Consider the following 143,138-nt stretch of genomic DNA (forward strand, 5'->3'; position numbering starts at 1 on the left):
AAAAGGCACACTGGCCCAGAGGTCTAAGCCTTGTGACAGAGTGAACAAGGCACAACATAAATTTTTCACCATATCAACTGTAATGTGAACTGCTGAAAACAATCATATTCTAAGACTATCTTAACTATTCAACCCAGGCATCTCAGTCACACACAACCCCCTCAGTCAGAGAGAGAATTTCACCTCATCAGTAACCTCATTCTTTCAAATCACCCGCTCAGCAGTTCCACAAAAATATAACCAACACGGACCAGATTTCAGACCACCAATAAAGTGGACAGGAACATACAAAACCAACCTGTGGCAAATGCTCCATGTAAAACCCTCAGCTATTTGACAGAAGGAAAGAAGGAGAATAGAAAGAACGTGGTCTTGTTGGACAATGCAGAGAGATGTAGGAACAGCAGCCAAGAAAGAGTGGGGACACAGCGGCCACCCAGAATTAAATCATGAAACCTACTATTTGACGATCTTCATGAAGTTCAATCTGGGGGGGAACAAGAAAATGTTTGAGTCCAGTCTCCAGCTTTGACAATGTTCAAGTTTATACCGTTACAGGTGTAAAATAACTAGGTAAGGTGCTCTAGAATGTGTTTGCATGAGGTACAGACATGGTTCACCCAGCCTGAGATATAAAGACTCACTTTCAGGGAAAACTATGGAGGACCGAAAGGGCCAAAATTAAATAAATACACCATTAAATAATGAATTAAATGTGTCATTAAATAATAGGAAGTAAGATTCTGCACATGCACTTAGAATTCAAATATGTGGTTTGTATATTAAGATATGACGTATTTATAGTTAGCCAGCGACGGTATTGGAGGTGATCAGCTTTGCCTCAGTGGACGCTCGCTGCTTACAGTGTCCGGCTCAGATCATTGAGTAACGCTGCTCTGCTCTAATTAAATGTGTCATTAATTAATTAAATACATTAAATACATAAATACACATTTAATTAATTATTTAATGGTGTATTTATTTAAAAATAAAATTCTATTCTAACAGTGAAACAAAGAAATTAACATAATCACAAGTGATAGAATAAAGTTGATTACAATTTAAGGAACGCCTTTTAAGTCCAAGTATATAAATGTCAGTACCTCATACAGCCACACTCTTTCAAAACACAAAAAAACTTACACTATACATGTGTTTAAAATTAGCCATAACACTGTCAATGATGTAGTAAATTATCTCTAAAAGGTGTCACTCACCTTTTTTTGACAGCCTCAGGCTTTTGTATATGGCGGGTCCGACCAGGTCTCCTTGAGCAGGAAGCAGGTTGTTCCTTTAACAAAAAAAGTTTGTGTTTTAATGACTACATTAAAAGTTTAGAATTATAAAAGACATGTATAACACTGAATCTGTTTCTAAACATTTAACATAAAAAAACAAACAAGTCTTTCCAGTAAAAAACTCAATAGTAATACACCATGAGTGGAACAGTGAGTTAACTGTTTAACTTGTTTTTAGTCTTGTTTTGTCTATTTTGATATTGGATTGGTTTAAGTGTTTGAGTTTCAATTTTTTTTTATTTTGTTAAATGTGAGTATTTCCTTATTTCTTTTTCTTTCTATTTAAGAATATAACTGAATTTAGAAACAGTGAACAACATTTAACATTTTATGGCCCAAACATGAAAATACTGTATCATAAATAATTAATTAATAATTATTACTTGTTTAAACTAAACATATAAAAATTCAAATTACTGGATTATATTAGTAATATTCCTATTAAAATCATTTGAATTATTACATGTTTAGTTTAGACAAGTAATAATTACAATTATTGGATTGTATTAGTAATATTCCTATTATTAGAGTATACATATATCTCATGCCATTCTGTATCCTGAGTTTTAGTAGGCCATATATTGATTTAGCATAAATACCGTGTGTGTGTGTGTGTGTGTGTGTGTATTCATTGCACCTTTCTGTTCCGTTTAATGTTATTTGAAGCCCATGGTTATAATTATTGATAAATATGCGGTGTCATAATAACTACATCTCTGACGTTTATAACAAACCAAACCGTTTGAAATCGGTAGAAAATTGAGCAAGTTATGGTTATTTAAAAAGTCCATGTACCACTACATCACATGTTACGGGTGAGCTGACTGTGGCAAGATGGCCGCCCTGTGCGGACGTTCGACACTCCGCCGTAAGACATCTACCCTTTATATGTCTATGCTCACCATTAAGATAACTTGACAAAAGTTACTCACCATTCTGGACGGGCCACCAATCTGGACCCGGTCGAACACGCCACCCTGGAGCGGCCTTGCTGCGTTTTTATACAGGAGCTGATACACGAACAGCTTTTCGGCGTCTGACGTCACGCCACGGTAGTTTTCTCTTTTTTTCTCTTCTTTTTTTAAAGTTCCCTCCTTCTTTCTTGAGGTTTTATGGCGGTTGGTGCATTACCGCCACAAGTTTTACCGTCCTCTCTCTCGGAACAGTTTCAGTCGTTAAGCAGCGGCACTTTTTTGCGTCTTTTTTTTCGTTCCACAGCTTGTGCAGCTTCTCTTCAAAGTAACATCACGGAACTGTTGGCTGGATGAAGATTAAATAAGAGGCGGAGGAGGACGTAATCAGCGGTCATCAACTGATTGACAAACACCTACGTGAAGACGAGCAGGTGTGTGGCGTCGCCAATCAATCAGTCCTTTTTAAATGCTTCTTCTTCTTCTTCTACTTTTCTGAGGTTTTATCGCGGTTGGCAAACAACGATTTGGTGCATTACCGCCACCATCTGGTATGGAGTGTGTATCGAAATGTTGATCTAACTGAACTATAAAAATAAATAAATCATCATTTTTTTAAGATCATTCCAGGCGAGAAATTAGTCATTTAGAATTTAAACATGTGGTTTGTGTATTAAGAAATATTTATAGTTTGGCAGCGACGTTTGTCGGAGGTGATCAGCTCCGTCTCTGCGGACGCTCGGCGCTCACTGTGCCAGTCGCAGGGCAGCGTTACCTCGGCCTGTCCTGATGCCACTGTCATTAGATGCTTGGTGTGATCGAGAGATTTGTTGTTGACTTGTTATTTTGTTTTTAATGTTTATTTTAACTTTGAATTTTAGATTTATATTACAGTCCACAGTCATTGTATTTGTATTTAAATATAATATGTAAAGATATGTACATATACGTATATGTATATGTTTACTACGCTACAATGCTGTAATATATCTATTTTCCACATTGTGTTGTATATTTTAATAGAAATAAATTAATAAATGTTAAATATGTAAACTTACTTGAGTATTGAGAAACCCAAGTACCGCAAGCGGTGAATGAACGGGAGATGTGCTAGAGGCGCGCGTGGCGACGTGGGCACGCGCGCCCTCGAGCTCGGACCCGTTCAGAACCGCTTGCGGTACTAGTTTTAATTGATTTTGTACACATATTCCAAGTCAAAATTTACTTAACGTATTTATATGTTATTTATGTCTACGTGTTATGTTATGATTATAAAAACGACGCTGAATACTAGTTTTCTGGTACTCTTTTACGTGCTGTTTTGTAACAACTAGTGGGTTCAATAAAGTTTATCGTTACAAAAAACGGCGGCTTGGTGTCGCCGGGTGATGACGTCAGTCTATGGGTTTACGTTATGGCGGCTCATGCTAGCGAGCTTGAGGTTGCAAAGAAAAATCTCACAGATGCAATTGGAGATAATGTCAAACAGTAAGAAAAAACTTGCCTTTTCACATTTTCCTTTCCCAGCATTGATGTATGATTTTTTTTCTTGGTTTTTCGTCAAAGTGCATCTTCATTTATGCAGTAACTTGACTGCTAGGATCTGTGAACGTTTCCTGTGTCCACTAGCTTGTTTTCTGTTTTAAGTGTTTTCTCGGGGTGCGATGATACACAAACCACGTGTATTTTGTATATTTATTTTAAAATGGTGTTGTGGTTTTCTGTGAAAGAGAAGAGATGGACAAGTGTACATTCATTTTGCGTCAGTCTTAGACGATATATAGGTGGTGTACTGGGAGAGGGATTCCGCCTCTGTGGCTCTTCCTATGGTTAACCGCAATTTTCTCTGTTAAAATATTTTTTGTTTAGCTTTCAGGGTCTACGCTCTTCAACGCAAACCGTATTTATAATGTTGAGCTATTTATAATGTTGAATAGTGTCTTGACTTGACTATATAGATGTGTGTCTGTAAAATGTCCCTTTTGTGCTTTCAAAAATCAGATGAAGGTTTCTCAGATCTCAATGTGTTGTAAAGATTGTTTAGATTCTCTAGGGTTATTTAAACCTGATTTTTCAAGTGAATTTCAGACACACATTTTCACAACAGTAAAGTCAGCAGTAAAATTATTGTCAAATTCTCTTGTTGATGTTTTTGTATTTTTCTTTTCTTTGTGCAGTTACTGGGCAAACCTGAAACTATGGTTTAAACAAAAGATCAGTAAAGAGGAGTTTGACGTTGAGGCCCGTCGTCTATTGGCACAGGAGAATGGTTTGTATTCTGGAAAATCTTCATTCATATTGTCTTAAATGGAGTTTGAGCATGCATGTTTAAATTGTCCATACGTGTGAGAGTGAATGGTTGTTTGCCTCTATGTGGCCTGATGATGGACTGGTGACCTGTCCAGGGTATACACCGCCTTTTACCCTATGTCAGCTGGGATTTGGCACCAGCATCTCCTGTGACCTCATGTGGAGGATAAAGCAGTAGGAGATGAATAAATGGTGCTATATTGAAAAGTGTCACTTATTTTGTATTTCGCTTGTCCTTTCTCTGCAGTTCATGTTCACAATGATTTTCTCCTGGCCATTCTCACACGCTGCCAGATCATCGTCTCCACACCTGGTAAGATAGTTTTATTTCATATTTTAGTGTCTCTGTAGCTGCATAAGAGGTTTATTTTTAAACTCCACATTTTCTCAAACCACATCATGAATACACCTAAAAGAAGGCAAAGTAGGAACTGTGAAGTAATTCATAGATTAAGTTCTTTCAGTTATGTTCAACACATATGCACGTTAAATAAACGCAAATCAATAAAAAGAGAAAGAAACAGTGTTGGTGATTTACTGTTCAAGAACAAGAAAATAAAAATTAGTAATGCTAAAAGCGTTAAGAGAAATGTTTTTAAAAAAGTGGATGCATCTGGTGTTGTTTTCAATTTTGTCCACTAGAGGGCACTGGGCCATTACTGTGGCAGGGTGGCTCTGCTTCAAAACCTGGCAAACCAAAAGGGAAGAAGAAATGTTCCTCTAGACAGAAATTTGATGTAAGTATAAAAGTATAAAATGGCTTATTTACCCCAACAGCTCTTTGGTATTTTTAAGTCAATAATTAAACTTGAGATTTCTGAATGTATGACTTATTTATTTGATTGTTTGTATATCCTCTTTGCATCTTTTCCAGCATCGGTTCCAGCCTCAGAACCCGCTGAGTGCCGCCCAGCCCTTCAGTCCACGAGAGACTGGAGGTGAGGAGGAGGAGCTGCGTCTCAGTGCTCACACTCTGCTGCTGCCCACACGAGGTCAGCTTGAGGCCCGGATGATGGTGACTGCATTTGAGCTGGGCTTAGACAACATAACAGATGATGCCGTCGGCACCATGGTCTATGCTGTTGAGGTGTGTGGGAACCTGTCTACAGGATATTATTGTGTGGGAATTAATTGTACTGGATACTTTTAACTTCCACTAGTCTGTATGTGACTTATATATCCTATTACAGGTTAACAACAAAGATTAAATGATGAGGTGACTAAATATTTAGAAAGCTGTAATCACAGAAAAAAAGTATTTAAATTCAAGCAAGTATCTTTATTTTGCCTTTTCGTCAGAATTAATGTCTAGCACAGATTTGGAGAAACATGGTGCAACTTATTTTACTGTGTTTGTGTGTGTGTACATATATATATATATATATATATATATATATATATAAATATGTATATATATATATATGTATATGTGTGTGTGTGTATATATATATATGTGTGTGTGTGTGTATATATATATATATATATGTGTATATATGTATATATATATATATATATATATATATATATATATATATATATATATATATATATACTTTATATTGCTCGACAGTCTGTTGTTGAAATGTTTGAGCCACCCTGAAAATACATTTTATATGTGTTGCTCATATTTGCAAATCACAATTTGCCTTGGTGGGCTTTAGAATTTGTTCATGGTACAACTACCTCTGTCTATAGACTTCCTGTTAATAAGGAACATTCCCATAAAAAAAAGGAAATAAATGTAATAAAGATTTAGAAGAGCCACCTCAAAGACAGACAAATGTGCAATAGATGTTCTACATAGATATACAGAGCAGGATGTGTGCAGTGGATTGAAGAGCTTTATCTTATTCACCACTTTCTATGTATGATCAATTGCTGTGTTTGCAGATAGGGCAACACTTAAAGCTTACAGCTATGATTTATTTCAGCACCACTTAAAAGATGTCCTGACCGCTGTCATAACCAGGAGGAAGGCATATCGCTTACGGGATGGTCATTTTCCTTATGCGTTTGGCAGTGATGTCACGCCACAGCCTTATCTGAAAAACAGCCTGGCTGCTTACCAAAGTGTTACAGAATGGTAGGGCACTCACTCTAGTTTATATACTATATAGCGTATATTCAATAAGTGATTATAAATGTTTATTGCCAATTATTTTCCTGCAGTCCTCCTCCAAGTGCTTCTCTCCCTGCTGGTCCACCGCCTCAAGTATCACCAGATGAGGCTGAGCAACAAGCTGTCCACTTATTGGCTTGTTCTGCTGACAGTCTTCCAGCACCCCTTTCTCCAATCAGCTTGTTTGATCTCCTGGAGGCTTTACAGGTAAGGCATGGACTTTATACAGTATAAAAATGTTATAATATGGTTCATTATTTGTAATTGTAGACTTTATGTCAGGGATTATAATGTGTAGTGGTCAGTGAACATTGTATTTACAATTTTCTTTAAAATAGTCACAGACTTACAATTAAAGATTGAACATCGTACTTGTTACTAGTGGTAAGTATTGAAATTCGCTTTCATGCTTAAATATATGTATAACATTTGTGTGCTGTAGGTTCACCATGGTGTGATGCCCTCCCACACCATGTACGCCCTCAACATGGAGCGCATCCTGTCACGGCTGTGGCACCCCAGCCACGAAGAACTAGAGCAAGACCATGTTCACCGGCAACGCCTCGCTGCTAAAGAAGGCGTGTACGTCAGCTGAGAGCTAACGGGACAGGACTGTATATAAACTTAACATACCATCAGGAACCAGACAAAAAAATCAATCCTTAACCTGAAGTTGACACACAGCAGTGTGTTTCAAAATGGAAATGATTTTATTTTCACAGGTAATGGATCACTATAGCAAGATTAAAGGAAATAGTTGCACATTGTGAAGTCAGATCAGGCTAATAGGCATTAGCTGGTAGCATGTGTTGCCCATCAGGCATTTTGGCAGTTGACCAGTCATCAGTGAGACCTCTGTCATAAAATGAGGATCTAATTGTGTTGATGATAATATTAGTGTTTCAATTTAGAGCAGCTACAAGCATTGGACAAGAAAAGTAAGGTTCTGGCCCAGGTTGCGCAGTGTGTGCAAACCAGCTTGTTCATATTGTTGGAGGTGGAAGTTTATACCTCGTCTCTCGCTGAAGTTGGGAATAATAAAATGATTTCAACAGACGAATAAGAATGATTAACGATGGTTAAAGTTCCTATAATGTTTTTTACAGGAAAAGCACAGGTGTTGCAGATAACGTTAATGACAGCTTTGTTCTCTGGTAGTCACTCTGTGACTGTGAGCCAGCATGAACCCTGACTGAGGAAGCTAATTGGAACTCGGCCGCAGCTGAACGATTTTGTGCTAGATAATGCAGTTACGGTTGGATTTGTGATATAATTTAGTAAAAATCACGGTTCAGTTCAATACTTATTGTGCAACATATTTATAATGTTATTGAGCTTTACCACGGGCACAGATGACTTTACAGTTATTGTTTCCAACATTTATCTTATATATATATAATATACATTTTTTAATTTGCCACAAGGAAAGAACCAAAATAGAAGAATTGCAATATTTGCAGCCCTTGCCATTCTAATTACTTTGTGTCAAAATGTGATTTGGATTAAAAAAAAAAAAATAGATTAACTCTTCAGCTGTAAACTCAGCCATCGTTAATGATTCTTTTTTACACCTGTGCTTTTCCTCATGTGACCTGTCAAAATGGCTGCCGTGAAACAGGCCCATTAACCTTGATCATTTAAACAACTTTCAGACGTGTAACTCAGTGTTGGTGGTCCGCAGAGAGCACACCTCCCCATCTGTTCGACTTGTCTAAGTTCAGGTTAAAACGTGTATAAATTTGTATCTTTTTCTACACAAAGTTTGTTTGTATTTTATTTTACAGATAGTACTTGGTGAAATAAATAAAGTACATCTTGTTTTATACAAAATATCTCTACAGCCTATATATTTTTTTTCTTTTAATCTGTGTCTTAATCCACTCTTAAACCATGCCTGGCTTTTTCTTTCATCTGTTTCTTCTTTTGGGAGTCTCCAGCAGCTGTAGTGTAGTGGGAGGACAGTCACTCAGGACCCTCTGCCTTATTTGGCTGTGTGGCTCACTTCCGCCACCTCGCTGTCCAATCAGAGGCTGTGTAGATCCACCAGCCATTGTGCGCGCGCCGCACTCTGCTCTGGTGACTCAATATCCCGTCCGCCCATTTCCCCTCAATAACAAACACTCCAATAAAAAAAAAAAAAGACTGTGTTGAATTATCTGATCGTACACCTCCCACTCCCCAAGTACTGACGCATCACGCGTGTCCAACATGTTTATTTTGACATATTTACAGTCTAAGTGCTCAAAAATACAGCGTACAAATATTATTACAAAGTGTTATTTCAGGTTTAACATTAGTTACACCTATATGACAAAGCTGTATGAACACAAGGGTTAAGAAAGTAAGGCAGTTTCTCTTTTTTTTATCAGTAAACGCTACACACACCTATATAGTCCTTGCGTAAAAAGGTGTGAAACGGTTTCAAAGTGTTAAATCGCTGGTGGGATACTCGGTGCTTGTCTCACATCTATGTGCATACATTGACAACATATTTATCATAAATGTGATATAGTGGCAGATTTCCAGCACATGGCCTGGTTCACTGTTTTCTCCAGTTGTTCCCACACAAGCTCAGAGAGTCCAGTCAGGATGGAAGACTGTTTGAGGCCAAAATCTGACAGTAAGACCGTGGCAGATTAAACGGACACCTGCCATGTTTCCTTGGCTGAAGACAACATACATTTTGTCGTTTGGGGTGGAAAAAAGAAAACAGGCAAAAGTCATATGAAAAAAAAGGTGTAATATGAGCAAATGTTTCCTCTGAGCGTCCGTGCAATAAGTTTCATGGCCTCCATTCCTTTTATTTCAATACATTGACCTACATTGCGTGTATCTCGTCACCACGCAGCCTGAGCAGATAATTTGGTGGAAACATTACATGAGAGTCATTTTTAAGGCCAATTTAAGCTGCATTTGGTCCCCAAGAAATGTCCCTTGGTTATTATTTTCCCTTTCTAATAAGCTTGGAGCTGCTGCGTCAAAATGAGCTGGCAGCCGCTGTTGACGTGGTCCATGACCTTTTGTTTGAGAAGAGCCAGTTCGTCACGGAGGACATTGGCGGAGGAAACCAACTCTGTGTTTTGGTTCTTCAGATTTTTGACCCTGTCCTCCAGCCGGGAGATCCTCTCCAGCTTCCTTTTCCGGCACTTGGACGCGGCCACCCTGTTCCGCATGCGCTTCCTCTCCGCTTTGATGCGCTCCTGGCTCTCCATGTCGATGGGGGAGAGTGGCGGAGTGTCGCCGGACATCTCGGGCACCGTCTGCGGCTCCTCTTTGAGAGAGTGTAGCCGCGAGTGCTGCTGCGCTCCCGTCAGCTGGTGGTCCATGTGGTTGTGGGGCGGTGGTGGAGCAGCTGGGTAGCCCGTGGGTGGGTGCCTCTCGCCGGCAGGTGCACACGCGGAGCCTCCAGCTCGGTTAAAAGAGCCCAGGTTGGTGTATTCAGGCGGCTCGCTGCGCGGCGCGCAGCTGTAGGGAATCCCGCCGCCGCCCTCGGACGCAGCAGTGCCGGATGCTGCGCCGGTGGCGGCGTTGCTGCTCTGTGATTCAGTGTGAACCACCGGGGTCTGCTGCTGGTAGTGGAGCTCAGCCAAAGCCCTGACAAAGCCCTCAGCGAAGCCCTCCTGCTCGTCTGTGATATTCTTAGGACAGACGAACTGGGTGGGAGTGGGAGTCGTGAGTCCCGTGCAGGACTGGATGATCAGTCTCTCCAGCTCAGGCGAGGCCAGCTTCAGCAAACCCACATCAGGGGACGTCAGGATGTCCATAGCCTTGGCGCCCAGCTGCGGTTTGAAGTTTTTCGGGTCGTTGAGGTTCAGAGTCATGGTCTGTTTCAGGGTTTTGGGGTTGAATCCAAACACCGTCGCTCCGTCATGCTGCGCGTTCGAAGCCTTCACGGCTTCGTCGTAGAAAGTCGCTTCCATTTTTCTGGACATAAAGTTTTTTTTAATCACCTTGAAGAAAAACGTTCTTTCCCTTTTTCAGAAAAATAAAGAATTAACTGGACAGTTCACATGTGTTCTGTGACTCCAGATCTCTGTACTGTCTTGTAATAGAGTCCGCCTATTGTTGAAGTTCAACTCACTTGACAACTTCAGTGTCCTGAGAAAACTTTTCTCCTATGACGCGCGCGTTCGCCAACAAACGTCGTCGTTCGTCCGAGGAGCTTCTGCGTTTTCACACCTCAAATATCCTCATTTGATTGATCCTCGTTCCTTAAAACAACAAACGGTGCCGGAATAAAGGATAATACTTTCTATCACTTCCAACGTGGAGACGAACTTTATCCACCTCGAAGCTGCAGCGCCACTGAAAATAACAATGATGTCATTTCTACGAGCACTGATTGGTTTAAGGGGGTTTGGTGGGCGGGGAATGTCTAATGACATGCAGGTTGCTCTGACAACTGGCCATATCCACGCCTCCTTTCGCGATGGCTTATGGGATTAGGTAATGCAGACAGTGGAGCAATGTACCCTGGGATTACGTAGTGTTTTTGAATATTCAGTTACCCGCTCAATTATTAGTCACCCATCTTAAAGTGAGGGCTTTACTTTAGCTTTGATTATCACAAAGCAGCGAATTCATTCATTCTTTTTAATGGTGCGATGAAATGTACCTTTATTGATCCTCCGCGGGGGAAATTCACATTGATACACATCAGCACATAGCTAGAAGATAAATGCAATACAAGATAAATAAGGATAAAAAAAATAAAATAAACATCAATATGTGGTTGTACTTTTATTATCAAAATGAAAATATACATTTCTACAAACAAAAACCTCATTCTCAAAATGCAGTGATTTGAAGTGATTATGGTTCAAACAGGCAAATGGCTGATAGAGGTCACCCCTATTCCTCCAAAGAAACTACATTTACTAAGGAGAAAGCATCGGACCTCCAAATCTCAATAGATTTTTTAAAAGTCCTAAAGCCGTACAGATCACCACCAAATATAATTATTTCTTCCTTAGGCAATAACCAACATCTCCAGAACATTTTATACAAATCTGCATCCTTACTTTTTAATTTACGCTGCTCACAACCAGACAAATCCAGTAAAAAAATAAAAACACAACCTTCCTGGCAAAAGTATTCAATATTTTACATGCACATGATCAGGTATGCCTCTCTAAGATACTGCAGTTAAATCCAGTTTAGACACAACGACAACAAACTTGTATCTAGCTTCAAGTTTGGACTTTTGTATATGGGTATATTACTTTGAGCATGAAAAATAGACATATATCCAGTGTTTATACATGAACAGAACGAATGAAGTCATATAAATGTTCAAATATTTAACAGAACAATGTGACTGTGACATAGATAGTACTGGACAATAAACCATGTTTACTTCTTTGTAGAACCATTAATGCAAAGCTGTTCAATGGATATAATCACAATTACAACAATTAGTTTTTTCATAAGTAACATCATTAACATCGAGGCATAGTCTAGAGCAGGGTTCTCAAACTGATTGTCTAGCCTGGGCTCGGAAAAAGTTACATAAGCTATCATGACATTGCAATAGCAATATTTGTGACAAAATTTCACATAAGTTTTTATTGTTTTATCTTAATTTATTTTTACTCTTTCTTTTTTATGTTATTGCTTCGTGTGAGGTTTTATGTCTTTGATTTATTCTGTCTTTCATCTAATAATATGTACAGCACTTTGGCCCACTGTGGTCGTTTTAAAGTGCTTTACATATAATGTGAGATTGGAGTATTTATCAAAAGAATATTAGTGATTTATAGTGATAAGCACATTTATGATGTAAAAATACAAAAATGATTCATTATTCATTCTTTTTTTGTTTTCAGATAAATAGACAGGTACATAGAGTGATATTGACCCAACATACACAACACAGAAGCCTAAATGTGGAGCAGTTGCATGTGTTGTCCTTAAGTTTCTTATTTACCTCTGGACTGTTCCTGCCGTGTCAAAATGTGCAGTATGTGCACTACGCATACACACAGGTGTTTACACTGGTTATGACTGACAACACAGACACTTAAACCCATGAGCTAACAAGTAAGGAGGAATGTGCATTTTGAACTACATTCAGGAGTAGAACCGATTGGTTTGTCACCAAAATGCAGTCACATACAATCAATAGTGTTTACGTTAATGTAGAAGCAGTTCAAAAGGTGAGCGCTGACAGCCGGTGAAGAGGAAGAGGCACTGAGAAAGACGAAGAGGTGAAAGTGACCTGTTTGACCCGCAATAGCAGTATTTATGTTGTAAAGATGTTCACATTTTTAAAATATAGTTATTGTATCATTTGAAGATACAATGCCGAAAATTAGAATTTGCATTAGGGATAATACATTGACAATAATAGCTAAGATAATATGTAATGCAAGATACATTTAAATTGAATCCTGTACATAAAATATAATCAGTGATGATGGCAAAACATTAAACATTAAATATTAAATCAGATGCACACATGGGTCTGTATATACTTGATACTTTAGCATATACACATATAGATGCACCTATCTTTAAAATATAATATAAATCTCTATTCTATATATACAGATACCATATCTGAGTATATATATAGTTATTTAAACACTGCAAACCAATGCTTTTAGCTTTCAGGGTTTCTTTCTGAATGAAGTTCACTCTTGCACCGCATAGTTAAAAGTACTTCATGGGTGTCGAGCTGTATGTGTAATGACTGAAAACATCTGAAATGCAGTATATGGGATATTCATGCATTGTTACATCAAAAAAAAAAAAGTAAGAGAGCATCTCAAATGTTCATCAATAAGGGGTATTAGTCACAAGCCATTAGTCTTACATTTTCCCTTTAAACTCACACAGTCCTGGTGGATGATGGATGTCTGTGGTCTGTGCATGTGCACTCTCTAAGGTCTCATAGGTAAATGTCAGACTGGACTAATGATTGAAGGCTCTGTACAGCTGCAGTCCAGTCTGTGTGGCCTCCGCCATTGTATTATTCAACATGTTCTCCTCAAGCCAACTATAAATAAGTTAACAGCCCCAGACAGCCTGAGAGAATCAGAGCTGTCGGAGGGCAGTGCTCTTGAGACACCATGTTGTCCTCACAATGCTCATACAGCAGTATTGGTGAAAAGTTAGCACTGCAATATTTAATTTCTTTCCATCTTTCTTTCTTTCTTTCTTTCTTTCTTTCTTCCTGTACATGCACAAACACATAAAGTAGGCGTTTTCACAGGTTCTGGCTGATTACACAAATACATTAACCCTTTAAAACCCCAGTGCAGTAACAAAATTGTCTGTGTTTCCATAACTGTGCCATATTTTCCTCACAACATAACCATGCATCTCCAATTATGTCAAAATGTAGATGCCCATACACACACAGGGGATGTCACTGGTTCTGGTTGGTTACGTAGATACAGAAAATGTCAACTAAAGTTTCACAGACCAGGCAAACTAAAGTACATTTGACGCCAAGTGAAAAGTTAATACTTAAAAAACAGTTATGTCTCATACCATTGACATTCTATTTTCCTTTCTACAACTTTACTCGCTATGTGACTCTCTCTGTACACCTGTGTTCCTAGTATGTTCCTATTAAACTATTGTTGTACACCAGCCAAGCTTCCTGTTCCTCTGTCAGCTTTTCCCCTCTGCTGGCCCTAACGAGGTCGTCTTAAGATAACAGAACTTTCCTCCTCCCTTGCACAGGCCAGCTGTTTCCACCACATGCAGTTTTCTAATCAGGAGCTGGTCCTGCCAGCCTCCCAACAGACCTGCTTTTGTTGAACAATGTTGGGACAGACCAACTTCCATGAAAACACTGTCTCCCCACTGTCCACTCCGTGAGAGCAAAACACACACAGTGTGACGCTTCATGCATGTTAGTCTATTAACAGAGAAAAGCTTTGATTACCTTCAGGCGAGGTACACACACACACACACACAGTCAGAGCACATGAGAGAGACGGATGAGATTTCAAACCCTGTATGTGCACTGTTTGTTGAAGACCACCTTGTTTCTTCCTGTCTTGCTGTTTGGCTTTTTTTCTGTACTCTGCTGATCATTTGTGGTCAAAAAAAAAAAGAAGCTCACAACACACAGCTCCACTTCCTTTACACACACACACACACACCAGAGTAATAGCCCTTAAAGCTACACAGACAAGCTCATCCTCAAGGCACTTCAAGACACAAGTTGAGGTCACACTGCATGACCTCGACAAGGCTGTGAGTCTGATTGTTGCTCTGTTGGAAAGACGTTCACATTGATCTTCTCTCAGATTAAGAGCAGAAATCAAGATGAGTGTACTGTGTTAGAAAATACACATTTTATAGAGAGACCTAACTATACAATTTTCTCGTCCTACCCCTTTTTTCCAAGGTCCGGCTGCGGGGGATGGCCATGGATGGGGATGGCCTGTAACGCCCTTTTTTCAGACGTCATTTCCTCCCTCTTGCGGAATCAAAACAACAATGGCGCGAAAGCAGGAGGTAAGCAACCGACAGCTTTATTTTGGCTTTTTATTTCTTGTTTATTACTACTTATATTAGTAGCTATAGCAGCTAACTACGTCAGGTCAGCAACAGCTTCTTCAACGTGAACGTGCACAGGCCACAGTTGAAAGCAGTAAGTAAGCTAACGTCAGCCTAGCTTACCAGAGTGGGAAAGCTTCTTTTTTTAAACATTTAATCACTAAGTTTGACCATCTGAAATTACCATTACAGTGTCAAACATAGACATATATACGTAGACGCTGCACTGAGCGCTGAATCGTACGTCGACATCCCCGCTATATTGGATGTGGCAGATCTTAATGTAAACTAGTAAAAGGAAATGGACTGAACTTTAAGTTCTTTTAGGTTTTTTTGGTTTAATGTCACCAACCAATATGGTCAGTTAATAAAATGTGTTAGTGCTTACTTTGTTGCTTATATTAAAGTGTGTGACAGATAAGTTAGATACCATACTAACATTTGAGTTTATGTGGCCATTAATGAGTTGGCTACATTTGAAAATTAAAATGTCTTCTACCAAAATTGTGTTATATATATTTATTTTTTCTTTTCCTCAGCCCCATTTGTCTGTGCTGCATGGGAACACGAAGCCAAAATTGATACAGAGATCTCAAAATTTATTCCAATGTCCTTTCTGTCCCAAAGAAGGTGAATACTGCAAGTTGGTCCCACACTTGCAGTGCCACAATAAAGATGTAGTTCGATATGCAGGTAATAGTTTGTTACTTGGGAAACTCGCAACATCATATTTAATATCTCACAGCTTTCTGACTGAAAGTGTAAAAAAAACTTTGACATGGTCTCATGACTGTGCTGTATAATGCAAATTATTTACGTACATATAACTTGTTTTTATAGATTAGTGGTTGTACATTCATCACAGTTAAATTGTTTTTTACAGGCTTTTCAATATACAAGTGCAGAAGAGGATGCGTGTCTAGTGGACATTACCACTGTTGTTTTTGTTCAAAAACATATGTAAGGAGAGACAATTTTTTGCGGCACCTCAAATTGAGAAAATGTGTAGTGACCCCAGCAGTGCCCCCTGCAGTGACGGGACTCTCCCTGCTTCCTCCAGTGACCGTCCTCCCTGCGCCTTCAGCTCCTCCCGCAGTGACGGGCACCTCCATGCCTCCAAAAAAGACTGGTCCCATTGTGACGGGCACCTCTGTCCCCCCCGCAAGCGCTTCACACACACGGGACAGGTGTAAATCAAAATTGAAGACAACTATGTGTTGCTTTTGTAATTTGAAGCTGAACAAGAAAAACCTGAAGTTACATATGAAGAGGCGACACTCAGAAACACTTGTCAACATTAAGGAACACCATTTTGTTGATATGGGTGAGTTGGAGAAATGTAAACGAGAATCTGAAGTGGAGTAATGGAATATGAGTTTAGTCATTTGATGTCTTTGTCCTTATCTTCAGATATTAAAGTTAGTTTTTATTAATCCCCTTAGGGGGGGGGGTATTCCTCTGCATTTTGACCCATCCTAGAATTAGGAGCAGTGGGCTGCCACACTGAGTGGCGCCCGGGGAGCATTGGGGGTTGGGTACCTTGCTCAGGGGTACCCCAGCCCTTTTTGGCCGGGTGGGGATTTGAACCGGTGACCCTCCGGTTACAAGTCAAGTTCCCTTTCCCCTTGGTCACAGGCTGCCCTTTACTCATTCATGTAAATGTCCTATAGGGTTATTTAACAAGTGGGTATGAAAATATTAACGTTGTGTTACATTGAAGCATTGAAACTGAGTTTAATTTTGAAGGACGAAGAAAATGGCTGCAAATGAGTAGTGGCGTGAGGATATGGACCTTTATTTTGAAGGCGAAGAAAGTGAGGGGCGTGGCGTTAGCGCTCTATGCCGGACATCAGATCCACAGAGAATGCGACCCTTACATTTTTGTCCGGTTTCGCGTTCCGTCGCAAACATTGCCTGTGGTTCAAAGTTCGACAATCACAGACTTTTCATTCTCACACTGTTAAAAACTTGAAACGTTAAGCTTTCCTGCGCCGGAGTGAAATTTTAATTTGTCGGTTAGAAGAGTTTGGTCACATCTACACTTGAAACGTACGTATTTTGTGTATGTTTTTACCACTTCACGTCCAACAGTGTTCCTCGGTAGCTGGTTCGTTTTGAAAACAACGGTCTTACATTATTTCATCTGAATTTAAAAAAAACAAAAAGCAAACTATATCCAACCATGTGAGCGATTTAGCCCCACTGCAGGCTCACTGACACATATGGTCATACTTTGTCTGTATAATCAATAGAGCTTGAACCAACTAATATTTTCTTTAGCAATGAATCTGTCCCATTACTTTCTCGTTTAATCGAATAATCGTTGGTCCATAAAATGTTGGAACATGTTGATCAGTGTTTCACAAACCTGGAAATGACAATGTTCTCAAATGTCCACAAACCAGAATGATTCCGTTTTAATGATTTCTTTGTTATGCAGAGAAAAGAAACCAGAAAATATTCACATTTTAGAAGCTGAAAAATGAAAAGAAAAATCCTCAATCGATTTATCAATTATCAAAATAGTTGGTGATTAATTTAGGATTATTAATGGATGAATTGAGTAATTGTTTTATCCCTAGTAATCAATATTGCTCATATAACACTCAGTACTCCGAACTGTAAGGCGTTCCTAAAATAATCTTAAGAATATTTTATCCCACTTTTTTTCTTTCACTGCAGACACATTGAATCACATGGAGTTCTCCACATAAGTTCTAGTTTTAACAGTGTGAATTTCATGCCTGTAACACTTACTGTGGTTGAAAGCAGAAGGCAGTGTAAATTAAAATGCAGCTCTGCATACACACAGGATTCAGGTGCTATAATGATGTGTATTTCGAGCTTTTCTTGCCCTGCAGTGTGAAATTCAAGCATCCAACTCTCACCTAATCTGAGGAAGAAGGAGGTTCAATAAAAAAACAAAAACCCTTACATTCATGTTATAATTGTATGAGTGGGATCTTCTGTTGTGACTCCTAGAGAGGGAGAAACCTCTGCCAAGAGGTTATGCCTTTGTGCTGGTGTTTCTAAATCAATCTATTAGCACCATATCATACCATAAAAAAGGGGCTATAGGGGCTATATAAAAAAAAACATAAAAACAATTTAGCTAAAAATGTAAGTTTTTAATCACAGTACCTTATATAGGTCTCTCTGACAGAGTAGTTAGTTCAGCAAGAACTGAAACATAAAAAACCTATATTAAAAATATTCTCATGTCAATTTTATTTCTTTTGTTTTAGAATTCCATCTACAACCTCTAGTGTAAAAAACATGATTTGAGTGGGATGTGTAAAATTCAGAATCCAGAAGTTGCTTTGTCATTGTTCTTTTGTTGTGCTGAAAATTAACCAAAATATAATACATAAGGACATAAGGAAGTTTTATTGTCATTGTGCTTCCACAACAACATTTAGTTGGTAAACTCTCAGCAGCACAGCACATATTAAAAACTGAAAACATAAAATACAAAAACATGGACACAAACTGTATAAAATGGCAATAAGTGATATAAAATAGGTAAATGATATGAAAATAGACAGATAAAATAAATAGATAAGAGCAGCAGCTGTACGAAGTGCATTTTTGGAGTTAAAATATTGCAGATATTGCACACGATAGCACATTCAGCCCGTGTCATTTCATATTAATCAATGAATCAATAAATACATAAATTGTCAACCCCACTGATCCCCCTCCAACTTCCTGTCAGAGGATTACTGTTTTTGTCTTTTACCCCGTGTACATACTGACATTGGCTGTGTAACTTGTTTTTTAATCAACTGTATCTTCCTTACTCCCTTGTTGTTTTTTTACATTCAGCTCGACTACTAATGGAAGAGGTATATTATGTTGGAGTAGACATTGGCACTGCCAGTGTGAGGGCTGCACTGGTGACCAGAGACGGCCTGGTAAAGACCACTGCAGAAGAGCCCATCAGCATATGGGAACCCCAGTCTGACCACTATGTCCAATCCTCCTCTGAGATCTGGATGAAATGCTGTGCAGTTGTCAAGGTAGGGTGACTTTGAAACAGTTCTTGGTGCTTCATTTTAAGATGCCACTACAACATAGATCCGCACTGGATGTGAAGTAACTCAACTTAAACTAGTGTTTAGGTTGCCTTAATCAAGTTTGATTTCCTACTGTGGAAAAATAAGACACGTTTGTGATTAGATTTTCAGAATGTGCTTTCTGTCTGTTCCAGAAAGTTACCCAGGGTGTGGAGAAGAGCCAGGTTTCTGGTTTGGGCTTTGATGCCACCTGCTCGCTAGTGGTTTTGGATCAGAACTTCCAGCCTGTGCCCGTTAATCAGGATGGTAAGTCTGACCTGAATACTTTGTAAAGCATTATTTATGCAAACCTCAGCAAGTACACATTATGGGTTATGGGAGTAGGAGTGATGATGTGATTTTTACACTGAAAATATTCAGGCTGTAAAATTGCACTGGACTGCTTTTTTTTTCCGAGCATTCTGTGATGAAAGACTTCATTTGTTAAGTTTAGTTTGCATGTTGTTCTACTCTATTGTGATATGATACTTTATTGATTCCTGAGGGTAAAATTCCCTCCTTCACTGCAAGATCAGAGGTCAGGATCAGCTTACTTTACAGAACCCCAGGAGCTGGTAGGGGTTTGTATTTTTTTCTGTTTTCTTATAGACCAGATATGATAAATGCCTTTGTGATCCTGCACCACCCCCAACCTTTTGCTTCTCACTTGCAATAGGTATTTATCCTGTTAAGCTGCTGAATGTCCAGGTTTTGTATGAGCAGTATAATCCACCCCTGAAACCTTTTGTGGGTGCGTCTTTATTGCATTTTTAGCGACACTCAACCTGTTGAAGCCATCTTGCTTCACTACGGCTGTATTTCCTCCTTGTAATTTAGTCACATGTGACACAAGATTAAAACACCGCTATACCGCGAAACACCGAGAGTGGCGTTGAGATGACTGGCCGAATCAGAATTGTATGAACTCATTTGGCTGCGGTGTCCTGCAGTGTTAATCTTAAGATTACATTCTTGCACATCAACCTCATCTCTGCCTCTTCTGCAGGAGACAGTCACAGGAATGTAGTAATGTGGATGGACCATCGCGCTGCAGAGCAGGCCAATCGTATAACCAGCGCTGGCCACAAGGTCCTGAGCAGAGTGGGAGGAGTCATGTCACCTGAGATGCAGCCTCCTAAACTGCTCTGGCTGAAAGAGGTGAGAGGTGAGAGAGGTCAGCATAGGGCACTAATGTCTCTGGGTTTTTGTTGTTGCTCTTTGTACTGGGCGATGAGCATGTGGTGAATGTTGTTGTTTTTTTTTCTCTCCCCAAAATACCGATTCTTGAAGACAACTTTCCCCACAAGTGCTCATGTGTTCTCTTTGATTAGAATCTGAAAGAAAGCTGCTGGGACAAAGCTGCTCACTTTTTTGACCTGCCAGACTTCCTGTCTTGGAAAGCAACAGGTTCTTTGACAAGGTAAACTTTGTTGATCCGTCATAATTGTCTGGGTTTATTTCGACTTTTATATGTGGGTCGTTTCCAGCTATTTTTTGTCCAAAGATGATATGAAGAATATGAATGTGGGCTGAACATTTTGGGAAAAATATCAAATTGTGATTTTACTGACCAATGTGTGATATAATTCAAGGTTCACTTTAATATTAACTGTGTTTTAGATTTAAAATGTGAGTGTGAACATTAGATACCATCACGATAGTAACTTTTGTTGTAATGCAAGGATGACGGCGTAAATATGTTTTCCGACAAATACCTCAACGTGATTGGACAATCGAAAAAAGAACTAAATCGGAGGCGTTACAATTTGTCAGTTGCATAGTTTCAAATAGTTGTTTCAATTGCTCAGCCATAATATGAAGCTGTAGCACACGTGTAGTTGAAATTATAGTATTTGAAATTGTTAACCCCCAAATGTTACTTGTATTAATAAAATAGTTGTTGATGGGTTAGCGTGCTCCCCTTTCCTTCATCAATTATCAAAACTCTGTTTCCAAGAAAGATGGAGGTCGTCCTCACTAGCAGCAATTCGAAGAACTATTGTCAGAGTCAGCGTGGTGTGATACCGTGACCTTCACAAGATACTGTTTATGTGACTCTATGTTATTTGTACAGATTTAAGAAGGCTCATTTATCTTGGGAAGCATGATAAAGTACTTGTCCACAATGTTTCACAGGTCCTTATGTACTGTGGTGTGTAAGTGGATGTACTGCCCTCCAGATGGATGGGATGACAGCTTCTGGACGAGCATTGGATTGGAGGACCTCCTGGAAAATGACTTTTCCAAAATAGGTCTGAGAATCAAAACCTAAATCATCTCCTGGTGAATGTGTCAATTAGTTTTGTGTAGTGTAAGAATAAAAGATATTCAGAAGACTTTATTTTTAACTGTGACCTCTCTGTCACCCAGGCAGTGAGATGTGTTCTCCAGGGAGCCCATTAGGCAGTGGCCTCACCCCAGAGGCAGCAGCAGATTTGGGTTTGGACCCAGGAACTGCAGTTGGAGCCTCTCTTATCGATGCTCATGCTGGAGGCCTAGGTATTACACAATGAAATACAATTTCTGGAACATAAAATGTCTAATGTTGCTACTATCGGATATAGGGTGATGTTCCTAAGTAACATTTAGTTATTTATTTTAAGTCCTTTGTTGTATTGTATGCTATATTACATCCTTTCTAACAACAACAACAACAACAATAATCACCAAAGTTGATGTTGTAATACAGCAGGGAACATATGTAGGTCCAAAAAGTGGAAAAGCATAAATGAATTATTTGTCATGTAGATTTTTATATCTCGCATGTATATACCGTGTTTATAAAATGAAGTATTATTATTATGGAGATAGAAAAACAGAGGGCTCAACAACACATTTTCACAGGGAATTATCAGTATCAAATGTCCTAAACTCAGAACTCTTCACCATCTGGTTTTGTTCTGAGACTTAAACTGCTCACGAACTCTGCCCTCTGACCTCTGGCTTTGACCTCCACCGATCACACATTGTTGTACAAGTCAGAGTAAAACACACTGAGCCTTTTAGTTGTTGTTCACGTCACAGTGATGAACAACACCAGCACACAGGTCAGCCTTGCACGTTAAACTCAAACCAGCTTGACAAATATTTCTCCAGCGGTTAGTGTCACTGCTCAGGTCCCACGTGTAGCGTAGCTGATCACTTCAAAAAGATTTAAAGCGTATGATCCGCGACTGATTTAGGTCTTACTGCCACTTTGTCGTCTTCTGTTTTGTAACCTTTGCAGAAAATGCAAGACAGGATTCTAATGTCACACAATTAAAGGTAAATATCACATCTCATTCCAGGTGTGATCGGCGCAGACGTCACAGGCTTCGATTTGCCGTGTGAGGACAAACCAGTGACTTCACGCATGGCAATGATTTGTGGGACTTCAACCTGTCACATGGCTGTAAGTGGTTTGCTGCTACAGTGAGATCAACAGTGTTTAGACATCAGTGTGTTGGAGGATAAATATGCCAATGACAGAAAACTGCCTTAAAAAGGTTGTATATTAAATGAGTTACCAATTTTATTATTACTATAATTTGTATCATACATATTGCCATGTTTTCTTTATACTATAGAGTAGATCTGTTCGCTTTTCCCCTAGTTATGTACAAAACAAACTCCCTCATCTTCTCCACATAAGTGTTGCACTGGGCACTGGTGCCAGTTTCAGCTGACATGGGGCGAAAGGCGGGGGGTACGTACACCCTGGACAGATACAAAACAAACTCATTTAATGTCATCACTGTGTTGTGTACCAGGTCAGCGAGCAGCCTCTGTTTGTGCCAGGAGTGTGGGGACCCTACCTGTCTTCTATGTTGCCTGACATGTGGCTCAACGAGGGAGGACAGAGTGCGACAGGACGACTGGTCAGTCAACTGTCTTTGTAAACATGTTTTTACTAGAGATGAAACATATCGGCCGAAAGTGGCCAAAAGAAAAAGCATTTTCGGCTGAAATACTTTTAACACCGAAACAAAACGACCGAAGCAGGACGTTGTGATGACGCATTCAAAAACTAGAGTCTGCCCAAGATCATACATATACATATATATGCATATATATACATATATATATATATATATATATATATATATATATATATATACATATAATATACATACACACATATATATCTATATATACACATATATATGTATATGTATATATATATATTAATCTATATATAAAATTGCAGTGCCTTGAATTAAGTGAGGTAAGTACACACAGTCCCAGCCATAACAACAAAATTAGATATAAAAAAAACACAATGGTACAGAATTGGCATACAAATTTCTTTCTGTGTTTCGGTTTGGCCAACAATTTTCATTTCGGTGCATCCTTAGTTGTTTACAGACCCATTCATGCCGTGCATCAACAGGAAACTGTTGATATGTGATTGTTTTTCCCCCTTTCCTCCTTCAGATTGACCATTTAGTGAAGGGCCACGCTGCCTATGCTCAGCTGCAGGAACAGACACAGCAGAGGTCAGCAGACAAAGTCATTTTAACACGAATGCCATTCCTGTTGACTTTGGTAAAAAGATTCTAAAGATTCTAGAATTATAGGGGTTTTATAATCTGTGAAAGGTTGAATTGAAACCGATGAACACAAGCATCATTTCTTGGTTTGATTTTCTTTGCATTTATTATATTTATAAGACACCCTGGTATTTTCTTACCTGTATCTGTAGTATCTTACCTGAACACGTTGACATTTAGCTATTCTTGTTCTGACCAAGGCCTATAGTGTTATGATTTTTAAAGATATTTTTGGGGAATTCTATTTTTTATTTGGTAATCCAGATTATGTTGAAAGTGGACAGAGATTATTTAAATATTTAATATAGAATCTTTGTACGATTCCTTTTCTCCCAGGTTTCCCTTCACTGGTGAGAACCTCTACAGTTACCTGAATAGCCACCTGAGTTTAATGACTGGCTCTAATTCCTCCGTTGACCTGCTGGGGTCCAGTCTTCACTTGTGGCCGGACTTCCACGGGAACAGGTCACCGCTGGCTGATCCCACCTTGAAAGGCATGGTGAGGAAGGAAGTAGACCTAAGGCGTGGATAACTAACGTTGGTCTTGAAGAGAATTTCTCTTGGACAGAAGTGAATCATTCTTGTGACTGCTGTATCACGTAGCCACACATAGGTGTTTGGATAAATGGCCCTCACTGTTTTGCAGGTGATCGGGCTCTCAGTGTCCCAAACCATTGACGACTTGGCCCTGCTCTATTTAGCCACCGTTCAAGCTCTCGCTGTAAGTGTGCCGTTCTATCTTTTAAGTTGATTTCAAACATCATAGTATCTTGGAAGTGTGGACGGACGAAGTAAACATCTCGCTTCGGTCTTCTGGTTTCAGCTCGGCACACTTCATATTCTGGAGGCCATGAAAGAAGCAGGACACGACATCACAACCCTCTTCCTGTGCGGTGGACTGAGCAAGAACGCCCTATTTGTACAGATTCATGCCAACGCAACAGGTTCCAATGTCGGACAATAATAGAATTGTATATATGCCTAACATCCAGTGTATAAAGATTAACATTCAAATATGCAACGCTTCAGTGAAACGGCGTCTACATTAAACGCTTGAGTTCATTCAACTCTGTTAATATCACCACTTCCAGGATTGCCTGTGGTGTTGCCAGACCAGACGGAGGCTGTGTTAATAGGAGCAGCAATTTTGGGAGCGTGTGCATCTCGGCACTTCAGCAGTGTACAGGTAAAGAGAGACAGACACACACACACACACACGAGAGCTTGGTTTAAACATCGTCTCACTCACAGAACATATGCAAGACATCTGTTTCATACTATGGTGATAGATTTTAAACCTTTTTTGCCTTGTCCATGACATAAAAATTAAATTTGAAAAATCAAAACGTTTATGTATTGTATTGTATTATAGTTTGGAATCCAATCTCCTTATTTTGTATTCCAATATAATTGCCCTGGTAAGTATTGAAGACAATCATTTGTGTGAACTTTTGGAAAATATCCTATTTAAGCTTTTCAAGCAGGTGTAGACTGTCAAATTATTAGCCACTATTCACATGCAAGGATGAGAACGTATTGACATGAATTGCTTCCAACGTGTATTTATGTTTTTGTATAATTGGTGTAGAAAATACATTGATTAAATTGCAATCTTGAATTGCTAATTTTGTCATCTCCAAAATGAAAGCCCTACTTAACGTACACTGACTCAATGCCTCCATCTGCTGGATGGAAAAAAATAAAAACGATCAACGTGCATTAATCTATGAAATAGAACGTCCAAATCAGTGCAGAGTGAGGACTAATTCTTTACCAGATCAAATTCACTCATCCCTCAGTTTCTCAGTACTCGTGAGACTAAAAATAAGATGTTATTGTCTGGACTAGGCTGCACCTGTCAAACTATTTTCAGCCCTAAACTGCAGCAGACATCACTTGTTATGTCTGATTCTCTGAGCTGCACAGTCAAGTGGCTGGATTTTCTTTGTTGTTGCTTTAGACAAAGAGGCCCCTGCACTGCATTAGTCATGAACTCAGCCTCGCTGGTGCAGCCACTGCTGTTGGCTCGTGTTCTTTCACACTGTAACTGGGTCAGAACAGGCCCCAAACTGAATGTGTTGAACAGTGAACATTTTCCTTTGCAATTCATGGGGTTTAGGAGGCAATGGAGAAAATGGCTAAAGTGGGCAGAGTTGTTCAGCCGGATCATAAACTACAGAGGTGAGACTATATATTTGTGTGTATATATATATATATATGTATATGTATATATATATTATGCATGTCTAAGCATTTTCCTGATATCATATATATATATATATATATATACATATATATACATTTTTTTCTTTTTTTTCAGCTTCTACAAGAGAAAGTATGCGGTGTTCTTGCGGCTTTTTGACCACCAGAGGGAGTACCAGGCCATCATGGACCAAAAAGAAGCAGATTGAGGCTGGGACTCAGAGTCTGTGTCCTCTCAGAGATCATACTGTAAATCAACACTGGAAAACAGGAGCAGAAGTCATAACCCTGTTGCTTTTTTTAATAAACTGAGGGCGAACAGATCCACTGCTGCAGCTCTACCCAAAAATGAGGAAGAGAATGAAGGACTGAATGTTGAGGCACCAAATGCCTGCCTCAAATACATTTTTAATAAATAATTAAAATGAGAGAGAGAAAAATGAATCAGCGAGCTTGTGACGAAGCAAGTTCTTTGATGCTGAACAATGCTTTGTTTTAAATGTTCGGATGTTTGTGGGTGAAAATAAGCTGTTATTGTTCCTCAGAAGTGATTTTCCCACAGCTTATGCTCATTCAAGTGTAAGTAGGCTACATTAAATCCATATTTTTCATGGCCTTGTAAGTTTTTACAGTTTGTAAATAAACAGTTATGCTACTGCTCCAGCACTTACAACCTCACCATGCAAATTTACATTAATAGTTCAATAGGTAAGAATTAGTGACAAATAAAGGTGAGACTGCAGATTGTAATAAAAAGAGGACTCTCTTTTTATTGCACTAAGTGTCTGCTTCTGACTGCTGTAGAAACGTGGTTGTGCAACTTGGCGGTCGCCTTCAAAGCCACTTTCATTTCCATTCAGCATCTCTAGTTGCTCTGTGCAGGTTTGGTGAGTGGGTAAAAGCAGGGTTAGAGGTATGAAGCTCAATGATAGTCAGAGACTCAAACTGCTAGAATTGGGCCCAGTAAGTTCAAGATTACTGAAATTAGGTCAAAAGTTCAAAGACTTGGAAGTCAGCAAAAGCTTTCATTGTGGTGTGTTTGCAACAGCAACAGCACATTTGTCAGATGGTATCTGTGGTGTGGGAAACATACGTCGGGTTATGGTTGTCTTCTGTGCCCTCATTACCTAATTACATGTGTTTATGACATGCAGAGCTCACTTCCTTTTGTCTTAGTCTACAAACTATACTGACCAAAATGTACATGACATTTCAAACCAGCTGAATTTGTGTATTTGACATAATGACTGGTAGACTATAGAAACTTCTTTTGCCATTTCACTTCTTGCTGCAAAGGCAAACCACCAAACCAACCGTGTGGTCCTACAAGATGACATATTTGAACTAATTGATGGAGGCAGCAGTGGATTATAAACTTGTGATGTAAAATGTCTGACTCCATTTATGAACTATGGTGCAGGGGTGACATATTCTTGAGATACCATAGACTGAAGCAGGGAATAATTTTATCATGTGAGCCTTTTGTTATGTGGCTAAAATCTGTTTCTTTCCTTCTGTCCTTGCTGGCAGCTGTGTTTTCAGTGTGCTCATGGTAGCATGCATGTTGAGGTCAGTGTTGATAATATATCAGTAGCAGAATGTACAACACATTTCTGAAAAATCCTTGAAAGAAACTGTATCATTGTAACAACCTAAACCTCGGTTTATTGTAGAGTTTCAGGCCAGTGTTGTGTTCATGGCTGCGGTGTGTAGCGCAGATACTTCCTGCCAGACGGCAGATCTTTGGTGTAGATGCCAGCAGGAAACAAAGAGGCAGCCTCCCCTTCAGACATGTCTGGTGGAACCATCACACAGTCTCCAGGCTGCAAAACAAGTTAGATTATTCTGCAGCAGCAGCAGGTCAGTTTCTTCTTTTTTTTTCTCTTATCCTGGTATCTACTCCAGGTGAGACACACTGTACCTTCCAGTCAGCACATGTGGCAACACTTGTCCCTGCAGTGAGCTGGAGTGAATCCACCACCCTCAGGATCTCATCAAAATTGCGTCCTGTGGTGGCAGGGTAGAGCAGTGACAGTTTCAGCCGTTTGTCTGGACCAATGATAAAAACCTGGTCAAAATCAGGGAAGGAGATGCATAGTTTGAGAAAGCTCATATCTTGATTGTAAAAGATGTAAATGAAATTCTGTGTTTGGCAAAGAGTGTGTGTGTGTGTGTGTGTGTGTGAGTGTGTGAGTGTGTGTGTGTGTGAGTGAGAGCAGACACTTACACAGCGGGCAGTGAGCGACCTGCCATCTTTGTCCTTCTCGTCTGGGTCCAACATGCCCAGAGCCACTGCCAGCTCCCGTTTACTGTCCGCTATGATGGGAAAGGGCAGCGAGCAGCAAGTCGACTCTTCACAGTTGTACGCCAGGATGTCCTAGTTATTACAAAGACTCAAGTCCTGAAGTCCAGTGTGTCAAAATTAGGTGAAATATTTTGCTACATACAACACCAATATATTTTACACACTGTCCTTGTTCAGTGTTTGATTCTATAGGTAAGTAGATAAGGTGAGTAGGTAGATAAGTGAGGTAGATATATAAGGTAGACAGGTAGGTAGATAAGTAAGCTAGGTAGGTAGATAAGTTAGTAAGGTAGGTAGGTAGATAAGTAAGCTAGGTAGATAAGTAAGCTAGGTAGATATGTTAGCAAGGTAGGTAGATAAGTAAGGTAGGTAGGTAGATATGTTTGCAAGGTAGGTAGATAAGTTAGCAAGGTAGGTAGATAAGTAAGGTAGGCAAGGTAGGTAGATAAGTTAGGTAGGTGGGTAGATAAGTAAGCTAGGTAGGTAGATAAGGGTAGGTAGATAAGTATAGGTAGATAAGTTAGCTAGGTAGGTAGATAAGTAAGCTAGGTAGGTAGGTAGATATGTTAGCAAGGTAGGTAGATAAGTAAGGTAGGTCGGTAGATAAGTTAGCGAGGTAGGTCGATAAGTAAGGTAGGTAGGTAGATAAGTAAGGTAGGTATATGGTATGTAGATAGCAAGCAAGCAAGCAAACACAATAAAAATACCCCAACAGTGTTTTCAGAAGGTAGTTATACCATTACTTAAGATAAATGTTATAATCTGATGAAAATGTTGATATAATGTTAAAGTGTTTAAAATCAGAATGTATCAACACAGTCGGTGTCATACATGTAGAAACCGCTCAGTTTTATTAATGTCTGCTCTGTGGAAACAGATTTCACACCTTGGCCCAGCCGTGATGATCCTCCACAGAGTCGACAGACAGTGCGATGATTTTGACGCCACGTTTACTGAACTCCCCGTGCAGTCTGGCAGCTCGGCCCAGCTCTGTGGTGCACACAGGTGTGTAGTCTCTGGGGTGGGAGAACAGGATTCCCCATCTGGATGAAAGGCAAAATGAATGAGGCTGTGTCAGGTGAACCTGCAGGAGGTGCTGTCTTTTAGAGTCCACGATTCACCGCTTTCATTCTGACTTGCAGGCTTGTTGGTGGGGTTGCACAGTAGGGTAACAAAGTTGTGGTGAAGCTGACTCCTCACTGGCAGGATGTGACATATGTGTCACACTGTGCAGAAATAGAGAGAGGGAGGATGTCTTTTTAAAGTCTGCGTGCTGAATTTAAGATTATTGTTACCAGTGACAAAAAAGTTGTAATTTCAGTGTTTTTTTGTTTACTTGGATGCTTTATTGTATTTTTAAGGGCATCAAACAATCTATGAAGTTTGGGGATCTTCATTAGCACAGTTATTAAGCAGCAGGAACTTTCACTCTCACTCATTCTCTTTTGATACAGGAAATTTATATCAGAAATGTGAATGATAATAACATTTAAGAAACTGTAACGATGCCTTAAAATGTGAGTAAACTCAACTTGACGTTACATTCTGTTTCAACACAGGAGGTTAAGTTGTTTAAATTATGATAATTAGCTGTTTATACTTTATTATTGTCATTTTAAGGTAAACTGAGCTTTTAAATAGATGTTTTCCTTATCTGTACCTTCCTCTGTATCTTTCCTTTTCTGTTACTTGTGTGTTTTTCTCGTGGCTGTACGAACAGTGAAGGGATATTTATATTTCCTAAACTGAGTATGGGGTGTCTGCAGTATATGTGCTTAAATTTAATCTAATCTACTAATCTGTAATGCTGGTTTGCCAGTCGCTGCCTAAACGCCAGTGAGCGTAATGGATAGTAACTAACTAAATTGATCACTGAATCAACATGAGAGTTGTTTTCTCTGTTCTTCTGTCCTTTTGATTAATTTGACAACCATTATTACCATTATTCTTTATAGTGAGGGTTTCAGGTGGAGATGCCAATTTCATCTGGCATTTCCTCATTTATTTATGTATGTATTTACTTATCTTCTTTTTTGTTTTATAAACATCAGTTAATTGAATGTTGACCATTTTAACAAAACTCACATTTTGTCAAGACTATGGATGGCTGTAAATTTAACTTCTGAACTTGTGTTTAATGATTTTAAAGAGAAAGTCATTTTAAGTGTGGTAAGCTAAGCCTTTCAGGTCGGGTCGCGTTGTAATCACTATTTCTTATCTTACAGTGTACTTACGAGTCCCCGAGGAATTCGTGGAGTGTAATTTTGCCATGGGTGCTCTCTGCCTCAAAGTCAGGAAACATGTCTCCGAGCAGCATATTCACTCTGACTGGTGAGTCTGATGAAACCTTCCCCCTGAACAGACATTTATATACTCACCAGCTGACTGAATAGAACCACACTCACATGTGTATGTCTTGCAGTTGATTGGCCACCAGTTAACAAGGGTTAGGCTAGGGGCGAGGTTTAGGCATTTAATTGTGATGAAGTTAAGTTTGGGGTGAGATTTTAGTGAATGAATTACGTTTGTAAGTGTCCTGTACAAGAACATCTGTAGGATGTGGGGACATATTTTTATTCATTCATGTTGACCTTGTGCGGACATTTTGGCTGGTAATCAAAACTTTAAAAGGACTTTTTGTGATGTAAAAACCTAGTTTTAGACTTTTAGGTTAGGGCTGATTAATGGTTGCTGTACAAGCATGTGTGTGTTTGAATTGCAGGTGCAGGCAGTTGTCCACAGGGGGCAGTGCATCACAATACAATATACTGTACATTGTGGCCCCAAAAAGTAACATGGAGTTGTACTAAATGGTGCAGGACATGTGTCAGTTATATGACCTGTCAGCTTCTTCATCTATCTGCCACATTACACATGAACTATGTGGAATATTTTAAAAGATTTATGTGGACACTAACTTGTGGATGTTGTTATATTATGGTTTACAGCATCACGGCTCAGTACTGCAGTGGTGACCACGTGTTACTGAAATAGTTAAACCTTCATTTACTGAGAGGATCTTTGAAAACTCTGTGTGATTCAGCGCAATTGTGCTTCAAGTGAATTAAAGTGTGAGTTTAGTTTTAGTGTCTCATACCAATGCCTGTATTCATTTTAGTGTTTGTCACATTTTATAAAATACAGTGAGACACTTAAAATATGTAAAGCAAATAAGTAATAAAATGTGCATATTGTGTGGTACAATTAATTATTTACACTAAGATAATAATCATTTTGAAAGCATGTATTGGAGGAAATCCATATAATTTAAATCAAATTTCAGGAGCATATCGCTGCGCTTGTTCCTCTAAACCAGTGACTCACAGAGACAGAGACAATTTCTATAGAATTTACCTCTATCATTCAAATAATATGAGGAGTTAAATAGTTAGAAACATTATATCACGCACAAATTTGCTCTTGTCTCGATTAATACTGTGCATTGGGTAGCTATGGTTGAGATTATTTTAGAAATGTTGCTCTATATAGTATGTAGTGAAGCTCTATCCATGTAACTCCATACACACTTTACATACATTGTAATTATACGGGAGAATATTGTCTGTTGGCTTTGACATTTGTACCAAAAAGTGAAAATGCAGACCGAAATGATGACATGAGCAAAAGTGAGTCATTTAAAGGTTTTATTGAGAACTTAAATAACATGAACATTTATGAACAGACAACAAAAATATTCCACACTTTTTAAATCATTACTAAAACCATTCGTTCTGTATTTATATCCCTGCTACATGCAACTGTTCACTGGTGTCTCAATACATCTTATTTACAGTGCTAATAGACAAAATATATATTTCAATGATTCAAAAACAGAGATATGTGATCCTGACAGTAACAACGTAAATAATATCTTGTCATATTCACTCGCTCCTGTTAGTCCAGTAAATTTCTCGCTGTCGATTTCTTCTTTAGCTGTTGGCCCTGCCTAGTCTGACGTCATAGGTGACCATGTGGAAGTTGTCCCAAGCGTACAGCTTCCTGTGGGCGTGATTATAGTCCAGCATACTGTTGTAGCGGTACTTGTTCTTGAAGGGTATAGCGGCTGCCCGTCGCACTCCCGTGGCTGTGTCGTACACGTAGTTGATGGTGGTGTTCAGTGCAATGTAGCTGGCCACCGTGTACAGACGTCCACACACCATGAACGCGTTGGCCACTGTGTTCTTCCTGATGTTGGTCTCCCAGCTCTTCTTCATGCCCAGGCTCTCAGGGTCCAGTTGGGAAATCACAATGGCACCTTTGGCCTTGCTTGTGCTGTAGATGGCCCACAAGCCTTGTTCGTCCACTGCCAGGTCGATGTCCGTGTAGCCTCCCCAGGAGTAAGGGTACTGTCCATGGAAGCCAGCGTGAGGCAGTTCCAGACGGGCAGCCACGCTCTCAGAGGCCAGGTCGTAGCGGATCAGGGTACGGCTGCGTTTGCGCTGGTAGTAGAGGGAGCCACGGTACACAGTCGCACCTGTGCTTTCCACTGGCTCTGGCAGAAGCAGCACTTTCATGGGGAACCCTCTGGAGAATTGATCAATGTCTTCGTAAGCGAAGAGCTGGCGGACGTCTTTGCCCACCGTGTCGATGCGCCACACTGTCTTGTTGGTGTAAACAGAACCCTGAGGGTCAGGATCCTGCAGCCAAACTCCATATTTACCTGTGATACTGTCAGCCTTCCTGTGCAACACAGGATCTCCCACTGACAGCAGCTGTCCACAATCTGTAGAGACAACAGAACGTTCACCTTTATGGTATTTGTTGAATGTCTGCAATACTTTGAAAGACATTAAAGGTCCAGTGTGTTTATACAAAATTAATATACTATGCGTAAGTATGTTGTAATTGAATAAAACTGCTTTTTTTCTTGGCCTTAATGAGCCCTTGATACGCATTTTAGGCAAAGGCCTTGCTTTAAACAGGCTGCCATTTTGGACCGCCATGTTTCTACAGCAGCCCAAAATGGACAAATGAGCCAGTGCATGCGTTTTGCATTTTGAAAGAGGAAGTTTCCTATATATATGTAAAAAAAAAGGCTCCGTCCCCATAAACATAATGGATAAACCAGAAGAAGGAAATGGCAGCGAGACTGGAAGAGTGGAAGAGCTGTGAAAGAGTGTTCATATCATGTATGGTATGTAAAGGCCACAGTAGATGTCTGACACATTTTGGTAATGGAGGGGTGAGCGGTGAGTTTGTTGCACTCGGCAGTCTTTCCATTGGATGTCACTAATTCTCACACACTGGACCTTTAAATTGCATCAACGCTGCCATGAGTTAAACCCCTTTTTACCTGAGAGGTTGTGATTTCCATCAGGAATGAGGCGGGATGCTCGAACCTCTGTCACCTCAGCCTTCATCTCCTGGTACGAACCGTTTCCAGAATCATACGCAGGGTCTGAGAGAGAGACAGTGAAGGAGGACTTTAAGAAAAGTTTATTATGGAGGAATGACACATGGAAGAAAATATCAACAGAATCAGTAGCTCCGACAACACAACCTCAAAGTGGAGGTTCCATCTATAATTCTGCTGCTGCTCTCCTCACAATCATCATGCCCACATAACCTGACATGCATGAGTGACAGAGCCATAAAAGTGTGTGTTTTAAATTCCTCTCCCTTTACTCATCCTGGCATGACTAACTGCAACATGACCTCTGACCCTGGAAGACCCTTCACAGCCTAAGTCAACTACAACCCACAACACATGTATTTAAAAAAAAACAACATTTGTATTGCTGTGTGGTTAATTTCTGTGGACTTTCCCTTTTCTCATGGACGTACATACCACTGGCAGGTCTGCCTTCATGCTGAGGCCCCCCGGAGGTGTGTTTTTGGTGGCATGGCATCTGCCTGAGACTCTCTGCCTCCTGGCTCAACTCGCTCAGCCTCCTCTGCAGCTCCTGGTTCTGCCAGCTCAGATGCTCCTTATCCTGCTGCAACTGTTTTCTTTCCCCTGTGACCTGGGCGAAAGCTGTCTGGAGACCCTCATCGCGGCCAGGCTTGACCCCAGACCCCGTGGCTCCGTCCACTCCTGCTATGAGTCCACTGACCAAAGCTTCCAGCAGTGTGAGCCGCGACAAGACCCCGTCCATCTCTGATTTCATGCTGCTTCCAGGGCAGCTCGACTCCTGTGGACTGGCCACAGTGAACGTGTAGTGGCAACGTCCAGTTGGGTCATTGGAGCGGCGGAGGGAGGCTCGATCCTCGACCTGGCTGTGGCTTGACAGAGTCAAGAAGGACAGACACAGGAAAGACACCTGGAGCCACATTCTGATGGAGGCAGTCAATGGTCTTCAAGAGTGTTTACAGAGATCTTCTTCTTTGTAGAGGACCTAAACCCCTTTACTGTTTTTAGCTAGTCTCTTCCTACCTGAGTGTCACTTGTCAGTGAGGGTCAGTGTCTGAATCCCAGCAATGCTTAGAGTAGGATATTTATACTGTTAACTGTCAAGGGGTGGGAGGGGACGAGGAGTGTGGCAGGGAATGAAATAGCCAGGGGGTGTGTAGTGACGTGAGGTGAAGTGTGTTTGTGTGTTCAGGTCCACATGTTCCTTCTCTCTGCTGGTGTTTAAGTAAGGTTTGTTTTAAGGGACAAACATTGTGAAAGTCATACAGTATCTGTAGAAAAATACAATTTCACAGGTTGTTTAGACTGGACAGCATATCTTCATGGTTGTCAAATGCTGTTTACTTCTCCATAGATAGATTTGCAATGAAATCACAGCGCAATTCACGGTAAACTCAGTTTATGATGTGGGAACTACGTCAGATTTTGGCTAAATTAGGATTTTAGAGTTTAACATTTAACAACTGCTGTCAACAACATGGCAGCCTTTTTCCCCACTTCCACAGCTTAACAGGACGTCTGGCGCAGGAGAGTAGACTGAAAGTCTATGGGAAAAACAGGTAGACCTTTATCTTACAACAACCTATGATTTCCTCAATGTCTAACCTACATGACAATAATTCGGGAAGAAGTGGCTCCATCTTTGCTTCAGCAGGTATAGTGTTATTACAATTGTATAGATAGATAGATAGATACAAAAACTTTGACCTAATCGATGGAGCTACAAGAAAGTGAGGTGCTCGCCACAGTCGCCAGAATTGATTCTCTGGAAAACAAAACAAAAAACTTAATCACACGGCAACTTTGTATATGTATACAAAAATGTGTATCGCAATCTTCCACTAGTTGTTGAGATTCCTCATGGCTATTCATAGGTTTTTAGTTTACTGTGGCCATGACAGTGGGAAATAAATCTTCCTCTATAACCCTTTAAAACAGAGCTTTTCGAAGACGACACGTTTGCACAAGCGCACTTTGCATTACCGCAATTACGCAACGGTTTGTACTATTGGAAAAATTCCAACAACTTCTGAAAACTGAGAAGTTGCAAGTCAAAGTCAACATGTGGTTATTACAGTAATTTCACTCACACTGTTGCAGGAAGCCGGCTGAATCAGCGTCTGTGTCACCAGAGAGGACAGAGCTGGAAAAATGTCTGTACATAGTTTGCATTTTTTGGCCTGTTTTTGGACATTGAGACAAAAAATGTTTTTTCTACGTAAAAAACTTTTGTTTTTCTTTATTTCATATTGTTAATATACATATTGTCAATATACTATTTTAACATGCAATAATAATATTTTCTGGCCCTTTTATGGTAAAGGAAAAAAAGGATTAAACACTGAGAAATGAGGCCCACCTCTGGCCCTTACTGCCTCTGAGCAAACGACCGGGACCTGGTTTGGTTCCGAGATGAACAGAGAGGGGAAATACCAAATATATCAACACAAATATATCCATTGTAGGTGTGCAAAAAAACAGCATTCTGGTCTCGTAGGGGAAAAGACCATTAGTTGCAGTTATGAAGGAGAAGCACTTCCTCTCACATGACCTCCACAGCTCTTTTCCATGCCCCTCACGTTTATCATTTTTCTTAATCATCCATGCTTAGTTTGTCCGGAATGGCTCTTGCGAAGCATTTCATATATATATATACCAACAGTAATGAACCCCAGAGCACATCTGTGTTTGGTTCCACAAGATCAGTCTGTTCCCTAGTTAACCTGTCTGTTTTACGACCCATGGAAAGTCACCGGTATTCCACAGTGTTTTTACTACTGAGGTGATTTTCCTTATGTAACAGAACGGCTTGGCAACCTGTAAAAGTTGGCTCCAGCCGCACAAAACTGAAGATCACAACGTGTGCACACTCTTTTTCCATAATAGTTCCACTGGGAACAAGACCTCAGTGTTTGTCTGCTGAAACGTTCTGCATGTGCGTCTTGAGATGAGAGTGCACACGTGTATACGATGATGATTCTCCACTGTTCATGACGGTGATTAAATAGATTTTAAAATGCTGGGCTGGCTTCTACTCAAGCTGTGTTAAAGCAACACTATGTTGATGTGTTGTCAACTTGTTTAAAACACCGCCTCGGGCAAACCACGTTCAGGAACGGCAAAACAACAGGAAGTGCTGACCTAGAGTGGTACAACAACATTACGAGCATATGTTCTGAAAATTAAAAACAGAAAATACTAATCTACAAAGATGGGTATGAAAATAATCTTTAGTGGCTGCCTTATTGTGTAACCTTCTATTGCTGCACTGCACTGCAATGAAAACAGATGTGTGATGACCTCCCAGTCTTTTCCATTGACTCTCACTTCAGCATTACTCACTTGACAACACTCTCCTTGATTGACAATCTTAATCTTTTTAAATACTGCATTTCATAACTAAATAAATAATCAACCATAAAAAGCTGTTATTTTACGGTTAGACATAGTGTGCTTTAATATAGAGTAGTCTGAGTTGGCAAAGCAAGTTATAATTCAGAGTTTTAATGCGAACGTGACATTAATGCAATTCTTCTTTCTTTCTTTTTTAACCTTAACCTTAAAAACGGGAACATGAACAAGCTGGTACATTTAGTCAAGTTGTGCCATAAGATTTCTGGTGTTACCATTATTGATTTGGACCATCTCAAAGTCACAGTCAGTGGTTTTGGGCATGCAGCTCTATTAAATGCTGAGTATCATATTATTCCATGCAGTGAGGTGCTTTAGTCTCCACTAAGTCTTTCTAAGCTAAATAACCAATAGTCTGGTTATTAGCGAACTATCTTTTAGATAAATTATGACCATGTCTATTTCAAAATCATGATTTGCAGTGTGGCTGTGAAGGATACGTGCTGTTCATGTGTATTATGTGTTCTGTATATATTGTTATATATAGTTTACTCCACTCCACTCACTTAGTCTCACCTTCATTTTTGTTCTGGTCCTTAAATATTCATAGTCATGACTCTTGCTGTCCTTTCCTGTTTTCCTCACTGGTTGCTTGTCCAGTCTTTGAGTAGCTATGCATGTCTTAACCTACGTTCTGGTGAGAGAAAGGACAACATCATTTGTGTTTTAGCGGTTATTTGAAACACAGATACAGTCACAAAATAAGATTACAGTTTAATTCACAGGGTTGAATATGAATAACATAATATTATGTAACAGGAACAAGAGGAAGGCTGAGGCTGAGTCACAGAGTAAAAGCAAAACAGATGAGTCACAGTGTGACGGCGAAGTCGGTGCAGAAACGTGAGGAATGAAAGGCCATTAGAGTTATTTACGCAGCAGGGGCAGCTACAGTTTTATTATTGAGACGAGGGGAGTGGGCGTGGCTGGTAATTAGGTGCATGCCAGTTCTCACTGAGACAATGACATCATCTTTTTCCAGAGGTAAGGAACAGCAAATGCGCACAAACACACAGACGGGCTGACAAGACCTATATTTACGTGTGTAAGTGTAAATAGTGTCGTATAATATGCATTTACATCGGTGCCAGTTTGGATTTTTCTAATAGGTCCACGCCCCAATGTGTGAGTACTCAGGCCCTAATAATTATTTTATTAGTTCTAAAGTTTAGCGTTCTGTGGAAGGGAACCACAGTGGGTCAGTGTGAATATTTTTTGAGAAAAGCATTTAAGATGTCTGGTGTGACAGTGAAGGTATAATTGTGTGTGACGCCCCCACAGACAGAACCTCAGCCTCGCAGCAGCACCGTCGGTGTTGTCTGGTCTTTGGCAGGTTTGCACACGTGTTAAACCACAAGGTTCTCATTACTGATAAAGACATGGCTCCACAGTGTCCTTTTGTGAAAACAGACAGTCACACAGTCATTTCCAAATGCAGACATCACACTGGACAGGCAAACAGACACAACCTACACAACAACTCAGTGTAACATGCTAAAGAAAAGGTCTTCTCTAGAGGCCGTCCTGCCTCTCATGAGAAAAGATCTCAAGATAAGATGGGTAGATGAGAAACCTTTAATGCAGTTGCTATATCTCCCCCCATATGGTGTCAGGTTGATTTAATTTGGTCTTTCCAGTTGCAAATATTGCATTTTTTTAACCCTTAGTGCTCACGTAACACAGATCTGTGCCACAGGTGCACCCTTGGCAAATTGTAGTGGGAATAATACACAACTCCTGTATTCCTCCTATATCCCAGCATCCTATCTTCAGGCTTTATAAAATGCATTTTTTGTGTTCTTATGTGTTATTTGGTCAAAGATAGGATTCATTTTATATTGTATATTTAAAAGAAAAAAAGGGAATAGTGATACTTGTGCAGAAGTCACAAAATAGACCTTTTTTCTTTTCTTTTTCTTCAAGAAATCGAGCCAAGTGAACTTTTTAAACTATTTAAACATTTTTTTAGCACTTTTTGCTCAGGGATGTTTATATAGTTGGTGGAAATGGTTTGCCTATAGGTTGTGCTGAAAAAAAGGATACAAGACACTCTATATTGCACATTCTTATAGCCTCTGTATAATATGTCTTAACATAGTAATGGAAAAAGCAGCCTTAATGATCTGTGTTCTAAGGGTTAATGAAGTTTCATTATTTTTATATGTGATAATAGTTGCAAAAACAGTATATTTACAAAGAATAATGTGAGGTGCAAATGCACTTTTGACCTAATTGAACTTAATAAAAAAACAATATCAAATGTGAGTGTTTAAGTATAGTTTTAAACATGTCTCGAAGGTATCGTACAAGAAATAACACGAGAGTGAGAGAGCGATACCAATATTTCCATCTGTTTGTCAGAGCCAGCGGACCGTTGGCTGAGCTCAGCATGAAGACTGAAAACAGGGGAAATGGTTGCTTCCCCCAGAGACCACAGACTAACAAGACTAAGTATTGAACGGCACGGTAGCAGTTCTGTAAGACTGTACCATGTACAAATATATCCACAGATGTTAAAGTTGGAGAAAGTTCCACAAATAACATTCATTCTTTTTCATCCGCTGTATCTTGTTTAGGGCCAATGGAGGGGGGAGGGGAATCTACAGCCAGCTGACAAGGATGAAAGGGTAACTATTCACTCTCACTTATATGATCAATTTACACACACAGGGAGAACATGCAAACTCCACATAGAAAATCCCTTGGCCAAAACAGATAATAGACGTGATAAAGTGTACATATCAATGTTGCTTTTGTCCGTCTTACTGGCATCTGAACCTGAAACGTTGCATTGCCATAATTACGCGGTTATTACGGTAATTTCACCGATGCAGGTCTTTGTCACCAAAGAGGAGAGAGCTGTTTTGTACTGTTCAAATTTCAAATTGAACATGCACAATCTGGTGTTTATGTACACCTATAATAGGGTTATTGTTTTTTTAAATAAACTTTAGTTTTTTCTTCATTTTAAATACACTATTTTAACATGCAGTACATTGTAAATAACTGCCAGATATTGGTTAACTTAATCTGGGAAATATGGGCAAAAGCATTTAGTCCCAGGACATTTTCTGGCCCTTTTTTGGTTAAAAAAAGCAAAAAAGTCCAGACAGACATTTTGAGGTGTTAAAGGGTTAATCTCACAGAATTGTCATTGTTATCATTGTTCTTAGATGAGGTAGTTCATTCTTGAAAAGGTTTTTTAATGAGTATTTGTTTGGTCAAAGGTGAGATCAAATAGAGATGAATGAATATCTCCTTTAAAATGAATGCTGGACGTCTCTGCCGTTTTGTGGCGTTACATCATCTAAATACACAGAGGAGAAATGATGGCATTCCTCCAAATTGTAATTCCAGTGACATCTCCTCACGCTATAGATTGTTTTTTTTGTTTTGTTTTTTTAAGTATGGGTTATGAGATTCCAGCAGCTATAATATGTACATTTAACAGTTTCAGTAAATTCCTCTTTTCATAACAGTGACACAAACTGCCATTCCGTGTGTGTGTGTGTGGAGTATGAGACCGTTTAACAGCCTGTGTCTTACGTAATGGGGCCACTCTTGTCCAGGGCCTTTCCACTGTGGAACAAACTAAACACAGTTGCTTCAAAAAGTATTTCAAGGCTTCAAGTCCTTTCTTATTTGTTATGCAATTTTTATTTATTTATTTATTTATTTTTTCAAAAGATGAAAACCTCACAGGGGTTCAGAGTTTCTGCTTTTATTTTTCATCCCAAAATAGAAATAAAATTAGAATTGACAGCAGTAGACGACAGAGACTAAGTACTGGTAGGTTTCAGACTGGCCAAGTCAGTCACTGTCAAAAATGTACAGCAGGAGACTGAATAATTAATTAATAATGTCATTCATGTTATTTACCGCAAGCTGCTAGACAATCTGTTTCTTTACGTAGGCCACATCCAGAAGGAAAACGGCACAAAACATGAACAATCTTTTTCTTTGCCATTTTCAAAAGGTTTCCCTTAAGACGTCATCGTTTCAGGAAATATCTCCGTCCACACGGAACCCCAGAATAATAACGGAATGAACCAAGCTCAAACTCAAGTAAAAATGGCAAAAGTGATTAAAAAAGGGGGACATGTCATGAGTTATTACTCATATAACTCATCTAGATGTACATTTTAAATGGACTATAGCTTCCAAGCAGAAAATTAAGAAATTCTGTTCATTCATTGTTTTCTATATTTTTGGGGTGGGAGATACATTTTCATGTTCCTCTTCATGATCCCCAACATCCATGTCTTGAAAGAATCTAAGTTTCTGTGTTTGATTGAATGTCAGGCAGATGGTGCAAGTTTGTTTGTTGTTTGACTTTTCAATTCGTTTCAGGAACTGTTTCCATCCTCACTGACAGGAGCACATACAGAATGTTCCTCCCAGTCTTATCTCAGGGACCTGGAATGGGCAGTAAAGTCACTGGATTCCTTCCCTGGACACAGATGCAGAAGTCTGACGCTGTATCAAATTCGACAGCTGCATCTGCAGCGCATGTCTGTGACTTCTCAAAACCAAACACACTGAGGTCATTTCTGAGCTAACCCAACGTCAAGATTCAAGAAACCAATGAATCTAGACGCGGACACTGGAGACCAATAATCAGGATAAGTCTTTTATTGCCAAATAATGGAAGAGAGAATATGAAGATAGAAGCTGGAGCTGAGTGTGTTGTGGGCCAGGAACACACGTCCTGAGGAGTTTCCAGGAGGAGGGGAAGCAGAGTGCATGTCCAGGGCAGTGTGATAAGAAGTCAGGACCAAGCAACAGAGCTTTCTCTATATTCACCCCCACCCTGGAACTCCCATCAAGACTCACCACTTTAGAAATGCCTTCGCATTTTGATCTGCGTGTGAAATTGTGCTGCAAATGAGCCATGGGTAATGGATGATTCAGGGCCGTGATGGAGACCGTCATGTTGATAGCTGGCCTCCCTTTGACCTGAAGCCAATAATCTGTTCTCCACCAGCGTCGCACCATCTGCCATCTGCCTCTTGTTCAAAACACACACTCACAGACACAGAACACACAAGCACAGCACCCACACGCTCGCATGATGCTTGCGTTTTTGTCACATGTAGCCTCATCGTTCATTCATCTGTATTCTTATTGTAGAATCTAATAATCGGAGATAAGAGGAACATTATCTAAAGCTCCACTGTGTCAATTCTGCTGTCAAAGCACACACTGAGTATCCACGTCCCCATATTTCCCCCTGTTCTCTTTTTGACCGCACACTACCTCGCTCATGTTTCAGAGAGCCAGGGTTAACTCCTTAACCTAGAGTTCACTGCTGACTCGCTTTACGAGTTATGCGTCCGCCTTCCATGCATCAGTCGTGATCATGCATCACCCCTTTTGTCTCCACAGACACGAAGACAGTTGGACTTCTTTACCAAAAAGTAACTAACTGCTTAAAATTGAGATACACTCATTCAGAGAGTGAGTGAACAGAGAGATGTTCGTTCGCTCCTGTCAGTGGACAGGTCAGAGGAGAATGTACTTGTTAGTTCCTGGTCTAAAAATAGATCCACCTATATTTCTGAGCCTTAAATCCTGACCTGGAGTCTTGTGTTACCCAAGATGCCTCAGGAAACTGGATCTTTTTTGGATCTTTGGCTGAGAAAGAAAAGGGAAGGAGAGAGTGAGTGTGAGAAAGAGAGAGAGAGAGAGAGAGCAGTAGATAAATGTTGATGTTATTGGATACTTCAGTTCATACATCCCTTCCCTGACAGGTTAGGTCACAGAGGTCAAGCCTGTGATCAACCACAGTCCAGCATCAAGACAGTTTTCGTGTCACTTCACAGCATCATAAACAGAATCAGGTTCAGTAGAAATGCAGAGACCACCACACACTTAAAAACAGTTTATTTTTGAATATAATCATTTTTCACATAACACTTCGTCATTTTTTGTACAGTAAATGTGTTGCAGTGTCTTTTCTAACATTCCCACTGCACGTTTTTGGAAAACTGTTTACTGCAAATGAAATTTGATTTGTTATATTACATATTACTATGCATTATTTATGTAATGTAATATGTGCTGTATTATGCATCTAAAAAGTAATGGATTATTACATCTTGACACCATAATCTAATGCAAGAATGGGACCTTATTAGATTGAGCTAATTGTATGTATTGCATTTTATTTATTGGCATAAAATATTCTTATTTAATTATAACCTTTTTAATGAAAAAAGGATCATAATCAATTATATAAAACACTTGAGGAGTGTTTAATATAAATAATAAAAACAGAGAATAGAATATCTGTGCTTTTTGCAAGTTTAATTATTTTAAATAATAATAAAAAAGTCTTCAGGCTTTTTCCCTAAATACTCAAGAGCTCCTGTGTTTTTTAGTCTACTGCCACCTAGTGCACATTTGAGCTCCCTGCACCATAATCAGTCAATGACCAGTGTAAGGAGGTCTGACCATAATGAAAAGGACTCTACCGACTAAATCAATAAGGTTTTACTGTTTTTGACAGGTGGGGAGGAGCGCACTCAGCCTTCTCTCTAACGTCCTCCAGATTTTTTTGATTTTTTTTTACAGTGTCTCAGCCCAAAGGCCCTGGTGGAGTAAATTAGATTTGTCCTTCTGTAACAAAGAATGAGCGGAATCCATTCAGTAAAACAGACACTTGTTATTATCTGGTCCACATGGTTGTGCACATAGAGACTGTAGGTGCCGCTAAAGCACCTGCTGAACAGATAAGGGACTGTTTTGAAGGACATTTGTAATTATTATTTCCACGTTAAGAACGTGTATGAAATCCCTCCACAGTTGCATTTAACTTGTCATTTCTCAGACAGCAGTCGGTTGAAGACCTGTTTGCATGAGTGCATGGTTATTGATTTACCATGTACTTGGTAATTCTAATAATAATAACTATATGATGGGGTGCCATTTTTTTTACTTGAGCCCCTGCCCACCAAGTGCACACCACTGGGACCATGTACACCTCGGATTACACGGTCATTAATCATCATCATCAAGTCACATACTATAAATGCGATAATCATAATTATTGTGTTTCATTGTGAAATTACTATGTGGCCATTACAGGGAACTCCTGTAAGCAGGATTTATACATGTTAAATACGGTAGTAACCATTAAAATACTACTGAATCACAGTAATTTAACAGTGAAGTTAAAGTAAACAGCTGTTTAACAGCTATAATTTAACCAGTTACCAACTGTGAAAGTACATTTTGCAGGACTCAGTGGCCTAATTTACTGCACACGTGCACATCAATTCACTGTGAATGTACGATCAGATATTTTACAGTGCATATAGTGTCCTGAAAGACAAAATGACAGCGTCCTTTCCACGTGACCGCTCGTGCCATCCTGAGCCTGAGTTTGCGTCCACGCACAGAAAACCCTGTAGCTTTAAAATGCCAAACACGGGCTGTTGATGTCAGTGTTTTAAAGGATGCAGTGACATATACAGACATACGTGACATGTGTCTGACATGTACCTGCACATGTATGAAAATGGCCCTGAAGGAGATGCACGACAGCTGCTTTCTGCCCTTTCTTACTGCGGGGATCTGAAGCAGCAGCGCATTCACCTCCTCCGTTGCAGCGATGCGCAGCCGTGCCGCATGACTCACAGCGGCACAAACGGCAGGGATGTAAACAGGAGGCGGGTTCAGGTACATCTAACCTGCACCTGTGCGGCCAATGGGGGCGCCGCGTTTCTCTGCGTCGCCTCCGATCTCCGTGATTCCATTGGCTCTCCGCCGCGTCAATATGGTGTTGGAGCCAGGCGCAGCTTCGCAATTACACCGCGGAAAGGCGAAGGGAGAGAGAGAGAGAGCGAGAGAGAGAGAGAGGAAAATGATTAATCTGTCAAAGGCGAATTTGTGTTGGAGATGAGAGAGTGTTCTGACTTTCAGTCGAGCGTAACGAAGCCCGCACTCACGCGCAATTGATGCACAGGAATTTGATGCACCACCGCCGCCATCATAGCAGGTGGTGCTTGTATAATCGTCCAGGCTCTTGATGCTCGTCGCTGATCTGCGCGTCGTTTCAGCACCGGACAGCGACCGAGAGCGTCGGCCACTGAACACACCGAGGGAATCCTGAGGCGGGGTATGACAGCAACACAGTCCCTCAATCTGGGATTATGTCACACCGTGTTTGTACGTCCATTATATGTGTGTGTGTGTGTGTATGTGTGTATGTATATCTGCGCGCCTGCAGCGAGTGGAGCGCTGTTTTGCGTCCATTAAACTGTGGATTCATTAAATATGTTGCCTGACTGAGCCTTGATGAAGCAACCCGGAGCATTTGGAGCTCCGCTATCCAAATGCCCTTGAAACTACATACAGGCTCCGTGCTGAGATAGACCTCTCTCTCTCTCTCTCTATCTATATGTGTGTGTGTGTGTGTGTGTGTGTTTTGTGCAAGAGAGGGAGAGGGGGAGAGAAGAATGAGAGATGGGTGATGGTGGTGGCAACTGCGCAATTGTCTGTTGCTGTCTGTTGATATTTCTCTATTCTGCATCTCTCGCTCTCTCTCTCCCTCTCCTTCCACAGTCGCTCCGACCCTCGCTTGGCTCGGGGCAATGCGCGGCTAGATGACTTCACTACATCAACAAGCACCGCGGTATCCTGGACTAATATAGCAGCAGCACACACACACACACACACAAACACAGACCCTCCTCTCCTCTCCTCTCCTCCTCTCCTCCTATCTTCTCCCCTCCTCCTCCTCTCCACTCTTCTCTCTCCATTCGCTGATCCCGAGTCCCTCCGTCCAAAGGCACCATGGGAAACCGTGGCATGGAGGATCTGATCCCGCTGGTCAACAAGCTGCAGGATGCCTTCAGCTCCATCGGTCAGGCCTGCAACCTGGACCTGCCGCAGATCGCGGTGGTCGGCGGCCAGAGCGCAGGGAAGAGCTCGGTGCTGGAGAACTTTGTCGGCAGGTAAAATTGACTCCCCTCCCGGCTCAGAAATAGGATAATAATCCCTTCACCCGTTGACCTTGAGGGTGACATAAGAGGCCTATGTGTCAATCACTGTGCACAGAGTTCAAACTATGTCTGTCCCAGAAGCATTAAGTCACCACAACTGTTGTTGCTGTTGCTGCTGCTGCTGCAAACCACCATGTTCTGTGTATTTATATATGCTCACAGCACTGGACACTAACAATGGATGTGGTTTTTAGGTTAGAGCAGCACCTTTGGGGATTTCAGCCCAGTCAGCAGTCAGGCTTCTGCACAGTCCTACAAATCCACTGAGCATCCTTTCAAAGGCATTTATTTACTATTTATCATCTGTATTTATCTTTGTTGGAGAACACACACACACACATATCATTTTTATTATAATGCAGAAGCGTCAAAGTAACATAATGTTTACAGTATAACTGGCTTGACTCGGTTCAAACGACAGGTTTACAGCAGGTTCCTACTGCAGTGCATAGAACTAATACATAACTCGATACAGAATACTGTGTCACATGGATCACCATGTGACAGAGTCCTGCCTTGTGTTGTGTGTTGTAAGTCGGGGCAGTGAGTGTTGGTACTGAGTTATTGTGGATTTATATAAAACAGGAGGCCGATGTATGGATTATTTGTTGAGTTGTGTACAGTCCACGCAGAAGCCTTAGCTCCCACACCTGAAAAACACACATGAATGAGTGTAGTGTGCATGCCCTGAGTTTCATTTGACATCTAGGGACATTTACCATCATGTGTTTTGGTATCAAACAGAAGAAAACAAAGCCCACATCCACATTCATTCATTCATTTAAGGTCCTTTGTGTGATGTATTTAGGTGAGTTTATTGACAGGAAATGAATGTGGTACACATTATTGTGCTTGTATAAGTGTATAATCGCTTTTTAACAAATAAAAGATGACATCTGCAGCCTTGGAACAAGCCTTGCATTTTAGAGGCCATCATCTTGTGTCTGCCACACTTACAATACAAACGTAGAAGAATAATATCCTCTGCAAAGGTCGTCATAGTTTTCTGACATGTTTTTGGAAAGGAAGGAAGTCACTAAGCACTACTTAACCCGTGGAACAGCTGTACGTTGTTGTCCTGTAGAAGAATGAGCTTAATGCTTTCGTTAGTGTTGTTTTTATATCAAGTAAGCTTGGACTGACTGGTGGAAGTGTTGTTGTAAATTCAAGGTCTGGAAGAGAAATCTTTGAAAAGATGCTTGTTGCTGTTAAAATGGAAAGTTTAGGACGCCATGTTTTTGTTGGAGATTTGACCTCCACTGATACTCTATTACATGTCATTTATTCAAGTACATCAAACTCTAAATCTTGTGCCATTGCCTTGCATTTCCTGTGCAGCTCTGACACGTGTGCAACGCGCCAGATGGATGCACTGGTTTCGTCCTGTTCGTCCCTCATTGATATAAAAATTATTGCTGAGTCATGGTCCATCTGTCCTGCACTGGCTCAGCGCTGAATGGGACAAATAGTGGGCTGGTCTTTTTCTCTTTTTTTTTTAACTCATCCCACTTGAGGCCGTCCCAAAGGTCGATATGTCTTAATATGGTTTCTTTCTCTGAACAGACCTGTGGCACAGGAGGTAACACTGATGGATGTCTGAAGTAGACACACACAGACGCACTCACAGAGTCAGCGTGTGTGAAATGCTTGAGGAAATGAATGAAGTCATCCATTTTTGTTTGGGTTTTTTTTTAAAGGCGAGCATCCCCCTGTCAAAGACATCTCTCTTCATTTTGACTTGTTGTTGTTGATTGGGCTACTTTCTCCTACAGCAGCAGCTGCAGCTGGTGGAGGCTACAGAAGTTGATGCTGTGCTTTAAAATGGCCCCTATTCAGTCTTGTATAAAGTACCTTAAAGGCGAAACTTGAGTAAAAGTACAAGTATTTGACCAGAAAATGACTTTGGTAGAAGTTGAAGCATAATATTACTTAAGTAAAAGTCTTAAAGTATATGACCTTTACTCTACTGAACCATGGTAGCTCAGTGGTAGGGCGAATTGCCTTTCAAGTGGAAGGTTGTGGGTTCAGTTCCTGGCTCTGCTAGTCTACATGTGTCCTCGAGCAACACACTGAACCCCATGTTGAATGGCAAAATTCTAGTGTATAGCAGCTCATCAAGACAAGAAAAGCTCTGTATAAATACAGACCATTACCAACTCTTCTTCTTCTTCTAATTTTATTTGGTAGTAACGAGTAACAGAGATAGTTAGAGGAAATGTAGTGCGGTGAAAGTTGCTCGAAACATAAATAAACAAAGTAAAGAACAGATATGTGGCACTGAAGGTTAAAATGCTACTATAAGACATTTGCTCTACAGGAGTTCAAAGAAAAGAAAAAAAACACATCAACATCCAGGCTTTCACTTATTGATAAATGTTTATATTGGCCTTGGTTTGATATAAAGTGTTGTGGCGCTGTCTCTCCTCAGGGACTTTCTACCCCGTGGATCTGGTATTGTCACCCGCAGGCCTCTGGTTCTGCAGCTTATCAGTGCCACTGCAGGTTGGTGCTCACACATTTACACACCCACGCATGCTGGTATGCACAATCAAATGCAGCCGCCCCCTTGTTCTTTTTTAAACCTTCTTACTGTACATGGACAACAGCCGTAGCTTAATATCACTTATGCATTTTGACATTTCCATCCTCTCAGAATGGGCAGAATTTCTCCACTGCAAAGGGAAGAAGTTCACAGACTTCGACGAGGTTCGCCAGGAGATCGAGGGGGAAACGGACCGCATCACTGGAGCTAACAAAGGCATATCTCCCGTCCCCATCAACCTGCGGGTTTATTCCCCACATGGTGCGTAAGTAAGAACCCTGCTTTGTGTGAATGTTTCAAAAAAGCATGTCAGTGGAAACAAAGGATATGGTTACTGTGTTGATGTTCATTGTTTATTAGGATCACCATTAGCAGGTGTGGAGCATCAGATTATCTTCCCAGATTATTTACAAACAAAAAAGGCAAAGACATTAAAATGGACAAAGCAAAACTGAAATTAAATATTATATATCAAACATTTTTCTCCTAATTTCACTGTAGCTGTACGCTCACCTTCTTTTCAAAGCTGTCTTTTAGCCATCTGGATTCTTTAGGGATTCTAAAGGCTCCGTGTTATTAAGGCTCACTCTACAGATCTGTTTTACTGTAAAATTGAACGTTGCCCTTTGAATTCAAGGTGATTTTTAATTAATGGACAAATTAATTTGACGTTGTTCAGAATTAAATAGATGACATGAATTGTCTGAAACCGGCGTGTGCAGCTATTTGACATTTCTAAAAGGTGTTTTCATGGAAATGTTGAGCTACAGATGACTGCATAGAAATATTCAGCCGCACATCGCTTAAAATAATGGACGCTTAAATCTTCATAATTTAAAAATAAAAGGTTAGTATTTCTGTTCCAGGTTTGAGAACCACTCATGAGGCAGATTATATATGAAGAATATTCAATTAAAAGTGAGCTCTCTAGTTCCCTTGTGATTCCCATTCAAGTCTCCCTCAGTCCTTTCTGAGTTCTCATAGTTCTGGACAGGCTGAAATATATGTTAGATCAGTTTATTATTTCTCTTTTGTCCAAGCTCTCTCTCTCTCTCTCTCTCTCTCTCTCTTTTTAAAAAAAAACAAAAACAAAAAAAACAAACAATAGGTCACATAAACGTCACAGAAGTACAGGCAGTTCTTATACTGCATTTCTTTGCTCTGTGCAGTACTGAACCTGACTCTCATCGATCTACCGGGGATCACCAAGGTGCCAGTCGGAGACCAGCCCGTTGACATCGAGCAGCAGATCCGGGACATGATCATGCAATTCATCACCAGAGAGAGCTGCTTGATCCTCGCCGTCACGCCGGCGAACACTGACCTGGCCAATTCTGACGCTCTGAAACTGGCAAAAGACGTCGATCCCCAGGGTAAGGAGTCGATACTGGGAGTGATGTGTCCTGTTGGTGGGAATAGTAAAGAGGAGTAGACAAAAATAAAGAGAAAAGAGAAAAAGAGAAAAAAATCAGGGCTTGTGGTTTTTGGGCTGCAGCCAATAAGACACCAAATCTCTGTGAGCTGCAGGGATAGTGCTTAGTGTCTGACATTGTGCGCTGACCTCTCCGAACGTGGAAACAGAATTTCCCCACTGGGACTGAGAGAGCGTCACACTATTATTAGATACAAAGAGCCCAGAGAAGGAGGAAATAGAGGGTGGCAGCGTCATGAATCAAAAGATAAGTTAGGAAAGGAAAGATAAGATGAAAAAAAATTGGCAGTGGTTGAAGGAAACAGACCCGGAGAGTGAATTTAAGGATGAGGAGATTCTGAGAGTGGGATGATGGAGGGGGGGGATCTACTTAATTTAATGGCGGAACGTTTGACTTTAACAGCAGAAAGGAGGACATGAGAACAGCAGACAAGGACGAATTAGCCAGGACAACGTAACCTTGTGCTATAGGGAGGACAATGTGAATGATGTTGGAGGAAGGATGGAAAAGGCTGAAGATACTTAATACTAAAATGATGTGGCAGAAGCAGAATTAGATCGTAATCGAGACAGGGAAAGGCCCAAAAGTCAAATGTCAAGGTGTTTTAATACATTTTGGGAGTACTACATGGTTTCTGGGATTATAGTGGAATTATAGCGATGGTTTGTCTGCTAAATTCTAGTCTTGGCGACCACCCTTTCATATACAGGGCATTTATATCTCCCCCTTTTTTATATCACACATCATCAACAGTCCAGAACCCAACCAACCAGTTTACACTGAATTTACAATTCTTACAAAATGAAAAAAAAATAAAAATAAAATAGTGCTGTCAAGCGATTAAAATTGAGAGATTAATTATGATCTGTAATGAATTAATCTAACTAATCTGTTTTTTAATTTCACCTAAAATTGCAATAATAATTAACTTGATGTATTTTCATTTAAATTAAATACTGATATATAACAAAAAGTGGCCAAGTCATTTATTGTTTGAACAAACTTGAACAGATGCAGCCATTTAAATTCCGCTGTGTTCTTTTGTCAAACTCCAAATAATTAGAAAATACAATGAAATAAAACATCAGGTCCATATAGACCCTTTCATTGTATACAAACATTCTAAGCCGAGTAGCCTAGTTCCATTTCTACTTGTACTAACTTGTACTACTACTACTTTCTGTGACGTAGCACTCGAAAGGGTCTATAAAATAGCCTGTCGGTCACAGACTTGTTCTCCTCCAGTTAAGTTTAGCGAAGAGCTTGGCTATGGCTCGCTAAATTGCTAACGCGAGATTTGGCTGTACTCGTGCTTGGGTGCTTTGCATTGACGTGGTAGGCTAAAACTTAAAACTTAAGCAAACTCCTTCTTACACAGAAGACATATCACTTTACCTTTATTAATGTTGCTTGCATACAGAAACATTAAACAGTAAAGTTAGAGATTAAAAATGCGATTAACGCAATTAACAAAACATAACGCGTTAAATATGACTGTAACTTAATATGTCTGTAACTAAACGCAATTAACGCGATAATTTGACACCCCTAAAAAAAAAGGTCCGTTACATTCAAACCATTCTGAGTAGAGCTGCACACAGGAAGTGATTTATGTCAAGACAGACCGAGGTGAAAGCAACATCACACTAGTAAAGGAAGACAGGTGCAAACAGGTTGGAATATGACCGAAAACGATCCTTGTCCCCACCCACCCCTGCACTGCAGCTGTATCAGGTCTGTCAGGCCCTCAGTCAGGTCTGATAGTATTGCTCGACAGAGTCGGTTTTCAGATAAAGAACGCAGTAAGTACCTAACAGTGCCTCCAAAAAGCTTTTCACCGTGTCCTTCCTCACTTGTTGACTTTGTAGGAATGAGGACTATAGGAGTGATCACCAAACTGGATTTGATGGATGAAGGTACAGACGCCCGAGATGTGCTGGAAAACAAGCTGCTGCCGCTGCGAAGAGGTGTGTGTGTGTGTGTGAGTGTGTGTCATACTGTGGCGCTACGTCACCGGGTTATAGTCCTTTGTCTTTCTCTTACAACCTTTCGCTCCCTCTCCCTTGTTTTCTTCATCGCAGTAAATCCAGTAAATGTTTGTTCCTTCCCAGGTTATATCGGAGTGGTGAATCGCAGTCAGAAGGACATCGATGGGAGGAAAGACATCAAGGCGGCGTTGGATGCGGAGAGGAAGTTCTTTTTATCCCACCCGTCTTACAGACACATGGCTGATAAAATGGGTACCCCACGTCTGCAGAGAGTCCTCAACCAGGTGACCTTAGATTTATTCCCTCTGCTCTCCCACAGTGCACTTTACATAATTAATAAGAGAGCGGCCTACTTCTCTCTTTTGCTTCCATTTTACTGCACATCAGTGTGGGCGATACAAGACTGTCAGTAGGTGGAAATTGTAGTCGCTCTCTCGCGCTCAGCTTCTAATAATCTAACGCCGACTCTGCATTGTTGACGGTCTGAGTGATGACGCCGCCTTCTGCGTTTACAGGAAAATATAATCAAGGACGATACAGCAAAAATAATCCCACTACATTATTGATTGCCTTGTATAATTTGTTTCATTTTGCTGATTTTGTGGCTCCATAGGAACTGACCAACCACATCCGGGACACGCTGCCAGCTTTCCGCAGCAAGCTGCAATCCCAGCTGTTGGCTTTGGACAAGGAAGCTGAGGAATACCGGGGATACCGACCTGATGACCCGTCTCGCAAAACCAAGCAGCTGTTGCAGTCAGTGCCTTAGACACCGCCCCCCCCCCACCCCCACAACAAAATTTACATTCATTTTGGCCTTTACTTCCATCCTCCCAGTATTATTTACCCGATTGATTTCATTGTTGTTGTGTATCAGGATGGTGCAGCAATTCTCTGTGGACTTTGAGAAGAGGATTGAGGGTTCAGGGGACCAGGTGGACACAGTGGAACTGTCCGGTGGAGCCAAAATCAACCGCATCTTCCACGAGCGTTTCCCCTTTGAACTGGTCAAGGTGAACCGTTGTACATAACTTGGACAAAAAAGACAAAATAATTAGAGTGGACATTAGTCAATTACTCAGTGCACTCCGTATATATTTCCCAACATGACAATTTATGTAAATGCATAATTCAAATGTACCAGTTATCTACCGAAAACTCACCACGTCTTGTTTTAAAACTGATATATTTAACCTCCACTAAGGTTGCCAAGACTCCCAAATTCGCCAAAAGTGGTTATGACCTCACTTGTCTTGTGTCAAGAGTTAGACAAAAAATCCAACCATAAATAACTTACATAAATATTGTATCATGATGGCTGAATACGTTGCCAAATGTGCTCCATTGCTTTCTCCGCACTTTTTGAAACTCCTCATAAATGTCACAATGGACTTGAAATGACTTAGTGTTTCTTTAAACCCAGAGGAACAGATACAGCTTTTCACACTATTATTTGTTTCCACTCTTATAATCTCTCCGAGTGTATTTTGCTGTGCTCTCTGTCACGCAGTTTCTCATCTTTTACTGTGTTTCTCCCTCTCAGATGGAGTGTGATGAGAAGGAGATGCGGCGCGAGATCAGTTACGCTATCAAGAACATCCATGGTATCAGGTAGGAATTTGTCTGCAAGGCTAGAAAGTCCCACATGTGGCCTCTTCCTTTTAAAAGTGACCATTCGTCTCCTTTTTCCTTAACTGTCAAAAAAACCACATACAGTATTTGATTTATCAGCTCCACCACACTGAACTTTCTCTCTGTCATTAAAGAGAAAGAGATTTCCAAATGCTATGGTGAACATCACAGCAAAAAACTAAATAAAAATACAGAATCTGGTTAGTCAACAAACTAAATATACATGGTTTGGTTTGGATTGGAGTTTATGAATAAGGGAGGAGCATGTCCTCGATCCTGCCTTTTTTAAGAACTAGTCCTGTCTCTCTCTCTCTGTGTTTCTATATTGATTCAGCAGTGGTTAGCCAGGGGAACCAAAAAAATTGCCACCCAAGTTCAAGAGAGTAGCTGACATTTAAAGAAAACCACATTTTAGCCTGAAAACCCTCCAAAAACAACTGCAGGTCTATAATTGCCATTTTATCACATCAGTAAAAGCGCTGGTAATGGTTCATGTACTATGTCGACCACGTCGCAGAACCAAAAACACACATCAAAAGCGGGGGGGGTATTTTTGGAACAACAGCCAAAAGGCTATTTGCTTGAACAGCAAATAACATGTGAGTGCTGCTTTTTGTTTTTTTTTGTTTTGTTTTAATTATCTCTTCTCTTCTCGTGGTGGAATTCAGGACTGGACTTTTCACCCCCGACATGGCATTTGAGGCCATCGTGAAGAAGCAGATCATTAAGCTGAAGGAGCCCTGCATCAAGTGTGTGGACATGGTCATCCAAGAGCTGATTAACACTGTGCGCCAGTGCTCCAACAAGGTGGGTCATGTGGTCTGTGGTAATGGGGACGTTTTGAAGGGAAGGAGGACGAAGAGGAGATCAAATGTGGGGGCTGTAATAGATGAATTAATGGGGGGAATTAAAGTTTCAACTATTAAAGAACTGTTTTCTGTTTCATTCTGAATTAGATTTTTTTTGTGTTTTTCACATTTTTGAATGGGTCACACGGTGGTGTAGTGGTTAGCACTCTCGCCTTGCAGCGAGAAGACCCGGGTTCGAGTCCCGGTTGGAACAAGGGCCTTTCTGCATGGAGTTTGCATGTTCTCCCCGTGTGTGCGTGGGTTCTCTCCGAGTTCTCCGGCTTCCTCCCACAGTCCAAAAACATGCAATGTGGAGATTAGGTAAATTGGACACTCTAAATTGACCATAGGAGTGAGCGTGAGAGTGAATGGTTGTTTGTCTCTATCTGTGTGGCCCTGCGATGGACTGGCGAACTGTCCAGGGTGTACCCCGCCTATCGCCCGATGTAACTGAGATTGGCACAGCACCCCCCGCGACCCTCTGGTTGAGGATAAAGCGGTAGATGATGACTGACTGACATTTTTGAATGTGTTTTCAGCTGGACTGTTTTCCAAGGCTGCGAGAGGAAACCGAGAGAATCGTTACCTCTCATATCCGAGACAGAGAGAGCCGGGCCAAGGACCAGGTAACACTCCATTTGTTTATTACTACCTCTGCCAAGGAGGTTGTTTTTCTGGCTACGTTGATCTGTTTTGCTGCTTGTTTGAGCCGACATACCTCACACACCAAAGGATGAAGGGTTCCTGGGGATGCAGGTTATGGCCTAAGAAAGAAATGTTTATGTCTTGGTGGAGACATGGACACTGATCCAGTTCCACAATATTGTTGAACATGTGCGATCTCTAGGGATACATGCATACAAGCAAACTATTGCAAATGTATCCAAATAAGGTGTATGTACAATATAGGCTACACATTTAAAGTATTCATTTGATATTTGTAAAAAGCTTCTGAGACAATAGCTGATGCTGGCTTGGCAGTGATTTAGAGGCTGCACGGTGATGTGTGGTTAGCATTGTTGCCACACAGCAAGAAGGTGCTGGGTTCGTTTCCCGGTCAGGTCGCAGTGGCTCTGATCAGTCCTCCATCTGACCTCGCAATTTTGCTAAATGCACATAAAATAAATGCGTCTATAGCACTGGCTACTTCTTTGAGCTCTGTGCACAAGTTATGGATCAGATATTGGACAGATAAAAATGTCAAATCTGATACAATCAAAAAATCCTATACTGTATATCGCATGCTTCACTGTGTACAGACTATAATCATTCTTCAGGAAAAGCATTTTAGCTGAGTCATGTTTATTTCTTCATTTTGGGAGAACAATATTTGTTACACAGTTAGAGAATTATATCTTTTAAATGACAAATATGTGGTTCATAAATGATCTAAAATGACTGTATCAGACCAATATCAGTATCGGTAGATACTCGAGTTTAAAAAAGATGCTATCATCCCATCCCATTGTGCAGGTATTTGCTGTGCAACAGTGCCTTTAAAGGTCACCAATGAAGATTTTATTTCTTAACTGATTAACGACATACAACGTGTAAAAATGCTTTTACACACTGGTTTTATATGCTGGACCGAGGTAAGGTCGCAGTGAATAATCTCAACCTCAAGTTAACGAACAGAGATTAACCCTGTCATCGTCATCTGCGGGTACAAAAGTGCAAAAGTGTACGTGATTTTCCTGATTTTCGATGGCATCACATGTATCGTCATACAGGATGTGTGTGTCGTTTCAGATCCTGCTGTTAATCGATGTCCAGCTTTCATACGTCAACACGAACCATGAGGACTTCATCGGCTTTGCTAAGTAAAGCCTTTCATCTATTAAGATTGAACATTTTATTGTTGAACATGTCAGGGCGAGTAGAGAGAGGAGGTTTTGAGAGACTTTCTTCAAACACCCCTTCCTCTGCTAACCTCGTCATACTCCCATCTCTCCTTTGTTGACAGTGCGCAGCAGAGGAGCAGTCAGACAAATAAGAGCCAGAGTTCGGCAGGAAATCAGGTGAACGTTTTTTTCACGTCTTGTGTGTCACGCACAAATAGTATAGCACAAGGTCAGAGGAGCTGCACAGCCACACAGCAACAGGGTGGCTGCTGCAGAGGACTCTTTTCTACATTTGAGTTTGTCTGTCGCATTGCACATTGTATGTTTATAGTCGCTCTTTTTTTAATTTCAGATTTGACTGTTGTTAATTTCAATTTCAACCATGCATGCTCTATCAGCATGCACCTGTTGTGTACAGTGGCTTGTTTGCTTTGTTGATTTTATGATTTTACCGTTTTTAAAAAGATCACTTTTGGTTTCATCGCTGGGTGTTGTTGTTGAGACGTTTCCCTTTGTTTGAACCCCTCCTGTGTCATCAAGGTGCCACTTTGCATTTCATCCCCATTCCTTAGTGAGAATCCCAGCTGCCCTCTTATGGGTGTTTGTTGGTGAGTATTGCTCATTGTGGGTTCTGGTTTTGCAATGTCATTTTGTGCCTGCAGTAACACTTCTGCCCATTGTGTGGTGCTCTCCAGCACCGCTGTGTGACGAGCTGGTCATTTTCTTGCTTTCCCACTATGACAGATCAAGAATGACAAATTGGGTGTGTAGGCAACTGCTGGGCAGCGACATTTTCCTCCAGAAAAGCATTAGAATCCTTTTTTTTAAGTTGTGTAGGGTGTCTAAAACTCCCACATTCCTTCCCGTTGCAGGCCTCTTCTCCTCCTGCATCAGGCCTGATTGTAAGATTTTACCCTCTAAACGTTTATACTCTCTAACACCCATTCCACCCACCAAGGCCTGCTTACTACAAGGGGTTGCCAAGAAGACAAATTCAAATGAAACATTTCCCTGGTTTGGCAGCTAAACTGTCTCATTATCTTTAAAACCAATGCAGTTAAAAGTATAAATTCCTTTTAATACCCTGTCACGGATCCATCGACAAAGAAAAATAATCATTTGTGCTCATGACAGAAAGGCTCTGTAATGATTTGGGTAACCTCCTTAGTGAGTCTTAGGCGGTGCGAGACTGACAGTAATCTAACCTAATAATCACTTGGCACTGTGCCCACAGGCCTGTGGGATTAATACACCTAACACAGAAGACACACACACACACATGCTTATGTTTGTGTGCACTTGAAGCACTTAACACGATGGTCACTTAACAAGCTAACGCCGGTTTCTGCATGAGACACCGTGAACACGCTCGCCGACCGTCGCTCGGTGACGCACAGTCACATGCTCGGCTGTGAGTGACTCACACAGACACAGTGACACACACCTAACCTGACCTTCACACCCATTTCTTTTTTAATCACGACTCATGCGATGATGATCTGCACAGTTCATTTTGGGACAGTTTTACCTACAGATTTATTGTTTTAGAGGTGGGTGAGCCTTTACTTTAATTTACAGGCTATTTACAGGTAAAGACCTTATTCTTTTCTGGTGTGGTTTGTCCTTTTTCTTTCTTTTTTCTGTCATTTCTGTCAGCCCTCTCTGACTCTCTGGCCTTCTCTTACCTTTAGGTCATACGTAAAGGCTGGTTGACGATCAACAACATCAGCATCATGAAGGGAGGAGCCAAGGAGTACTGGTTTGTGCTGACTGCTGAGACCCTCTCCTGGTTCAAGGATGATGAAGTGAGTCCATTTATGTTTATAATTTAGGTAAAGAATGCATAATCAAATGTTTATGTGCAATGTGAAAGAGGTTTGCCTTTCAGCAGGACCCTGGGTTTTTTTAAATATCTTTGTTTCTTGTTTATTTCTTTAGTCTTCTAATTAATAACGGCAGCAACACAGATTTCATTGTTGATTTCTTTTATTTATTCTGGTACAGACCAACAACAGCACACACACTGCTTTTGCAGGTCTTTCTCCGCTCATGTGTCGTGGGACGCAGCGTCTGTCCCGCACTGCTGGTGTGTTTTCGGTGGGCTGACGCCTATCTGCCTGTCTGTGCCTGCTGTACAGGTTGGAGGATATTCTGCACAGCAAGTGTAGATAGGCAGACACACTGCCGCTCAGTCAGCTGGTTGGTGCTGTTCGCTGCAACGGGCATTCTGAAACTCAGAGGGAAATACATGGAGGAGAGAGAATGTTTTAGGATAACAAACAGAAAGAAAAGGATTGGTTTTGATTATCAAATAGATTTCAATGTATGGTTGCATTTAGGTCAGTTGAAAGCCAGCTTACAGTCTGCGCTGAATAGTGCATCATCATCTCCATGATGGAACGGTTTACTGTAATTACTATACATGACGAGTGTGTCCGTGGTTCTGTCATTTCCATTCATCTTTCCTTTTGTCATGCAGTTTCTCGTCTTCTCCTCCTCTTTCTCCCCCCCCCACCTAATTCCCGTTGGGAGTTTAAACATTTGCTTCTTCTTAGTAAATTTGGAACGCTCCCAATCCCGACCAAATGTTCACTCACAGACACCCAAAATATATGAAAGCACACTCAGTCCTCACATAGCACATGGGCCGCAAAGCGCCGGGCCTACAGATTGTCATTTGATACCTTAGTGTGGTAATGTAGGAAATTATAGACTCCGCGAGGCTTTGCCTTGTATATTTCTGTTTTACACTCCGTGAACTTTCTAGTCACACACTCATGCACATGCACACACGCTGCTGCACATGCACATTCGCACACCCTCCTCCCTCTCTTGGTGTGGTTAGCAGTTACTTTGGAACGGCTCACATTCTTGGCAGCTAAATCACAAGTTTTTAAATCCAAACATTGGCCTCCAGTGTTTCGGGTGGCAAAATACCCCTCTATTAAATATCAGTATACCCCCAATCCCCACCATTCAATCTGCCTTTCCAACCTCTAACTTCATCACCAGATAAACCTGCATGGCATGAGGTCACTGTTTAGATGTGTAATGTCCCACATGCAGTGGTGCAAATAGTTTAATGTCCTCTCAGTTTCCGTTACCACAAACCAACAACACAAGAACTGATAGATAGATGAATTGTCACTCATTGACATGTTCAAATGTAACGCATGATACTTCCACATCACTTCTTTGTTTCCCTGGACTTCCCTGGTGTTTGTTTGTTTCCTTCCATCTTTATGCAGTTATTTTACACCACAGCAATTTTGTAAACATCAGTGTCCTCTGCCCTAAGGCTTCCAAGTCCTTCTTGGCCACCCACTGAAATAACTTCACTGGAGGTGTCTGACTGCATTTTCAAACTCTGTTTGATTGATTGGCCCTTGGTTCTTTTGGCCCGTGTTTGATGCATTGCAGCCACATTCGCTCCTCCCCCCTTCCCGTGGACCACATCTTCATCAGAGCACCAGGCTAGCAGCCTGCACACTCACTCATTCATGCCATAAATTATGTGAGCTCGCTATTTGGTGAGTTTTTGCCTAAATCTTTTACCATCCCGGCTCCAAATTAAAATCTCCAGGCGGTGGTTTTTCACAGCAACATGTCAAATCGGCAGTTAGTGTTGAATAGGTGTGATACATGTTTATTACAAAAAGAAGTTAAAAGGACGTAGTGAGGGTTAGAATGTACTTAGGATAAAAATACACATAAATACAGATGAAATACAGATTTAAAAAGCAGCGGGCGAGCAGGAAGAAACAGACAATACATCTTGGAGACCTGAAATGCCAACAGAGAGACAGAGAGAGAGACATAGAGAGACAGGCTGACAGAAGAGGGTCCATGCCCAGTCTAACCAATGTGCAGACTACTGTACACCAGTATGACAATGAACAGGTAGTCTGAACACTGGGTGGACGGAGCCGGAGTTAAGAATCAGGCCTTGTGTGCTGTTTTCTGCCATTCCAGATGCTCGCGCCTCTGTCGTCTGTGCCCTCCCTTCGCACCTCTCCATTTTGGCACCAAGGAAAATCGAAAAACCCCTCGAAATTTTTGCGAATCGCCTCATCCGTGTCTGCTGGTTTCCCCATCTTATTGGTGCACCTTTCTTGGCTTGTTTATTTGTTTTGGTAGATGTTGGAGCTCTGGGTCCCCTCGCGGTCCATTTTGGTCATGCCGGCCATGAAGAGTATCCAGCCTTGACGTGGCATATTCGCTCAGACGACTGGGACAGACTGGCTGCACGTTCAGGGAGGGGATATTACAAAAAAGAGGGAAAGAGAGAGAGATGGAGGGGGTAGTGAGTGAGTGAGGAAGGCAGAAGAAGAGAGAGGAAGAAGGAGGGGACCTGTGTGACCATATATGGGCTGCAGTGACCCCTTGGGGAATACATACAACATTGAAGGGTGTGCAGAAGTGTTGTTGTCTTGTCTTCTTCTTCTTCTTCTCCCTCATCTGCTTTTATTTCTTATCTGCAACTATATACCCCCACTTTCAAGACCATCACCCACGATGTGGGCTTTCTCCAGCAAATCTGTTGCAAATCCACTTTTGCGTTACTATTTCTTGGTCCCTCCTCCTCCTCCTCCTCCACCCGTCGTCTCTTTAACTTCTCCCTCCTTCCCTGGTTCTCTGTGTGCTGCTAAGCACTACCAGATGTTGAGTTTTAACGCCAGGCTGTCATTTAATCTCTCTCTCTCACTCCCCCCCCCCTTCAAAAAAATCAGGCAGGAAGTGGGCCCCTCTGGAATGGAAAGAAAAAATATTGAAAAAATATAGAGGGGGAGGGATAAAAGAAAAATGAAAGAGATAGTTAAGAAAGATGCAGGCTAGAATGGACTGTAAGACAGAGTTTCTTGAAGCTGAGCATCCGTCGCAGACCCTCGTTGAATCTGTCAGAGCCTGAACTTAAGATGATAAAGATTGTATTTGAGCGGTGCATCATTTCGACCCCCAGTGCTTTCATTTATCTGGCCTTTCCCTGTCGTTACAACATCCAGAGCGTTTCCTCGGCTTTAAGCTTCCAGCTCTCCCGGCAAAACACACACCATCAAGACTGTGTCTTGACCCACACTGTAATGACTTCCACATGTGCTTTCCTTCTCCCTTTTTCTTCCTCTGTTTCTCTCTCCCCCCACCCATGTCCCCCCACTCCCACTCCCATTTCTCCCCCATTCCTCCTCCCTCCTGTCACCCCCCTACTCTGCTTACCCTCTCTCTCTCTCTCTCTCCCTCTCTCTAAAATCCTGATTTCACCTTTCTCCTGCCGACACTGCAAGACAAAACAATAAATGATGAGAACTGTATAAGTCATGTGAGGGCTCACAATCCATATCTTCTGGTTCCCCCCCCCCCTTTTCCTAGGAGAAGGAAAAGAAATACATGCTCCCCCTGGACAACCTGAAGGTCCGCGATGTGGAGAAGAGCTTCATGTCCAGCAAGCACATATTCTGCATTTTCAACACGGAGTCGAGGTCAGCTGCAGGGCCCTAAACTTTTTCAATGCGCGTTTGTAATCGTTAAATGTGAAACTCATGTGGCTGCAAATAAAACAAAACTTTTACTTCAGTAATAGAATTAGGGGGTTCGAGGTCTGCGTGCATGAGCAGTTCTGGCTGAAAGGTTTCATATGCTACGCAAGAATGTTGGCCAGAACGAACTGGAAGCATTTCCTACAGATCTGTAGCTTAGTTTGTGAAGTTAACGGCAAAATGTGATTTCAAACACCAGACACCGTAAAGTGAATTACTGCATTGCGTCATTAACAAACGGAGTTTCTCGAATAACAAAATATCTCACGTGGAAGGAATTACTGACCCCCGTTCTTTCTTCCAGATATGAGAGTTTATTTCTTTTGTTGAACAACTGTGTTTGATATGGACCTCGTCACATTGTTGCACATGTCATGCTCTATCATGGCCTCCACTTAAGTTCGCCTGTGTCATGATTTGTAGGAATGTGTACAAGGACAATCGCACCCTGGAGTTGGCCTGTGACTCTCAGGATGATGTGGACAGCTGGAAATCTTCTCTCCTTCGGGCTGGAGTCTATCCTGAGAAGATTGCCACGGTTAGTGGATTTCCGGAGTCCAGAAATGACAATCTTTTACAATCACAAGGAAATCACAAGTCATCTAGTTTTTCTGATAAATTCATGTCTTCGATATTTTATAAAACAAGGCCAAAAAACACAGTTTAACATTTAAATCTCCCTTTATTCAAATAAAATTCTTACACCCATGAATCCAAGAACCCGCATTGATTTTGCCTTGATTTTATCGTTCCTTGTAGAATGAAAGTATTTCTCTTTTCTGCCGTCACAGGTTGAGAGTGAGACCACCACCACTTCAGATAACTTCTCCATGGATCCACAACTTGAACGTAAAGTGGAAACCATTCGTAACCTGGTGGACTCCTACATGGCTATTGTCAACAAGTGCATCCGGGACCTCATGCCCAAGACCATTATGCATCTCATGATCAACAATGTAAGAACATGTTACAGCAGATTTCAGACAACTTTGCTTGTTTTTGATTTTCTTCAAGTTAGGGTACTTCATCTATATGAATGAGAGTATAATGGTATGAGAATGCTTTTTACAATTATGAGTCATCATCCCGCACTTCTACTTCATGCCACTAGGTGAAGGAGTTTATCAATGCAGAGCTATTGGCCCAGCTGTACTCTGCAGGTGACCAAAATGCCCTGATGGACGAGTCCCAGGAGCAGGCCCAGAGGAGGGATGAGGTGTTGAGGACCCACCAAGCTCTGAAGGAGGCGTTGGCCATCATTGGTGACATCTCCACCTCCACTATCACTGTTCCCGTGCCTCCGCCTGTTGACACATCTTGGGTGGCAGGATCCACCGGTGGTCGCAGGTAAAGTGTTTAAGAATAACTTACTATTGTAACTATTTAAGTGGCCGACCTTCAAATTATGTCTCCAAGATCATTCTGATGGTCTGCATCGGCTGGTGCTATGGTTTCAGGTCGGCACCATAATGCCGGACACTATGAATTAAAGCAACACAATGTAATATTTTGACCTACAAATAATACTTCCAAGAAGGACCTATTTGTTTTCAAGCCACTTGCAGCCATTGCTTCGTCATCATCATCATCATCATCACTTTACTAGCGCCTGAATCACTTCCTGTGTGAAATCATTTGACAATGGTTTGAATGTAAGACATTGGTTTGTATTCACACACAACACTTTTAAACATTATTTTTGCACTATATCTTGTTACCTTCACAGGTCTCCTCCACCCAGTCCCACTGCCCCTAGGAGGATGTCTTCAGGCCAGCGCCCGGCTCCCCGAGGGGCCCCACCACCACCAAATCGCCCAGGACCACTTGGGCCGTTCAATAACACTGCTGACAGCCCACAGGCTCCCAGCCGTCCAAACAGGGCCCCTCCTAGCATCCCCAGGTAAATACAGCCCTGACATGCCTGACATGTGACATAGACATCACCTGCAACCAAGCACCTATTGGATGATACCATCTGTCAATCAATAGGAACATCATTTACAAAACAGAAATCGTGTTCTGTTGAAGGAGACCAGAATCCAACGATTGAGACCTTTAACCTAGTACAAATCATTGTAGTAGACTAATTTCTCCGTAGTCTATAGAGTCTTGATCAGGGGCCTCAAAGTGGTCTGGTCAGTCTGGTTTGTTTTGATGTGGAATAATGTATTTGTTGTGCAAAATACTCTTCTCCAATTTCTAATTCCAATTTTTACTTTCACAGCCGGCGGCCTCCTCCTTCTCCCACACGACAAGCCCCGCCATAATCATCCAAAGAGGATTCCTCACCTTCCCTCTCTCCCTCCCTCCTTTATTCACTCCATCCCTACTCTCTTAGCCATGGCTCTGCTGACCTTGTTGTCTTCTTAGTGCAGACACTGAAGTCTTTGACCCCTTTTGACCCTCAATTTCCTGCCAGGTGAAGATGTCCATATATCTATGTACAGTATGGTACTTGTCTTGTGGTGTATGTATCTGTGCGCTTGTTGCTCGCTTGTGGTCCAGGTTTGCTTCGCAGATCCACTACCCATCAGTCCCTGGGACCGCTTCACCCCCACAGACCCCCTCAGCACCTCCTCCTCCACCACCACCACCACTTGCTGCTTCTACATAAAAAACGCTCAGCAGTCGTACTGCCCTACTCATTCCAAAATGCAGCATGGCACATAAGCTGCTTTTTTGCATGGGAGTGTGTGTGGATTTAGAGTGTGTGTGTGTGTGTGTGTGTGTGTGTGTGTGTGTATTCAGGGAGGGACTAATTTGCCTATATGTAGGCTGAATTTCATTTAGTATTGTATTTATTTATTGTATAATAACCCCGCCCCCTACACACACACATTAGGTGTTAATTGGTGTGTGTGTATGTGCGTGTTTGAGTGTGAGTAATGTTGTGTCCGTGTGTCAGAGTGTGCGAGGACACGTGTGTGCATGTGCCGTCTGTCTGCACGTTTGTTGGCGTTTCACTTATATTTGTTTTCATGTTCAAAGCTGTTAACGATGAATCATAAAAACCCCCGGGGGTAAATTTAATGTTGGACTTTTGTGAGTTGTTCCTGTGTTGTAGTAGCAGCCATACACACTTAGCAAGGCTGAGGAGCCCCTTTAGTATTCTCTATATGGAAACATTAGCCACAATAACACATCATTTAACCTCGTCATAGGTGTCCACCTGTGTTGTATCAGTGGTCAACTTAAAAACCCATGCAGCCTTATGCTCCGATCTGGATGCTGACTGCTGAGATGGAACTTGCCACTTTAAAAAGACACACACACACACACACACACACGCTTATGACTTAATGTGGCAAAACACCAAACACTATCCACAGATGAACATGCGTTATATGTTTCCATTTAGCCTTTCTCAGGTCTGAAACACACTCAACTCCATGTCCATCACAAACTACCAGTCTTTCTCTTTCCTCGACTCTTCTCATTTCCCTCCACCAAAAGCCAGACAGTCAGTCAGCATATGCATCAGAGCGTAAGGTGGTGTCATCATTGTTCAAGTGCTTCTCTGTCAGGTTGTTATTGTGTACGTGGGCCCAAACCGTGTTCTGATGTATATAGACGATAAGGAGATACTGTACCTGTGGACTATAAAGACCTAATCAAAGATCCTAGCGCTTTAATCGTTCTCCGTCTCTATTCACTCAATGCTCTCTTCTCTCTTTAGACTGCCTTACTGGCATGAATTACAATTCTGTATTGCCAAAGCTAAATGTAGAAAGAGAATTGTGAATTTGAAGAAAATAATGCTTAAGACTAACAATGACATGGTTCCAGGTGTAATAAGATGGTATTATTTAGCAGAGGGCATCAGGTTTAACTGGGGAATTGCATCAGTTGTTATTTTATGTGTCTCTGTATCACTCCCCAATAAACTTCTTCCTCATAATGTCATATTTTGTGCAAAGCATTTCTTCTTGGTTAAAGCTCCTTGAGTCATAATAGTCCTGGACAAATGTCAACTGTCAAATCCTGTGATAGCCTAATTTGCTAATTCTACTGTGTGTGGTATTATTGCTGCTTTTAGCAGCTTATTATTAAACACCACAGATGAGATATTGAATCCAAACACTGTCTATATCCATGATGATAATGCAATATTTATTCAGAATAAATAAAGGGGTTTTTTTTAGCCTGTAGATGGCACTAAATATTTCATGTTCATGAATTCTGGGTTGCATGATTCTGTATTACAGGCACAATCTGAACCATCAGGCATCAGTACTGCTATCTATCTGTCATTTTGACATATTTTTAATATAAACTATAAATAAAACAGGTGGCATTTCAGAACATGATCTGACTGGTGTTGCACAGTCGAGTAGAGCGCTCCCTCTAGTGTTCACATGTATAAATGCATTTACAACCAGACACTGACGCATACATCACTGCCCACATTTTGCAATAATATACCTTTTCTGTAAAATATGTGCAATTGAAGCTCTCTTTTCTACAGGTCCGATTATTTTTATTTATTTAATTTGACAGATTTTTTGATTAAAGTGATGATGATGATGATAATAATAACAACAAAAAGAAGAGATTTGTTTATTCAACAACTTTAAAACTGAATTTCACGACAATCAGAAAACCAGTATGGACACTTGAACATATGAGAAAGTATCTCATAATTAGAACGTATTATCCCATAATAATAATTGGATACTTTCTCATGATCAACTTACCTTCTCACTAATGTACATTTTTATAGTTGTGACAAAAGCAAAAAGATAAAATAATCAAAGCGAATAAAAAGAATACAAAAAATATAAAACACCAGATAAAAAGATAAAAGGATGGAGAACGTCTTCTTTGTTGTGATACTTCGAAGGATTAGAGAAGCTCCGCCAACTGGGGTGCTACAGATGATGAAACGAGCGCTCCCATTACAAGCACAGCCGGTTTGAACTGCGCAACAGCGGTTGTGTCCTCTCATTGGTCTGCGGACACACTGACACGCAGAGTGACACTTTGTGGCAGGTTGCGTGTGGGTGACAGCGGTTAGCATCACACGCTTTACAGCAGTGGCAGCTAACGGCAGTTAGCCAAGTTAACGGGAGACGTCGTCGAACAAGCACAGTCGAGGAGAAGCGCTGTCCGACAACACACATTTGCTATTTGTGTGTACGGCGAGGATGACTGTCCCGGCAGGAGAGGGATGAAGATGACACCATTGTTGTGGCGAATTGTGTCAGTGTGGCTGTGTGTAGCTGTAGTCTCCCGGTAAGTTGGATAAACATGTTCTGTTTAAGCACGGTGATGCTGCTGTTTCATGGATAAATACTGGATACGAACACCAACAAACTAGCAGACTTGCATCGTCGCGCTGAAGGTTAAAACAAGCGACGCACTGGCTAGTTGGCTAGTTAGCATCAACACTGCTGTGATGTGGCACCTGGCTGACTTTTGATGTCACGAGTTAGCTTTAAATAGCTGCGTTTAACACCGATAGTTAACTAGTTGCCCTTAAAAATGGAGGAAAGTAACCACAAGGGATAGATTTATTGATATATTGCTTAATTATTATCATTACAGGTACCTACACCTGGATAGATTTACCTGGCTACAATTTTGAGCCATTTACACTCATGGTTCTCAAACTGTGGCATGTATACCACCAGTGGCACGCCAGCGTCCTCTGGGTATACTGTTCAACTGTATATACCAGGCTATGTGGTCAGCGCCAGCGTCCTCTGGGTATACTGTTCAACTGTATATACCAGGCTATGTGGTCAGCGGAGCTAAGGAATTTTGACCAGAGTCTGTAGAAAATGAAGTGTATAAAAAAACATGTGAAGAAGAGGATGATGATGAAAGAGCAAATTATCTTATTGGGAATAATTCTGTCCCCAGCTGACTTTTGCTTGGCCTATTTACATTAACGTTTAAATACAGTGGTAAGAATGGTGCTATTTTGGAGATCCCAATATTTTCTCAGGTGGTACTTTACAATAGTTATAATTCCAATGGAATTGAAGATATTTTGAACTGTAATCCTGAACATTTATAAATTAAGTTGTGTGTATATATGGAATTATAGATGGTCATAATGTTGTTGTAGATACCCTCTAGTCACTTTATGGTTATCTACAATTGATGTTGTTTGTCTTACCAGTATCCAGTTGCTCACACATACATAAACAAACAATGCATTAGAGCTGAAACAATTACTCGATTAATGGATTATTAATCGATTACTAAATTGATTGTCAACTATTTTGATAATTGAGTAATCGTTTAATTGTGAAAATAATCGACAGATTAATCGATTAGAAAAATAATCGTTAGTTGCCGGTCGACAATGCATCAACAATAACACAAATAGAATACTATATATCAGCTATCATTATGTCATTTACCTCATGACATTTCCACTGCTTTATTTGAAATTAATCTTTAATTTAATCGTACATCTCTTCCCTCTATTAGTATTCAATGACCAGTAAATAACAAATCTAAACCAGTTTGCCAAATTTTTATGGGGACCTACATTTTAAAGTATCTGTCCACCTTTACTGATCACGTCTTATTCCAAAGTGCAAACCTAATGGAAGACGCATGACTAAGACTGTGTCCACTGTACTTTACTGACTGTTGAGTCCCACGACCCATATACTGTGACACAGGTCACGTTAGCTGATGATATTTAGATTTGGTTCCTGACAGGATTAAAATGTCTTTCACGTCAACCCTCTTCACTGGTCTGTGACAGAGCACAGCAAAGTCAGCAGAGGGAGATTACACAGGATGATCACGGGCTATATAGCCTTGAGGACAGCCATAAATGACCACTACCGATAGAGGAGGGGGAGAGAAATGATGTAATATGGTATTGAGATCTGTGTCACCTACATTCAGCAGAGCCGCTTTAGCTTTGTTTTTTTACAGTGAACCTCAGAGTAATTGAATTTTTGTCCTTTTGGCATCTGTTAACTCCTTCACAGAACATGTGAGTTGAATATAAAAATATTCTGTCCTAGTTTGGCACTGAAAGTTAGTCAGTGAGCTCACTGAGGTTTATGGCTCTGTTTTATGGCAGACATTTTGGTAGGTTTACAGGAAGGGCAAATTAGCTGAGGTCAATTTAGCGCCCTTAGTTTTGACACGCATGTTGGCTCATAGTCACATTTTCAGGGCGTACAGGTATTGAACGGAGACATCGTTAATGCTATCAGTGACACCTGTGCTTAAACGTGTCGTCATGTCAACTGTGGAAAAAGGCCAAGTAACAATTGATATTGTGTATACAAAACAAGACATATAATACTGCATAAAACATTTCACAAATGTGACGCAAAACATTTGTGCATAAACAGTATATTAATATGTACCTTTATTATTTTGATATTGAAGAAAGTTAGAGCATGATATTTATTGTTATTGAATTATTGCCCAAACTACATACACTATCTATATACACATCTATGCAAACTATCTATGCAAAGTTGTAGCATTTCCTCTTCTTATTATGTCATCTGCTTTGACTCTGCTGTATCTGTAACCATGTAGTTTATTAATTAACAGGTCATGCTTTTAAACCACTCATGCTCCCTGAGGACTTTCATTGTGGTTCCTGGCTTTCAATTAGAAAACTAAGTGTCTTTGACTAGTCCAGCCTCTCAAGGCAGATAAAAAAGAAAAAGAAAAAGGTTTAGCCAGCAGCCAGTCCAATGACAAAGAACTTGAGCCAGAATCTTGGCTTTTATCTGGATCTTATCCAGATAAAAGCCTGGATTAAGGACAAGTTGCTGTGTCTGTTGGGATTTGACCTTTGAGACAAGAACAGAATGATGACATTTTCACACCGTTATTTTAAAGCTTGTTGTTATTGTTATTTATTTTTGCTTCCCTGCCAGGAAGTGACCTTGACCTATTTTCTGACACAGTCTCACCCAACAGTGGTGTTTGGAGTGGAATTTTAATGTGTATAAACGAGGCCAAAAAAACAAACTTTAGACACAAAAATCGCAAAATGGAAAGAAGGGAATTTAGCTTGTTCTTCATTTTTCAATGTCCTAAATAATGTCTTTATTCACTCAAGTGTCATATGTAGTAGATTTCAGGCAAAAGACAAATTGATTGAACTTTAAAGAACTTCTAAAAAAAAAATGATTGCAGACTTTATCTGTTTTCAAGTTCTTGTGTGTGTCAGGTTGTGAAATATGAAACTTGTATGTGTGGGCGTACAGTATTTCTATGACTGCATGCAGATAAGATAAATAGTGCTGGTGTACATGCCACGTGGATTTCTTCATCACAATGTGACACTGGGTTGCAGCTGTCTCCGACTCTGCACTTTGTTCCCAGACGCCAGGATATTTTGACAAATGTATCGTGAAGTGATCTGTATTCAATTAATCTGACCTCATCATTGTTATGGCTTTCATTATTATTTCTGTTAGGTACCCGAGTTGCTATGTTGGTTGCACAGAGTCGCACCAAGAGCCCGAGAGGCCCGTGGCCTCGCAGGACGTCAGTTCGGAGGAAGAGTTGGTGCAAAATACTCCTGATCACAAGGTAGCATTAGTTGAATCATATTACATTACAGCCAGCATCATTGCACAAGCATTTAACAGGTTGCTGTTTGAGATGAGTGAGAAAAGACGTGCTATCTTCAAGACACATATAGTGGCTATTTTCAGTTTACAAATTGTTGTGTGTGCATTTTGGTTTTGTACATGATTGTACATTTCTCTTCCAGGTTGAGGAGAGCTCGGTCTTGGCTGCCCAGTTGTCTGGAAATGAGCTGTTGTTAGAAGAAACTCTGCAAAACGATGAACAAACAACACAGGACAAAGATACACAACATTCCGAGGTATAGTTGCACCACTTTTTGGGACATTCAAATAAACTTGTAATGTATATTGGATGCAGTTTTCATCTTTGGTTGCTTAATGAGCAACACAACAGTTTCAGAACTGGATAAGCTATAAGGCTTCAGTCTTTCCATGCATTTCTTTTTATTGACTGCTCCTGGAAGTTTTATTGATTCAAGAGTTTGAGTCCAGCTCTGGCTAATGGGCTAACCATTACAACAATAAACTGGACAGCTCAAGTCTCTTTCTGTTTTTCTGTCAGACCTTTGAAGAGATGGGGCTTGATGTTGAGGAAGAAGTGGTGGCAGACGAGGGCAGTTCACAAACAGAACCGGAAACTCAGCCAAGTTCAGAAAATCTAAATTTTGATTCATCGGTCATTCAGGAGCAGGATTTAGCTGAACTGCTTCCATCCTCTGAACCGGTCTCTGGTTTATCTACTGAGCCTAAAGACAATCCCGGCATTCTCGATCTTCAAGAAAACATCCTGAATGGGTAGGGTATTATTACCTAATGTCTTTTTTTAATATGTCATTATATTTATTACATCAACCATCAATAAAAATACTTGATCTTGATACTTATTGAGTGCTATAAACCCAGTCCCGTACAGAAAAACAAGGCACAGCTGCCATGTTTTTTTTTTCCTGGATGTTTCCCTGCCAGTTTAAGGATTTAAAAAGTTTTCATTTTAGAGTTTTAGATGATGCACCTGATGTAGCTGTACCTGAGGTCATTGAAGTGGACCTACCCCCTCCTGACTGTGAAGAACAAGAAAATAACACATATGAAAGTGAGAGGTGGGTAGTGCAGAAGAATGCCAACATTTCTCTTGCATTGTCGTCTTTGGATTAGAGCGTTAATCACCCCAGAATCTGGTTAAAGTTTAATTTAAAAGACGGATATGACTTGTTTTTCGACAGCAGTCCTCCAACTGTTCTGGAGAATAGCTCCAGTTACACTGCAGGTAGTAAAGCCCTCACCGATCCTTCTCTGACGTCTTCAGTCACTCCCACCAAACAGCATATAGATGCCTACACATCACACATCGTGAAAGAGCAGGTAAGGAAAAGTGATGTGCAACGTTTTCTTTCCTCACTGCCAGAGGAATTGTCCCAGCTCTCATGCTCTCTTCATCTTTGACAGGACCAGAGCTCCCCCGCTACCACAGACACAGATTCCAGTGTGAGCAGCAAAGACCCAGAGGACATACCCACTTTTGATGAGTGGAAGAGGAAGGTGATGGAGGTGGAGAAAGAGAAGAGTAAGATTACTTTCTCATATGAAAACATTACAAGGATGTATGCATCAAACTAAAAACAGTTCCGTTTTAATCTCAATCTGCAGACTGGATTTTAAACTTGTGCCACAATTCATTTTGCTGCTGCTGTTGTTTTTTTCACTGTAGCTTTGTTTCCTCATGCGTCCAACAATGGAGGTTCTCATACACTGAAGAAGACTCAGAAGAACTTCAATAACTATGCCTCGGTGGAATGTGGTGCCAAGATCCTCGGTGCTAACCCAGAGGCTAAGGTACTGCCTATACACTGTGACTATATCCTGCTTTTTCGGTCACATGTTGACCTGATGACAAATACAAATCAGTTTATGACTTTGTTTTTCTTTTTGCAGAGTACTTCAGCCATACTGAAGGAGAACATGGACTTGTACATGTTAAACCCCTGTAGTAATAAGATCTGGTGTGTAATGTTTGAACATCTGCCCATAAATGTAACTTACCTAAGACTGTTACTGATGTCCACTGTCTTATAACTCTTTCAGGTTCATCATTGAGCTCTGTGAGCCCATCCAGGTGAAGCAGTTGGACATTGCTAACTTTGAACTCTTTTCCTCTACTCCCAAAGACTTTCTGGTTTCCATCAGTGATAGGTATGCACTGCGGCGAGTAAATATGACACAGCGGGGAAATGTTTCTTTTAAATTGTCAACAAAGAGTTAATTAGAATGTGTCATTTTGATCCTTCAGATACCCGACAAATAAGTGGCTAAAGCTGGGAACCTTCCACGCCAGAGATGAACGCACAGTCCAGAGCTTCCCATTAGATGAGCATCTTTATGCTAAATATGTGAAGGTGAGCACATTATTTTTTTATATGTCTTCATTCTGTGTCATTGCAGTGATTTACTGTCATCCCTGAATACAGTTGACATGGATCTTAAACAGGATTTTTTCTGTACACTTTCGCTCCGAGTCTCTTTGAAGTTTTCTCTTTACTTTGTATGTTCTTTTTCTTTTGAGTCACAACATTCCTTCTGTGAATGATAGAAGGACTATTTTGCGACGGTATTTTAAAAGGTCTTGATGGCATCATTTTAGAATTAAATTCTGAATCGGATTGTTCTGAATGCATGTATAAACGCATGTATAAAAGTCTCTAATTTCCTCTCTCCTTTCTCCACGTCCTTTGCTTCAGATCTTCACCAAGTACATAAAGGTTAGCCTGCATTTCTAGCGGAGGTCTGTGGTTGAGTCAGCTGAATTGTAAATGTGCAAATGCATTATTTCCCTTTTAGTGTTGTGTTTGTCTTTAAACTGAATCAATACTAACTGACTTGAATGCATTCAGGTTGCACATAATGAACATTTGATAACCCCCTGAATTGATGAGATATTGTTCATATAATCAAGAATAATCTTTTATATGTTCAAACTTATCACATACCACAGTGTTTCTCACACTCGTCACACATTAACCACTGCCCTTCAGTCATAACAAGTCCAGTACTCGTGGTGTTGATTTGCATGGGGAATAATCAAGCACACATTTCTATTATGATCTCTGATTGTTTTTTTGTGTTTCTTTTCAGGTAGAGCTGGTCTCTCACTTTGGCTCCGAACATTTCTGTCCCCTCAGTCTCATAAGGTAAAGAAACAAGCCAGGAAAATAGAAATGCAAGGAAAAAGAGACAGATAATAAAAAAGGAAGTAAGACTTTCTGCTGTAGAATAAAGTTAGGTCAAGCCAAATGTAGCAATTGCAATGTAAACAAAGACATGTTCAAGTAATATTTCAGCTCCCTTATCTTACCACTATCAAGCCTGTTGAGGGAGGAGGTGTTGATAATGTTGGCTGTTATCCATCCATCCATTTTCTACCACTTTATCCTCCACATGAGGGTGCTGTGCCGATCTCAGCTGACAGGGCGATAGGCGGGGTAAACCCTTGACAGTTTAGCTGTAATCCACCATTGCAAATTAAAGTAAAAAATAAATATGGCTTAAGCTTGCACACAAAAGAAGTGAAAACAGCACATATAACATTTAATAGTTCTTAAGGAAGTGGCAACCTTTGTTGCCTGTTTCACTGCTGTGTTTTCTGTGCAATGAATATAAAAGGAAGTCTAAGTCTAACATACTGTTTCCTGTTTTATGTTCTCTTGAAACAGCCCCATCAACAAAACATACATTTACTACTTGTGTTCATACTCTCTTTTGATAAATATTGAATGTTAATAGGACTGCAGATGACTCTGATCATATTATGTGACCTGTTTAAACAAGTGCTTGCTTGTGTGTGTGTGTGTTTTACAAAATGATCATTCAATGATATAAATGTACTTTTTATGCCAGGGTGTTTGGTACAAGTATGGTGGAAGAGTATGATGAGATCACTGATCCCCCAGAGAGACCAGACGATCAAGATGATGAACAGGGTAAGAACTTATCGAGTAGAGTTTGTCACACTTATTATGATAATAATATGGTAAACATGATTTTTGGGTTTGAGGGTTTGACATTATGTTGTTCACCGTATAAATATTTACTCTCACAGTGTAAGTGTCATTTCGATTTTTGTGATTACCATGACAGGCTTATTGTTGTTTTAGGTTAACTTCTATATTATGTAAGATCTATATGTTTTTAATTGGAGTGCTGCTTCCTCCAGATTATCCTGGGTATCCTGGTGAAGTGAAATCCAAGAATCTGATTGGATCTGCAAAAGGTAAGATGTAGCTGAACGGGAATTCTACTATATACAGACAACCAGGATTATTGCTTTAACTTGTCACTCTTTTTTTTTTTTTTCCTCTTCAGAGGTTATTTTGAAAATGGTCAACGATATTGCGGTCAACGTTCTCGGTGGAAACCCTGACATGCAAGGTATGAGCTGGACATCAAGAACATGCGGTGGAGTTTGTCATAATAACACGTAGTGCAGTCAATATGTGTTTTTCTTTACCTTTTTTGTAGCCAATATTACATCCCATCAAGTGAACATGACTGACCCATCAGCAGAGTTTGACACTACGACCCAAACGCCCACAACAGATGCTGTCTCGGAGTGAGTACTGTCAAAAGAGTTTCATAACATTACTCACTTTGAGCGAGTAAGCAAATATATCATTTTTACATTGTTAAACATCCAACTGCGTAATTAAAATACAAATAAGTCGTCATAATAAGTCAGAAACGCAGTCATAAATATCAGCCGTATCATTTTCCATGAAACTGACATTAATGATAAAATTGTTTATACATGTAGTACATGCTGTATTTCGTAGTTAAATGTAAGTCCTACAGTATATATAATATATGGTGGTGTGTTGAGTTTTGTTGTTGTAATATTGTGTATTTAAAATGTACTATTTTGTTTTTCTGTCTCTAGTCCTGACACTGAAGAAGCTGAAATATTACCAGACCCTGGTATCCCTGAAACAGAAGCGCCCTCTACTGAGACTCCTGCGTCAGAGACACCTGATGATACAGATGCCAGCAAACAAGAGCTCCCCCTAGTGGAGGAAATAACAATTGTTTCCATAGAGAAAGATGAGGAAAAACCCATCAGCTCCATGATCACCCTTTTAGATAAGGAAGAAGAGTTGGATGACGGAAAAGAGATAATGGATCATCATGAACAACAACATCACCAGCATGACTGTGCACTACTTTCTTCATCGTGCTCCTGTACAGTTTCCCTTAAGGAATATCTCATCCAGCAGTGTTCAGCCCTGCTGTCCAAAAAAAGGAAATGCCAACCATCGGACATAAATCAAAAGATTCTTCCTATAATACCCACTTGGCACCACAGCGAGGTACAACAGCTCCATGAAAATGACCAAGCTGCTGAGCCGCAGCCAGAAAGTGGAGCCAGCCCGTCAGAAGCACCACCGCCTCCAGGGAACACGGTAGAGTCTCATAAAGACTCTATGTCCGATCCTCCAGTGCTGGAGCCCAGTCAGACCTCCAGCCTCCTCAAACCCAGTGCCACAGATTCCCCTGGCATCACACCTACTCCTCCTGTGGAGACACCACTGCCACCTTCTGAGGAAACGGCGAAGGAGCAAAGGCCTGAGCAGGGCCTGGATGTGCTGGCTACAGAGAAGCACAAGGAGCCGCCAGTCTCGCTCAGTGGCCCTGTCGATGTGAAACCCAGTGCCACAATTTACGATACCGCAGCAGAAATTACTGAGCAGGAGAAGAAGCCTATTATTGATGTGTCAGAATTAAGTATTCCTGTCCAAATCCCAGATAAGTCGTATCAGTCTGAGGTTGTCCTTCCTACCACCTCGCTTCCTTTTGAACATCCCCCTGACCCACCATCTGTACCTCAAAGCAGCACGGATCCCACTGAGCTGTCCCAACCCACTCCAGACATTGTCACAGAACTTGAGCCCTCTAGTGGCCCCTCGGTCATCGCTGAAACGAAGACTGAGGATTTCATGGAGAGCGGCTCTACACTATCAAGTGGTAACGGCCAGCTACCTCGTCCCTCTTCTCCCTTACCGACCTCACCATCCCCGCTAGACATCTACGCAGAGACGCCCAACGGCACAGAGCAGAATGGCAACCAGGTGCATGGCTCCAGCCAGAAGGAGTCCGTGTTCATGAGACTCAACAATCGCATCAAGGCTCTGGAGGTGAACATGTCACTCAGCGGGCGCTACCTGGAGCAGCTCAGTCAGAGGTGAAGGATGTGGCACACAAATCTGAGTCTGTCCTTCTCCATGCATGAACTGAGGATGATACTCTGATTTCTTCTTACATGTGTCATCAAAGGTATCGAAAGCAGATGGAGGAGATGCAGAAGGCTTTCAACAAAACCGTCATCAAACTCCAGAACACCTCTAGAATAGCGGAGGAACAGGTGAGACTGATGTTAGTGCAGGACAGTTCCATTAAGATACACTTGAACAATGTCTTCCTCCAAAAGCTGATTTGGTATAAAAGCTGCACTAATCATTATCGTTTAATAAGTACAACTTCAAAGGCTTGTGTTATATGGCATGCTATAGCATCGTAGATATCCCTCCCATACACACACGACAGATGGTTATGTGTGATGCATCTGCTTGATGTGTAAATAATTAACTTTTTCATTCCACATGCACCATATTGACCATATTGATTCTGCTATTATTATCAGATACTGATATTACTGAATACTGCTTTATAGTTGCACATTTTCACTCGTGCAAATCTGACTGTGTGTGAGATTGCAGTCGTTTCACGATTTTGTCCTCCGCAGGACCTGCGTCAGACCGAGTCTATTCAGTTGCTGCAGGGCCAGCTGGAGAATGTGACTCAGCTGGTTCTTAACCTGTCTGTCAAAGTGAGCCAGCTGCAGAGTGAGGTAGGTACAACACTCTTAGCATAAAACCTTCATCTGTCATCAGGAGGCTTTCATCAGGGGATTAAACTGAGTACCTTTAGTCAATTTCTCTGGGGCAACGTCATTAGGATGTGCCAGGACTTTGCCCACCATGCTGTGATGCATTAGTCTTTTAAGACTTTTAAATGTGATTATTTAATTTAATGTTCCTTTATTTTTTGATATACAATAGGTTATTTTCATTTTCTGTGTATTTCTGTCCTTGACATCAGATATTGCCACTCTTTAGTTAATGGTCGGCTGTCTGTTTTTGTAGGTGTCAGACAGGCAGAACTACTTGCTGCTGTCTCTGTTGTTGTGTCTGTGTCTCGGCCTGTTGCTGTGCACCAACCACTACCGCATCTCAACCATTCCTTCAGTCACACAACCCAAGCCACCCATAGCTAAGACCTATAACTACTGTTGTCCTGAAAGGTAGGTAACAACCTGATTATCATACAGTATATCCACTTTATAGCTGCTGTATATGTGTCGATGGATACAACACGGCGAGGATGGATCACTTATAAAGGTTTCATAACAAATTCAGGCTTTCACTCAATTATTCATTTATACAGTTGATAGAATAATTCTCAATCAAGAACAATAAACTCTGTTTCTGTTTTGGTTTAGTTTGGCCAAACCCTGCCCCCCCCTGCCTTACAATGCAGCCTATAGCAAATAAGCCAGCTGCAGCTATGGATCAGAAATGTTGAATTTTCACCAAACCCCTCTCAAAAATGTCACGACCAAAGCAATTTTGTCAGAATTTTAGGTTAATTTGACACAAAATAGTAATAACTCAAGAAGTAAAACATTATTATTAATTAAAATTATTTTTGCACTTCATATCATAAATCATATCACCTGTGCACCAGCTGGTGTTCACATGTGAGAAGTTGTGATCCCTGTGTGTTTAACAGAGGATAAAAAGAGTAAAACCGCTAAAGAAACACTGGATAATTCGAGTAGTAAGACAAGGGGTAGGAAGGACTTTTGGGTTTAGTAATGTGTGACACGTAGCTGCAGCTTCCTTCGTCTAACGTGTGTCCTTTATATCTGATGACGTATCACGCTCATTTTAATGCCATAAGACAATACATTTCAATCATAATAATAATACCTTTAACTGTGACTCTCGTGTTTATAAATGTGCTGCATGTTCTTGTCATAACAGGCAGTTATCATCCTGTAAGGAGACTGGCTTGAAGAAAAGTGCGTCCTATCCACTGATAAACTCCGAGTCATTCCAATTAACCACTGCTGAAGGTATAGCTATACCATTTATTTGCTAATTATGATTTTCAAATGATGGATGAATCGATGCAGAATTTGATCATTTGTCCTTCTTTGACTCACAGGCTCAGAAATGCTGCTTGCAGACGACACACAGAGCCTTTGTTTAGGGAACAGAAAGGTGTGTAAAGACAAAGTTATTACAATGCAAAATAATAACAACAATAATGATAATAATAATGGCATTTTGAAATCATGGTTGCGAAAGATCAACGGTTGTTTCCACTTTATTTCTTACTCGACAGAGGAGGCGACGAAAGATCAAACCCATGGACAAAGTGGAGACTCTGAAGCCGTCTTTTCATGCTGCATCAGAACTGAGAAATGGAACTGTTGTATGTAATGGTGTGCCGGTCACCACAAAACCTGCACCCTTTACAAAAATGTTACTACAGCCCATCTTTAGAGACTCGGTGTCAGAGGGAAGCTCGGAGGGATCCTCACATTCAGACGACCCCTCCTTCTGTGGCATCACCACATCCTGTCCTCGAATCTGTGACGGAATCCCTCTGCCCAAGACCAGAGCGCAGAAACGGGCATTTAGACGCCGGCGTCTTAAGCCCACCTGTGCCATAGTGGACTTACTTCAAGTTCCAAAGAGGGACAAGAGGGAACCATTGTCCATCTGTACTATAGAGGGCATCATGGAAGGGAATACTGAGAAAAGCTCTGGAACATTTGGGGCCAATGTTGCTCTGTCGGGTTCAGTCTGACAGAAGAAAAGAGACAAAAGTCACTCCTCCTTCACTGTAAAACTCTTTCTAAAAGAGGCTGGATGTTTCTGTAGCCACTGGCAGCTTAAAGCTCCAAACTAAGACTGTCCCTCTCACTCTCACTGCTTACTTTTCTTTCACATTGTTCAGTTCCTTTTCAAAGTTTCTATTTGTTCAAGTTAAAGTCAAACACACTTCCTCCTTGCTTGTAATTAAAGATTTTTTCCCTTTGATTGGAAATGACGACTGTGTCCGTTGACTTAAAATGTAAGAAAAAAAACAACTTCACAGAGGTTCCATTATCTGCACACTGCACACCTTCAACTTTCAGCATTTTGAAACGGAAATCTCATTTCACTTTGTTTTGTTTTTTTTCAGATAAATTTCATACAAAATGAATATTGCCTCCAAAACTTCAAGGACAAAGCAGAAGACTAAACTTTTCTCCCTTGTCAGATAATATTACATGATTTGACAGTTGGCACCTTTTGTTTGTGGGTAACAGCAGATGCAGTGGGTTGATTGAGACGGGTTATTAAAATAATCATATTTTGGGATCACCACTCTCTGTTCTGTGCATGGACAGATGCTCTTGTAACCTTAAACAATCTCTTAAACACTCTTATTGTGTCAACTGTCTGACTCTATTTTAGACTCTTATGTTTCTTTTTGAAGTCGATCAGTTAGGCGAGTAACTTTTGGGCAAATTGGTTATCAACATCCTTTAAATAGGATAAATGTGTCAAAGTTGCACCATAGCAACGTCTCATGTAAGCATTTGTCGCTTTGTGCAGCAGGGGGCAGTGTAATCTCTGTATAATCTTGCAGTCTTCTTTTTTTTTCTTTTCTTTTTTTGATCTATCATCACCATCATTTTCCATGTGGTGAGTCATTACTCAGGATGGAAGTAAATTACTTCAAGGGCTAACGCTGTGCTCCACCGTGCCAGCTCATTTGCTTTTGTCTTATTTATTTATTTATTTTTGCCGTCATTGAAGCTGCTCCCCTTGTTATCCTGTTTGTGCTCCGTTATTAAATGTACTTGTTAGCCTGAAACAAGGAATATTCCAGTTGGGTGTGTGCGCTGCTTGGCCGTGTACAGTGCACATCTGCACACACGAAATCTGTGGACTGAATCTATGTTTGAAGACGACTTTGTTTGATTTCACAGACACACACACACACACACTGTCTCTGGCTGTGGTCAGGCATGGTCATAACAGTGGGAGATGTGAGAAATTAGGTTAAAACCTCTTTATTCATGTGACCCAGTTGGGTAGCAGAAGCCTTTCAGAGCAAAGCGTGCCTGATGCTCTTTTCCCCTTTCATTTTATGAAGAGAATTCCTAGGTTTCTCTTTGCTGTGCCTCATAGCAAAGATTATCTGTAAATGCAGGGCTGCAATCCTCTTTACCCAGACACTGCTTTCATATCTGTGGCCTGTTATGGACCGAGTATTCTCACCAGGTTATTGTATATATTTTGATTTTTGCTATACATGCGTACAGGTGTCTGCTTCATACTTGCTTTTTTTTAATATGGTCCAAATTTCAATTTGTTTCTGTAAGGATTCATTCAAAAATGAATTAGTTTCCGTACCAATTTTGCGCTTTGTACTGGTTTTCAACAGTTTCAACAGTCCAAAAACATGCAGATTTTGAGAATTAGGTTAATTGGACACTCTAAATTGACCATAGGTGTGAATGTGAGAGTGAATGGTTGTTTGTCTCTATGTGGCCCTGTGAGGGACTGGTGAACCGTCCTGTTTCAGCTGAGATTGGCACAGCACCACCCGCAACCCTCATGTGGAGGATAAAGCGATAGAAGATGGATGGATGGATGTTTTTATACAATCTTTATCTTCATAAACATTTGAACTTGACATAAAAATCGAAATAGTTGCATTAATGCACTTTTTTTTATCTTGTATTCAAGGTGATAATTCAAACCTCAAAAAACTCTTCAAGTTCAAAATATCAGCCCAGAAGTACATCAGACAGTTTGAAGTACAGTAAGTACCTATAGTTGTCCACATGAGGGCGCTGTATTTCTGCTACCACTCTAGCTTCTGCACAAATGGCATCCATTAAAGATTGATCTGAGGACTTTCTGAATCGATGTTATATAGTCTAGTTGTATAGCCCATAACCTACTTTTTGGCTTTACCCCCCCTCCCATCCTCCCTATAGTTTCTCCCGTCATGCTCACTTCTCTCTCTCAGTGTGGGAGGGTGGTATAATCCTCCGAGTGCTTTGCTTTCTTAGATTTTTTTTTTTTTTGCACGAGGGGATCTGGGGGTTTCTTTGATGTTCCGAGGATACTGTTTGAGGACGTGGCAGTAAATGCGGCTTTACAATTTCTGTCATATAAATTCCCCCAACCCTCTTCCTCTAACAACCTCATGAATGTTCCTGCTCATTTGCTTCTTTTTCTATCACTTCGACGACCTCATTTCCTGCACTTCCACTCAGTTGCTGGACGTCACGCTGAACTCGGTAGTAGTTGTGATTTTGTAGCTCTTAAATCTCCTTCATGGTCAGTCCACAGTGGCATTCTGACAGGGGCGTTTAGCAGGGTGCTTAGCAAGAGGCCGATAAGACGTTGGCAGCTACTTGAAATCAATTGGACTGTGCCTTACCCTCAGTTATACACTGCCACAGAAATCCCAGTCCCCTGTGCTTGTGATGAAGCCCGGTGCCTGAAAGGCTGGAGTAGCCACTGAAAAGGCTGCAGCAGACATGCCACGTTTGATAAGCCTTGGTTGGAGATGTGTGTGTGTATGAATAACACTCACCTCCAGGGAAGCTGCTTAATGTTTCATGGACCTATTTCCTCTGCACCTCTCTGTCATCTGAGATTTGCTGTTGTCTGATGCGACACAGGAAACACGAGGTGTTCCTTGTGATCACGGCTCGACCGATACCCAGGCCCGGGGAGGGTGAGCGGTAGTGATGAATACACTGACACACACACACCCTGGTAACGCCTGCATTCAGTGTGAATGAACGGAGCACAGACATGGACATGCAATACTGAGTCCTCATTCACTGGGTCATACTGTGTTCGCACGCCAAAGCCCACACGGGTGAGGCACAGCTGAGACATGCACACACGCAGATGAGATGTGACATATTGACTAAATACAGGCTGGGATGCACACGGCACAGCCCGCAGTGAAGAATGATCATGCATGACAGAAGCATGTAGCCTTACCTTTACCTCACCGATGAATGATTCACAACCCAGATGCCAAAGGTGACTTTACACAAGCGCGCGCCTCCGACTGCAGACGTTAAAAAACCAAAACACACCCCGGGTCTTTATTGTTTATTAATCTCATGTCATTCTGAATCTTTTTATATTGGTGATTTCTGCTAAATAATTTCTCTCGCCATGAAAGATTGAGCAGCGTTAGACACACGGTCGTGACATTTCATGACAATGAACACACACTATTCTCAATGGTTTGTGGACTTTTTTAAACACAAAAAAACAAAAAAAAAAACCTATCATACATCATATATAGCTCAGATCTTTTCTGCCACTGCATGATTCCGTAACGATTTCTGAGGCAAACATCCTAATTCACCGGCAATACAAGCTGTGACTGCTCGGTCTCATGTGCCTGTGTAATGTGCTAATTAGTATTTCAATTAATAGGACTCTCTTGTGTACCTGCCTTTGTAATTGTGAATTATGGTGCTCGGGAACAAACAGCAGAAAATGATGTAATGTGACGGAAAAGCGCGTGGGAGAAAAAGTAGCTTGAAAACCACTCGTGATGACAGGAGCAGTGTATTCACATCTGTCCTGCACAGATGTTTCATACATTGGAGGCTTTAGATGAGATCAACATGGTGTTGGGGAAGTTTTTCTAACAGGTGAAGGCCACAGGCTGCTCTGACCCCGACACTGCACCAACCACCAAGGTGAATGTCCCTCTCCTGCTCTGATTGTTGCCATGGTAACACACCACGGGCAGGGTGGGGTGGTGGGGTTCAGATGAAGATGTGATGATTATGATTATGATGTAACTTGTCATAGTTTTTGCCTGGAGCTTCTGTTTTCCCATTAGGCCCAGCATCCTCCTCTTATACCCTGTGTCACCTTCCCTGAGGAGACACTTTCCAGGTGCGAAAAGCACGCAACAGGAATCAGAGGGGCCAGGTCGACTGTATGTGTGCTCCCCCAAGCAAGGTTGTGTGTTTGGCAGATATATCTGACCTGTTTGCTCATTTTATAAATACAGAGTGGCTTCCTTTCTTCCACCTGGAGTTGCTCTTAATGACTTAATGCCTTTCCTATCGTCATATTTATATAAACGTTACAACTTCAGATGTGAGGTGAAGAATAATCTCTGTCAGTTTCAGCAGGTTTTTTCCTATTTAGTATTTAGTTAAAGTTGCTTTCTGGTTCTTTTTTTTCTTCAGTCTGTCATTTAAAAAAAAAAAAAAAGCATTATTATAGATGGGACAGGAAGAGGAATGTTAGAGAGTTTTAGTGATTGCTTGGAAACAGGTCTAATATCACTTGTATCCTTCCATTTGAATAGAATTCTTACAAAGGAATCACATCTCTGTGTGTCATGGCTGCTCAGACCGTGCGGCCCATTGGTCGATCTCACTAATTCACCTTTGTCAAACTGTTAGAGCCAATAGAATTGTCAAAAACCTCCAAAAGAAATCCCTCCCAACCACGCCATAGGTCAGGCACCATTAAACAGGTGCAGGACTACCTTCACAGCAGAACCTTGAACCTGCAAGTCAAAGCAGTGGGACGCAGTCTGGAGAAAGATAACATTGGATTAGCAGCTGAGATTTGGGCCAAAATGTGAGCTATACTGACACAACAGCGAAGGTCAAATGTGAGTATATTCAACACTGTTTAAAGAACATGTTTGTTTTGCTTTTCTTCGGCTGCTGGTTCAATTCATTTGACCCTGGACTTTGGTATCTGGGCCTGTTGTGTGAAGCTAACCTGTTAGCGCCAGCTAAAGCTAAAGTGTTGTTTTGTTTATGTGTTTGTTTATGAGACGGACAGACAGACAGACTTCCTTCTGCCTCTTTCCTTCACAACTGTGCTGGTTTTATGCATTTCCTTCTAATGAGGTATGTGGCCTTGCTGGGCATTTGGTCCTGATCCAAATGAAACCAGAACTGGGTCTCTGGTGACCAGGTGGTTCTGAAGATGTTCCATGGTTGTAAAATGGAGTGGAAATAATATATATATTTTATAATTTATAATTTCCTCTGAAATGAATCCATGGTTTGTCCATTGATATTTCTTCTACTCCAACTTTATTTATAAAGCACTTTAAAAAACAACCGCTGAAACAAAGTGTTGTACATCAGAGATAAATACAATGGAGAAATAAAAGATCCAAAAACAAACGATAACATAGCAATAAAATATTCTAGAACTTATAAAAAACAACACAAGTAAAAACAAGTAGTAAAGAGTAAAACTGTAGAGGAAAAGAAAAGGCTCTGTCCCCTCTGAGCGTCCTCAGAATGGTAAGGCAGGACAAGACCATTTAAGGATTTAAAAACAAAAAATAAAACTATTTTCATCTTTAAAACAAACTCTAAAATGCCCGGGCAGCCAGTGGACATTAGTGAGTTAGTTTTTATGAAGATTAAGGCCCATCAGATGAGCTCAGAACTGCCCAGAACATAGTTATACTTTTATTGATAATGTTTAAATGTCACTGCACTGCATTTTAAAATGACCGTTTTATGTGCAGTTAAACAATCAGTCCATCATTACTGCTCACAATAAATAGCGGGCATAAACACAGCCTCATATAGCCTCTAGCGTTTGGCTGCAGCGATCATACACTAGTTCTACAGTCAGTAGAGCATATACATCAGCATATATATGTCTCTAAAGTTCCGTTCCTGTGTCGACCGTGCGTGAAATGTGACGTCACAAACGTGAACCCAATGGAGCTCAGTGACGATGGTAGTCATTACTTTTTATTTTCTTTTTAGCATTTAATTTGCTCCCCGTTTTAAACTCAATAGCAAGTGAACAATTAGAAGTCTCTAATAAAATGAAAGAAATTGCAGTAAGTGAGATAAAATTAAGAAAAAATACTCAGCGCTTTCCCAAGCTGCAAAGCATTAGTCTTTTGCCTTTGGGGTCTAAGTTCATTAAAATAATATCTTAATCTTATTGTATGGCTTATTAAATTATTTAGCATTTTAAATCCTCAGTGCTGGCTGACTGAGTAATCAGTGGTTCTGTGGGTGATGGTTCTCTAACATGATGCCATGTCCCTGCGTGGGCTTCTACAAACCAGTGGCTGTGTCATAATATGTGAAGAAAAGCGTGTTCCACTGACTCATAAGGACATTCACAGATTCTGCATGAAAAGGTACAGAACAGTAGCTCTGCTGCATCACGGCTCCAGCTCGAACCGCTCCAGTTTATGCCCGGTTGAAACTGCTGAAGACTCCTTGTGCTTGCTTTCTAAATTGAATTCATCCACAGTTACTTTGCGCTACTGTACAGTGCAATCCGTTTGGGAGCTTTGACATCATTAATCCATTAAACTTTAAATTCCACCGGATTTTTTTTGAGCAGTTCAGTGCATTTCTGTGTCAGTTCACTGGGCTGAAATTCATTTTGCGACTAATTTAGTAATTGCACGCCAAAGCTGTTTATCTGCGGGGAGGATAAGCTGTATCATACTGCAGGCAGGTGAGATGTTTGGGAAAACTCTGACTGTATTCACTTCTTTGCAGAAAACGGGCCGTTTCTTTTCCATGTGACAAATCCAGATATTAGAACACCGCACATCTGGTATTGACCTGTCGTATCATTTGTACAAGCTTTTAGCCGCTTTCCCTGCATGTCTGCCCTAACTGTGAGTACCACAATACACGGCATGATTCACTGCTTTGTCCATTACAAACAAGCTTGTCTGACTGACGCAGTAATGCAGAGGCTACTTTTCCTCATACGCTCTCACGTGTTAATGTGCTATTAGCCGTGTGGGTGGCGCAGGGTGTAATGAGGGAGGGGGATAATGCAGGCACATGTGCAGTGATGAGTGCCGCTCCTTACAGTGTGTTACAGGAGGCATTCAGTGTGTTTACATGACAGCGGGAAAAAAACAAATTATTGACATAGTCACCCTAAAACTGCACCTGGCCTGACCAAAATTGTGCTAAATCAAATTTCTCAAAGTCGTACTCATACAGGTAATACATGAACAGTTTATTATTACTACTACTACTACTAATAATAATACATTTTATTTGTAATGCACTTTATATTCTAAAAAAAAGAATCCCAAATTGCTACAGAAGCAATCAGAAGGAGTTTACTGTATCTTCAGTCGGCCCATAGTTAGACTCAAGCTGGCCTCACCCCCTAGTTAACACCCACAAACAGTAGAAGGAGGCAGTGCACAACAGAATATGACATTGGGCGCTCAACACGTCAACCAATCCACTGAATATTAACGCGCTGAAAGGGGGCGTTACAGTTTGTCTTTACGATGCATGGAAACTGTGTCTTCCTTGGTGGATCCCACTCCTGTCCCGAGAGCTGCCTGTGAGATTAGTGGACACTGTCCCCACTGATTGTTTATCTCTGCGTCTCAGCGCGACTCTAGATGTGTCGCACGAGCATCCATCCATTTGTCTTCTACCGCTCGTCCTCCAATTGAGGGTCCAATTGGCGGGGCACACCTTGGACAGGTCGCCAGTTCCATCACAGGGCCACATGGAGACAAACAACAATTCACTCTCACACTCACACTTTTGGGCAGTTTAGAGTGTCCAATTTGCCTAATCCCTAAATCTGCATGTTTTTTTGGACTGTGGGAGGAAACCAGAGAAAGTAAAACCTTAGCTGCTCAGTCTCATACACTTACGCTTGCTGCCGCTGACAAACGGTAAAAGCTTTTCAAATGCACATCAGTGATGTTGTGACACTGACTAGAATTACAGTAAATTACCAGCTTGTCGTGAGGGGAAATGAAAAGCGGCGTTGCCGTCCCCCGTGACGCATGACGTGCAGCTCTGTGTTACGAGACGGATGTGAGTGTGAGGTGTGCACCCTGCCATCATGGCTCTCCTGGGCTCTCTCGCTCTCCTCACACACACACACACACACGTGCTTGCCTGAGGTGTGAGAGTCGTGATAATGGCGTGTCTCGCGGAGCCAGTCATCATGCGTCACTTCTGACAGTCACTGCTTACCTCCTCTGCTCGCACACATGCGCCCGGCGTCACAAATACGGGGATTGTTGTCATGGAGGAGAGAGGCGAAGGCTGACGGCTCGGCATGACAGACGTGCTGTGCTCTCGCACAAGCCTCACAACTCGGAATACAATATCATATTGAACTTTCACAAAAAGAGTGATGTCCTTGAGTTCACTGCTTATCATATTCACACAGAAGGACTAAAGGAAAGAGAAAATAATTGCATTTAAATCACAGCACAAGCACATTTGTCAATTCATTTAGCGGTTACTTCACTAATTGCTAGCTTTTTAACACGTTGCACCTCACGTAACGATGTGACGATGACACTCGAGGTGTCTCAGGTGTTGGAGCAGCTTCCCAAGCTGGTATTTGTGGAGCCAGTTGTGCGCTTGGCATTGTGCACTTGGTTAGAATGGTGTTTTCTCCGCCATTATCCCCAGTCATTCCTAATCCTGTGACTGCAGCTGTGCACACAATGGGTAATCCCATCATGACTCAATTGTGTGAGGAAATAAAGACACACGTTGGCTAAGCAGAGGAAAGTTATTTGTTAGTGCTCAAAGGGGGGGACGGGGGTCTGCTGTGTTCTCGCTGGGGAGGGGTGAGCGGTATTAAACGTTGACCTGCCAGTGCGGGGTCCAACGTGGCTGTTGCCGTGACGAAAGGCGTTGGATGAATAACAGGTGTTACTCCTTTTTTGAATTAAAGAATTAGAGATACTGGATAATACAGACTAATGCACACGCTCTAATGTTAACACTATGCCTGTAACGCTGTAAACGTGGACTTCCCTCTGAGTGAAAGAGCTTTTTTATCCAGCCGGGGCCTTTTAGAAAAATGTGTCATTCAGGAGACAGACAACCGTGAATCAGAATATTGTTGCAAGCAGGTTACATACATAAAAGAAAAAGAGAAAATCCATATTCTTGCCGGCAGGGCTGTGGATCTCAACGATTTGATTTGATCACATTGTCATGTCAAGGATTCAAATCTATATTCGTTTCCACGGTGCGTCGCAGCGCTTTGCATCCAAGAGATGTTTTAATTCACATTTATCTGATTGATGGAAGGTGCTTAACAGAAGTCATTGAAATTGAAAGCACTGGGAAAATCCACATGCGATGTTGCCTGTGAAACCTTATGAAATCCTGACGACAATGCTAACCCAGTGGTCACCAACAAGGCGAGTCAATAAGGCCGATGAAGATTTGACCAGACTGAGACAGAGTATGTGTGTGTTTGTGTGTGAGAGGCTGACGGAGAGAGACCGCGTAATGAAACGTAACATGTGTTGTTTTCATACGTTAACATGATGCATGTTGTATGATGGTCATATGATCACTCAGTGAAATATCATGGAAAAACTGTGATAATCGTTAGGAGTAAGCACGGGAATGAATGTGCATGCAATTGAATGCATAATATTCATCATTTAAGTGGCAAATTGCATAAAATGTTAATATGGTACAGCCCTCCAGGTAGCGCTCGGTCTTTAAGAGGTCGGCGACCCCTGTGCTAACCTTTAGCAAGGATGTTGTGATGTCACGGTATTCGTAGGTAGGATTCGTGTTTTTGCAAAAATAAAAAAGTCATTTGGAATACTAGTCAAAGTGGAGTAAGGACAGTTCAGTATGTGTTGATGCTGCAGACTCCTCAGTCAGTTCATGATGCCACACATGCATCGTATGAGGAAAATACAGTGCCGATAATCCATTGTTTGGATTTTTACATTTTAGTTTAATGTGACAAGAGAGCCTCTGGTTTCTTCCACACATCTTTCAAGCATTTTTAAGGTGCTGATGCTTATTTTATTTGTAAGTGTGTGGTGACCCAAGTTTCATTTTGAAGGTTGGAGATTTGCTCTTTGGCCACTGCCATGTGGAGGTTTTTTTGATGTCACCCTGCAACCAGGCACCTATAATTAGGCTATAGCAGCTGTCAATCACACTGGTGTCCGCGCATGTGTTCTTTGCTTTATTATCTATTTTTCTCGATGTGGGAACATCATTTACAAAGTTGATCATAAATGTTTCTCAGATCTGGATCCTTCAGGAACGTCTTGTATATTCGTACTTCCTGATTAGCTTCTCTCAACAAACTGAAAGACTCTCTCTTTTGGACGAAGGTCTATGAATGTCGTACAGTGTTTGAGTGTGAGGGAGAGTTGTGTTTAATGTGAATCATCCAGTGCAAATGAGCCTGCGATTGCAACCCAGTATAGCTATAACACAGCTCCAGTAGGACCACCGGCTGTCTGCACTGATGCCTGTTTGTGGCTTACAGAGCCACTGACCAGGCTTGTGAGTGTCAGCCTGCTTCACTGAACCCTGTGCACTGGGTCAGATAATGAACAGTCCAACCCAAGGGGGACAATTAGCTTCTTAATGTGTCTGATCTGATGGCCGTTTGCTCTGGCGAGTGGAAATCCCGTGGAGGAGCGAGCGCTGCCACGCCGAGGCCGCGGCGGCCTGTAGAGGCTGACATTGTGACACGGAGGCGATCCAAACGCGAAACACAAGCCTTCTGTCTGACACTGCTGTGAACCCCGCCATGCGTTTGGGATTTGCTGCTTGAAGATTTTTGCACCTAAGGATTTCCGCCGCACTTAACACTTAAAGCTGGCATTTTCGCCTGAGGGAGCTGACGCCAGTGTATGCTGCCCGTGTCTGAAAACTCCCTCGACACTTCAGTCAGGCACAGAGGCAGGGCAGACGTTGGGATTTCAATCTGATATTGAATTTGTAGAATTTAAAAATGTGCCTCTCAAACAAAATACTCGCTGTCCACTTTGATACGGAAAGCTACTACTCATCCCTCCCTCCAGCCCTCGTGAATTAAATTATTCTCCTTGTCTGTACAGTGGAGTAGCCCAGGGCACTATGACCTCCCCGAGTTGCACATATAAGAGAAGAACCTCCACATCTCTTTATTTGTCCGTCATTTTTTATTCTATTTATTTTGCCCTGAGTCTCGACTGTACAGTGACTCCCAACTAAGCAGTGACATGGTGAATCTCTGCTGACGGCGTGTTAAATAGGTCGCGAGAAGGTCAAGACATCATGAAATTATGGTTTAACCCTCAGAACACAGAGCATTTTTGGCTGCTTTTTTCCATGACTATGTTAAAACGTGCAGTACATACAGAGGCTATAAGAAATGATAGAGCGTCTTATATCCTTTTTTTTTCAGCACAACCTGATGTAAAAAACATTTAATATTCACTATAACTATATAAACACACCTAGTAAGTAGCAGTAAGTATTCAAAATGTTTAAAATCGGAGTGAATTTGTGAAAATTTCACAGTACAAAGTTCCCCTGGCTCATGTTTTATGAACAAGAAGAAAAGAAAACCAGTCTATTTTTGTGATTTCTGCTCAAGTATTGCTACATTATAATAATAATGATAACTAATAATGTGATACAAAATGAATCATAACTTTGACTCGAAGATGAACACAGGTGACTCATTTACATATATGGCTGTATTCATATGTACTGTCACTATTTCTCACAAAAATTAAATCAAATTACATTTGAGTGCAGCGCCGTCACACATGGGTGGCAACAGCAGGAACAGCATTAGGTTTATTAGTGGAGACATTGACAAATGTTTGGAAATTGGTATGTAATGAGTGAATAAACACATTGATATATTTCACTATTATTAGGTTATTTGTAGCTCTCCAATGTCTGTAACTGTCTCATTGTCTTACTGCGACCTCTTGTCCAGGACACCCGTGGAAAAGAGATGTGCAATCTCAATGGGATTATCCTGGTAAAATCTAGGTTAAATGAAAAAATTAGAAAAATCAAACCTGCGATACAAAAATGGACAATGTTTCAGACTGAGCTCCCCCTCAGTGTCTCAAAGTAGGCTTTCAGGGGAGCTGGTGTGTCCTATTCCCCCGTAATTTGAACCGTGAAGATTGATTGAAGCAGCCACAGATCAGTGTTAAGTGAATCTTTAAAGTGGCTAAAATCAGTTTTTCCCCTCTGTTCCAGGTGGCAGCCACATTATCGGTGTGAGAGAGAGTGTCCAGGTCCCGGGCGAAATGGCTGCTGCACACTTGATGCTGTGTTCAGTGAGGTAAGTGTCATTAAAGAGTCAATAGCTCCTCACCCAAATAAAACACTTTAAAGAGAAACGGTAAACGGCGTATAAGTGCATGTCATGTTTTGTGATATAATATGAATTTATGCAACGGTGCCCCATTGGCTCCATTTGAACGATTTAAAGATCATTAAAGAAATTAAGATTAGAGTGACCTGTTTTCTCTTGCTTGGGTGTTTTTGTCGTTTCGGTTGTATTTTTTTGGCTCTCTCATGCGCCTGCAAGCTCTTTTCAAGTCTGCGCTGTGTGTCTGCCTGCTTTTACTTAATAAAGCCTGAAAATGAAAGGTGACCGGTGCTGTTGCCGTCAGGGCCCCTGTGGGCTTCTTTGCCTGAGGAGCTTAGACTGCCCGGAGTCAGGACTGCGTTTTAAATCACTTCTTTTACAGTGGGGTGGCATTTTGTAGCCTGATATTTTTCCTATATAATTCCTCCCCCCCCCTTGTCTGTAAAGGTTACTTATTTATTCATTAGTGGTTTTAATTTACATTTTAACCCTTGCATTTTTAGATTTTCACCTCTTCTAATGGAAAGTGCCGTTCCGTGAAGTATTAGCGGTAACATATTCGGTTAGATAATGCGCGATGCACAGTAACACATTCTAAAAGCACAGTCTGGTGAACATGTAATTAAGATTAACTGAAGGATATTCAAGGAGATTTATGATTTGGATGAGGTGAGCAGAAGGCTGTAATTTTTTTTTTTTTTTTTGTACATCTGATCCTCCAGGTTGTGACATTCTGGACTTACTGTTGGCTACAGCATATGGCCGTCTTTTATTCTCGTCTGTGGACGCTTTAATTAACCCAGTGGTCCAAATGAGGTTGGACCACTGGAGCAGTGAAGGAAGGAAAAACCATATGACCGCGCACGTGTGTGTATGTGTGTGTGTGTGTGTGTGGGGGCAGAGGGGTGGAGTATCCTGAGTGCGCAAAATGTTACGTAATTCAGTGCCTGATTATGTAAGGTTGTGATCAATGTAGTAGTGTAATAGTAGGAGAGCTGAAGTCTATCCGTGCACACATGCTAATCACTGCTCTCTGAAGTTCACAGCTAATTATTTCTCAGGAGAGGCGGCGAGCATCCGCTGCTTCTCCTGCTGTGGAAACAGAGATGCTGTTGCACACTGTGTTGTCAGACAGGCACAGGAAGGAGTGCACGGCTTTATTAGACAGGTTTCCCCCTGTGCTTTTCCTAACATTAAAGAGACTGGGCATGGTGGATTTTTCCAAATTGACTGGCAGAAGAAATGGGAACCTTGAAGTACTTTTGAAATGAATGTGGATCTCGCAGCCTTGTGATTGCTCGCTTTAACCAGCCAGCTAATGTAAAATATAAGCAGCAGCAGCAGCAGCAGCAGGGTACACGCACTTTTCTGAGCTCAACATCAAATTTACTCATGGGACTGAATTTACAGTTCAGCGTTGACTCTTATCCGAACTGTAGATCAGTTAAAAAGACTTAACAATCCTAAAAACGTAGGTTAATCGCAATTACCAGGGAAATTTCATGCATCCGTGCAGTGATGACTCCGCCTACTATTTTTGTAGTAAACTGTATTTCTGGCAGTAGACACAGAGAAAACTCGACTTTAACTGAACAATTAAACAGTTAAAACTTCCAAATCAACCACATACTATTTTGACAGCTGATCAAATGATTTGAAGTTGTGTGATTTCAGCTTCTTACATGTGATTATTATTATTATCAGACTGTGAACTGAGTAAAAACACCGTTTGGTTCGTCTACAAAACAAAACTAGAGATGATTCAATTCCACTTTTTTGTGGTCTTGCTCTGCTTTTATTCTCCAGCTGTGGAACAAATATTCTGCTCCCATAAAGAACAAATAAACAGCCCACAAAATGATTCAATTAAAATGCTGTTGCAGCTCTTATTTTTATTTAGTTTAGTTTTTTTATAGTGAGTGCTCAGTAAAGTATTTATGTGACACTAAGGATTTTTGGTGATTGTGTAAGATTTCATGCTTTTCTTCTATGTGATCCACATTTATTGCCATTTTCTGACATCTTATGGACAAAAAAACTAAAAATAATCCACAGATGAATGGTTAGTGTAAAAACTCCATAAGTAGCTGAGCTGTTTGTGCATGTTAATCTTTTTCTTTTACGGCTGATAATTGTAAGCTGTAAACAATCCAGTACATGCATTTGATTGTTGGTTTTCTGGAGAGGTTAATAAATCCAAATTCATCTGGACGTGACATATTCGGTCTGCCCATGGTGTTTATGATTAAGCTTCCAATATGTCTTTACCAAACTCTCGTTCCCGCGTTAAAGCTTCGTTACTGCAAATTGCAATGATTGAGACGCATCGTCCACCTGAGCACGATGCAGGGGAGGATTGACATTTCACTTGAGCTGAGCGTCTGTGTAAGTGAGTCAGAATGCTGACATCGTGCACCGTGGAGCTCAACATGACACCTGTCAAGACAGAGAAATGGCTGTTCTGTGTTTTCCAATTCCCCTGCTGCATCAGGAAGCCCTTGTTCCTTTTTCTCACTGTGGAGAGAGACACACGATCACAGGCTTTGCTTCTTCTTACACAGCTTCATCTTTCTCACCCTCTCTTGTCTTATTTCCACTTCTTTGCTCTTTCCTCCTCGCTCTCTCACGTCTCTCTTTCAGTCCCTTCCTCTTTGGTCTTATTTCCCATCATGCCCGTTGTCTTGTTGCATTTTTTTTTTTTGTGGGCCCACTCGGCTTCACCTCCCTTCACCTCCCTCTCTGGGATTGTCCCTCATCATTCCATCATTGTTGCCCTGTGCTCCCCTCATCTCGACCATGTGATATTAAAGTCAGAGGAGACGGATCGTGTTCATGGAAGAAGGAAAAGAGACTTTTTAGAGCAGAGGAAAGGGAAGTGATGTCACCCACAGCAGAGCAGGCGAGATGAATGCGCTCTGACTAAATCTTCCCTTTGGCCACTTATTATTATTCCGAGTCCAAACCCATTTCTACTGCGACTCTGAAACTGCATATAAAATATGACACGGATACATTGGTCGACAAACAAAACTTTTGTGATTGATTATGCACATAGATTAGTGGACCTCTGGCTCAGATTACCAAGTGTGAACGACATTTGTATTTTATTTTTCCTGTCGAGGTCTGCTTTTGAAGGGCGACCGACTGCTTTTGGGACTAAATGAACCACTTAAATTTGCCCATTATGAGGAAAAAAAATGAGGAGAAACAAACACAGCCTTCTAGTGTAGGTCCCTCTGTAGTGCAGCCCAGTGAGGCTACACAGCAGCACATGTGCAATTAATGCAGGACAGATGGGCCAAGTTCACATCAAATCAACGCTGAGGATGAAGTGATGGAGGGGGAAGCCTCGGTTGTCCCATGGCACCACCACCGCTTCACTGTCACTGATGCACATTTCAGTTTGACACGTTTGATCAGGTGACTTCATGCAAGCGTATCCACTTTGAAATTGAAATGCATGCCAGCGAGTATTTACAGTTCCCCTCTGTTTTGTGTTACAAAACCTATAGCTTTACTCTACTGTATGTCGCTCTCATACATTATACATGTGACTTCTACCATTAGTGAGCACAGGTAGGAGGGGGGTTAAATGAATTTTTCAGATAATGTTGATAGGAGGATTTGCGTTCGTGGGAGGCGACATCCTGTTTGTTCTGGAAAATTGGCTGAGATTAAGGTTCATGGTCGTGGTGTTCCTGTCGCAGTTAAAACTGTTATGAAGAACAGAGAAACATCGACGTTGTTCTGTGTGGGCTTGTAATCTTTGGATGTCGCGGAATGAATTATTCTCTGAAGTAATCTTCACCTTGTTGGCTTTCATTTCCATGTCAATGAAAAGTAAATATAACCCGGTCTGTCCCGCAGCTTTGCTGAAGATTGTAACTGTATACTGTTTAATTTTCAAGTCACTGTATTTGTTACCGTAGGTTTGATTTGCAGTTTTGGCATCATTTCGACAACCGTCGGCACAGACATGACAAACATAATAAAGGGTAAAATGAGTGAAATAAATACTTTTACTTGCTTTAAATACATAATAAATGACATGATTTCTTTCAGTAGAAGACCATATACAGGCATACAATATAGCAATAATGCAGTAAGAATTCAACAGCAGCTTTAAAATCATGCAATGTTCTGCACCGTCCTTGCACCCTAGTAACAAAACACTTGCTCAGCGTGACACATTTTTTCATAGCACGAGAAACAATATTTCACAAAATGATCTCAACTCAAGGTCTCACTTACTTGCTTGTCCACAGCTTTAGACCATACCACACAGTATTATTCCCAGAGAAAAATGATTCACTGAAAACCTCACATGACGAGTGTCGTCTTAAAGTCTGAAACTAACGTACACCTTTGAAGCAACACCTTGAAGATGGGTTCAAACTCCACTGTGCATCTTTGAAATATAAAACAAATATCCATTCGTTTAAATCGCTGTCAAATGAGTTGACAAAATGCTGATTACGCCCGTCGTCGTCCTCTCTGTGTTTCTCAGTACAGCTCTCATCTCACCAGCAGCAACATTGCGCTAGTAAAGCCTGACGGCTGCAAAACAAGTCAACATTTAAAATCAACCACGGTTGGCCAAAGTGATTTAGACAGTTAAAGGCACAGCAACGTAAAAGGTATAGAACGTAAAAGTAAAATAGTAACAAAATAAAATAATAAAAAAAATCTTGGGTGGTGCCAAACCGTTAAGAGCTTTCCAAACCAACAATACAATTTTAAAATCAATCCTAAAACGTATAGGAAGCCAGTGGAGGGAGCGCAACACAGGCGCGAGATGTGGTCTCTTTTCTTTTTTTCCTGACAAAAGAACAACAGATGGCAGTCCATGAAAAGTACGTCCCTGTGCCGAGGAATGATAATAGCAACAAAAATCTAGAGCTGCAACTATCTAATTAGTCTGTCGATTATTTTCTTGATTCATCGATTAATCGCTTGGTCCATAAAATGTTGATCAGTGTTCATCAAAACCTGCAAATGATGATGTTCTCAAATGTCTTGTTGTGTCCACAAACCAAAATAATTAACTTCTTTGTTATCCAGAGCAAAGAAATGAAGAAAATACTCACATTTAAGAAGCTTAAAGAATCGGAAATCTTGTTTTAATCATGAAAAAAAAGCTTAAACCGATTTTTACAATAGTTGTCACACAAAAGTTAGACACTGCAGCTTTAACCTTGCACGACAGCAGGGAGTGAAGGTAAAATAGTTGTATAAAATAAGTCACATGTGGCGTCTTTCTTCATGCCCTGTAAAACTATACTGTCTATGTAAATGTATGTCAGAACTACTGTAACTCTACTTCACACAGTAAATATTTCATACTGACCTGCCACTAACCAAAAAATAACCACTTCCAGTTTCTGTCGGTAGCAGATTTGACTGTGTCCTCTCTTTCCTCCGACAATGACGCAGACATCAGAGGTCATAAACTGGTTCCTCCACTTGCTGCAGACGGTTAATATTCTCCCAGAGGCTGTGGTTTAAAATCCAACAAGAGGAACGCGGCGTTATCTCACTCGCCGCCTATGCTGCGTCAATGCACAGCAGCTGTGATCACTGACTCAAGTGTTGTGTTAATGACCTTGCTTCGGGTCCTTGACAAAATATTAATTTGTTTGTTTGTGAGTCAACTGTGGTTGTTTTTTTTCCATTTGAATTCACTCAAGAAACACACACACACGTGGTTGAGGTGGGGTTGTTGTTGGTGCACAGAACGCGGCACAATGCTCCTCAATGCTCCTGACACACATTCATGAACAGTGCAAAGGCTGTGTGATGAAAAATCAATACAGTAAAGTAAAGGCAAAACAATACATGTCTATTCAGTGCTAGTTTTCATAGCTGTCTGACTCCATCATCCATTATTTCCTTCAGCACCTGCACTCACACAGGAAGGTTGAAGGAGGAGAGAGAGAGAGAGAGATGGAGCATCCTCGATAATTAACTGTTTCTATTTTCCTAACCAAAGCCTGCAGTCTCTCCCTCTCTCTCTGTGTCTTTCCTGCCCCTCCTTGTGTACGACAGCTCATTCTGATTTGTATTCAGGTGGCCTCCTCTCCCGCCTGTGTGTGACTCTGCAGAGCAGGTGTCCATGGCTGCGGCTCAGACAATGATAGCCCACTGATAAGCTGCCTTGCATGGACTGATAGATAGGCAGCGAGCCCGTGTTTCCCACTGATGAGAATGACATGTTTTCAGCAGGAGCGCAGCCGTTATAAAGGCTCTGGATATACAGGGAGAATAAACACGCAACACCCCCCACCACCACCACCACCACCGCCACCATGGATGTGCACTCAAAGTATTGCACACACTGTGGCACTTGTAAGCTCTTATTATCGCCGATGCGATAAAGGCTGTGTATTTATGAGAGAATAACTGCTGCACGGTACTTAAAATTGTTTTGTTCTGCCATTTTAAAGGTGTAGTGTGTAAAAAAAAAACTAAACAGAGTGACATCTAATGGTTACCAAGCGGATCACGTGGCGGGACATGTATAATATGTTCCCCTAGATGTTACACACTGGACATACCTTCTTTTTTTTTTATCAATTAATTCAAATGTATGTATGCTTTTAAAAAAACAACAACAACAAGAAGATAATTAAGCTTCTTATGACCATCATGACAATCAGGCCGCCTGGATTTATTTAGATTTTATGGCTGTAGAATTGTCAGGAAGTGAAAGTGAAAGTTATCTTTGCAAAAGTGTCAGAAAGCCACTTTTTTTTGTATGTTCTAGATATCACAACAGTCTAGGAGTTACTGTAACGAGAAGTACGCATGATGGTAACACAATGGTAAAAGCTAATATTATCAAAGTTAAAGTTGTTAATAGATTCATATTTCCAGTTTATGCAGGCAAAGTTCTGTTCTTTCATTTATTTATTTTTCCTATACTGACAGATGAGTTTTGCTGCAGACTGGCTCTAGTTGTATCACGAAGCGGGGACTTTAACCCCTGCTGGCAGTCATGGCGTTATCTTTTAACAGATGTCAGACTTATAGGCAGATCCCACATGGTCCAGCGTTCCTCGAGTAAACTGCTCTCTATGTGCTGATATTGTGCAGCCTGATCCTGGAATCCGGCATGATACCGCTGTGATTATCTCCGGTAATCTTTAATAATGTCCCAGGGAGGAAGACAGAGTGCAATAAAGTGCATCAGCTGTTACAGGCCCTGGCCAAGCACACACACACACACACACACACACACACAGAGTGAGAGAGTTAAATAAAATGGCAGATATTGTATATTATGGTGTCTTATAGACCAACTATGGGGAAAAATGTCAGTTCATCACTTACAGTCCTCACAGTTCAGCTTCAACCTCAGGGTTGTGGTTGCTCCTAATTTATTTATTTAGTAGACTGTATTTCATTTTCCAATCTGAAAGTAGCAGTATATTGAACAGCCACCAGGGGGGGACTCTTCTGGCTGTAAGAGGAACTCGGTTTGAATGGAAGTCTATGGGAAAATAAACCTTTCTTTCACTTGATAATCGATCATCAGAATAAGGATAAGGATAAATAACGTCATTAAACGTTATCCTGAGGAGCTAAGGAGTCTAAATCATTGGTTTGGGTTCTTCTTCAATAACACATGACATGAGTTTCAGTCCACGGAGAGGAAAATGGATGACAAAACACCTTTATTCACCAAAATACATGCAAAAAAGAGCCAAATGCGTTTATGTGACTTCTAACATTTGTTTTTTTAGATTAGATATAGACTTTTGTGGACCATCAATTTAAGACCACTTTTACTTTGCTGGACTTAAAGAAGGTCTGGGGGCCGCAAGTGAAACATCCTAACATCCAAACTAATGTGTTGTGCAAGTGTCCTCCCTGCAGACACGGCTGTGTGTGTGTGTGTGTGTGTGTGTGTGTCTGTAGAAATGAAAGTGGGTGATCGGTCAGCAACAAGCAGTGAGACACTTCTGATCCTGTTTTTTGCAGAGGGACGGGGGCTGGGGCTGGGGGGTGGGGGACGTGAAGTTTGGGAGTGATGGCGACGATGATGGGCTCATGTTTTGTCCGCCTGTGATCATCACGGGGGAGAGATTCATGGTGGCCACGGCTGCTCCCCGTCTGCCCAAATCCAGAGAGTGGCATTTAAGTTGACAGCACTCTTTCTCCCACGCCGCCCGGGAGGAGGATCACACAACCTGTCACTCAGATTGATGTCTCCCCTGACGGCACAAGTTAAAAGAAAAGGAGGAGAAGGTAATGAAGAGATGATAGAGGATGGAGAACACTCCCAGGGTTCGAGGGTTTGCGAGGATGCTGCTGCCTCATTGCTATTCAGTTCATCCCGGTGATATTCTCGTACATTCACAGAACATCACAGTACTGTATGTGCAAGGAGTTGCAGCCAGTGTGCTGTTGTGTAGAGCAAAGCTCCACCGTCTCACAGAGGATTTGTTGGAGTTGTCTTTGATGTGTAGCGCGTTCATGAGAAGAGGAAAAAGAAACCCCGCAGGGTAGAGCTCGTGTCATACACACGGTGCATGCGCGTGGATCAATCGAAGAGGGAAATGAAACACTGGCATCAATGTGACCTCGCCGCGCGAGAGGAAGACGGGCAGCTGCAGCGCGCCGCCTCGTCATTTCCTCTTCAAAATGGGACATTGTGTTTGTTTGCAGGTACATTATTCAGCGACATGCACGAGCGAATTTTCCATCTGTGTGCGCTTTGATATCACAAACGACTTGTTTGCATATCACGGCCTTGCGTTGTGCAACAGGCAAGTGCCTCTACATAATTAAGAGAGGGAACATAATGTAATTTCTACTTTCATTTACAGGACAGATTGTTCAAATGGAGTAATAAGTATCTCCTCTGCCCTGTGCCGCCGCTCCTCGTCTCTTTCTCCTCCTTGGCCTCCTTCTCTCGCTCTCCGTCTATTTCAGCCTTATTCATTACTGGAAGAATGCATTTCAAGCCATGCAAATGAGAACAAGTGAACAAATGAATGTTTCATGAATGCTTTTATGATGAGAAAATGCAAATGAGGATGAGTGAGTGAATGAATGTTTAATGAACGCTTGTTTAATCAAAAGGACTTATTAACTAGAGCGCTGACTTAGCACGGTGCCACAGCTCCGGCCCACCGCGCTTCAAAGCATCACATTATATTTTGGCAAGGAGGTGATACAATACATTTAGATGAACAAGTGCGGCTAATCAGTCAGACCTGATTGACAGGACACAGACAGATTCAATTAGAGTTGACTGTCACTTATTTCCCCTGCCCGCCTCCATTTGTTTTGGGTAATAATGCACAGATATACAATCTGATGGAGCCGCGCTCTCCTGGCGTCTGTGTAGGAGCCGAGAACACGTGAGGCGGATACTGTATATTATCTGTCTGACTACATATTTCCCTTCATTAAGCACATTTCACCCTTATGTCCACTTGAAGACATGACTGAGAGTAATGCGTTTTCTGTGTTGTACATATTTTGGCTCAGACCATCTTTGTGGGGACGTTTTAACAGGCTTTTTTGAGAGTTAAGACCCGGTTTTATGGTTAGAGCTGGAATTACACTCAGCGGCTACTTTATTAGGCGCACAGGACACATAATAACCTAGTGACACCTGGTGAGGTCTTCTGCTGCTGTAGCCCATCTGCTTCAAGGTTCGACGTGTTGTGCATTCAGAGGCGATCGCTGCGTAACGCGATTGCAATGGCGAGTTATTTGGGTTATTGCCTCTCTGTCATTTCAAACTGGTCCGGTCAACAAGGCGTTTTTGCCCAGAGAACTGCATGCGGCTCACTGGATAGTTTGTCTTTTGTTCTGTTTTTTTTGTTTTTTTTTTAACCATTCTCTGTAAACCCAAGAAATACTGAAATATTTAGACCAACCATGTCACTTAAATCACCTTTCTTCCCAATTCTGTTGCTCGGTTTAAACTTATATATATACATATATGTACATGTTGTTGTGTTTACTCTGTTGACCAGACCAGTTTGAAATGACAGAGAGGCAATATATATAGAACATTCTATTTATATATGTAGAACATATATATATATATATATATATATATATATATATATATATATATATATATGTATATATATATATATATATGTATATATGTATATATATATATATATATATATATATATATATATATATATATGTATATATGTATATATATATATATATATGTATATATGTATATATATATATATATATGTATATATTTATATATATATATATATATATATATATATCTATATATAGATATATATATATATATATAGGTTCGATGCCACCTGTTGTCCTTTGCTGCATGTCCTCCCTCGTTCTCTCCCCACTTTTACACATAACTGTCCAGTAAAGGCAAAAACATCTTGAAAAAAAGAAAGAAGACATTTGCTTTTGTTTAGGAGTCTTGGATTCGTTGTGATTTCACACTTCAGTGTTCAGTGTCTGCAGGTCAACCGCTGAACTTTTCCTGGAGCAGCGCTGTCCGTGATCTCAGCCGTGCTATTTTGATATTCTATTTCCCCTCCTCCTCCTTCTCCTCCTCCTCCTCTCCGGTGGACTGCTGTTCTATTGTGTTTGTGTTTCTCCTGCCCTCACGCCATCTATGCTCTGCACGGCTGGTGTGTGTGTTGCGTATTGTAGATGTGCCTGCGATTCTCTTCAATTGGGTCCGTGAAGAGTTCACATGTAGCAATCTATGACCTCTGATCAGGAGCCAGTCGGGTGCTTTTGTTTTTGGAAAGTCGAGCTGGAAGTGTGGATTAGGATTGGAGTTGGTTATGAGTTTGAGGTGAATGAACAACGCGAGCTGTTTAATTTAAGTTTAAACATGTGCACACACACACACACACACCTTCAAATGATTGCTCATTGATATTTCTGATTATTCTTTGAAGATAAATTTGAGTCAATTTAGTGCAACTGTTCTCTCCTTACGTAATCCTCCGTCTCCAGACCAGCCTGACTAAACCCAGCAAGTGTTCGTGTAGTTTGACTGTAATCGTGTCTAAGATGTTTTATTTTGAGCCGACTGTGGGTTCTATTTAATGCCATTAACAAAACAGACAAAAACCTTCTCTGGATGCATGAGATTTCATTTCATTGTTAAATGTTATGAATACAAAGTGTTTGCAGTGTTTCCCTTTATGTGGCATTGGGGCTTTGGGTTTTCTTCTAATGTGCGTCTTGGTGGTGATTTAAAGAAAATGAGTTTGAATGAAGACATAAGGCTTGGTGAAATTGCATCTTATTAACACAATTCTTGATTGGAAGCATGTATTTGGGGTTGCTCTGAAGAATAAGAATAAAGGGTGAGAACACTTAATATTTTATATTTACAGGATTTATATTTAAATGCTTGTATGGTTCTCATTAAAGAACCACATGAGAGCTCTCCTGCTGTTTTGAAAATCTGATGTTTTGTCTTCAAGAGTTGCTTAGTTTGTCCTTGAGAAATGTAATTTAGTATAATCTCAGTCAGATTAACATGTTAACATGTATTTTAAAAGCCCGCTCGTAGTCGGCCTCTTGATTCAGCACCAGCTGTCTTGAGGGTCAGTCAGTGGATGTGTAGCAGCAGGGGGTCATTGTTTTATCATCCCTGAACAATTTTAAACCTTTTAGCTCTAAACAGAACCATATTATTCCAATAACTGTCATTATCCCTAATATTAGCTCAGCAGAGAGCGAGAGAGAGGGAGTACATGCCAAATGGCGAGGACCACTCTCTGTCTCCTTTTTGACCTTCCTCTAACACTTAGTGCATGTGTCCTCTCTCCATCACCCAGCCCTCCCTCTATCTCCTCATCTCTCTCCTCTCTCTTTCTCTCTCTCTCTCCCTCTCTCTCTCTCTCTCTCTCCCCTGTTGCTACAGTTGCATTAGGGGGAAATGGGGCTTAACAAAAATATTGTCAAACTGCCTGGAAAGCCGAGGGGAGGAAGCTGGGCGAGCATATCCAAATAGCCTCCATTTGAATTGCTAATTTGAGCTCCAGAAAAAAAAAATAAAAAAGTGTTGACAGAACTGAGAGCAGAGCAGTGGAGACTACATCCTTAATTAAGCAACAGTGTTAACTCTTGGGTGAGCAACCTCATAGCAAGGTTAAAGCATTTTCAAAAGACTCCAGCTTCTATTGGAGACCACAATGGCCGATACACCTCTGTCTCCGTCTCTGTTTCTGTGTCTCAGTTTCCCACTAATTCTGTCCCCTCAGTCGCTAGTCTGCACAAATCCCCTTTTCTCACAGCTTGGGCTTTTGGATGAGAAGCGCTTCCTCAAAGAGCATACAAATGTGTCAATGTATGTGCCGCAGCGACAGAGAGTGAGGCTGAGGGGAGAGGGGAGGCGGGGGAAAGGGCAAGCTTTGTTAGAGATGTCTAAATTGGGTTGCCTTTGTGCAAATCCACTGATCTCTTTCAAATGAAAAAGGAAAACATGTGCTTTTGTCCCAGTAAGAGGGCGTCCACATACCATGAAAAGGTTTGCATTGTGTCTGCATGTGTGTGTGTGTGTGTGTGTAGTAGTAGTAGTAGTAGTTGCCAGTGTGTGTTTACATGTGCAGATCCTCCCTTTGTCTGTGGATACATGCAGGTCAGACAGGAGAGGACCACACTTCAAAACACAGAGTTGCTCATGTGGAAGAGGAGTCGCTCACCTGTGCAGATGTGCACACACACACACAGCAACAACAACAACAACAACAACAACATGTGTGTCTTTACCTTCATGTTTCTGTACACTCACTGGTTCAGTTGTTAAAGGTGCTGCCAATTACCACAATCTGAGGTGTTTCTGTGTCTTTATTCGGCATGAGAGTAAACACAACAACATAAAACTGTGTCATTTTGCTTCTGTTACCTGTAGTTCTTTAAAAAAAAAAACAACAACCTCAAAATGAAGTTTATGCACGTACACTCAAAAAGAGAAGGATGGATAGTGACTTTTTTGAGCTCGTTATCTTTAGTATCATTTTTTCCCCTCAGTATTAATTCCTTGAATACAGTGTTATCACTGCCACATCACAAATATGGGCCAAACTTAACAAAAAATAACACACACAAAGGTTTAGGACAGTTTTCGGCTGAACTGCTGGAAAAGTGTTTCAGGTGTCTGCAGATCGTAAGTGACTGATGATTGGATGTCCCTTGTGTAATAACAGCTATTATAGTAACAGGTTAAACGGGTGTCATGTTTACATTATTTCTGATCGGAGCTGGAGCAGAAAAAAAAATGTGAGTATTGAGTAATGGAAGTGAATGCTGATTGTATGCGGCAAAAAAGTCAGACTTCATTGGATGTTTGTGGGATTTCTGTTCTTACTTTTAACGACCGTAGGAACAGACAACATACAAGGATTGCTGCTTCTCAATAAAAGGAAAATAGAAAGAAAGAAAAACGCTCTTTAAACTATGAAATAAAACACAAGTTGCAAATAAACTTTGAAAAACTTTTGACTTTGAAATAAACTAAAAATGTAATGAAACACAACACGGGGTGGAATAAAAAGAACAAAAAGGAGCTAGTTGAAGGCTAGAGTAAAACGCCTTCTTTTAATCTAGTGAGCTTCCCTGATATCTATGTGTGTTCCAATGCTTAGGGGTGATTAGCCTTGATTCAGAATCACCTGCTTTTGTTCAGATGATTTGTAAGCACGTCAGGAAAGCTGTGTTCACTCCACGAGCAAGAATTCAACCCAACCACCCCCGCCCCCCCCAAAAAAGAAAGCTTTATTTAAATTTGCCAGAAAGAAGACAGAAATCACCACACTCATTATTTTTGTCACATTTAGAAATCTGCACACGCACACACGCGCCTGGTTTATAAATTTTAATCACTGTCAAAGAAAACAGAGTTCACGTGCACAGGCAGTGGATGGTTGTAGACGTGTCACTTTGTGCGCCTGCCTGCTCCGGCTCTTATTACACTGTCAGTGTAAAAAGAGCAAAGGAGCTCAATTAAACTGACTGTGTCACGTCAGCGAGTTCTCCAAACAGTGCGGCTGCTGTCATTGCGTCATGACCGTTATACACTGCTGCTGCTGCTGCTGCTGCTATTTATAGCCCACGTAATTCATCACATGTACCTGCAAACTGATTTCACGCAAGTCATCATTATTTCACACCAGAGAGCTGATCAATGTTTAATTCATGCAGCTTACGAGGAACGTCACAGACTCCACAAAAACTCGCAATTAGTTTGAATGATAAATGTGTGATAAATTTCATATAAACAACGGACATTTTGCAAAACCCTACATAGATTGTAAACAAGTATAGGTTCTAGTGTAGCAAATGTTGTGCCTTAGTTGATAATTTAATTAAAGGCAAACCTTTCCAAATTAAAATAAAGTGTGTAAACATGTAATGTATCAATCAAAATGGGTCAAAGGTCACTAATGATTTAACTTTATCACTCACTCAGGGACCTTAATAAGGGCCAATTCACCTGTCCTCACTAGTCACCTGTCCTCATCATTCACCCATCCTCATCATTCACCTGTCATCATTCTCCTGTCATCATTCACCCATCCTCAACATTCACCTGTCATCATTCACCCGACATCATCATTCACCTGTCATCATTCATCCATCCTCAACATTCACCTGCCATCATTCACCCAACCTCATTATTCACATCCATTCACTGTCACCCGTCCTCAACATTCACCCGTCCTCAACATTCACCTGTCCACACACCTGTCATCATTCACCTGTCCTCATCATTCACCTCAGGTCAACATTTCTTTTACTCACTAACAGATGTGATTTTAAATGTATCAAAGTACAGTACAGTACAGTACAGTACAGTACAGTACAGCACAGTACAGTACAGCACAGTACAGCGCAGCAAAAACATACTGTAAAATTACAGTAACGTGAGTAAAATGTAATGCATTACTTTCCACCTCTGTTTACAGGAACATTTACATGTACATTTGACAGATTAGAACTATTGGCTAATTTAAATCCATAGTCCAGAAGCAGGTTAATAAAACACGCAAGACTACATACTGTACATAAAAGATGAGAACAAAACAGGCATTTTATAAATGTGATGATAACGACAAGGCAATATGTTTTACAACATGAGCAAGTGAAGTGATACTTCAGTTATGTTTTTAAACTCTGTCCAGACAGAGTACAGTGTGGAGTGTAATGCAGGTCAGGTGGTGTGGGCTGCGGTGCTGGTTCACAGCGCTGACCCAGTAACGAGCCCTCTGTCCTGTTTGCTGTCAGCTCACTGTACCTGACACATGAGGTGAGGTTGTGTCAGAGAGCAGCCGGAGCTTCAACGAGGCGGCAACCGCGTCCAGCTGTCTGATCATCTGCACCATCAGCAGAGGAAGGCAGCGAGGATGCCAGCGCTTTGACAGCTGGTTCTCACTATGAGGTCCAGAAAACACACCCAGTGGTCTAAGAAAAGATTTATTATATTATTCATAATTAGTATAAGGAATGATGCACAGTCTTTCCCTTTCCCTTCCTGCTGCTGTTCTTGCAGGTTATTTAACCTTGCTGTGAATCCTTCATTTCCTTATGAAAATTGAATGTTTTATATACAAATTAAACATACTATATATGACAGATATAACCCGTGCGTGAGCCTCACAATAATCTCGTTATACGATATCCTGGAGTATAGGAGTGATGATGTTGTGGATTATGTTGGGATACCATAAGCAAGGTGTTATATTGCGATTCCCCCACCCCCATATGAATTTTTGTTATGCAGGTGAGCAGGTATACACCAACACATGAGCCAGTGTTTAGTGTAAGATGATCCCCCCCTCTCCTCCCCCTTTTGCTTTTTTACCCGCTGCTCCTCCTCCTTCCACTCCTCTGACGGATGTCGGGGAGCTGCTCCACCTTACTTGTACCTGCCTGCGAGGCTCCATCACGGCGCTGTGTGTTTGTCGACTTAATGCCAGAGCAAGACTCTAATCTGCCATTAAGACAGGGAGAGAGAGGCTTACTGGTGTTTCTCTTACAAATCCACTTCCAGAAAAACCCCCAGCAGAAAGGCTGCACTGCATCCCAATGGATTAGTGGTGGTGCTGCTACCACTGGAGGAGAGGAGAGGAGAGAAATGATGTGATGGAGAAAAGGTGAGGATAAAAAGATTAGGTCTACAAGGACAGTCAAAGATGAAACTGAACGTTCAAACAATGCATTACTGAGCAGAGGCTACGTTTTTCTGTTCAAACCTGAGAGAACATTGACCGAACGCGACCCAAAAGCAGACAGGTGTAGACTGAAGCACACTCAGTCGTCTCCTTTATTTATGGTTACAGCAAATGAGAGAGTTATCGTTAGGTCCAGGAGGAAGCAACTACTGGCCCCATGAACTCAAACGCACACACACACACACACGCACCTTAGGAGTTATCGCCAGCACTTATGAGTATAATAAATTCTTGTTGAACTGTAACCGCCGATAACTATTCACATAATCCATCCATGGTGGTTTATTTTGAGTTGTTGGGGAGGGAAAGGACAGCATCCACTATGGTTGGCTTCAATAGCCTGTGTGTTGCATTCAAGGTGCGTCATAAATCGTAAACTCTCGGGTCACTCACTTTCTACTTTTGTTTTCCCTCGTTATTTATATATATATATATATAAATATAAAATGTTTTCATCATCATTTTCAATAAAGCGATCTAAAAATGCTAATTCAATTCATCTTATTTTAACTCAACATTTCACTAAAATAACTGTAATTACCATGTCAACTGACGTGACTGAACCTGAACTAATTTTCCAAATTTGTGTGAGTGCTCGCATGGGAACACAGAGAGAGAGAAAAGAGAGTTGGCGGTGCTGTGTGGACGAATGAGAGGTTGTAGGTTGTAACGTTAAAGGTTCTGTGTCTGCACTGCATTTGCTTAATGCTGTGTACAAATATCAGTTTGTGACAGATCCCATCTCTGTGTCTCAAACCTGTTTCCACCTGTTCAAACATACACCACATTTACCCCCACATCCTAAGTCCTTTACTCTTTTGCTCAGCCTTTGTATTTAATGATAGCCAGACTGCGCGACCCTTGTGTTGTCACTGTGATGGAGCCCAGGCGTGACTAACACCTTTCTGAAGGCTGTCCATCTGTAGTGGGAACACCGTGGAGCCGGAGCGCTGGTTTGAAATGGTCTGAAATGGAGCAGTCCTGACAGGCAGATGGCTCGGCTCCTCTGTGCCAGGACTTTGCCCAAGTCTCTCCACCCCCTACAACTAACCCTCTCTTAACTCAGCCCATCTGTGAACGACTGGCCTTGAGGGGAATGAATGTTGCCCACCTGGGCTGACTGGCGGCCTTCAGTACATTGTTTAGGTTCATTTGAAGACATCACAAGTGCATCAGTGCCTAAATAACACTAAACAGTGGGAAAAAGAACGCCTACGCTTATCTAAGGAGTTGCCCCTCTAAAGGTAAGCAAAGAGGTTTTTCTTCTTTCCTTCTCTGCAAAATACTCATGGATTTCCATGGGCAGTTTCCATGGCTACAGTAAAGTAAGCGACCACCTGTAGACTCGCTTCTGATGGAAAAGCCAAAAAAAAAAAAAGAAAAAGAGACAAATCACCACATTGCAAACCGAGTGACTGTGAGTACTCTGGAATAAATCCAACATTTCAGATCCTCCGATGTTTCAAGACATTCACGGGCAGATAAAACATCTTGATTCAGCAGAGAGGAGGCTCTCTGCGTCAGTCAGATTGGAGCTCAGACTAAGAGGGCACGAGCAGCAGATTTTAGATTTGAACCCCCTATAGCAGCACGCTCTACAGATTCCTCTCCTGCTGGACATTAATCTTCAGAGTTTCTGACTCGGCAAAGAGCAGATTTGATTTGTCCACTGAACAGTGCTCAACCCTTGACCTGCCTCCCCTCAAAGACCCGGTAGAACCAAGTTGTTGCTATGGTTACTGTAAACGGGGTGGTTGGAGAACTGGCAGCTCTGCAGGATATGCAGAGACGCTGTGAACATTACAGGAATAGATATAAATTTGTGCAAGCCCAGAAGTGTAATTGAATGTTGCGCAGGAAAAACCTGCCCCTGTCGATAAATGACATAGTTATTTGTGGCCTTGAACAAGGTGACTGCGTGCTGTACGTGCCGTAGCGCAGTCACACTGTGCAGCCTGATGTTCTGACGGAGGAGAGGTGGATGATGCACGTGGTTATGTCCGGAAACACGCTCCATCGTGTGTGTTTGTGCGCACTAGCATGTACTGTATGTGTACGCACAACGAGTCGGAACGCGCCAGTGTGCGTTGACTTGGTGCCAGCGCAATCCTCGTGCCAGCGCCACAGTCTGGTGAGGCAGAGGAGCGTGTCCGCTGCACAGCTGCGAGCGGGCAGCTCCCATTGGCTGAGGTTAACGAGGTAGAGAACACATCTGCATCGGAGCAGGCCATGGATGAGTAAGGCCACGGGCGGAGGCTTTCACGTGCCTGTGTTTTTATTAACGTGAGACGTGCGTGACTGAGGCTTTATTTTTAGTCAGGATCGCTGTCAGTATGTCGGTGGAAAGAAAAGATGAAATGTATTTTCTATATGTTATTATTCACCTGAGTCAAATTTTCCCCTCTCCTCTGAGACTCTGCTTCATTGGAATTTCCATCCATCTTCTACCACTTTATCCTCCACATGAGGGTCATGGTTGGTGCTGTGCCAATCTCAGCCGACATCAGGCCCTGTACACGCCACGTTTAGAAACAAACAACCATACACACTCACACCTACGTCCAATTTAGCTAATCCCCAAATCATGACTGTGGGAGGAAACTGGAGAACTGGCTTTCTGACTTACACCCTTTCAACAAACACATACATACTATACAAATACACAAACTAGTGGCGTATCATTCAGTAATTGTATCCTGAAGTCCCAGTATCGAAATCAAAAGATTAGAATCAATAACCAGCCCTGTTTATCACTAAATATTCATTGCAGTGGACTTATGTAACAAGCCGTTCTCGAGGGCCCGCAGTCAGCTGCTGGTGATGGGAATATGGATCTGTGTTGTAACAGTGATATCACAAAGTGAGACCATTAACGGGACAACATTCGAAACCATATCAATAATCTAAAACAGAAATCCTTGAAATCCCAAATGGATAAAAAAAAACAAAAAAACAAATTATATTGTGTTGTCATGTAAAATAAAAAGGTGGCTTTGCTCTGCTCATCACCTCTGAGTGGTTTTTATACACACATTTGATGAGCTTTTTTTTTACAAAGTTCAACATCTAAAGAGGTGTCGCCTTTGATTGTGGAATGGTTGTTCATTTGTTTGTGTTACAGCGTAAACGGTGTGAATGACGCGCACGGCGACCGTGTTCCGCATCGAACACTTGCTCCACTGTGAAGCACACGTGAGTAAACTCCTTAACTCAGAGTCTACCGCTTTATCCTCCATATGAAGGTCGCGGGGGTCGCTGGAGTCAATTGACACAGGGACGAACAACCTTTTACACCCACGTTTAATCTAGAGTGTTTTTGGACTGTGGGAGTAAACTGGAGTGCTCAGAGAAACCCTACACACACATAGAGAACATTCAAGCTCCATACAGAAAAGCCTTTGGTCGGACTGGGGTGCGAACCCCGGTCTTTTAGCTGTAAGGCAACAGTGCTAACCACCGCTCCTCCGTGGGGCCCTGAGTAAACTCAGTCATGCGTAAATATGTCTTTGTGCTTAATGGCGCTGCGGCACACAGTAACTATCTAGGACAGTTGCATGTATTGATTGTTGTTTACACGGGCTATTTACATTACAAAGCCCTGCAACAATAGACATTCTCAACATGTAGCTCTCAGAGCCGGGGGGGGGTTTAACGCTGAAACCCATCGTCCTTGTTGTCTGCCTCGCCCAGGGAATGTGGAATTAACAGATTAGTCAACCACAGGGAAGAGAGGAAAATGCCCACATCTGCTGTTTGATATCGAAAAGGGAAGACAACGGTCCGACGGTCTGTGCAAGGCTGTGGGAATTCAAACGTATTTTTGAGGATAGTGACTGACATCGTGTGCACGTGACCTGATGACCAGCTGCAATGAAGTGAAAGTTGTGGATATGAAGTGAAGCATGTGGGGGGGGTGGGGAGAAAGCAGAGAGATGAGGAGTGATAGAGAGAGGGAAAACATATTGCTCTTTACCTTGGATTCACTGGCTGAGTCACTGCAGACGGAGGGCATTCTTCATGCTGCATTGCTGCACAGTCCTTTTTTTTTTTTACTGCATTATTTTTTATGACACTCCTCCCCAAGGATGTAGTCTCAAAGACTGTGATTAATAGAACAGGCTTTACTGCCACTGACTTACATTTGAGTTATTCTCTTACGGCGTTGGGCTTTCCTCGTTTGTCACTGGTTCTGGACGACAGCCGCATGTCACGCTGCAGTACAGAATATTTAACTCCGTGTCAGACCTTTTCTGGATCCGTCTCTCATCGTCTGTCCCTTCTGTCACTCACCCCCGATCCAGATTCTCCCCGCAAATACACACACACACACGATCCCTCATATACCTGCAAACCATGTGTTTGCCTTCCAAGTAGGTCGTGAGTATCACACTTGGCTGCGTCCTCAGAGGCAATTCTCCAATCAATCATCCAAACAAACTTGTTTGCGCTGGGAAAGTTTCTCCTGTAAATATACAGCACATTCATTCTTCATTAGGATTTTGAGTTGTGCCCCGTGGAAAAAACTGGGTCAGACCCTCAGATTATCAGAAGAGGAGCCTTATTAACATTCCTGTGTATTGTCAGGATTCATATTCTGCCAGATAAAAACTCTCTAAGCAATAGGTTGGCACATTTAGGATGGAGAAGGGAGGAGAAGGAAGCGCACAGCCCAGATGTCAGTGCAGCAGCTTCTGCAGTGGCGTGTGTTCGCCTGCAACTTGTAACCCATCAGCAACGGAAATGGAACTGACTCGTGCATAACAATCGACGCCTCCAACGTGGGCCCTGCACCAGTTCCACTCCTCCTCCAAAACCTCTGTCAGGGCATCCCTGTGTGTCAGCATGCCCTCCATTTACATCTGGCACACGTGTGTGTTATCTAAAGTAAAGTGTGGGTGGTTAAATATATATATATGTATATGAACGTTAGACACAGAGGTGTGCAGCTGCTGCACCCATCTGTCTGCAGGTGCACGCCACGGGAGTGTGATGATGTGAAGATGTAGGTGTGCCTGTGTGTCAGCTGTGAAGTGGAGGCATTTCAATGCTCTTGATGGGAAAATCAAATGCTTCCACCTCCCTCACCTCATTCCTCCACAGTAGCTGAGCTCCGCTTTCCATATGCCCTCCTGAAACACAACCTCATGCCACAAAATGTACCCATCTCAGCACATCTCTTATCTGGGATTGAGTCTTAATAATATTTTCCTTTCCATTAGAAGTCCGAGTGAATGTGGAAGTGGAATCTGGAAACCAATGAAATAATCTCTTCCACACATTTAGAGATGGTAGTATATGCTACTCACGAGTATGTTTGTACAAGTATATGACTGCTTTTAAAAGAAAACAACAACAACAACAACAACAAAAGCATTTGCCTTGTGCTTTAGGCCAGAGTCGGCCTTTTAGATATCAAGCTCTGTGACGGTAAACAATTCATTTGAGGTTGTTAAGTAATAAGTCATTTAACCCTGTATCGCACATGAGCTCCGCAGTTACGCAGCAGTTGTTGCTATCGGAAACATGTCAACAATTTCTGAAAGCTGAGAAGTTGCGATTTAAATCCAACGTGTGGTTATTATGGTAATTTCACTCGCGCTGTTGCAGGAAGCCGGCGAATCAGCGTCTTTGTCACCAGAGAGTGTTGGAAAAACGCCTGTACATAGTTTCCAATCTTTTATCCTGTTTTTGGATGTTTTTTTTCTCACCGTCTAAAAAACATAACAAACGTGGAAAATCTGGAGTTCGTGTACAACTACAGTGATTTTTTCTAGATACAACTTTTTGTTTTTCTTCATTTTAAATTGTTAATACACTATTTTAACATGCAGTGAATTGTAAATAACTACCAGATAGTGAAAGTTATTCTGGAACAATAAGAAAAGGCACTTACGCACAGGACATTTTCTGGCACTTTTATGGTTAAAATAAGCCGGAAAAAAGTCCAAAAAGGCGGACATTTTTAGGTGTTAAATTGTTAACAATGAATCGGGGGGACAAAGTCTGGACAGTTTTCATTGCTTTAAACAGAATTTAATAATGTGGACATTTTCTGTTGCTCCTTCTAGGACTGCCCACACTTTAAGTGCATTTCTTTGCCAGCCTCCTTTCAGGACTCAGACAAATAAAGGTCATCACAACATACGCCGCTTTTCTGTGGAGCTCGGGCAAACACAACAGGTAATCGAAAAAAGCCTTGTTTTCCAAAAGTGGAGAGGCACAGCTGTCCTCCACGTCCGTCTTTTTGTTTTGTTTGTCCTTCTTGAAAGAGAAGCTCTCTCTCTCTCTCTCTCTCTCTCTCTCTCTCTCTCTCTCTCTTTCTCTCTGGATTCATTTGACACTTGTGTATAAGTGTCTCAGGATTTGTTGCATTGAAATGTGCGACACACTCACACCCACACATCCACACACACACACCCACACATCCACACACACACACCCACAATAACATTCCAAGAAAAAAACAAACAGGTGCGTGGGGAGAAACTCACATCTGCCCACTTACACCCCCACTCCGTGCAGCACGGAGAAAATACAGTGCGTGTCTTTTGGCTCCATTTTCTCCAGGGTGGTGACAAGTCTTTTTTCCTCTCACATGGTTGAAATGAAATCCAATTATATCTGTAATGGCTCTCCAACTCTTCTTCTGCTTTGAAGGAGTCAGCCTGCTTGAGTCACCACTGTTTGACCTAAATATTGCTCCAGTAAATCGGTGATGCCTTTACCAAATGTGCAAAGCAGTGTTTGTGTATTGTGTGTGTGTGTGTGTGTCAATGTCTCTTTGTGTGAACAAGTTAGCATCCAAAAAGAATGACCGAACCCCAGTCAAACTTTGTTTCTCTGCTTAGTGCATAGCAAGTTACAGTGATGGCAGTCAATTTGCATATTTTAATTAAATAGCTGGAATTTGGGATTAATCACTTACTAAATTTATGGGATAATTATATGGTGTTTGTCCTTGACTTGGCAGCATCACCCACCCATGAATAAATTCATCATAGTCTTGTGATGACAGACAAAGTTACGCTGACACCTGCAAACTTTGTTTCCTGCACTTACCCCCCAATTACCCTTTTTTTACTTTCTCTTCTGACACAATAAATCACATACTGTCACACTGTCTTTGTCATCGGGCCCCGATGACAATTTGATCACAGTCGTGTGGGTGGAAAGATCACACACACAGTAAAGCCAGTAAAGCATGCGTTTGCTTGTGTGTGTGTGTGTGTGTGTGTGTGTGCGTGCTACAAAATAAAAGGCCCCTTTGACACATTGGATGTTGTGTTATGTTTCCATGGTACCCACAAGTACAAAGAGTCACTGGTTTGACTTGACATCAGGGACATGGTCATGGTTTACCAAACAAGTAATGAGACCTGTTTGTGTGAGATTGTTTTTTTTCTTAAAGATTGAAAAGCTTGTTAAAGCTCCACTGTGTAACTTCGATTACCAAAACACTGCGACAACAGAGGCGGTTGCACTAAGACAGCAAGAGAAGCTCCGCCTCCTTTCAAATGTCATCAAATATGTACTGTGTTGTATTTACATTTCAATACCAAACGTGCGCTAGAACGCGATTAGAACGTGTCACGAGTTTGTTCGGAACAGCTGTTTATCGCGGATGGCGGACCGTCTTACGTGATTTTCCGTATTCCCGTAGATGCCTCTGCATTAAAAACCACCTGAAGCTCAGCTTCAACTGTTCTCGGACAACACAGAATAGGTTTTTTTCACTGCAATGAGCTCAACGGCGATTGGACAAATGTGTCAAAAATGTCACTTCCACGGAAGCTCGGCTTCCCTGGGAGTCGATGAAGCAGTGGGCGGGCGAAAAATGCTGGGCTTCTGCATGACGATTGGAGGAACTGTCTGAAAGGCAGAAACAAACACGACAGCGGAGCCTTTTCTGCCTCAATCCTGTGTGGATTGATTGATTTCAGTTTTTCCTTTGTTCTAGTTGTTCGTTTGCAGAACTTATGTATAAATAACTGGACCTGAAATGAGCTTCCCCTGTTTCAAAGACCAACAACCTGAATCCTGAATTGAAATCCTGAATGAAATATGATTGTGAAGTTTATTTTTCCGCACAATTTTTTCTTCAGTTCGTGGTGTTTTCAGCCATCGTCCGACTGTAAGAAGCTGCATGTTTCGTCCCTCTCGCCTCCTCAGTCGTGACGTGGAATGCATCATGGGAATGTCACCGCAGACATGAAAAACAAAACACCACTATACTAAGAAACGTGCAGAATACGAGAATACGAGGAGACACGATAATAATGTAGCAAGAGTCTGTCCGTCTTCTGGTTTTCCTTTTTCAACGTTAAAACCAGACTAAAGTTATGCAGAATGCACTTGGTCGGTCATCAGTCTACGCTGCCAGCTGACAATTTGTTGTGGGGGCCGTAAGAATATGGAAAGGGGCAGAAAATGACTGATTTTCACATCCCAAATAAGTGCCATCAGTTTCCAGAAATATTACCGGGGGAGTGTCAGGAAAAGTTGCAGAAAATAAATCTTTCTGCCCTTCATGTCTGAAGCAGTCGTAGTGTCCAGCTGTGATGGACCCACACTGTGTTAATGCGTCAGGAAAATTCACCTAATGCTTCAAATGTGTTACATTTCCCTCCCAAAATGTGAACTGGCACCTGCCATTGATCATTTTGCTTTATCCCATCTGCTTTGATTCAGGGTCGGCAGCTAATAAATCTTTAATCACGGGCTTAAGCTTCAGCTCTGTGTGTATCCACTCTACTGCACTATGAAAACTTTAAACCTGTAAAATTCAGATGTGTCAGATGTTTGGTCAGGGATGTTTTCTGTTGTAGACGCATGGAAACCAGTTCACTGCTGATGATACCACTGTATCGCATTCAGACATATTCATGAAGTCCCTCGTGCATTAGCAGAGAGTGAAGCATTCACACTTTCATCCAGTAAAACATCTCAATGTAGAACCAATTAAGGGTGTTGTTTTCACAAATGAGTGTTTATACATTCAGCAGCAGCAGTATCCATTGATTACATTTAGTTTTAGGGATCTTTATGACCACGATATGACATCTGGCGGCAACACAGAATTAATGAGCTGTTGTTGTGGCTTTCATTTTTTAACAAGTTGCAACACCAGCAGAGCATCAGGACACAAAGGCACAAATAAAGATAAACATGTGGCATAATAAAAGCATTAAAAAAAACCTGTTTGTTTTACAAGCGTATGACTGCACTGGCAGTGAATGATGAGGACAGATAAGGACAGGTGAATGATGAGGACAGGTGAATGATGGGGACAGGTAAGGACAGGTAAATGATAAGGACAGGTAAGGACAGCTGAATTTTGAGGACAGGCGAATTATGAGGACATGTAAGGACAGGTGAATGATGAGGACAGGTAAGGACAGGTGAGTGATAAGGACAGGTGAATGATCAGGACAGGTAAGGACAGGTGAGTGATAAGGACAGGTGAATGATCAGGACAGGTAAGGACAGGTGAGTGATAAGGACAGGTGAATTGGCACTAAATAATTATTAAATTGTAATTTTCCTTTTTATAAAACTATATTACAAAATAATTTTATTACATTTCATATGCTAGAACAATCAAAACAGAAAGCATTGTATTATAGCTCTTGTGAATTTCTTAGTGCCCTCTTTTGAAATGAGATTTTAAATTAGTTTAGTTTACTATTAAGAACTAGACTTTTTTTTATTAATCTTTGATGCAGTTTTAGGATTATGAACCATTTAATTCTTAACACAAACCCAGATCTTTCCATGATTGGCCTGTCACACCTGAGTCAATCTTCTACTCATGATGTTCGGTTGAAACCATTTGTTTATTTCCTTTGACGAAAATAATGAATGTGCTCTTTTGCCACCTTATGTCCGAGGACATTATCATGAGCAACACTGCAGGAAATGAAGTGGCCTGGGGTGAGATTGATAAAAGGAGCGGGACTTTCCAGGAGTCGCAGTAGTTCTGGTCAAGGGTCACGTGGTACTCCTCGACGTCAGGCCTCTCTGAACACTAATCACCCACGTCCTGCTCTGACAATACGATCGGACTTGATTAAACAGTCCATTAGCATAGCAAACAGTGCTCATTCTGTCTCTGTTTCCATGTGTCAAGAATACAGCTGAAAGGCCCCTGCACTGTGTTGAAGTGCAGGACACACGGGCACAGAGTGTGTAACACGCATTATGTTTTTCACCATTGAAGCACATGTCGTGTTGTGATCCCGAAAGAAGACTGTCGTCCTAACTAGGAACTAGTTATTGATCAGGCGTCTCTCCAAGGATGCTCCAGAGGGGGGAGGAAGTTAACCATCTCTCCTCTCGGAGGTGACTAATCATCGGCAGTGCTGCGGCAATATGAATTTTGACTGCACTAATCTCGGGATTGAATGGAGATTAGGCACCATGTGGGGTGATGACTCTCCTCTTTGTCTTTTTTTGTTTGTGTGGATGGGGGAACTGTTTGCCTTATCTTATCGCTCTGCCTCATTTCTCCCGGGCAGTTCCCTTCCTTATCAACACAGCTCCATCTACATAGAAATCAAAGCCAATGCAGAAGTGGAATACGATTAACGGAAGGGAGGAGAGGGGAGGGGACGGGAGGGGGAAAAAAATCAAATGATTTTATGCTAATAAAAAAAGAAAACGCCAGCAACAACGCCATAGCCACAACAAATGCTGGCTCTTGTGAAGGTGGATGAAAAATGGCACAAGAGTGACACGTTTGTGTGAAAGTCATGAATCACTCCATCTGCAACTCTTACTTGTGTGTGTGTGTGTGTGGGCCTCGGAAATTAGGATTAACTCTCGCCTCACAGAACCCAGCTGCCTGATTCCACTGCTGACACTGACCTCCTTTGTTTATTTAATGACCAAACAGGCCATGCCTGTGTGTGTGTGTGTGTGTGTGTGTCATTTTTTTAACCTGTTTGTGTCATAAATTATTAGTGGGTTAAACAGGAAAGTCAATGAATTGTCCTATCAAGAATAGCTGTGCAAATCTGTTTGTGTGTGTGAATTCAAGGTAACAGGGCATGTTACGGGGGGCAAATACAGCAGCCACCATCGTCCTCTGTCAACAAAAGTACTTGGTCCTGTACAGTTTGTTTGTATGTGTGTGTGTGTGTGTGTGTGTGTGTGTGTAAATGTATAAACACACCAATGCTGGTAAAGCCAGACAAAAGAGAAAGACGAGTCCATCTGTGAATGCAGCCGGATTAAGCCGTGCTCAAGCCAAGGGCTACATGTCAATCAGCCGCTTAGTGTTTGTGTGTGTGTGTGTGTGTGTGTGTGTGTGTGTGTGAGGCCTACCACGAGTTTACAGTCACAGACACATGCAGTAGTTGTTGTTTTCATTCGTAATCTGAGGGATGGAGTGAAGCCAGTGATACGTCAATCACTCACTCAGAGGCTGCATCACTCATTCACACAAAACACACCAAAAACAACTTTTTTTTTGCGTTGGTGTGAACACAGATAACTTCTGCACATCTGTACCCAGGTGGTTTTTCAGAGTAGTCTGGTGGACGTCATCCTCAAGACCCGATTCTGATGTGGCAGAACCTCCATTTTGAGGTACTGGTCAAGTTCAGGGCTAAGATTTGAATAGTTGTGAGGTTAAGGTAAGGGTCAGTCATTAACCTCTAATGCTTAAGGTGAGGGATAATGTTTTGTTCCGGCTGTCCAAATCAATGATGTGTCTAAGAAGAATAGCTGCACAAACCTGCACGTGTGTGTGTGTGATGGGGCGCTTGACCTGGATGTAGTGCCCCTCCCTTTGTGGCAGAATGTGAAGGTGGGGGGTCATTATACCCCCACGTGTTCTGTGTAAGAGTGATTGAAGTTGGCTCTCTCCTCCACACCTTTCACCCTGGCTGGAGGGGGAAATTGAAATCAATACACCCTATGATGAGGCAACCAGAGTGGGACAGCGGCGGGAGGGAGTAAGAGTGAGAGGAGGAGGAGAGGAGGAGAGGAGGGGGTGGCTATATGGTTTGACGGGTGGCTGCTTAAAGAAGGGAGATCAATTACCCTGATGGATTGCTTTTTGGGGATGTTCAGAAATGAGACGGAGCTCTGCTCCTTAAAGACTGATGGTCCACAGGAGGAGGAGGATGGAGAGGAGGGAGAGGAGGGAGACTGCTCCTCTGCAGTTTGCATAACATCCTTGCAAGGCTGTAATATCACATCTTTGTTGTTTGCGAGAAGTGGCAACTGGTCCCTCCTCCTCTGCTCAATCCTTTATTTTTCGAAAATATTTAATCCCCTTCGTCCCTTCCCCCTCCCCCCTCCGCGCATTCTCCCTCTAACGGATCTCCCCCCCCCACACCACCCCCCTCTCAACCTCCCATTATTCTCTGTGCATTTTAATTTTTTTTTTTTTTCTGTCACCGGGGGCCCAGTTTCCCCGCCCACTCTCCTCATTTTAGCCTGAAACTAGAAGAGTGGAGCCAAGAAATAGTTAATCTCTCCGGCTGCTGCTGTGATTGGCCGCTGTGTGCAGCGCTTCAGCCTCCTTGAATGAGAAACAGGGGTAACCAGGCAACTTCAGTGCTGGAGAGAAGAAGAAGAAGAAAAAGAAGAAAAGAAAAGAGGAAAAAGATTTGTATTTTTTTTTTTACTGGATCTTAGAGTGAGGATTTTGAACCAGCAGAGACAGTGTGATTTCACCCCGTGTGTCCTGCAACTGGAATTAACAAATGGATTTCTCTTAAACTCGCTGCCTCCTTTCTGCCTCACTCTCTCTCCCCTTCTCTCTCACTCACACTGGGGGGAAATAGAGCGCTCAAATGAAGGAGACACAGATGTGGATTAAAACGCATAAATGGGACAGAACAGCATTCGCCTAGAGAGAAGAGGTGAGTGTCTCTGCTTTCAGTAAATGTGTGCTTCTCTTTCATCTGTATTTTCACCTGAGAAACTAAAGAGCTGCTTGAGGATGCGAGGCAGTGGCTCGAGCCACACGTCAAGATTTATGGATAAGGATGCGCTTGCAGCTGAATGGAAATGGGTTGCGGAACAGTGCGCTATATGGAAGACAGAGCCAGACCCTCACAAATGTAATAGAATGAAACAAATGAGATTAGAAGTGAACGTGTGAGTGAGACCGAAGAAGCCGCTTTAATGCATTTGAGCGTGGACTCGTTTACAGAGCAAACGCCGGTCGCCTGTCAAATAATCTGCTGTCCCATATTGAATTGCGCACAAACTGAGGATGTGACATGATTTCTATACGTAACCCACGCGTAAAGGCTGCGTTGCTTTACAAATGTAGTAAAAAAAAAGAGACTAAAACCACGTCTGCGCCTCCTCCCTCTCCACATTTATTCTAATGAAGGTAATATCATGTCCTGCTGCAACAGCAGTAAATCATCTCCAAACGACTGCGTTTGCGTCTCAACCCGCTCTGACGCCGAGTGACTGGTGACGCGTGTGTTGATAAACGCATTGATTTCTGTGCAGCAAACGGTTAGAAAATGTTCAGCGGGCTGCTCTGGAGGCTGAGGACCTGTTGTGGATGGACGCTTGGATGGGAGCGCGCATCAGCGCAGCGCAGCACAGCGCAGAGCGGCGCAGAGTCTGACAGCGGCAGCAGCAGCAGCAGCAGCGCGGCTCAACCTACTGTATGAAAGTCTGGCTCAAAGCTGTGAATACAGACCTGCTGCACACCAGTCTCCTGCTCTTGGTTCAAGATCAGAGGGCGTTGTGTGTGGGGATTAAACAATCCTGTTAATTGTGGATGCGCCTGGGCGTGTGGGCCACTGCGTCACGGTGCTGCTTGTGCTCATCTATGGATCTTCTTTATTAGGAATTGTTGCACCGGAGGACATATATATTATATCCTATCCTACATGTCAATTTTCAAAGGTTTTATATATATATTGTTGCAATCACAGCACACAATTATAATCATTGGTGGGAATGTGAGAACAAAATGTCCCTGTGTTTGTTGTGTTCTGTCCATGGAAGAGTTGAATTAGTTTCACTCAGGAGTGAAACTCAAACTGTAGTGATCTGACATTTATCACAATGATTATATTGAATGATTTTATCATCTAGCCCCTATCGTCCAGTCAGTTTCTTTTATAGACACTTATTATTTTTGCCCGTGTATGTAAAAATCCACAATGACCCAGTTTAATAAGTCATATGGTCTTGTCTGACTATATAGGGCTGATTGGATTCAACCGTTGACCACTTCATAATGAACTATAATAGACAAGTTCTTTGGTTTCAGCTAGAATATACATTTAATATTCTACATGACAGTAAACCGGAAACGCTTGGGAAACGCTAACAAAATGCTAAATAATCACGAAAAGAGTCGAAAACAAATTTGAAATGCTGCCCTAGAAAAGAAAGTTAAGCTTTACAAAATATGTGCAAGAACAGGAACAACACTTTGAACGATCACACATCTCCCATTGTTGTAACCTTTCAAAACCCCGAAACCCCCACTGGCTAAAACTGAATATGAGCCAAAAATAACCAGTTTGAATGTACAGTTCAGTATTGGACCATATGTCGGTATGGTCCAATGCCTTGTGTTTTCTGCTTGACTGCTCATGCAAAAGCGTGTGGGAAGTGGCCTTGGCTCTATTTTGCTGTGTAAAAGCAGAGACACGACGTCTAAAACAGGCTGCTGTGAAAATAATGTGGCTCACCTACATCGTGTTTGGACAAACGGTAAAAGGTCATGTTTGTGTTTCCTTTTCTTGTGGGTTAGCTTTGTGACACCGGTGCCAAAGTTCACCGGCGACTTCTGCCAGTCGGCCAAAATGCCTTTAGTAATCTCCTTACAGAGGATGTTCTGCAACAGATCCTAAGCTGCACTCACTGGCTTGATTGTAGGACACATGTGCCGCACACACACACACACACACAAACACACAGCAATATCCAGCTGTCCTTCCAAGGCAGTTCTCTGCAGCCCAGTATGAGCTGTTGGGCTTAAGACGGAGCTGAACAAACCACTCAAGAGCCTTACAGTAACTTCTCCAGTTTGGGCTTCATCGTTTAGTCTCCCAGTGGAATCATGATACTTAATTTAGCTCCTGACAGCAAAAGCAGTGAGTGTATATTGAAGCTATCTTCTCCGATTAAGGCCATGGTGGATTCTCCTTTTCTTTTCTTTTTTTTACTATTATCATAAAATATTGAACATTGTTTGATATATTTTTTTAATCTTCATGTCATCTCGGGACTAGAGCAAGAAAGCAAGAACATTGTTTTCCTTTATCTTAAGGGTTGTCTTGCCCTTTTGTCGTCTAGCCTGGTGTCGTACCACATTTGCTTTTTGTTTCCTCTTATATTTTCACGTCAACCTGAACTCCCTTAAGACTTCACGAGTGCTGTGAGATAATGCATAACGCACAGAGGTTACATTGACATTAATGTCGCTCCCCCCCTCCGCATTAGACGCAAGATTGCCGGAGCGACCTAAATCTTTTATAGGAGTAGTTTTAATGAGCTCCCACGATTGTGTCTGAGTTCTCATTTTGCCCGTGGTCTGACATTATTGCATTTAGACTATTCATTAAGGAAGACGTGGCCTCTGGCAGAGGAAGTCCAGGGTGATCTCGGTCGCCTCACTTGAACAAAAGGGGACGACATTGTTCAGATAGTGACGCACGTATCGTACTGGGGTCGAAACTACCAGTAGAGGAGAGACTGAACTCCCATTTTGAAGCCTTGAGATTCACAATTAGGCTACTGCTATGATGATGTCATCTGCAGCATCTGCAGCCAGGCACCTGTTGGACAACACCACCGGTCATGTTGACTGGTGTCCACTGTGCCGTGCTTTATCATCCATTTTGACTTCACCAGCCAGTGGTGGCTGTTCCAATATATTCTTACTTGTGGGTTGTCCTCAGCCAGCAATGTGGAAGACCATGTTCACTTTTAATAAGCGGCGTTTGGGTCTATTCAACATGGCAGGTGCATCTGAAGTTCAGGGTGCAATGGGAGAGCGGTAGCAACTTAAAAGCAAAACCATTTAAAGAAATGGTTGGAGAAATGTTGTATTTTTGCAAACCAAACTGGAGGAACTAACTCTCTGCATCTTTATGCATCTTTATGTCTTCATCATCCATATTATAATAATAATAATAATAATAATAATAATATACAAACCCATTCTGGAACTTCTGAGTGCACTCACTAAGTTTGACTACGTGGATCTGTAGATTGGAATTCAATGTGGGATCAGGTCTGCATTGGTGTGGAACACCACACCAATGCAGACCCTCGTTTTTGTATGAGTGTATATACAATTCCCTGTGGACATAGAACATGGAAATGTGTGGAGCGACATCTACATAGCACATAACCCCCATCAAACCACAACTCTGTTGTGTTGGTCTTTGTATATATTACACAAACCCGATATAATACATCTTTTAGCATAAAGCAATAGAATCATTTATCCTTAGAAAACCTATATATGGGTCACCTGAAATCATTTCTGTGTTTCTAGAATCAACATCAACAATTATGCAAAATACAAAACTGAAAATGAATTGAATAAACATAATATAGGGACTTTATTAAAACCACTAAAGGACATTATTAAGAATTGTACTTTTCTCATTGAGGCTGGTAATTGCAACTTTATCTCGGTTCATATCTTGTCACATATGAATTCATTAAATTCTGTCTAATATCCACTTACACATTGTACAAGTAAAATGGGCCGTTCCGTATGACAATGCAGTTTAATTAGTATTATTGAATTATCTGCTGAAATGAGAAGAACGTATTTATAAGTTTGAAATGAAAGCCTTTAGTATAGTTATCAGTAATTCCATCAGTTCATACATGTAATTGACTTAATTGCACATGTGTCTATAAATTCTGCAAAAACAGCAGCCAAGCGTCATTGACTCCAAGTATTGTCAGTCTCAGTTATGCCCCTCATCACACTGACCCCGTTGAGTTGACAATGAGGCAGCGACCTTACCACTATAGAGAGCGTTACTGGAATCAAATGGGCCAGTGAATTGCCAGCCCATCACACAATTACTTCCATTGTATGGCGCTGGGCGGCTCATAATCTTTGTGCCTTGGCCTGTAACATCTGGTAAGTGAGTGAAGTGTTCAGTGTCGAGTGTCAGCGACTCCCATGTTCGGCCGGAGCCGTCGTCGCGTGCCCGCTTCGCTTCCGGACGACTGGGCGTCTTCGATGCATCAATGACACCAGCCTTCACAAGGGACGTGTAGTCACGCCAGACCCATGATTCATTAGGACTCAATTAACTGGGAGGCATGGGGCGCCCTGCCATATGCCCCAAGCTTCGATGGCAATCTGTACCCACTCCCCACTACTGTACGTCTGGCACTGTACTGTCTGTACATGTGTGTCGCACAGTAAGCACACGGTGCCGTCTGCAGTCTGCTCCTCTTCACAGAGCCACAGCCTTCATTTAAATATTTATTTATTCTTTTTTTTTTAAATCAAGTAGTAGAGATTTAGCAGCTCCCTGTACGGCCACCCAGCTTCTGAACTGGAAATGAGTCACAATGACCTTCAGCTCAACTCATGGTGCGCCAGTTGGCACCGTATGAAATACTCATCCATCTACTGAAGTACAAGGCTGGAGCTCCAAATACTGTAAATCTTTTGAGGTAAGAAAGGCGCTCAATATCGACTTCACTTCTCTTGCCAAGAGACGGCGTGCACTGCCGACAAGATCTATCCGCCTTCAAATGTAGTTTGTCGTCTTGCTTGTGCCAAGGTAAAGCACCCCCTTCCTTCCTCTTCTCCCCACCTCATCTCACAACCTCAAATTAATGAGATTAGAGTTGAGTAATAAACGGAACGGAGAACAAGAGCCGTACGAACACAGCAAACTATTGTGCAGCTGTGTGACGTGGCATCGAATGCAGGTACACTGTCCGCTGCAATTTACACTTAGTGTTTAGACACTTTCTTTTTTTAATATCAATAGTCCTAATTTGATACTGGAGACGCGGGTGGGTCAGTCATCATCTATGCTTTATCCTCCACCAGAGGGTCGCGGGGGGTGCTGTACCAATCTCAGCTACATCGGGCGATAGGCAGGGTACACCCTGGACAGTTCGCCAGTCCATCGCAGGGCCACACACAGCTAGAGACAAACAACCATTCACTCTCACGGTCAATTTAATTTTAATTTTAATCTACGGTCAAGTGTCCAATTCACCTATTCCCCACATTGCATGTTTTTGGACTGTGGGAGGAAGCCGGAGAACCCGGAGAGAACCCACTTACACACGGGGAGAACATGCAAACTCCATGCAGAAAGGCCCTTGTTCCAACCGGGGCTCGAACCCGTGTCTTCTTGCTGCAAGGCGAGAGTGCTAACCACTACAACACCGTGTGGCCCTGACGTGGGTGGGTTTAAAACCTAATTCACTCAACAATTCACAAAGTGTCAATCAACACTTCCCTTTCACGTCACACACCAGGATATTACCGTCATGAACGCTGTCATAATGAGTTTGTCAGACCAAAGCGTACTCTCTCCGTTGTTCTTTTGTGGTTCAGTGGATTCACTGACCACTGTTCGTTCAGCTGAAGCAAATTTAAAATATCTTCCTTTTCTCTCGCTCTTACTCAGCAACATTGTTTGCACAGCAACATTCACAAAAAGTTGCACAAATACAGACACGAATATGCAAGTGTACGGAAGGATAAACTGTTGGGAATGATGTGATGTGATGGAAAGCTTTGTGTGTGTGGTTACCATGGAGACGACTGAACCCTTTCACTAAAGCATGACGACGACGACGACGTTAAGGAAATTCAGCTCAGGTGACCTTACAAGCGAAACAGTGAATCAGCACGTTTACCTTGTGTATTTTCAAGCAAATACACAACGTTTTTCATGGACTCAATCAAATCATGCAGATAAAAAGATTGAATGGCTAAAGATTAGATGTAGCTTTGGGATCCCACATGAGTCTGCTTTTCCTCCTCAGTCTCAATCAATCTAACCGCTCATCTCTGACCCTTGATATCCCTCAGCTGTAGCCAGCTATTTAGTCAGGTGCCGATCGGGAAACCCCAAAACCTGTTTGATTGGATACATTGATTTGTGCGCCCCCATGTGTAGAAACTATAAAAAATGATGTTAATATAAAAGCAACAAGATGAAATCAAGACATCTTCTGTCACGGATGACTTAATGTTTGAAACCTTTACAAAACGTTGGATTTTGTACACATCACAAGTCATAATAATAATAAAAAAGTCTATTAAAATCTATAATTAACACATTGCAGACGATTTGCAAAGTCATGATAGTGATTAAAATATGATTGTAAACACATTGTTTGAGCTATGTATTAGTTTTGACTCTTAGTGGGTTGTTTGTTTATTATAGATTGTTTTGTTTTTTGATAATAATAATATTGCTTTGTTTAAAACATTTCGTTTTACGTTTATTGTAATGTTTGGGTGAGACGCACTGTGGGCACTCAAAGGATTTACTGTATATATATATATATATATATATATATATATATTTATATGTATATATGTATATATATATATACATATATGCTTCTTCCACCTCGCCTCCTCAGTTGTGACATAGAATGTGTCACACTGTGCAGGAACGTCGCCACAAACACACTCAGAGAGAGACAGTCACCCAAAGAGTCCTGTGGAGCAGAATCGTGAGAACTCACCTGACCGTGGTCTGAATGCAGCAGACGTTTGTTTAGATTTAAAAGTGACGCACGACAGCTTTAAGTTAAAAGCCACACGGTGTTCGTGTGAATGCATCGTTTGTGTAAATTCGCTCCTTGTCCGTGTTGCGTCTAAGTTCAAGCGTTGCGGTAGATAATGGAGGGATGGATGAGTGATCGCAAAATGAAGAATCGGAGGACGTTGTTGCCAAATAAAAAGCGTGACTGACCGAACAATAGCACCAGGAGCACCAGAGAGAAAGGAAATGGCGTCAGGTTGGAGAATCTCTGCCCCAGTTGTAGGCACGTGCACCGGGGCCAGCTGCACTCCTCCAGCATTTTCACCACATTACCCAGAAACGGCGCATCCGTGTGACCCAATTTGTCAGCCTCTCCTCCCCATTCATCTGCTCTCACAGATGCTCCGCAGGAGGCTCCATAAGCAGCCGAGCATTCATCACCTTTGAGTGGTGAGGTCCTCTGGTTGTATCCCTTGGTCCGTTCTACAACCCTATTCCCCACAGGCAGGACAGCAGCTCGGCATGTGGCTGATGATGATGATAGTGTGGCAGGCTGGCAGCAGGAGGCACTGTAGTAGCTTTGGATGCAGTTGTGCGTGCTTTTTTCCTGTTTGTGCTGCTTTGTAGAATAATATGTTACCACGTATGAGTTTCGCAAGGTTTTTCCTTCAACTGACACTTAATTGGAATAGTTTCAACTACATCGCCTTTACGGGAGTACTTTTACAAAACCCCAGAGGTAAATGGAACGTTTAGTTCAGCCCACAGGAACTATCAGGCTCCATTCTCATGTGATTTCATACACCACTCATTCATGTGTGTGTTTTTTCCTTATTGCACTTAGAGCACTTTCCCCCTGTTTGGATTATTTATAGTTTTGAGTAATTCAACATGCAATGACAACAGAAATTGATTCACTCCAGTGCGCACAATACATCGTAAAAACCACAAAAAGATTGTGTAGTTGAAATAACGTGATCATTTCAGGTTTATTTAAATTAGATGAAGTCAGCAGATTGTGACTGCGCTAGCTTCATTTGACCAACATAGTGGAGGAAAAGAAGGATGTCGTAAAGTCCATTTTCATTAAATGTTTAATGTGTTTTTATATTCAATTCTTCACACAGTGTAATAAAAAGATCCAGAACTGTCGCTTTTGCCAAACACCAGAATCGTCTAAGAGTAAATATTTTCCAGACTCTTAATTGGAAGAAAGAGAAACACATTTAGCCAAACCCACACATTCCTTTAAGCACTTTAGCCTCCTAAAAAAAAAAATGTCATGTAGAAAATAGACATTTATAACATTCTTGCCTTAGCCCTCGTCAACTAGAAACCAAAACAAATTAGCATCGGTGTCATTCTTTGATTCAAGCTGCTGAGCCACATGTTAACTGCCTTAAACACTCATGAAGAAACTGTGAAAATAGAAAAAAAAGATTATGTGTCTTCGCAGTCATTTGTGTAGAAAATGAACCAAAAACTAAATTACAAATGAACCCAGAGCAGGGCTTAAGCCACCCTTTAGCACACCCTTAGGAAGAAAAACGTTTGCGAGACACTGAAGAGGGAGTAATAAGTCTGCGGTGTTAATTCTACCACTAGAGGGTCACTCAGGGTAAAACTATGGAGTGGAAATAAACAAGTGCTCGCTGATATAATCATGCTGACCTTTGTTTTGCAGAAAAATAACTTCTGTCATTGTTAAAACAAAAATTGTGTGAATGGGTGAAGATTTTCAGCTGCGGATGTTTTTTGAGCACATATAGATTTATTTAACAGTGAACCTGGGGCCCACAGGTCAACATGGGTCAACATGTCATGTTGCTGACCCCCATTGAGAAGACCATACATTCTAATGCATCATTATTATATCACATTTATTATAATATCTGTGAGAGAAGCCCATATGTATCTCCATGACTGTTAAATGTGGCACGTAATGAAAACGTAGGATGAATAATGTGCTGTTAATAGCCGAGGACACTTTTTCTGCGCAGGCCGTTGATCTAATCTGTTGCTCGGTACCTTCTTTTTTTAATTAAAACGTGCCTGCAGGAAACAGATTCTGTGTTTTGTGATGTGGAGTTGTGATGAGCGTGAAGCATCTGGCACAGCACCAGCGGTCAGCATGACGCCTCCTGACGAGACCCCTTTTAGATCACTTCTCATCAGAGCATCACAGCTGGAGTCTACAATGATGTTTTGCTCTAATCAGCCGTCAAGTGTCGTACTCAGAAGGTTTCACTCAGGCTTGTGCCGGGCCCGTGTACAAAACAACATAAACTACCGAGGAGGCGGCTCCTCGGAGAGACGGCATGCGGCTCCGCCTCTGTCTCTCAGCGATCTGTGTGAGATCGTGACCTTGTGTCGCCATTGTTCTGAGTCAGTTGCGTATTTCACTTATCATTAGCGGCATGATTAGCTGCCAATGGACTGTTCCTGGCATGGTTTAATCCTGCCAGTCTCCAGAGTGCGATAACATACGAGATAACAGTTTCACACCCAGTTTCACACCTCCCGTGGTTCCATACGTCGCGGCAGCCTAATCACTCATGTGAGATTAATGAGAGACGTTGAGGTGTGGCGGGAGATTCACTAATTACACCCACACTTATTGTATTGTGTTCAGGGAATACACTGCTCGTGTGCGTGCGCGCGGCGTTGAAGCGTCTTTTAATCGACCGTTTTTCAAGGTGCTTGTTCACAGTGAGGAGAAGTGGAGCGACAACAAAGACGCCCTCAGACGATTAGACACGATAGTTAAAAGTTCTTTGTTGGAAACCGTATCGACAGCCTGAAAATCACAAGGCCTCTAATTAAGGGGTTTGCAAAAGTTATTTTTTAAAAACTGTTTAAATTACAAGAGACTTTTAAAGTTGTCAAACAAAACCAAAATTGTATTTGTATTTAATGTCACTCCTCTAATGCTACAGTCTTATATATCAAACACTGCAAAATGTGGATTGTGTTGAACATTAACAAGTAAATTAGCAATGAGGAAGAAAATCAGTCAGAAGACTGCAGGATGTGTAAAAAATAAAAAAAACAGAAGCAAGGTTATCAAAATGTGTTCCACATTTGTGTCCCTGACCCCTTCAATTCCAAAAATCTTGCACCATTTCAAACTCTTCATCCGTCAATGGAACAACAGTTTTCACATTATCTGCTACCATGATATTATATAATAGATAAGTGCATTACAGTCCCTTCTAAATCTTGATTTTAAGTTATTCCAAACAATGTCACGCTGCTTTCTCATCTCCATTAAGTGGAACTACGACCATCACTGCGAGCATGTGATGTGTCACGTCAACATCAATGGGTCGGTGTGACGGTAAGAGGAAAAACCCCAAAGACGTCAGATTGGTGCTTCCCTTCAGCTTCATTAATGCACACTCTCAGTGCTCAGTCATTTTCATCTTGACAACTTTTATCTTAGTTTCCCCTGGATCTTTGTCTTGTCATGTAGCCAGCCCAGAACAACGAAAACAAATCTGCGTCTCCTACGGCACAACCGACGTCAATGCTCACAAAGAGGCTGCTTGAATATTTTAATGATACAAATATACACACAATTATACACATCTCAACTGACCCATGTGCAATTAAAGAGGACACCTTTTGGCTATTTATTTGTCTGAAAGAGAGGGGAAAAAAAAAAAAACCCAGATTGTTTCATTAATTACTCTCCGCAATGATCACTCCACGGCGTCCACTCTTCTGTTGTAACTAACAAAGGGAGGCATGGGAGGAAATGGCAGCAAAATAAAGCGTGATTCAACCTCTTTTCACAAACAGACATCATGTTACAAAGAGGCGACCAAGAAAAGAAGAGGACAGGGGAGAACAGGGGAAACAAAAGATAATAGATACATAGAGTTGAAAGAGAGGGTTGTTTTTTTGTTGTTGTAAAAGACTAGAAATGATAAATCACAAAGAGTGGAGGTAAGGAGGATTGGCTGTGAGATAATAGTGTTCAACCAGGCCTTCTGAGGACTGCCCGGTTCTCTTCTCTCACCAAATGTGTTAAATAGCCTGTTTTTAACACACTGTTCAGACACTGAGACGCAGCACAACAACACACCAAATCAGCAGTGAATTAAAGACTCAACAGAGGAACATCAGAGGAGCCATTTTGGAGACTCGGCTCCACCAATTAATTGTTCCGAGAGGAGTCCAGGAGTCTCACGCTGCCTTCCAGACCTGCCATTTAGTGGTGGGTGGAAATATATGAATAAAAGAAGAAATGTAGCCGGTCTTGTTTTCCTGCTATTGTTTACAACTTCCACAGGGAGCGAGTGACACTTTATTAGTCTCAATATGTCTGTCAGGCACGTAGAAGCAGCCAACTTCCAAAATAAACCCCCATTAATATTTGCATCTTGAGATCTCTGCTGTGCCAACGCGAGTATGTTTGTTCTTTTATGTCATGTATTTCAGGCTTAAAGGGACGGGCTTTCAAATTCAGCAACATTTACTGGTGAAGTTGCACGTTTCAGCTGAGTGTCCCTCACCTCACGCTTCCCCTCTGAGTGTATATGTGTACATGTGGCCTTCAGGTCAGTCATCAGATGTTGATGTTGTGATACTGTAAAAACATGGTGGTTCAAAAATGATGGCTGTAGAGCTGACACAGCTCCTGATAGAAATGTGAAAAGCTCATACACATAAAAAAAAAAAATATTTTGCTAACGGGACCATTAAAGGGGTAATTTGTAAAATGATGTCTTACTCAAATCTGTTTCAAATCATTGTAGAGCGTGGTTGCGTTTCGACTGAGAACAGTACCTTTACCTAGTAGGCGGGGTTTAGGCCGTGCCCAATGGCTGCGTAGACTGATGTCATACTAGTGGGAGTGGCATTTTTCTGTTGTCCAATCTGCTGACTGGAGTGGGTGGAGCTACCCTGACCGTAAAGTCATACAAACCGTACTGTACAGTACCAAACCAAACTGTTCAATGCTTAGATGTTAACACATGTCCACTGCAGACCCTACATTTTCCTTCTACTCTCGTCAGGATGCTTTTTAGAGCGGGTAGTGAGGCTTGTTATGCTACGAGCTATGCTACTGGGTGGTTGGCAAAGGGTGACGCAACAGACCAAACCACCAAACTAGTGGAAATGACATTTGAAATAGTGAATATCCCATTACTATCAATGAAGCCAGTGTTTATGTCTAACCTGTTCCCTCGGTCTCAGTCTGATGACACATCATGGTGATACATTTCTTACACATAGCCGGCTTAAAGAGATACCCACTCAAACACATCCCCGTCCCGTCTTTGCCCTTCCTCCATTTAAATTGTGCCATTATCCTGCAGCTGAGCGAGTAAAAAGGGATAACGTATAGGAGCACTTCAGAGAGCAGATCCTCACTGCCATGCCCGTCCATGCTGGAGCCACGCCTTACAGAGTGCAGCGCTGAGGAGTTTACGGACGTAAATCTGCACAGCAAAGCAACTGTGTGGCAACACAGATTCAGTGTACCAGCTGTGGCCGCTGAACCTGAAGCAATAGGACCTCTCCTTTCTTCTCCCCAAAAGTAAATGGGAGCGCTTCAGATGCCAGAATTCGTCCTCCTTCCTCCCCTATTGCACACTTGACTGTTCCATTGTCAGAGGCCCTCCATCTTGTCAGAATGAGGTGAACTAATGGGCTATGGCTGAACAGCCTGAGCTCTGAGGCTATCGGTTCCCCCTGGAAGGCCAAGGAGGCAGTGGAAAGGAGAAAAAGAAAGGGAGGTTCTTCACTTCTTGGCTACCCTATATTTCTGTTCTGCCTCAGAGAAGCCCGTGCAAAAATCAAAAGGAATCATTTAGTTTATAGCACTATGTCAATGCAGTGTAGTTATCCATTTTTTTGGCTTCTATTTCATGTTAATGTTATTTCATATTTGTACTTTCTGAGAGAGATCTTAGTAATATGCGATGTATGTTTCATCACATACTTTCCTAAAGGCATCCATTTGACTTTTATTGCTCCTAAAAAAAAAAGGGTGTTTTTAGCCACAGCAGCAGTGAAGTGATACAGATGGTTTTCTGTGGCGAACACTTTGATATTTCAGTCTGGACCAAATTTCTTGTTCAGGATGAAAGCGTAATGATCCTGTTTTTGTTTCCCTGAAATGTCAAGTCTTTCGTATTCCCCTTCAGGTGAGTCTCACTTCTCTATGGTGATGACTTAACTCTTCATCGATCGCCCTCAGGTCAAAATGTCACTAAACGCCCGTGAATTCAGATTAGCCTCAGCTACACATTGTGTAAGCAGTGCCAATTATTGAACGTTAGCATATTAAATATGCCAAACTAAGCTGTTAAATAAGGAAAATGTTAATTTAGCAGTGGGAATATGTGTTAAATTGGTAAAAAACTGGATAAACTGAGGATGTGACCCAGGTCAATATGCTAACTTATTCTGAGTCTGTTTGATTATTGCCAGTGATGTGCCCTTTCCATTTAAACACAAGGATGCACGTAGCATAGCCATTAGCATGGCCGTTTGTAGCGATTCTTACTTTAGCTAACTTAGGATAGTGCTCATTATTAGGGCTGAACGATTAATCAAAATGTTATCGAAATCGCAATACAGCCAATACTACAACTGTCTAATTGTAAGAATGATGTAAAAATGACCATTCCCTGTGATATCAGGAATCATACCTCAATCGCAATTCCTGTCAAAATAATTAGATATATATTCAAAATCATCCAGCCCCACTCGGTATCCTTTATTTCAAACCATAACAGTATCACGGACAGAGATGGAGTTATTTTTTTCTTTATCTGACTGGTTGTGGTTCCTGTCCCTGGCGTCATATTTGACGTGCATGTGACACAGGGGTAAAAAAAAGAAAAAGAAAAAAGAACACTAGAGGGCAGAACAACCAGTGGAAATGGTGGGTATGGTGTTAATTGCCTTTTTTTAATGACATAACCAAGTATTAAGACTGCTTGTGACATGATTAACCCAGTGAATCATATCTGTCAGAAGTGTTAATAGATTGCAGGATTACTCCAAAGACCCACATGCCAGTCAACCACTTGCTCGTCAGGAATCTAATTAGTCCAACAAAAGCAAATTAACCTTATCTTAGATTCGAGGGCTATCAGCCACTTGTAAGGCCACATGAGACGACCTTTTCCTTGATCGCAAGTCTGTGATAAGAGCTGATGGAGAGTACAGTAAAAAGCCCAACCCTGGACAAACAACTCAAACCAAGGTATAGCGAGGGTACAGCAGTGGCTGGTCAGTCCTCACTGCCGTAGGTGACACAAGGTAACACAGCAAGACTGTTTAGAGGAGCTAGGCCATGTTGTGACAGTCATGTCCCACTTCATAAGCTGTGGGGGCTTCTTGTAACAAAGATAACCGGCGCAAGGTGCCAAAGCCAGTCTGTCGAACATGCACTCCACAAGCCCCGGGCCATGCCAGCTTTGGCCGGAAAGAGACGGTGGCGGTTCGGGGACAAGGCCTCCCCGCTCCTCAGCAGCCACATGCAAGCTGCAGAGCACAGACTGCATCTTCCACTGGGACCAGAGTGAATGGAGGTGTAATTGGCCGTATCTAGTGATAGATGGCTCCTCCGCCTTTGTTACTCATTGGCGACAGGATGCAGGAGGCCTGTCTCATAATGTGAGGTTGATTGTGAAGTCTATTAAACACCAGTCTCAGGAGGAAGTGTTACTTACTGGGATGCTGGAAGGAGCGTAAGAATGATCCGTTTAAAACATGGATTCAGTGATTGCCCATTATATTTCTGAGACGGTAAACATGATTGGAAATCTGTGTTGCACATGGGAACAACATATAATTATATGTACCCCAAATATAGATGTAAAATATGCTTTTTACCTTTTGCATGCAGATTATCACAACACGCTAATTTGTCATTGTGTTGTTTGTGTATTAATTACATAATTATGAAGAATCCATTCATTTTCATTGACTTATACTTGAGCTCAGGGTTTTTGAAAGCTTTATACTAAATTAATCAAAGCACTGTTTCCCTTCATGATCAGATTTGGGTCACATCTCATCCCAAAGCACTGAAGCTGGTTGACAAGATGTATGCACTTGCATGCTGCCTAGAGGGTCTATTTCACCCTTTGAAGGTATAAACCCCCTCTTGTAAAATCAATCACTTACATGATTGATGTGCTTAATGTTAAGGAAGCCAGAGTTGTCATACATCAGGTTGCCTGTTTTTGTTCTGCTGTCTGGTTACAGGGTAAAGAACCACGGATCTCCTGAGATGATTTGTGAAAGTCAGACAGACAGACTGGCGATATGGAGACAAAGAGAGCAGCAGGTTAATGGAGGAAAATAAAGAAAAGGAAGCAGAAATGAAACTCACTTCCCTTAGGGACATTTCCTCGGGTGGAGGTAGTGTGCTAAAATGCACAAATTAATAAGTGAAGGGTAGTTTTTGTCATTCCGAAACAGTGGAGTATAATAAGTGATGCTCTTTAACCCTGACCTAAATCATAAGAGACAATGGAAGCCGTAAAAACAGGGAGCAGATTTGGGAGACTGAGTGACCTAGATAGCATTGGTCTTGAAAAGCAGCCATACGTCTCATTAAACTGCTCTTCCGTCTAATACAATGAGCCATCTCTCCTTTGGTAATGAAAATTACCTTCTGATAAGGTTCTTTGTGACATGGAAAATACCTGGACCATCACTGACACTACAGGGTCCTGTCTGAGACGTAGAAATAGCCCTGGACCTGGACCTGGGTGACATTAGCTGCCTCATAAACTTGCATAAAGGGTGACACATGGTCTGGAGAGCACAAGGAGAACAGGTGGTGATGAGGTGAACAGTTTTTCCCTGGGAATTGAAATTTGTCTCAGGACTGCAGGAGGAACAGGAGGATGCAGATGTAGTTATAGTAATCTCCTTTTTTTTTTTTGCTTTTCCATTAGCGATAGTAGTTTTTGTACTTTTTTAGTACACTCAGTCATGCAGGAAATACTGAAGTAATCTTTCTAATTAACTGATCTAATGTTTCAGTCCTCAGTACGAATGTAAAACAACGTCACGGTATTACGCGCAGTCGTGGTCTGACGACTCTGCCCACGTTGAGGAGGTACTATAGTAATGGAAAATGACCCCAACCGCCGTGAGTCGAGCCGTGCTACAAATGTATCGTGGAAAAGTGTCGTAACATGAATAAGAACTAATGTTTTCTCTCCACTGTTGCCAACTGGACCACAAGTTGGCTTTCTGTAAAATAATTGTAAGGTCTTTACCTTACCATGTAAAGTGCCTTGAGATAATGTATGTCAATGTATGGATCGGCATATGCAAATGAATTCAAACTGGATTGAATGGTAATTCGATAAAGGACATGGTTGAGCTTTCTATACTTGGGCAATTATGAGCAAATAAACAGGAAGTGCAATAATTGAAAATGTGCTTTGCATTCATTCCAACCACAGTCAGACAGCGTAATCTCAACCTGGTCACTTTAGATGTTAGCATCAGTGATAGTAGTAGATATGGGAGTCATTTTGGTGGACTAACCTAACTAAAAGTCACATCTTTAAAGGTCTAGTGTGTAAGAGTTGGTGACATCTAATGGTGGGAGTGCATATTGTTGCAGAATTAATTTACATACCAGAAATCGTGTTCCTCTTGCCCATTTGCTTCAAAATGACATATAAAATATATTTTTTATAGCAATTATACATTGATACAAACACACTCAGGGGTAGTATCTGTTAATACACCGTTACACACTGGACCTTTACAACTTTTAAGGTCATTCTTTTAAAACATTTCATTGGAAAAATACTGAATGCAACAAAGGTGCCGTATGAAAATAAAGGGTTCTTGAAATGTATGATAGAAATGATCATCAGACTCTCACAATGTCATACAATGTCACATATTAATAGAGCCTGGCGCTCAATGTGTGGCAGCTCTTCAGGCCAGAGTAGGCTGAAGGCCTGTTTCTCCAACAATGGCCCGTCACCATGCCAACAGAAGCAGTGCCAGTCACTGTGCCAGCTTGGCATGGCCCTCATGTTAGCAGTAGATGATTCAAGGGCATTAAAGAACAATGTGTGGGGTTCTAGTTTATAGATAGCTGTGCCAGGATTCCCAACACAGTTTGCTTTGAAAATCACTCTTTGCTACTTCCCCTCCTCTCGTGCTGTTGATCTGAGCTGGAAGCATTCACAATCCGTCTCCTCTAAATATGCTTTGCATGCACAGAAGTGCCAGTCATGCTCTATTGTGCTATATTTACTCACAAGCAATACATAAAATATTTCGCCACAGGTCTCCTTCAAGGGTCAGCACAGAACAGCACGCCTTTTCTCCACACTCATTAAGGATTGATGATGGAGAGGAGACAACAACGTCTTTGTTGATTTGCTAAATTGGAGAATGTCAATTTGTGTGCTAAATTACTGTTGTAATGAGTGACGAGGAGAGAAGTGTTTGTCATTTTAATTTTTAACCACCTTCAGGTTAACATTAACTGTCTTCTGTGTCTCCTCGTCCTGCAGTGCTCGGAGCAAGTGACGGTGATGGGCTGTCGGACTGCGTCTGAAGTGCTCTGCCAAAGAATTATATCCACCCCTGACCTACTCTGAAGAAAAATATTTGATTCAATCAATGCTGTAGACTCCTCAGGGGGGAATTACACCTGAGCAATAGGTGGGCCCTCAGGAGAAAATCAACGGTGGACCACGTGATACTTGACCTTCACAAAGAGAACTCAGACACACTCGAGAAGATGTCGCATCTGATCTGAAGCTGCTATTGAGACGGTCGCCCAGCTCATGTGTTGCTCAACAATACTCGGACGTCATGAGCCACCAGTGAAGGAGCATAATTATCAATGGTGGATCTTCATTCATTGAGGAGTACGAAGCACCTCACTATGGATGTGAAGGAGATTTTCTCCACCAAAGAGCGACTGTGAAAGAGACGGAACTGGGGGCTTTGGAGACTGGGAGTGAGGAGGATTAGCAAGTGTGCTGCTCACCCATGGTGCATCTACTGTGAGCACGTCAAGGGATTCAGCAGTGGAGGATGTCAGCAGAGGCCGAGCTCCAGCCGGGTGTCAAAACCAGCCAGCGGAAGGAGTCCAGGAGGATCAAAGGTATGTGACACTCTACTCAGGCTACGTCCACACTTCGAGGTTCTTTTTCAATAAGAAAGATCTGCATCCAGACGGTCATTTTGACGCATTTCAATTGAACATTCAGGTACACTGGGCATGTGTTTGCCAGTGTAAACTGGTGGTCGATTCGTTCCTTCAGAGATTATTACAAAAGAGAAACAACAATGGTGCAAACTAAGAACAAGGATTTATTTTATCACACCAACAATGTGGTGAAACTGAGACTGAAAGTCACTGTTAATGGAGCTTTTTGTTAACAGCTGATAAAAAAAAGTCAGGAAGCAAATGCAGGTAATAGTACATGCACAAATTAGTAGCAGTAGTCCGCCTAAAACAGGCAATCTGACAACTTGCAGAGTCCAAGTTTACATGTGGAGGAGAAAATCGATTTCTTTGGCCATGTACGTCTGACTCCGTTTCTGTAGGTGACGCTGTATCTCTCTATAAGCTAGTACGTATTGAATCCGTTTCCTGTTGACCTTTTACGTCACAGAAAACCAAACAGCGAACGGCCAGCTGGATCGTGCCGTGGTTCCGTATGTTTTGTATCTGCTGCACATCGTGAACCAAATTAGATGGAAATGTTGACTCCAGTCCAACTAAGCGTATACGTGGAGGAGTAATCGGACTATGAATCATAATATCCAGGTGTGTTAGTCCAACTAAGCCGAGCTCGATTTTAGTCGGACTAACATGTTTACATGACATTAACAAAACCAACTTATTGCCTTAGTCTGGCTAAAACACCGCCCCAGAATTTTCTAATGGCTATAGAGTTTTTGGAGGAAATGTGGACATCAGACATATTTGGGGCAAATGTATGCATTTTTAATGTGGATGTAACCTGACTGATTGTCTTTGCAACATTTCTGAATCTTAGATGTATGTATGTAAAATATAAGGCTTGCATTCTCTGTGTAAATTGGTGGATTGTGAACAGTCTGCTGTGTATATACATATGTATTAATTAGAAGTGCTCATCCAGAAACATGAAGAAAAGAGAGACAAAGGGTTGAAATGGCAGCTTCCTCATGTTTGGCAGTCAGTAAACATAACTTTAAGCCATGTCTGGATTGAAATAGATAATACTGGACTAACTTGGAGAAAAGCATCATTCAGACAAACTCACTGAGAGGCTGCCCGTCTCATCCCAGGGATGCAGTTGTAGTAACAGCTATTCTATGTCGCCCCGGGGTTTGGCGTTGCCATGATTCTGGTGTCACGGACAGGGTAATTCACACCCTGTTGCTTTGATGAACAGCATAAGAGACGTAATAGGACAAGTCATTTTCAGAACGTTCACCGGGAGATTAGAATAGGAACTGAATTGGTTGCGAGTGGGAAAAGAAGAGGAGCGAGCGTGAGGCAGATAGAGTGAAAATCACAGGGAGGGCGGCGGAAGTGTGTAAGAGGACTGCACTTTCTTGTTTGCCCTTCCTCTCCTCTTCTCTCCCCTCATTTCTCCATCCATGAATAAAACCACTTCACGAGGCCAGGTCCTCTGTGGCTATTTCACTGGCTCTGTCAGCTTGCTCAGATAAATGGCTGGGCTGGAGGAGGGCTCATCGATTTGAGTTAAGTGGAGGGGGTGGGAGTAAGGGGGCTATTACACATGGGGCTATGCAGCTCATCTGAGGGGGTTTCAGCACAGGCTATCAGCCCCTGACTTTGCCATGTTAATCACATGTGCAGCAGAGACCGCTGTCACAATCAGCAATGATGCTCCATTTAAATGGAAATGGGGCAACACGCGGCACAGTTAGTGGTGTTTGTGCGCAGATTGGATCCAGGTGAAGGACGCCCTCAAGTGTCACGTTGATGCCGAAGACGAACTTCTCTTCATGTTCATGTGTGTGGGAAGCAGCAGAAGAAATTGATGTGCATTAAAGGATAAGGCTACTATTATTCTCTATTTTCCTTCATGTCAACAAACCACCTGACCAACTATAATGTATGTATGAGATTTAAGTGGTTTCTCTATCCTGTCAGTAACACTCAGACTCAAGGCCAAACCCCACCGGCTGAAGACACAAGTCCTTCAAATCTGTTCACTACCTATACGGCATTATTTTATTTCTATGCGTTAAATGGCTTTATTGCTTTTTCAAAGCATACATGCAACTAATTAACAATTCAATTTAACAAACTAGTGAAATAAAAAGAGACGAGTATAAAAGTCTGAACTGTTATTTACTCTCGGGTCAAGATAATGTTTCTCCTGCCACTTATTTCCCAAAGTGTCGAATCTCTCCTCTGTAAATTTGATATTTACATTTTCATCATCTTTATTTTCGCTTCCATAATCGATTAACCTGTCGTTTAATCGAGTAATTGTTTGGTCAATAAAAGGTTGAAAACTGTTGATCAGTGTTTTTCAAACGTGGGAATGATGACGTTCTCAAATGTATTGGTGTATTTAGTAATTGAGTAATTGTTTAAGCCCTTTAACAGTGGCAAGAATGATTATGGTCATTAGAAACAAACAACGACCTCTTCCTCCTAAAGCCAATTGTATTAAAGACCCATCTGTTGACCACACTGACCCACAGACACAAACAGCATTGTAACTTGATTGAAAACATGTTTTAGGGGCATTTGCTTAAAAAGACTGATGCCATGTCGCGTGGCCTGTTAGATGCTGTTTGTTGTTTGGACAGTCTTTACATAAAACAAGCATGAGCCAATTAGAAAACACATTTTCTCTCACTTTGGCTTCGACTATCTACTTCACAAAACCTCAAGCCAAGCTCACACTGGCAGCCAAACAATTGAAATAAGCTAATCAAAATTTTATTAATAATAACTCTTTAAATGATAAAGTTTAGCAATTTAATTATTGTTCTTGAAACTATAATTCGTGTTGTGTCATAGCTGAGAAAATGTACCGTATTGTGTTATTCATCTATTCATTATTTCTATAGGACATACAGGAAACACTGAGATTCCACATGTGAAAATATCAAATGTCACCTAATGAAACGCTGACTCAGATTCTAACGTACAAAGCTTCCCTCTGCCAATGAAATGATTGCTTTACATTTGTGACTTTACTCCATCTCCATAGCAACTGTTGCTCCTCCACAATAATCCTTGCACACACACACACACAGAATGATTCGTCTCCAAAGGAGAAACACGGAATATCACAGTGAGAGAAGGGGAGCAGAAGGACAGAGACACTGCAAACAGAAAGAGAGAGGCAAACGGCAGATTCAATCACCAGTCCACTCTTAAAATGAATGAATGTCACTGGTAAGATTGTACGTTGCAGGACAAACACTGACCCATTTGGCTGAATCATTTCCGTATTGCAACTGTTTCCTCATACTCTTTCACCATCATCGTGATGATGACATGGTGACAACGATCTCCTCCATCACCACACAGCGCACATGAATACCTGCATGTAACCCTGGCCTGCGGTGAAGCAGTGGAGCTTCCAATGTGTGCAACGTCTCCCATTAACTGTGTGTTCAGTTCCAGAGCTGGGTAGAGAGGTCTGGATCTATTTCTAGAGTTTGGATGGGGGATTGTATTATGAAAAGTATTTGATACACATGAGGAAGACAGATGGTGGCAACAGATTTCCCTCCTTTAGACACCCATTTTTAGACACCACTCTTTGCAACTGCTTAAACGCATCATTCTCCTGCACTGGAAGGTCATGCCTAGAGTTTGCATTGCAGATGACAGCGAACGTCCTCTTCAGAGATGCCTGAAATCAACCAGTGTGTTCACGTGAGGTGAGGAAAAATGGATCGTGTTTGTCCACTTGAAATTATACTCAATCAGATTTCTCAGAGTTGGACTCTGTTTGTTCAGTTAGGCTCAAGATGGCCTGGGCCCTCAGTGCATGCTCCACAGTTCCCACCACAGGCTTTGACCTGGAAAAAAATGGAAGAAGCTGGTACACAGAAGAAGACATCCATCGCCTACCGCTTTATCCTGAGGGTCGCCGGGGGATGCTGGTGCCAATCCCAGCTGACAGAGGGCGAAAGGCAGAATACACCGTGGACAGGTGGACAGTATAGGGGACGATCAACCATTCACTCATACCTATGGACATTTTCATCCAATTAAACTCTGCATGTGTTTGGACATGTAGGAGGAAACCACCCCACACACACACACACACACACACAGGGAGAACAGGGAGAGCGCTTACTCTCAACTTAAAGAATTAAATATTTTGAATTAACGCATCAACATGGAATGACACTCTACTGGGAACATGTTGCTTAGCAGAGTCTAGCTGTGCACGGAAATGAACTGCCCTTGTTTAGGCTGCATTTAAGAACACGTGTGGCTCTGGAGGCATCGCTGTACTCTCTCATCGCTGCTTAACGAACGCCATGCGTCACACTGACAGACGGACTGTGACACTGATGGAGAGAGACAGGCAGACACGGATACACACTCAGGAAGGTTCAAAGGTTAAGCAGCCTCCGTGCCCAGATCCCCCAACAAAAAGTTTCTTGCTGCCAAGTCCT

General features: G+C 41.6%; 8 protein-coding genes and 3 long non-coding RNA genes across 18 annotated transcripts in view; 7 read left to right on the forward strand and 4 right to left on the reverse strand.

Annotated features, from left to right (window-relative positions):
* The first annotated feature begins 3,595 nt into the window (after positions 1-3,595).
* tada1 (transcriptional adaptor 1) lies at positions 3,596-8,470 on the forward strand. The gene is made up of 8 exons (XM_044027232.1): positions 3,596-3,697; positions 4,387-4,478; positions 4,767-4,832; positions 5,162-5,256; positions 5,394-5,606; positions 6,451-6,602; positions 6,689-6,845; positions 7,081-8,470. Exons 1-8 carry the CDS (start codon positions 3,624-3,626, stop codon positions 7,231-7,233), a joined length of 1,002 nt encoding a protein of 333 aa, XP_043883167.1. The 5' UTR covers positions 3,596-3,623; the 3' UTR covers positions 7,234-8,470.
* Positions 8,471-8,835: 365 nt separating this feature from the next.
* Positions 8,836-11,531, reverse strand: LOC122770217 (transcription factor AP-1-like). Its single transcript, XM_044027237.1, has one exon. The coding sequence runs from the start codon at positions 10,568-10,570 to the stop codon at positions 9,593-9,595; it is 978 nt and encodes a 325-aa protein (XP_043883172.1). The 5' UTR covers positions 10,571-11,531; the 3' UTR covers positions 8,836-9,592.
* Positions 11,532-15,058: 3,527 nt separating this feature from the next.
* fggy (FGGY carbohydrate kinase domain containing) lies at positions 15,059-26,549 on the forward strand. 2 transcript variants are annotated; one of them, XM_044027242.1, is made up of 18 exons: positions 15,059-15,110; positions 15,692-15,845; positions 16,036-16,476; positions 18,978-19,171; positions 19,363-19,474; positions 20,214-20,365; positions 20,539-20,627; positions 21,344-21,459; positions 21,578-21,706; positions 22,495-22,598; positions 22,957-23,064; positions 23,621-23,682; positions 24,073-24,235; positions 24,383-24,457; positions 24,560-24,680; positions 24,828-24,922; positions 25,856-25,917; positions 26,057-26,549. In XM_044027242.1, exons 1-18 carry the CDS (start codon positions 15,093-15,095, stop codon positions 26,145-26,147), a joined length of 2,286 nt encoding a protein of 761 aa, XP_043883177.1. In that variant the 5' UTR covers positions 15,059-15,092; the 3' UTR covers positions 26,148-26,549. The 2 variants fall into 2 exon arrangements, with proteins under 2 accessions (XP_043883177.1, XP_043883178.1); XM_044027243.1 differs by lacking the exons at positions 15,059-15,110; positions 15,692-15,845; positions 16,036-16,476 and adding an exon at positions 16,760-17,201.
* Positions 26,550-26,943: 394 nt separating this feature from the next.
* On the reverse strand, positions 26,944-30,560 carry LOC122770311 (peroxiredoxin-6-like). The gene is made up of 5 exons (XM_044027245.1): positions 30,478-30,560; positions 29,130-29,286; positions 28,166-28,315; positions 27,860-28,006; positions 26,944-27,761 (listed from the first exon to the last, which is right to left on the reverse strand). Exons 1-5 carry the CDS (start codon positions 30,558-30,560, stop codon positions 27,633-27,635), a joined length of 666 nt encoding a protein of 221 aa, XP_043883180.1. The 3' UTR covers positions 26,944-27,632.
* Positions 28,303-41,554, forward strand: LOC122770327. The gene is made up of 5 exons (XR_006360521.1): positions 28,303-28,364; positions 29,121-29,248; positions 30,469-30,574; positions 39,366-39,631; positions 41,355-41,554. It is a non-coding gene; the product is annotated as an uncharacterized LOC122770327 (long non-coding RNA).
* LOC122770295 (myocilin-like) lies at positions 31,924-34,515 on the reverse strand. Its single transcript, XM_044027244.1, has 3 exons — positions 34,032-34,515; positions 33,537-33,641; positions 31,924-32,966 (listed from the first exon to the last, which is right to left on the reverse strand). Exons 1-3 carry the CDS (start codon positions 34,513-34,515, stop codon positions 32,173-32,175), a joined length of 1,383 nt encoding a protein of 460 aa, XP_043883179.1. The 3' UTR covers positions 31,924-32,172.
* Positions 41,555-41,620: 66 nt separating the features above from the next.
* LOC122770338 lies at positions 41,621-44,714 on the reverse strand. The gene is made up of 2 exons (XR_006360522.1): positions 44,508-44,714; positions 41,621-42,638 (listed from the first exon to the last, which is right to left on the reverse strand). It is a non-coding gene; the product is annotated as an uncharacterized LOC122770338 (long non-coding RNA).
* A 121-nt stretch (positions 44,715-44,835) lies between these two features.
* Positions 44,836-65,730, forward strand: dnm3b (dynamin 3b). 3 transcript variants are annotated; one of them, XM_044027238.1, is made up of 21 exons: positions 44,850-45,123; positions 45,570-45,961; positions 48,438-48,511; positions 48,663-48,812; positions 49,721-49,924; positions 51,853-51,951; positions 52,096-52,256; positions 52,586-52,728; positions 52,850-52,985; positions 53,516-53,583; positions 54,273-54,411; positions 54,992-55,078; positions 56,202-56,272; positions 56,416-56,470; positions 57,985-58,098; positions 61,661-61,770; positions 62,251-62,365; positions 62,619-62,783; positions 62,939-63,174; positions 63,554-63,727; positions 64,052-65,730. In XM_044027238.1, the coding sequence occupies exons 2-21, from the start codon at positions 45,801-45,803 to the stop codon at positions 64,092-64,094; spliced, it is 2,505 nt and encodes an 834-aa protein (XP_043883173.1). In that variant the 5' UTR covers positions 44,850-45,123; positions 45,570-45,800; the 3' UTR covers positions 64,095-65,730. The 3 variants fall into 3 exon arrangements, with proteins under 3 accessions (XP_043883175.1, XP_043883173.1, XP_043883174.1); XM_044027239.1 differs by lacking the exon at positions 44,850-45,123 and having other exon boundaries at positions 45,711-45,961; positions 48,663-48,816; XM_044027240.1 differs by lacking the exons at positions 61,661-61,770; positions 62,251-62,365; positions 62,619-62,783; ... (1 more) ...; positions 63,554-63,727; positions 64,052-65,730 and adding an exon at positions 60,431-60,700 and having other exon boundaries at positions 44,836-45,123.
* A 1,045-nt stretch (positions 65,731-66,775) lies between these two features.
* Positions 66,776-79,511, forward strand: LOC122775182 (SUN domain-containing ossification factor-like). Of its 3 annotated transcripts, none has more exons than XM_044034981.1 (24): positions 66,776-67,059; positions 70,239-70,353; positions 70,538-70,651; positions 70,915-71,147; positions 71,348-71,452; positions 71,576-71,714; positions 71,799-71,916; positions 72,061-72,185; positions 72,285-72,352; positions 72,435-72,542; positions 72,640-72,745; positions 73,088-73,108; positions 73,482-73,537; positions 74,244-74,326; positions 74,560-74,616; positions 74,709-74,774; positions 74,865-74,955; positions 75,280-76,578; positions 76,671-76,758; positions 77,140-77,244; positions 77,540-77,697; positions 78,440-78,531; positions 78,624-78,679; positions 78,804-79,511. In XM_044034981.1, the coding sequence occupies exons 1-24, from the start codon at positions 66,995-66,997 to the stop codon at positions 79,269-79,271; spliced, it is 3,936 nt and encodes a 1,311-aa protein (XP_043890916.1). In that variant the 5' UTR covers positions 66,776-66,994; the 3' UTR covers positions 79,272-79,511. The 3 variants fall into 3 exon arrangements, with proteins under 3 accessions (XP_043890916.1, XP_043890925.1, XP_043890933.1); XM_044034990.1 differs by having other exon boundaries at positions 71,579-71,714; XM_044034998.1 differs by lacking the exon at positions 73,088-73,108.
* Positions 79,512-83,942: 4,431 nt separating this feature from the next.
* LOC122768002 lies at positions 83,943-110,950 on the forward strand. 3 transcript variants are annotated; one of them, XR_006360266.1, is made up of 3 exons: positions 83,943-84,134; positions 91,492-91,576; positions 110,930-110,950. It is a non-coding gene; the product is annotated as an uncharacterized LOC122768002 (long non-coding RNA). The 3 variants fall into 3 exon arrangements; XR_006360264.1 differs by lacking the exon at positions 110,930-110,950 and adding an exon at positions 104,217-104,394; XR_006360265.1 differs by lacking the exon at positions 110,930-110,950 and adding an exon at positions 100,435-100,454.
* Positions 110,951-120,252: 9,302 nt separating this feature from the next.
* Positions 120,253-143,138, forward strand: part of LOC122781797 — a 55,380-nt gene continuing 32,494 nt past the window's right edge. The window contains exons 1-2 of the mRNA XM_044045818.1: positions 120,253-120,677; positions 138,029-138,627. Of these exons, the coding sequence (XP_043901753.1) occupies positions 138,558-138,627 (70 nt within the window). The 5' untranslated portion in view covers positions 120,253-120,677; positions 138,029-138,557. The remainder of the gene's footprint in view (positions 120,678-138,028; positions 138,628-143,138) is intronic.

Source organism: Solea senegalensis, linkage group LG1 (genome assembly GCF_019176455.1).
Source record: "Solea senegalensis isolate Sse05_10M linkage group LG1, IFAPA_SoseM_1, whole genome shotgun sequence".
NCBI classification, from domain to species: domain Eukaryota; kingdom Metazoa; phylum Chordata; class Actinopteri; order Pleuronectiformes; family Soleidae; genus Solea; species Solea senegalensis.

Excerpts from the sequence above, each read along its gene's own strand:
- tada1 (XM_044027232.1), top strand. The coding sequence starts at position 3,624 with ATGGCGGCTCATGCTAGCGAGCTTGAGGTTGCAAAGAAAAATCTCACA. Across the intron at positions 3,698-4,386 it reads ATTGGAGATAATGTCAAACA|TTACTGGGCAAACCTGAAAC; the intron begins GTAAGAAAAAAC and ends TTCTTTGTGCAG. Across the intron at positions 6,846-7,080 it reads ATCTCCTGGAGGCTTTACAG|GTTCACCATGGTGTGATGCC; the intron begins GTAAGGCATGGA and ends TGTGTGCTGTAG.
- LOC122770217 (XM_044027237.1), bottom strand. The coding sequence starts at position 10,570 with ATGTCCAGAAAAATGGAAGCGACTTTCTACGACGAAGCCGTGAAGGCT.
- fggy (XM_044027242.1), top strand. Across the intron at positions 20,366-20,538 it reads AACTGCTCTGGCTGAAAGAG|AATCTGAAAGAAAGCTGCTG; the intron begins GTGAGAGGTGAG and ends CTCTTTGATTAG. Across the intron at positions 24,681-24,827 it reads GATTCATGCCAACGCAACAG|GATTGCCTGTGGTGTTGCCA; the intron begins GTTCCAATGTCG and ends CACCACTTCCAG.
- LOC122770311 (XM_044027245.1), bottom strand. The coding sequence starts at position 30,560 with ATGCTGCTCGGAGACATGTTTCCTGACTTTGAGGCAGAGAGCACCCAT. Across the intron at positions 28,316-29,129 it reads ATCATCACGGCTGGGCCAAG|GACATCCTGGCGTACAACTG; the intron begins GTGTGAAATCTG and ends TGTAATAACTAG. Across the intron at positions 27,762-27,859 it reads CCACATGTGCTGACTGGAAG|CCTGGAGACTGTGTGATGGT; the intron begins GTACAGTGTGTC and ends CTTGTTTTGCAG.
- LOC122770295 (XM_044027244.1), bottom strand. The coding sequence starts at position 34,515 with ATGTGGCTCCAGGTGTCTTTCCTGTGTCTGTCCTTCTTGACTCTGTCA. Across the intron at positions 33,642-34,031 it reads TGAAGGCAGACCTGCCAGTG|ACCCTGCGTATGATTCTGGA; the intron begins GTATGTACGTCC and ends TCTCTCTCTCAG. Across the intron at positions 32,967-33,536 it reads TGGAAATCACAACCTCTCAG|ATTGTGGACAGCTGCTGTCA; the intron begins GTAAAAAGGGGT and ends TTGTCTCTACAG.
- dnm3b (XM_044027238.1), top strand. The coding sequence starts at position 45,801 with ATGGGAAACCGTGGCATGGAGGATCTGATCCCGCTGGTCAACAAGCTG. Across the intron at positions 51,952-52,095 it reads GCTGCTGCCGCTGCGAAGAG|GTTATATCGGAGTGGTGAAT; the intron begins GTGTGTGTGTGT and ends GTTCCTTCCCAG. Across the intron at positions 55,079-56,201 it reads AGAGCCGGGCCAAGGACCAG|ATCCTGCTGTTAATCGATGT; the intron begins GTAACACTCCAT and ends GTGTCGTTTCAG.
- LOC122775182 (XM_044034981.1), top strand. The coding sequence starts at position 66,995 with ATGAAGATGACACCATTGTTGTGGCGAATTGTGTCAGTGTGGCTGTGT. Across the intron at positions 67,060-70,238 it reads TGTGTAGCTGTAGTCTCCCG|GTACCCGAGTTGCTATGTTG; the intron begins GTAAGTTGGATA and ends TATTTCTGTTAG. Across the intron at positions 71,917-72,060 it reads GGAGGTGGAGAAAGAGAAGA|CTTTGTTTCCTCATGCGTCC; the intron begins GTAAGATTACTT and ends TTTTCACTGTAG.